The sequence below is a fragment of the Hibiscus syriacus genome, unplaced genomic scaffold (assembly GCF_006381635.1).
Source record: "Hibiscus syriacus cultivar Baekdansim isolate YM2019G1 unplaced genomic scaffold, ASM638163v2 tig00112471_pilon, whole genome shotgun sequence".
NCBI lineage: Eukaryota > Viridiplantae > Streptophyta > Magnoliopsida > Malvales > Malvaceae > Hibiscus > Hibiscus syriacus.
The window spans coordinates 2,534-146,221 of record NW_024063340.1 but is presented as its reverse complement, the minus strand read 5'-3'; the positions used below and the strand labels follow the sequence as shown (position 1 = coordinate 146,221).

Below are 143,688 nucleotides of genomic sequence, written 5' to 3'. Positions count from 1 at the left end.
AACAACCTTCAACTATATTTCCAATAAGTCATTAAACTATTAAACTATTTTACTTTTATCACCAAATTTCAAAAATTCTCATTTTAGTCACTGACTCGGATTTCGGGATGTTACATTGGGGCACTACTGTATAATGAGAAATGATAGTAGGTGCAGAAACATTTCTCCCAAGCCTGAAATTCTTCCTCAAAGTATTCCAAATCTCCTCTTTATCAGTGGCATGACGATGATCGGCATTAGACATACCCCAACTGTTGGAAAATAAACGAGTAACAAGTATTTTCCCTATAACCAGATTAGTGAGAATGCGAAATAAAAGCGAAAAAATAATACCCGAAATTGATAACGGAGTTCAGCCAATTGTGCCTACGTCTCCGGACTACTGCAGATCTTTTTTAAAGAGAGAAAATTTACAGGTGTTTACAAAACACTCACTACTCACAAGAAAACTCTCTAGTATTGAGAGAAAGAAATGATTTTGGGATGATTTTGAAGCTAAATGAGCTAGGGTATTTATAGTTGAAGCTTAAGGACTTAATCTTGTAAATACCCTAAAGTCTATGGATTAATTGTGATTATCCCATTATCATTTTTCAACAAACATCTACCAAACTTTGAAAAACTGTTTTTCAAAGAAACATTTACTAAACTTTGAAAACCATTTTCAAAAAAACATTTACCAATCATTTTTTCAAAGTTGGTTGCCAAACTTTGAACTTAACAATACTTGTCAATCGAATAATGTCACGGCGTGGCGCTTGGTTAAGTTGGGGCACTACTGTATAATGAGAAATGATAGTAGGTGCAGAAACATTTCTCCCAAGCCTGAAATTCTTCCGCAGAGTCTTCCAAATCTCCTCTTTATCAGTGGCATGACAATGATCGGCATTAGACATACCCCAACCCCAATAAAAACATGGTGCTCGCATGTCGCAAACAAAGCAATGGCACTGCAATTTGAAAAACAACATTCATAGCTCACGCCTCACGTTTGAAATGGATGCTAAATTCAAGGGCACCAAACTCAGAAAGAGAGCAACAATCATGAATCTCATAATTAAAAGGTTTCAAAAATATTACCAGATCACAGTGTTGTTGTTGTTCATGTGAGGTTGAACTGAAAGGAAATTTAGCACAATCATGCCATGGATGGGGGAAATCTCTGCATGCAATCTGCAAACAAATAATATAGAAAAATGAGACAGCCATTTGCAAATTCGTGCCCATGAGAACAGTCGGGGAAGCATAAAGCAAAAAAAGAAGAAGAGTAGGTTCAACATTAAATGTAAACAAGTAAGATGGCAACCGGTAAGTAAATGCCCCTAATACCACGCTAAATCCTAAATATCCCAGATAGAAAACTTCGAGGGCTCCATTAATAGTTTCAATCTTTTCAGGTTTCAGTACCAAGTTTGAAGCATCTGACCTACTCCAATATCAATGAAACACATTTATTATGTCCTTAAGAGCATCTGAGCACAAAGATTGGTAAATTTTGGTTCTCTGACGAAGTAGTTTCATTAGTAGCAAGTTCAGCCCTCAAAAAGAGTGATCTACCGTTTCTCCAAAAAAAGTAGTAAACTACTCGCTCTCATTAGTGGAAAATATTAAGACACATTTGCTTGCCGCAGGAGATGATTGTAATTTTACAAAGACTCGATTCTTACCTTCTTGACGTCCAAGTTGACACTTACAGCACAACATACTGATGATCCCATGACGACGGTGCTTCAGCTGGTTGAATGGGCATTTCTAAATGGCGTGAACATACAAAACCGCAGGAGCTAGAAGACATATCACTAAAAAGAAAAAATCTAGAACCACAACAAAACACACACAAAAAATATTCAAAAAATGCCAAAAAAATAGCACAAATAAATTTTAACATTCACCTTTAAGAACCCAGATATCTCAATATCTGTTCCCGCTCACAAAATTCAACACCGTGCGAACACAGCTGTACTTTCATCTCAAGGAAATAAAGATGTGATAAACATGATATCAACAATAAATATTAAGAATCAAGACAATCAACTAATCTCTATTTCTCCACATTCCCTTAGCCTATACACCAATCACAAATTTCAGTAGGAGCTACTGGAAACTACATAGAGATGTCATTGTTCTAATTTTCTCAGAAAACAAACAGAGAAAAACAAATTCCATCGATGAACTTGGGCACAAAAACCAATCAAAACAAAAGTTTTAAACAATAAAATAGTGATTAAAAATTTCGATATTCACCTGCCCTTTTTGACCGACAACAAGCAACTCATCAGAATCTTCATGGTTATCATTAACATCGGACACCACCTTTTCTGGGTCACCGTCCAAAACGATACAATCCTCGTCTTCTATATTAGCATCCTTCCCGACCGATGAGTTCCGTGATTTTGACTTCTTATTAGGGTTCACTTCCCCGACCACCACAACCTCATCTGAATCGTCGAATCCCTTGTTAACGGTTTTCAGAACTTTTGAAAAAAATAAAATTTATAAATTATTAAATCCATAAATTATTAAATAAAATAAAATTATTAAATCGAATTTAATTTTATTAAAAATAAAATAAATAAATTAAGCATATTGTAAAATTAATAGTAAATTTTAATCTAATAAATTTAATGATAATTATTTATATTAAGATTAAAATTTTAAAAGTTATTATTAATTAATTTAAATATTTTGACTTAAACATTCAAGTTTTCTTAATTTTGAATTTAAATAAATTATTTTTTTAAATATACTTCTAATATTTATATTAAAATATTAAAAACTTATAAAATTTAAATATAGTTGATGTTCCATTTCTAATTTTTTATCTTTTTCCTCCACTTAAGATTAGAGAGATTTTTTAATAAGGACTCTTTTATTGTCTTTGTGCTTGTATATTTCCTTACTAATATTCAAGCTCTTTATCCCCATTTTCAAAAAAATATATATATATATATATATATATATATATATATATATATAGAATCAATTAATATTATAACTTTAGATTTTGTTATATACATATACAATAATACTAAAATTACAAGTTAAAATATTAAAAAAATTTGATTTAAAAAATGCACATTAATTTATTTTAATATATTTAAAAGAATATTTAAAATATTTAATTTAAACACGAATCAAATAATCTTAATAATTAAAAAAATATTATTATCCCTGAAATATCGAATTTAAGTAACACATATGCGCTGAAGTGTATAATCCTTTATTTTATATTTTTAATTGTTAAAGTACCTAACAAAATAATAATTTATATTCGAAGACCATTTAGTACTTTATCCTTAAAAAATGCAACTAACCTGACCAAATTCAATATCAAAATTCATTCATAATTTTTTCGTTTTTAAAGGATTTTTAAAGAATTATATGTGTCATGAAAATAAAGACAACACTCTATAATTATGAATTAAGTGATTTTGGTGGTAAAAATTTATTTTATTGTTTAAAGTTTTGAATTTGAGCATTAGAAATATTAAGGATGTAAGCATATAATGTCAAATGGTTGAGATCACATCTATCCATCCGCCATATCAATTCGAACACATCTCACTTTATCTAGTTTCGTATTTTAAGAGAATTCGTGACCAAATGACCTACATGGTTATAACCCTTAGGGTGTGTTTGGTTCACGGAAGGTAAGATTACCAGTGAGAATAAAAGATTACCAGGGAATAGGATTACTGGGAATGTTGCATTTTGTGTTTGGTTGGTTTAGCAGGAATGTAAGATTACCGTGTTTGGTTAAAAGAATAAAAGATTATTAGAATGTATATTTGACCAAATTGTCCTTATTATATATATTTGTATAATATTTCAAATTGTAAAATATTTATATATTTTCTTTAAAAAATTAAATTCATAATATTTATATAAATTTTTTTACAAAATAAAAAATATAAAAAATGTTTAATGAAAGGATAAATTTTTTTTTAACCCCTGAACTTCATATAAAATTTTAATTATATAATTTTTTTGTAAATCTAAAATAATTTAAGGATAAATTTATAATTTAACCTTCGTAGAATTTTTATTATTTAATGACATAAGAAGGATATTTTTGAAAAAAAATAAAAATTTAAGGGCATTTTAGTCCAAAACGTCGATAATGTTACAATACCTAAGGGAATGGAGGTAATAACATTTCCGGTAATATATCCAAAAAAATCTACTATTGGTAATAAAACATTACCGGAAATGAGATTCCCGACCAACCAAATATCCCATGAAAATCCCACAATCCTTGAACTAAGCACCCTCTTAGAAGGATGTGGCAAGTGGCAACCGAACATTACCTCTTAAAGGCTGGTCATTAGATTGACAATAGTGACCAAGGCCGTGAAATCCATCAGGTATTCCAACTGGTTTATAAAACGAGATATCGTTTGTTGTGTCCTCCAAGTTACCGCTTGAGATGAACTTTGGTATGGAGACTTTAACGACTTAGAGTTCTCTGAGATTTATTATTTCAGAAACAATTTCTTCATGAAAATCTTTGATATGTGGGACTCCCTTTATTAGAATTCAAGCATGTGTCGTGTTCGTGTTTTTATAAATAAAATTAAAATGATAACATAATATTCTTTAACTTAATTTTTTTTCAATTAATTTAATTATATTCAATCAAATACTTACCCTTAATCAGAATAGTCAAATGAATCGATTCCGATTCGTTAACCCGAGTTACCCGAATATGTCCAGTGCTACTCACCTGAGCCCAAAAGGCTATAGTTTCTCCACTCGGCCATTTTGCGTGTCTACACGCGCTTATATTGTCGACTCGAGATGTCCAGACTCAGTACATCACCATCAGTCGACTCAGTGTCAGAGTTAATTAAATTTAAACCCTCTAAAAGATTTTATTTTTTTGGGGTGTTTTTTCCTTGAGAAAATCACAAGTCAAAACCTTGAAACCTCTGTGTGTGTGTGTTATTTTTACAATCCTTTTCCCTCTTTCCTCTACCAAGATTACTCTCATGACGAAATCTGGTAATATTTGAAACCGAAATGCTTCATTTCTGTTTGGCTCGTCTTACTGCTTTGATTATTTTTTTGCCATTGCACCTAGTTTTGATGACTTCACGTCTTAAGTTCTGTTAAGTGTTAAACTGTAGGGATATTGCAGCAAGCTAAAACGGTTCCGTTAAGAGAAGAGGAAAATATAAAATTTTAAGCATTGTAGCCTTTAGTTTCCCCCCCTCATTTTTTTTTGTTATTTTATAGGATACGTACTGTGCATTTCTATTTTCCAAGATTGTGAAATATTTGATGATTTCTTGGCCTAAGTTCTGTTTGTCTCCTGAGAAACTGTCGGCTAGAATATTTTTCCTCGTAAGTGTTGAACTGACAGGAATATGATGCAGTAAGCTCGGTGATTGTAGTTGTTTGGTCACTGAAACGACACCGTGAAAAGAAGAATAAATTAGAAATTCTTAAAGATTTTAGCCTTTATTTTCTTCTCTTTTATTTTACCCCTTTTCGGTTATAGCAGAGGCTTACCGTGCCTCCCTATTTTCCAAGTTTCTGAACATTTTTTAAAGAAGGATTGATTCCGATATCTTTCTAGGGTTTGGCTTGGTAACGTAAACAGTTTAACTGGTTTCTCCTTTTTGCATGTAATCATGGACGCTTTAGCTTTTATTTTTATTTCTTGAACTTTACTTATGTACAGTGGCAATGTTTTGAAATATATTTGGATGATCACGTAATTATCTCAATTTAGTTGTATAGTGTAGACTTTTAAAGTTAAATCGAAGTGTTCGTTTCCCAATCTGATTTGTTCAAGTTAGCTATCGGTTCAGTTAGTTATGTATGCCAATTTTTTTTTATCTTTCTTGCATTTGGAATTTGCAATTACGACATTTTTAATTTCCTGCTGCTACACTTCTACTTTCATTCCTGGACTGATTGTTGTTTCCTACCTTAATCGTTCCAAAAATGGGGAAGTTTGAGTTTAAGCGTTGGTGTTCTCAAGCGTGCAAAACTGAAAGTTTATCAAGCATCATGGCACCAAACCCCAGAATTAAGCAGGCCTTCCGCTCAATGGAGGAAATAGGGATCAGCAAGGAAAAAGTGAAACCGGTATTGAAGAAGCTTCTTAAGCTGTATGACAAGAATTGGGAGCTAATTGAATCAGAGAATTATAGAGTTCTTGCTGATGCTATCTTTGATGAGGACGATAGTAAGGTGCATTTCCCTTTATAATCTGTTTTGGTTTAGTTTTAACTCTTATCACTTGTCATATATTTGTTGCTGATCTTTGTGCTTTTCAGGTGCCAGAACATGAATTAGACAAGAACAACGATGTATGCGACTCATTTCTCTAACTTATGCTGGCCCTGCATAATATTTCTTGTTTTCCTTGTTCTCCTCAATGATGTTGACTAACATGGTTAGATTGTTTTACCTACCAGGAGGAAGATATTGAGGAAGAAGGTTCTGTACCCGATGAAGTTGTGTGCCCCTTAAAAAGAAGACGCCTGAGAAAAAAATATGATCAGGAATCGTGTTCTCATAGAAATGACAGCTCCAATGGGGGTGGAACCCTTTTTAAAAAGCCTAAAGTTGAGGAGGATGAACTACCTCCTGCACCTTTGCAACAGCAGCCACTTCAGTGTAATGTTGAAAATATAAGGGCAGAATCTCTGCCTGCTTCGGTTGGACCTGTTTCATATCGGCCTACTTTCCCTGCTCCTGTTTCACCCCATCAAGGTGGTAGGAATACAGGGAAGCAAACTGTAGAACCTAGTCCTCTGGTGGTACAAAAAAGACCTGACCCAAATTCACATTTATCTCAAACGCATGTCAGATACAAAGGAAAGGAACCTATATCACCTCATGTTGCTTCTGGTCGGAATGGCCTTGAGCGAGCATCTCGAGCATTGTGCATTAAAGGGCCAGCACCTGAGCCTGGTATTAGCCCTAAAGTAAGTTTGCCTGTTACCCATGCTTTGATAATTCCCAAGGAAGAGCCGTTTACTGATGACATTCCTGTGGATGAGATTCCTATTGCAGTTATTCACCCAGGTAAGATATGAAATGCCTTTTTTATTCCTTAGTTCAATTTTCATTTCAAATCAATATTTTTTCCGATAAGAATTGGAGTTCTCGTTAAAAACCCCCTTCATACTTCTCAGTATACAAGAGTAAACCGATACATAGCAGAAGGAAGAAAAGAATGATTCATATTTCATTTCAGCAGCGGAAACGCATATAAAATTTAAAAAAACAATACATAACCTCATTAAGTATGAAAACTAACACACTAGAAAACACCAGTTAAAAAACCAGCAACCAAGCTTGTATAAAACCAAGAGATCCTTTTCAAACCCCTGCTTTGTTTGTTTCAAATCAATATTTGATTAAACTTGTGGCAATTCTCTAGAGATAATTTCATTTAGACCATTTACATGTTATGGGGTTTTTTGTAATATGTACTATTATATCCTAATTAACATTTATTACTATTATATTGTTGGATATTAAAATTGTAATTGATGCCTTAAGTTTTTTTTGTTTTTGTTCTATTTTCTAATGATTTTAGTCCATATTATTTTACTATTAACACTTTTTTATCAGATTCATCAAACGAAAGAGGTTTGTCAGCGGGGTACTTTTCAACTGCAAAGCCAAATTGGCAGGAACCTCCAGAATCCCTGCATGCAGATAAAATTGTAGGAGCTGGTGCTTCGGCTTCAATGAGTGAGAGGCATAGCAGCTGTGACCTTACTACCGTTCCTAAAGAAATTCCTTCTAGCCTTGAAATTGCCTCAACACCATTGGGAGAGGTGAAGATTTCTATAAGCTACAATTCTGCTCTTGGAAGACCAAATTTCCAATTGCCTAGTGTAGATGAACTAAGAGAACTGATGGAACAGAGGTGCCTCCGGTCATATAAACTCATTGACCCTAATTTTAATGTATTCAAAATTTTGAGTGATATGTGTGAGTGCATATTGGAATTGGCAACTAATTCCACTAACAAATTGCAAGAAGTTAATGTGATGCCGGCTCTTGATATATTAAAGCAATCTCCTGCAAGGGATGCTCTTAATACCGTGAGCAATATGGAAAATGGTTGCTTGCTAGGGAAGATGTTAAATGAATCTTTCAATGTTCAGTGCTCTACAAATGAATGTGTTAATGTGGGTGGGAAGGAATTGATGGTTGTTCCGCAGCATGGACTTACACCTGATGAAATCAGGTGGCTTCATGATGCAATTGACATAACAAGGGGGAAAGAAAAAGTTCAAATTTCGTGGGTAAATGAAAATAGTAAAGATTTTCCACCAACATTTCAATATATATCAGATAATCTGGTCTTTCAGAATGCTTGTGTTAGATTTTGTCTTTTTGGGATTGGAGATGAAAGCTGTTGTCAGACATGCTTTGGGGATTGCCTCTTGTCCCAGCAGCTTTGCGCTTGTGCTCGTCATTCTGGTGGAAATTTTGTATATACGTTAGCAGGTGTTCTGAAGAAGGATTTCTTAGAAGAGTGTTTAACTATGACTCGTGATCCTAAACAACAATGCTTCCTTAGTTGTGCAGAGTGTCCCCTTGAGAGATCAAAGAAGGATGGCATTCCAGAACCTTGCAAAGGTCACCTAAAGAGAAATGTTATAAAAGAATGTTGGAGCAAATGTGGCTGCAATAAAAGATGTGGCAATCGGGTGGTGCAGAGAGGTGTAAATTACAAATTGCAGGTTTGCTTCATCCAAGTTTTATATAGTTTCTGGTCCTTGTTATCATTAGGCTGTTTTTAAAATTAAGGCATCAACCTTTGAATTTGCTTTATAAACCCTTGTTTCTTCAGTTGACTAATTTAGCCTGAATTTTAGGTGTTTTTGACACCTGATGGAAAAGGTTGGGGCCTTAGAACTCTGGAGAAGCTCCCCAAAGGAGCTTTCGTTTGTGAGTTTGTTGGAGAAATACTCACCATCTCCGAGTTGTATTCAAGGAACAGAGAAAAACATGCATCTCCAGTCCTTCTAGATGCCTATTGGGGGTTGACGGGAGTTTCTACGGATGAAGCTCTCTGTTTGGACGCCACATGTTATGGAAATGTTGCTAGGTTCATCAATCATAGGTAACTGTTGTATATGTGTTGTATATTTGACTTTCTGTGCCCTTTTCTTTTCATACCATCTTCATAAAGAATTTTCCATTACTTGTTCAATTATTTCTACTTGTTATGTTTTTTTCAGTGCATCTGTTTCTATGTGGTGTGTTTTTCGCAGTTTAGTTATAGATCACGGAAATTAATTTGAAGCAATACCTGAGCACTTTAAGTAAAGTGAGATTTAAAGTATCTGATTTCCCCCCTTATTTTGCTAGATGCTTTGATGCAAACTTGATTGAGATTCCTGTTGAAGTCGAGTCTCCAGATCTTCACTACTATCATGTATGGCATACTGATTTCTTGTACCTTCATAGTCCTACTTGTTTTGTGGCTTCAATTCTTTTCGATAACAAGTCTAATTGAGCATTGACCATGTACAGCTAGCCTTCTTCACAACGCGAGAAGTTTATGCACTTGAAGAGCTGACTTGGGTGAGTGATTTTTTTTATAGTTATATCATCCTGATGCATGTAATTGATATCTGGTTACATTTTATATGCTTAAGAAAAAAAATGGTACGATCAGATTGTTGATGTTGTATCATGCATGTGAAGAGATGGACTAGAACATTTTTCTTCTTGCGAGACTACTTTCAGATATTTTCTAAAAATTCATGACAAGGTTAATAATGTATATTTTATAAATTAATGCGTGATACACACACATACACCTAGCGTGCTTGTATGAACATCCTCTGACATTGAATGATGCTATTTTTGTTTGGTTTTAATCGGGAGCAATTATATGTTCATGTGTGGTTGAGATGAAAACCGGGCATGAACTTATCCGTTATGTATTTACTTTTTTTCTGTATTAAGAGGCTATATATTCTGCGTGCAGGATTATGGCCTTGACTTTGATGATCTTGATCATCCTGTTAAGCAATTCCAGTGCAGATGTGGCAGTACGTTTTGCAGGGACATGAAACGTTCAACTAGTAAGTAATTGTGGCGTAAAATTTCTTTTCACGGTGAGATAATACGGTTTTAAGAATTTTAAATGTTAGACTTTCCGTGAAAAAGCATAATTGAAACTTCCTAAGATGCAAAAGCTTTATTACCTTCTTGGTTATCTGCTAAACCACGATTTCATCTGCAAAGACTCAAACCGACTCTTGGTCTCAAGACCTGTGTCGACAACGATATTAAACGAGGCCCTGCATTCCTGTTAACTGCTATTGTCTTATCATTAACTGGTAGTTTCTTTAACAGATGTTTCTATGGTGCAGGGTCTAAATCTGCCATGATCACCAGATGAACTAATTTTTGGTAAGGGACATGTTTTGCCAATTTTTGTTGATAGGTTGTTTTGGAACAGAGATCCAGGGCACGTTCGGAACCGAACTATCTTCGGGGAAAAAAACGAGAGCTAGTTATCTCGATTAAGTCTGTAGGTATAGTAAAGCATGTAAATATGGTTTGAATACTGGGACCAAAAATGTCTGAACGATGAAAACTCCGGTGGCAATTAAAACAGGCTAGTTTGGTTTCCCTTTGAAAACATTGTTACATATAAACCATTTCGTCACTAAAATTAAAAGTCGACGTCTAATATGTCTGATATAATAATAGTTTTAGTTATCCAAATTCAATTTCAGCTGCGGTTTCATTCTGGGTTCCTGTTGTTGAACCTTATTTGTTTCACTCTTCTGGACTGTTTTTTCTAGTGTGTTTAGCTTGCGTGTGTGGTTTTTCTCCCCTTCATAAAATAATAAATTTACCACTTTGATAATAAAAACAGTGCTATTGTTTACCTAATAATATTGCTTTAAAAATGACAGGATAACTAGCTGTCTTTGTGAGAAAACTGACAAGAGATCAATCAAGCTTATATACTAAGATCAAATTGGATTAAAGTCGCAATTACATGCAATACTTTTTTTTATAAAGAATAATCAATACAACATATTAATGGAATTACAAATACAACAAATGTATATGTATAACTATAGTCAGCATCAATCATTTCAAAACAGCAAATAAACAATTCGATAAATAAATATAAAACTTAAATTAAAATAACTCTAGATATAATTAGAATATAGTTAAATTTAAAATTATAGTAATAAAGTTAGATAGAGAATCCATATATACACACACACGTAAAATTACGAATAATAATACTCAGCTAAAATCTTCGAGTCGAAGCGAGCTATTCCAAAAAAAAAACCCGCTTTGGTTTAACGTCTATTGGACTCGAACCTTCGACTTCCCAACTCACAGTTTGGTACAGGCACTCTCATATTTTACTTGAAACCTAATACAACTCATCCAATTTCATCACTTATAATATACCCCCATTTCCCCTTCCACCTTTTGCCATGGCGGCCGGCTTCGGTTCACTTGCTGTCGACGAGGTACTCTCTCTTCCCCTACTTGTTATGTTCAAAAAAATGTTATTGAAATGTACATCTTATTTACGATTCTTTGGATGTGGGATATGGCAGAATCGGGCGTCGACACAGCAATCTTCGGCGAGGATATGCAGGGTGTGCGGGGATAAGATCGGGGAAAATGAGAAGGGACAAGTGTTCGTAGCTTGTAATGCGTGTAGTTTCCCGGTTTGCCGGCCTTGTTACGAATACGAAAGGAGTGAAGGGAACCAGTGCTGCCCTCAGTGCAACACTCGCTACAAGCGTCTCAAAGGTCAGTGCTCAGTAATTCATTTCGAGCACAGTGATTCATTTTTTTTTCTTTCTAATTTGGATAGATGAATATATAGTCATTTGTGATATTCTTGGAAGATCTGACTCTCTCGATGGTATAACACATATATATGTATACGAAATTGTTGTCTTCCGTTGTTGTTCCGCAGGTAGTCCGAGAATCCCAGGAGACGAGGAAGACAACTCAGAGCAAGAAGATTTTGACGATGAATTTCAGACGAAGAACCGCAAGGATGATTCGGATGGACACGTAAAACGAAGCCTTTAGTTTTGTCTTGAACAATAATTGTACTAATAATCTGATGATTAAAAAATATGGTTGATTTTGCAGGAAAATGGGGACTATAATAATCAGCAATGGCATCACAATGATTATTGAAATGGTGAGCAGTTGCAGGGAAGGATTTAGAAGGCGAGAAAGAGATGTACGGAAGCGCAGAATGGAAAGAAAGAGTTGAGAAATAGAAAGTGAGGCAAGAAAAACGAGGATTGATTAGCAACGATAATGGTGGAAATGATCTTCCTGAAGAAGATGATTAACTGTAAGGTGTATATATATATATATATATATATATAAAAGAACAGAATCCAATTAAACTGTATAAAACTGTTGAACTTTATAATTTCGATGTTGAACTATTATATCAATTAGATCATTTTCTCAATTTAAAATTAAAATTATCCAATTTTACAAATAATTTTTATTTGATCTTTAAAAAACTTTTTTTTTTAATTTTTTATTGAAATCGTCTATCTTTTAAAATATCAAATTCAAACTACCTATTTAATAAATATATGTTTATAGTTTAATCTATATATTTTAAATATATTTAATATTATATTTAGGTTGATATCTAATTCTTAGCTTGTCAGTTTAACAAAATAACATAATTGATACAATTATAGTAATATTTTAAGAATTAAATTGTAATTTTTTTATTTTTTGGGACTAATTTAAAAAGTAAGGAGATAGTTTGAGGGGGTTATGTATAATTAATCCTTATGTTTCTTCACAAACTGAAATATGACAGTTTAGATTCTTTTGCTGCTTGGCTGAAGCTCGACAACCTTTATGGCGGAAAGTCCCAATTTCATCTAGTTCGATAAGCCCTTACCGGATCGTCATCGTCCTCCGCTTCATCGTCCTCGCATTTTTCCTCCGGTTTCGTATTCTAATGCCGGCATACGACGCTTATCCGTTAAGGCTGATCTCCGTTATTTGCGAAGTCTGGTACTCTGGTTCGCCTTCTCTTGGATCCTCGATCAGTTCCCCATTAGGCGCGAAACTTACCTAGACCGCCTCTCTTTAAGATTCGAGCGTGAAGGGGAGCCGAATCAACTAGGTGCCGTCGATCCTAAGGAACAGCCGATCATAACGGCTAACACGATTCTATCGATCTTGGCCGCTGATTATCCGGTCGAGAAAGTTTGTTTTTATGTGTCCGATGATGGCGCTTCCATGCTCACTTTTGATTCCTTGGCTGAAACGACTGAGTTCGCGAGGAGATGGGTTCCGTTTTGTAAGAAACACAACGTTGAGCCGAGGGCGTCGGAGTTTTATTTCAGTGAGAAGTATTGTGTAGACAATTCCACCTTTTAGTTCTTTAAAATCAAAGAATCATTCTCTATTGGGGGTCATATGGTGACTACAAGCTGAATCTAACAACCATGAACTGAAAAAGCTGGTTGATGGCGTAGCAGCGAATGCGAAATCTGAATATGCATATCATACTCGACCACATTTGATTCTGAGACAGCCTTTCCCCTTTCAGGTTTGCCTTTATTCTTTAACCTATGATATTCTTTCTTCCAGTGCCCTTTTTCTCGACAAAATGCACATTTATCTTTGCTCAATCTGTTTTTTGACTTCGATCTCCCTCTCTTTCCTTTATTCTGACTCTTCGAACAACCTCTAACAACAAGAGCTTCTGCTTCGACACTTGTATTTTCTTGTTTGCTTTTCTTTCTCAATTCATAACTATACAAGGCAACAGTTACTTTATTGAGAGACACATCAACATTCCCATGAAGTAAAGTAGTTTCAAAACACTCAAACTCATCAGGAAGTGATCCCATCAACATCAGAGCCAGATCTTCGTCTTCAAAAGTCATGTCCATATTCATCAGATCAGTCACCAGCTAATTAAAACTAGTAATGTGATCATTCATAGTGGTACCTGGCAGATAGTTGAAGCGGAACAATCTCTTTTTCAAAAGTCACGTCCATATTCCTCTTCCATTCTTTCTCCTCAACATCATCTGGTTTCTCTCCTTTAATAGCAATGTCTAGACCCTGTTGAAATAGGGCATCTAGAACCTCACTTTGTCACATGCCGAAATGACCGGTGCCATAAAAAATCTCCACTGCAAATCTAACATTTATCACAGCATTTCTTGCGGATGTTTTTGTTTTGTCTGCCATTTCTGCTACAAACTCTATTTAATAGCTGTCAATGCGGAATGCCAATTATCCTAAGGAAATTTCTTCTGATGTAGAATATCAGCCTAAGTCGCAACCACAGAGCATACTAAAATAAACCAAGAGCTCTGATACCAATTGTTGTATAGACAATTCCACCTTTTAGTTCTTTAAAATCAAAGAACCATTCTCTATTGGGGGTCATATGGTGGCTACAAGCTAAATCTAACAGCCATGAACTGGAACAGCTGGTTGATGGCGTAGCAACGAATACGAAATCTGAATATGCATCATCATACTTGTCCACATTTGATTCTAAAACAGTCTTTCCCTTTTCAGGTTTGTCTTTATTCTTTAGCCTGGGACATTCTTTCTTCCAGTGCCCTTTTTCTCGACAAAAGGCACATTCATCTTTGCTCAATATGGACTTTGACTTCGATCTCCCTCTCCTTCTTTTATTCTGACTCTTCGAACAACCTCTAACAACAAGAGCTTCTGCTTCGACACTTGTGTTTTCTTATTTGTCTTTCTTTCTCAATTCATAACTATACAAGGCAGCAAATAATTCCCCTCTTGACATACTTAGGATTGATTCAATTCGCTTGAGGAATCAGGATGGATCAATCAGAACCTTAATAGGTGTCCATTATGTACCAGATTTAATGAGAAATCTCATCTCTGTGGGAACCTTAGAGTCAAAAGGTTTAGAATATTCTAGGCATGGAGATATCAAGGGATAAGAAATTGGGGAGTCTTTGTTTGTCTCAGAAAGAATATCTGAGGAAGGTACTAAAACGTTTTGGCATGAATGAGAAGTCAAAACCAGTTAGTACACCTCTTGCTCCTCATTTCAAGCTCGGTGCATCCATGTCACCTAAGGATGATGCAGAATGGGAATACATGTCAAAGGTTCCGTATGCAAGTGTTGTTGGTAGCTTGATGTATGCAATGGTGTGTACGAGACCCGATATTTCACATGCAGTTGGGGTTGTGAGCAGTTATATGCATGATCCTGGAAAGGAGCATTGACAAGCTGTGAAATGGATTCTACGGTATATTTTGAACACCGTAGATGTTGGTTTGGTCTTTCAGCAGGACAAACAAGATGGTCAGTGTGTAGTTGGGTATTGTGATTCAGACTATGCAAGTGATTTGGACAAGCGTCGATCAACTACTGGTTATGTATTTACATTTACAAAGACACCAGTCAGTTGGAAGTCCACCTTACAGTCAACAGTGGCTTTGTCTACTACAGAGGCAGAGTATATGGCAATTACAAAGGCTGTGAAGGAGGCAATTTGACTTCAGGGGTTGCTTGGTGAATTAGGAATGGAACAGAAGCACATCAAAGTGCATTGTGACAGTCAGAGTGCTATTTATTTAGCAAAGAACCAGGTTTATCATGCAAGGACGAAGCACATCGATGTTCGATATCATTTTGTACGAGAGATTCTAGAAGGTGGAGTCATAATCCAGAAGATTCGGACCACTGAGAATCCTGCTGATATGTTGACAAAAGTGGTAACTGCGGTCAAGTTTAAACATTGTTTAGACTTGGTCAATATTGTTACAAATTGAAAGATGAATTTGCAGACACTACTAAAGATTGGATCTTTGAGAGATGTGTGTGGAATTTGTCAAGGTGGAGATTTGTTGGTTTTTTGGCAAAATCCCACATTGGTTGTGTATAAGGAGGAGAGAAAATTCTTTTGTTATAAATAAAACCCTCCTCCTTAGTTTAGCATCCCACAAATATAAGTCTTCTTCACTATTAAAGGTTATTTGTACTATTTCTCTCTTTATAATATTTCCTCTATTAGTGAAATATTATTTTAGTAGTGTTCGAGGACATATGCATAATTTTGGCCGAACCTCGTTAAATTTTGGTGTTCTCTTTTATATCTATTTAATAGCTATTGTCGGGTATGGTATTTAATTATTGTCCTATTAAAATTACTTGTCTTGGTAGTTCTGTCTAAGGAGAGTGGGTTTTAAGAGGGACCATTGTGACCCCTCCACTCTTTCCTGGGAATCTACCTTGGGGTGATTTTTAGTACAATCGTTTTCACACTAGTCACCTAAATAATAGTTTTCAAGGTGAATTGTTATTATTGGTGGAAATTAACCCGAATTCCTCAACAAGAAATTGATTATTTGGAAGACAAGGTTCATCCTAGCTTTGTTAAAGAACGGAGAGCCATGAACGTAAGTTGCTAAACTCGCTGTGTTTGAGTGTGATCTAGTCGAGTCGAGCTCAAACTCTGAGAAATTCGAGCTTAAGTTTCGAATCGACATTCAGTTAGAGTTCGATGCTTGTTTGATTAGTCTCATTTATCTAGTGAAAATGAGTTGATTCAAGTATTAATTTTAAAATTTTAGTTTAAGATACAGATTAAACTGTTAAAATTCCTTGGTTATACTCGTTTTCCTAGTGAGATTTGAGTTTGATTCTCATGCTCAACTTTAAATTCAATCATTCGTGTTTGAATTCAAGCTCATTTTCCTAGTTAAAAAGGGTTTAATGTATATATCTTATGTTATTTTAATGCAGAGGGAATATGAAGAATATAAAGTAAGGATCAATGCATTGGTAGCAAATGCTCAGAAGAAACCAGAAGAAGGATGCGTGATGCAAGATGGCACCCCATGACCCGGAAATAACACACGTGATCATCCTGGAATGATTCAGGTAATTTAAAGATTAATAAATTACAGATTATGATACGATATTTTGGCTTAATTCTTTCCTAAATCGTAAGAGTTTTCACTTCAATATAAATCATGTATTTCTTCATTTTCACAGGTCTATCTTGGAAGTGCCGGTGCACTTGATGTCGATGGCAAAGAGCTACCTCAGCTCGTCATGTTTCTCGTGAGAAACGTCCTGGTTATCAGAACCACAAGAAAGCTGGTGCTGATAATGCTCTGGTGATTACTCTTCTTATAGTTTAATGTTCTTTGTTCTGCTGATTCAGTTATTTGTGACATTCATTTCGATTTTCCTTCGGTTTTTGAAAAACCAAACTACTGCCTGTGAATTGTAGCAAACCATTATTGTTTAGTATTCATTGCTGATCTTTTTCTGCTGATAATGCTCTGGTGATTACTCTTCTTATAGTCTAATGTTCTTTGTTCTGCTGATTCAGTTTTGTGACATTCATTTCGATTTTCCTTCGGTTTTTGAAAAACCAAACTACTGCCTGTGAATTGTACCAAACCATTATTGTTTAGTATTCATTGCTGATCTTTTTTGGGTGATGGATGCCATTACCAGGTTCGAGTTTCTGCAGTGCTTACTAATGCACCCTTCCTATTGAATCTGGATTGTGATCATTACATCAACAACAGCAAGGCCTTAAGGGAAGCTATGTACTTTTTAATGGATCCTCAGTTTGGAAAGAAGCTTTGTTACGTTCAGTTTCCGCAAAGATTCGACAGTATTGATCGCCACGATCGAAATGCTAATCAAAACGTTGTCTTCTTTGATGTAAGCTTTGCTTTCCTTGCAATTCTTTTATTTTGATTTTGAAAATTTCATGTCTAAAACTCTACTTTCGGTCTGTAGATCAACATGTTGGGATTAGATGGACTTCAAGGCCCTGTATATGTCGGCACAGGGTGTGTTTTCAACAGGCAGGCATTATACGGCTATGATCCGCCAGTCTCTGAGAAGAGACCGAAGATGACCTACGATTGCTGGCCTTCATGGTGTTGCTGTTGTTGCGGAGGTTCGAGGAAGAAATCAAAGAAGAAAGGAAAGAAAAAAGGCTTACTCGGAGGGCTTCTATTCTCCAAAAAGAAGAAGAAAATGATGGGGAAAAACTACATGAAAAAAGGGTCTGCCCCGGTATTCGATCTCGAAGAAATCGAAGAAGGACTCGAAGGATACGAAGAATTGGAGAAATCATCATTAATGTCGCAGAAGAATTTTGAGAAACGATTTGGGCAATCACCTGTTTTCATTGCTTCAACTTTGATGGAAAATGGTGGCCTTCCTGAAGGAACTAATAGCACGTCACTTATTAAAGAAGCCATTCATGTAATTAGCTGTGGCTATGAAGAAAAAACTGAGTGGGGCAAAGAGGTGAGTAATGTTACACATTTTAACGATTTGGTGTCGAAATAGTTGACTTTACATTATGTTTTTTTATTTGTTTGGGAGTCGAGTTACGTAATAGCGACCTGTATTTTGCAGATCGGATGGATTTATGGATCAGTGAGGGAAGATATTTTAACAGGTTTCAAGATGCACTGCAGAAGGTGGAAATCAGTTTATTGTGTACCGAAACAACAGGCATTTAAGGGGTCGGCTCCAATCAATCTCTCGGACGGTTGCACCAAGTTTTGAGATGGGCACTTGGTTCGGTAGAAATTTTCCTTAGTCGTCACTGCCCACTTTGGTACGGTTATGGAGGAAAACTGAAATGGATTGAAAGGCTTGCTTATATCAACACCATTGTTTACCCTTTCACTTCAATCCCTTTACTGGCCTATTGTACTATTCCAGCCGTTTGTCTCCTCACTGGCAAATTTATCATCCCAACTGCAAGTATTTATGCCGTTTTTCACTCGTCCAATCAATCTGTAATTCCTTGACTCCGTCCCTGAAAGTATTCACCAGATCCTGTCCCAAAAATTTACATAATAACTTTTTCTGCAAGGTTTTGACAAGTTGTGGTTTCTTGGCAGCTAAGCAACCTTACAAGTATATGGTTCTTGGCACTTTTCCTTTCCATCATAGCCATAGGAGTGGTTGAAGTTCGATGGAGCGGAGTTAGCATCCAAGACTGGTGGAGAAACGAACAATTCTGGGTCATCGGAGGTGTCTCTGCCCCTCTTTTCGCCGTTTTCCAAGGCCTCCTCAAAGTCCTTGCCAGGGTCGATACCAACTTCACTGTAACTGCCAAAGTGGCAGATGATACAGAATTCGGTAAGCTTTATCTCTTCAAGGGGACCACTCTCTTAATTCCTCCCACAACCCTGATCATATTGAACATGGTCGGGGTCGTCGCCGGAGTGTCGGATGAGATCAACAATGGCTACGGATCATGGGGTCCGTTGTTCAGCAAACTGTTCTTCGCTTTCTGGGTCATACTTCACCTCTACCCTTTCCTCAAAGGTTTGATGGGGAGACAAAACAGGACGCCCACCATTGTTGTGCTTTGGTCGGTACCGTTGGCATCCATTTTCTCACTGGTTTGGGTACGGATCGATCCTTTCTTGCCCAAACAAACCGGTCCGCTCCTCAAACAATGTGGCGTGGAATGCTGAACCGTGTTCATATATTTCTCTTCTTATTATGTTCCTATTTTGCCCTGTATGCCACTGTTGATTTTCTGTGATTATGCATATCTTATGAGTTGTTTCCTAGAGGGATCTATGTTGTTTATATAAAGTCTCCTATGAATGATTTTGTTGGTAATACAAGAAGAAAAATGTGATTATTGGTTTAGACCGGTTCAAATGATTTTTTACATGATAATAAATATTTTATTTAGATTGATTATAAAATGTATAGTTTTTAACATTTTTTATACAATAATATATGATAAAGTTAAATTATGGTACATTTTATACAAAATATGATGTAAATTTACAAATCCTCATGAAATTGTTCAGATAGTTGTGATCGCTTAAAACCTCACCCAAGTAGTTTCAGAGGCAAATCCTAGAGAAAGGTCATGAATTTGAACCTAAATATCAACATGGAAAAATTTGATTCGAGTCGGATCCAATTAGGTATATGGATTTAGTTTTTAGGCTCGAATTGATATTTTAATTAATTTTTTTGGTTTAAATCGGTATTTGAACTTGATTTTTTTTATTCAAATCGATAATTAATTTTTTTAACCAATTTGAGTCAAGGATCCAAATTCAGATGCCTAATTAGACCAAAAGAAAGTTTAAGTACTTAATTAGACAAAAATATTGAACAATGATAATTCTATGTTTGATTGGAGGACTTTCTTTCTTTTAGTTTAAATAAAATCTTTGAATTTTTCTTTAACTCCACCTTCAAAATATTTTCGTAGTTGATGGTCAAGTATGGAAGAATTCATGTATGGAGAAGGAACTTTGGTTGTGTTGGAAGCTTAGATGAAACGATGATGGTGAATGATTCGATGATCGTAGAAAGATAATAAATTCTTTAAGTATCGTGAGAATGTAAGATGATAATTGTACAAACAAATGAGATCAGCGATTCTTATTTAGAAATATATTTTAAAGTTCTTATTAGAATAATATTTTATCGTATCATGTCACTTTTTTAACGACGGTGAGTCGCAATGAAAGTGAATTGAAAGTTCAATGGCTTTACTACAAGTTTTAAAAGATCAATGATCAAAATGAATATAATCTAAACGTTGGGGGCCACTTAACGTAATTTATCCATTTTTATTAAAAAATGGAGATTTCAAACTTCCCCAATGAAGCTGAATGGTCGTCCATCGTAAACTTCCTAAGCAGTTTAATGGCTGCTGGCAGACCCCGCTATTCGGGGGAGATGACGTACGGCTGCTAGGTAAATCCAAGCATACATGCACCACAAAGTGAGAGAGGTTTAGGGACAAGAGAAAGTGGATGGGAATTAAATTCAAAAAGCGTATTATTATGATGCCTTTCACACCCGAACTGGGAATTTTTCTATGAACAAATTTTCTTGGTTTCATTTTATAATACAATCTCTTACATCGATTTTGCATTAATCTGAAGCCGGAGATCTTCTCTCAATGAATCTCCATATTTTCCGGCGAAACTCGAGTTTGCTCCCAAATATCTCTTCTTGTCAGGTTTGTTTTCTTTTTCAATAAACACGTGCCAATTCAGTAAAATTCATCAATTATAATGATTGTTCAAACAAGTCATTCATGTATAATTACAAATAAATTTAGTTCTTTAGTGGTTTTCCAAACGTAGTATTGATACGAATATAACATAGACTTTAATTCATAAAAATTCCGAATAGATAGAGCCGCCCAAAATATTTTCGGAACAAAAACTCAAAAATATTCTTTTATAAAATGAGAGTATGTTTCATTATTTTGAACAATTAATTCAATATTACATAAATAAATCATAGAAAATGATTAAATTTTGTGAAAATATATTATTTTAACTGCACGTACGATACATAGCTTGATTTTGAATAATAAATAAATAAATAAATAATGTGTATATTATTTTATTTTTAGATTGAGAATGTAAAAGACTAAAAATTAAATAATATTTGATAAACTGAAGAGTAAGATTTGAAAAAAAGAGAATAACATGATTAAATTTAATTCAAAATTGAATGAATAAATAAGAGAAATGGAAAAAGAGGGTAAAAAACATTTTATAAAATTATAAAAACTAGGGCCCCAATTATAAATATAAAAAATTGGTTAAAATTAATCCAAAAGTGGATGAATTAATAAGAGAAATGAAAAAAGAGTCAAAACTAAAAAAAATATGAAATTATACAAAATTAGGGACTCTAATTATAAATATAAAAAATTGGGAGCCCTAATTATAAATACAAAAACTAAAATAGATTCAAAAACTAACCCCGAAAGACAAGAATATATCAACTTATCATGAAGAATGAAGCTCCAAACTAGGGATACGCATGGGACCCGAACCCGACGGTTCCAATCCGATTATGTCGGATTTTTTTAAATCGAGTTCGGGTCGGGTTTTTTTTTAAAAAAATTGAGTTTGAGTCGGGTCAGGTTTAGAGTTTCTTAAAGGTGGGTTGGATTCGAGTTTAGGATGAAAAATACCAGAATCGACCAGACCCAAAAAAATAATTTTACCTTATATATTTAGGAATAATTACAATAATACCCTTTATATATTATTTTTCCAATTAAATCACTATTTTTATTGAATAAAAATAATATGTTTTATTATTTCGAGTCGGATCAGATCGATTTTATCTCAAAAAGTCGAGTCGGGTTCGGATCGGATGGAAGTTATATGTTTTTAAGGTCGGATCGGATCGGATGAAGGATGTAAATTTTTTAGGTCGGGTCGGGTTGGCCAAAACCCGACCCTAACCCGACCCATGCTCATACCTGCTCCAAACACAATTCTGTAGAGCTTTAATACCATCTGGCCTTTGTGTTATTCCTTCCGTAAGAAGGATTCTTTACAACTTTCAGACACCTTCCTTAACAAATGTCAACAGAGAACAATGGAAGAAACAGTCATTAGTCATAAGCAATTTAGGGGTGTGCAAATTCGGATATCGGATCGGATCCGATTCGAAAATTCGGATATCCGAAATTTCGGATAACTAAAATTATGATCCGAATCCGATCCGAATATATCACTTATTTTGACTATACTTAATCCCATGTTTAATGGTCAAACCGGTGTTTAGCAAAAGGTAAGAATTGGTTTTCTTAAATATACAACTTTTAGAGAAAGCTTGAAAATCACAATTACTTGTTCCGCCCATGTTCCACCAAGGCTTATTGAGGGGGAAATGTGTTGAAATATTTTTAGATTTCGTGTCAACTATTTTTAATAACTTCAAACATTTTACCAATAGTTTTAGTGGAGAACAACTCGTATGCATTAATCCGAAAGCTAAACCCAACAAAGCATCTTTGAATTTTTCATGGTGCAATCAATCCCTTATCTTCTGCATCATTAATCATGGAATAAGCAATGTTGTGGAACAGAAAACAATGACAAAAAGTGTTTTCGCCAATAAGCATCTTTGATACGATTATTATGATCCAAACAAATGCAGAGCGTTGAAGATAGTTCAAAGTGTGATGATACTGCAAATAAGATATACTACATTCGTCATTTTAGGCTGGGATTTGAGAGAGAAAGATAGGGCTACTGGGTCTCGGGCTAAAGGTCAATTTGTTCTTTTTTTGGATATTCTGATAATCCGAAATCGAGATTTCTTCGATCCGTATCCGATCCGAATTTATTCGAAAAATATTTTCGGATCGGATCACCGGATAAACGGATCAGATCATTCGGATCAGATACTTTTACACACCCTAATAAGCATGTAGCACCACAAGTGTCTATAAACCCATGTAACCTTTTGTCAAAATCAAACCAACATGCGTCGGGGCATGAAGCCGACCACCATGATATGCAAGAACCTGCAAAATTCACATAAAAAAACTAAAGGGAATAGTGTTTGTGAACTTGAATTAAAACATTTATTTGAATTTCAGAAATAGTGTGAATCGAGTGATAACGCGTACAACGTAACATTCGTGATTATTTCTCAAATCCAATGAATTTTTTGGATGCTTATTTAGTAAATTATTATACTTTTTATAATTTACTGCTATACGTTGGGTCAGGTTCCTTGTTTGAGTTTTGGTGTGATTTCTGTGTCGAACAATATTAGTTGATGGTATTATTGTTTGTGTCGTTGCTTTGCCCTTGTTTGGAGTACTATTTTCCTCCACTTAAACTTAAGGAGGTTTTAATGAGACTCCTAACTAAGACTCAAATTAATAAATTTATCTTATATGATTTGGGCGAAGAGTTACGCATAATTGCTCTATAGAAGGAGAAGAGAAAAAAAAACTAAAAAAGATGACGAACAATAAAGAGTTTGAGAGAGAGAATCTCCTCCTCCAGTCTTATGATTTATATGTTGATATCTGACAAATAACAGTGATGACTATCTGTAGATTGACATGACAAATAGATCTAGCTGTCAGATAACAAATTTCACTAATAGATCACATGGATTTGTTATTGTGCATATCAAGGGACGATTGCTTCTTCAGGCTTTGAGGTTTGATAGGATGAGAAATAACGATGAAGGCGTGCCTTGCAAAGAGATCCGAAGGAGATACAACAGGCTAATATCCTACTTCGTAGTCGGAAGGTTGGGGTGCCAAGTGGTGGTCCGGTGCTGGTTTCCGTGGATCCTTTGAGCGCTCCGGAGGTGTACTAAGGGTTGGTATAACAGGGACAACTAGTATTAGTTACTAGATGATATATATGTTGGAAAACAAAGAAATTAAATTCAACATAAGCGTAATATTCAATAATAAAGCACATTGAGCAAAAAAAATAAATCTGAAAGTAAGAGCTTGTCCGCCGTTAACTACGAATATGTGCAATTCCTTAGTTGTGGAAATGGTTGGTACAACTGCACAGATCTCATCACTTTATTACAAAAATTCAAACCTAAAGAAGCAAAAGCAGTGCTTCTATTTTATCTCAACTAGGAAAGATGGAGGAAAATTAGGGACATGAGAGAAATCCCTAATTTGAAAAAAAGAGGGAAAAGAAAACTAAAATAAGATAACCCTAACACTTTTACAAACCCTAAATGGATCTGTAATTAATCCATTATGATAATAATAGTGGTTTTCTTCATAATATCAAATGAGAAAACATAATTCAGAAGAAAGATGCATGTAGCTATGGAACAAGCAATTGACAGCAATGGAACAAAGAACGGAACTGAATTTGAAAACAAATGAATATAAAGAACCTGAGTCAGTTTAAGCATGAACAACTTAGAAGTTGTTCCAAGTAATCAGTTCCCAGATCTTCAAACACAATCAAGTTCTTTCCTTGTGTCTTGTTTTGTTTGCTAATGATTTCTTTGTTCTTGGATCTTGTACTCGGGCGGTGTTGTTTCTTCTTCAGCGCCTCTACCGGCGAGCATCCGTCATAGCATCGGTATTTTATGTTACGAAGAGATTCCGTGACAACATCGATCGGGAAATTGAGGGTCGTCGACGATCCCCTCGTCGAAAACGCTGCTTGGTCGTAAGCTAGAGCGGCCTCTTTGGCTGTATCGAATGTTCCGAGCCAAACCCTAAGGCCATGTCTAGTTGAGTCCCGAATCTCCGCAGCGTATTTCCCCCATGGCCGCTTCCTTACACCTATGTAAGCTTTTTCTTTCTTGGGTGATTTTTCATGTTTAGCAACACCTGATCTAAAATTATCTTCGTTTACGCCGTTAATGGAGTTCTTGAAGTTGAGAAGAAGCTCATCCCAGCAACCGGAAAATGTCTCCGGCGACAATGACGGGGATCCAAATGATGGTTCAGGCATAGTTGACCTTTGAATAACGTTGAAAGAAACAAGACCTTGTCTACTGAGCTTGTTCTGTTTTTTGGTAACCTAGGGTTCGATCCAACAACGTCTGAACCTTAAGTGCCAAACGCTTAATAAATGTTCCAAGTCGAGTTCCAAACCCAAAAAAAAAAGTTTTTATATTATGTTTATTTAAAACATTATGGGTATATATTCTTATAATTATGCCTATTAAACTAATTGATGATGATGATGACACTGAATTGTCATTTTGTTCGTAGTTCATTTTTTTCTGCATGAATCAATTTTTCTCAGTGATTAAAAGAATTGTTGTTGTTCTAAGAGGTAATGGGTTTGAGCATCAACGACTACAACAGGGTGATTGAATGTTCATTATCAATTGGTTAAGAATATTTAAAACAAATACTACTTTGTAATCTACTTATATTAATAAAAAAAATTATTGTCAACAATGTATATTTTTTATTGAATGGAGATGGTTATACAAAATAACCTTATACCTCATTAAAATCTCTCTCTAAATAAAAGAGGAAAATATCACATAATGATAATCGACGTTACAGAAGAATCACCTATACGTATCTTATCTCACAACACCTGACTATAACAAAATACAAAATTCTTAACTTCATAATAAGCACAACAACCTCACAGAACTATTAGAAACTTACGGCGACAAGAATGGACAACATGAGTTAAATGAATTCTTATATGATGAAAAATGCTCTTGCTAAACTCTGACCACGCTGATTTTAATTAGAGGTGAGCGTTCTAATGGAGTCGAGTCAAAAAATTTTGAGTTATTCGAGTTGACGAGTCTTATTTTACAACTCAAAGTTGACTTAATTTTTTTTATTCGAGTCAAGTCAAAAAATTTTTGAGTTATTTGTGTTGATGAATTTTATTTTACAACTCAAAGTTGAATTTTTTTAGACGAGTCAAATTTTTGAGTTTCTCTTTAAATTTAATTATAAATATTTATAATAGTATGGTATTGTTTGATTCTAATTTAAGTGACTATTTATAACCGTATACAATATATATATTTCTTAATATTTTTTATATGTGATATACATATATCTTACAGAGCCGATAGACTCGACTCAAACTTGAAAACCAATCCATTAATTACTATAAAAATTTGAGTTACTCAATTTACTATTCGAGTTGTATTTTACAACTCGATTTGAACTTGAAAATTTTTCGAGTCAAGTCTGGTTTATGAAATTACAACTCGAAATCAATTCTAGTCGATTTTTTTAGTCGAGTCGAGTAAAAAAAAACAATTTTTTGAGTCGAGTCGAATTTTACTCACCCTAACTTTAATTCTACTCCTTCGACCATTTTGGTCCTCCTCACAACAAATGTTCAAGGACCTTACATAAAATCATGATGTAATTTTGTTTTTCCTTTCAATTAAAAAAAAAACACTTACAATATCAACCTAATCTGAAAATGATAATATTAGGATAATAATACATAGTTTTATTTTTTTATTTAGTCAAATAATATCAAAACAACTTTATTTAGAAAAAAAATGACACTTTCAAAATAAAGTGTATCATATATGGTTTATAGGGTACACTTTTATTGATTTGATATTTTCTCGGACGAAGTCTTTAACATTTACATAATCTAAGACTAAAATAAAAAATAATGAATTAAAACATAAAAAAATATACGAAATTTTTTAAAACAATAGTATACGATACATATCAAATATATATATATTTATAACAAAATGTCTAAAAACATAGAATAAAACAAACAAGGAAAAGCAACCAAGTCAAGATGACGTACGGCGGCTGGGTTTAAAACCCAAATATATATTTTATATATCGATCGAGCAAGCTAATTTATTAGGGTTTTGTCTCCTTTTTCCCCAATCTTTCTGGTTTTGAATTTTGGTCAACACGTGTCGTTTTTTCTCTCCTGCTTTTGTGTTGGATTGTATTTTTTTCGTAAAGCATTTATGTTTAATTATGTATATGTAACTTTATAAAATTTAAATCGAAAAGTGTTATATTATACCTGACGATAATGAAAAGTATGAATTCTTGTATGATAAAAAAGGCATATATTATACATGAAAAATTCTGTAAGTGAAAAAGACAAAAAATTTAATATATTATCCAAAGATTTAATTGAGATTTACATAGTAATTTATAGATTATCCACTCAGAGTGACAGTGGTAGGATTCAAACTTGAACTTACAAATTCAAAATTTTAAATCCTAACCACTTATACTAATACTCGTTGTGTTTAAAGAGTATATATATATATATATATATATATATATATATATTTAATACATCATTTTCCACAAAAGTTGTTCTGTTTGTAAATGTTTCAAACCGACAACTGATATTGACAGATTGAGCTTTGATTTCAACAACGGTTGAAAGTATCAGGATTAATGAACATAATAACAGGGAAAAATAGATTAAAAATAATGAGAAAAACATTATCCAAAGAAAGTGGGGAAAAAGGCAATTAACACGAGAATCAAAGATGACGTACGGCGGCCAGGTAAAACCCTAATGCACACACGGTACAAAACAAGTAAGAGTTAAGGGCAAAATGGATCTGAGGGATTTTCCCAAACAGAACGACAGTGTTAGCAGACAAGAACCGGTTTGTCAAAGGAAATGCCGAGGTTGCTTTGATCGTTGTCTCTAACAAAGGGAAGCTGTTTGAGTACTCATCTGATTCCAGGTTTACTTTTCTTTTTATATTTTTTTTTTCTTTCAAGTAATTCATATTTACTCTTTCTTCATCTCCCGGTTTTGCTTATTGCATGCTTTCACGTATACACACACACATACATTTATTGTATTTATACGTCCATTTCTAATTGTTTTCAAGTTGCAGGTCTTTGTTATTTACATTCTTTCTTCCCGTTACTGCTCAGTACCCATTGATAATGTTTTTTTTTACTGAAATATCACCTATACATGGAATGGGAAGAAAGAAAGTAAATAACAAAGAAAGGGGAAAAAGTTAAAAACATGGCAAACATATGATTTTTTTTCTAAAAAAAATACATACATCATACATGTTTTTTTTTGAACTATTTGCACTAAAACAAGTACGAGTACAGGTATAGGGATAGATATTTTATTCGGATTAGGAGTTTTGATCTAATCAAATCAAATTTTTATTTTATAAAATTTAGTTCGAGTTTGGATTTATTTATTTTAATAAGATTTAAGATAAAAACTTGACATGTGATTATTTTTAATTATCCCTCTTATATTTAAAAATAATTACAATAATTAATTTTTATGTTATTTTTTCTAATTAAGTTCTTATTTTATCTAATTAATATATATATAGTATATGTTGATTTAGGTTTCAAGTCGGGTGTGAGTGCAAGTGAAGGAGTTTAATTTTTGGGTCAGGTTCGAGTAGGTCAAAAATCCAGCCTAACCCGACTCAATCCATACTCATCCTTACAAGCAGTGACGGATGTAAAATTTTATGTTAGGGGGCAAATTCCAAGAAAGCCTAAAGGGTGATTATGCTTCAACAACATGAAGGTACTTTACTCACAATTTTAGACTATTCATCTCTTCCCTACTGTTGTTCTTTATGGTTAGAATCATAATACTTGTATGAATTGGATTTGTCTGCTACAAGGACAGCTTAATCAACTTGTCTCTCTGTACTGCTGTCATTTGAAGTGGATGGTTTCTAATACCGCATGGAATTCATTTTTTGCTGCAGAATTATCTTGTTTTTCATTCCATTAGTTGGAATCTTTATTCCATTATGTAAACTTGTTCTTGTTGCCGGGGACGGAGCCATGTAGGCCCTTGGGGGCCACTGCCCCTCCCCCTAAATTTTTTTTACCATTAGAAAATATAGGAATAATTACCTATTTAGGCCTTTAAATTTTGATTTATTTTGATTTTCCCCATTCCCCATTTTCCAAAACAGACTGGGTAACTTTGTTTCAAGTCATATAGATATTTTTTAGATGACATATTTTTCCATACACCTCATGAGCAATAAAATCGAGTGGTTATATACATTTCCTCCCATATACCACCATGAAGAAAAAATTTCATTATGTCTAACTGATAAAAAAGACAATCAAAAGTTATCGTAAGAGAGATAAATCATCTGAAAGAAGCAAGTTTAGCAATTAAAGAGAAAGTATTATGAGAATCAACTTCTTCAGTCTGAGCAAAATTTTAAAGACAAGTCTAGTTTTCAATCGAGCAAGAGAGCCCTCAGGATTGAATTTGATAATACAACCAATAGCTTATTAATTTACCAGTTGATCAAGTAACAAAAGATTAGGCTCCATTGACATCTAGACAATCATTTCCTCAAGTATAATTGTATGCCTTCCAAGATAAGCTAATGTCTAACGAAGTGTCAAGGATATAAATTTTATCTAGAGATGGAAGGAAATCACAACAAGAAGAAGACGTGCGATTATACAAAATAATAGAAAAATGGGGTATATATGTACAAGAAGAAGGTAAAATTCATTTGTGGTAATCATATCTGAGGAAAATATAAGACTCATCAGGATATGTTCTAGGCTCTCAAAAATGGAGTTAAAATTAGACGGATGTGGACGATGCGAGTAGGTAGATTATATGCTGTAGAACGTGGTGGCTTAAGAGAAGAATACATTGACAAACCAAAACTTAAGATGACATGGTAGACTAAGAAATCCTCTTCCTCCTCCTTAGTCACAAGACATTAAGAAGAAAATGATGTTTGTTCTAAAAAAGGTAATATCAATATACACAAAGTACTTATCAAAGCTTGAACAGTAATAATGATACTATTTTTTTATACAAGAATATCCTTAAAAGATACAGTTCAAGGACCTAGGATCAAGTTCTGTAACTTGAGGACTAATATCCTGAAGAAATAAGTACAACCAAATATCTCAAGTACAATTAAAACAAACTTTTATTTAGAAAGAAAATATGCAAAGGGGTATTATTGAAAAAATATAGGAAGGCATAAGATTAATGAGAAAACAAGTAGTTAAGACAACATTAATCCAGAAACACATAGGAATCTGCATTGGAAATAGAACAAAATTGTCTCAGAATGTCTATTTTTCTCTCAGTAATTTTGTTTTGAGAAGGGATGTCAACAAAATGGATAATATCATGCTAGGAATGTATATTGTTATAATATCCAAATAATTAACGATAAATCAAACGATAAAAAAACAAAAACACCAAGATTTACATGAAAATCCAAAAGGGAAAAATCACGGGTAAAAGAGAAAATTTTCACTACGTTAAAAAAGTACAAGATTTATTACAACGGTTACAACTCCCATTAACACACACCTAAAACCTTAAACCATATTTTCTCTTTATAGGGATAGAAAACAAAAGGAAACTTACATAGGAAGAATCTCACTATAATTGGATTTTCTTTCTTGATCTAGACGACAGAAAAATTAAAGTTCCAAACGGACTCTAACTTTATGACTTGACCCAAGAAAAAATTGGTTCACAACTCTAATAATTTCCACCTTGACACAATTTCTCATCGAACAAATTCTCCACCTCTTCCACAACACTTTTTCAAAGGGTAAACTTCAACAGTAAACATTGACTAAGTCCAAGAAATGCTCAAAGTTGATTGTAGGTAGCAGTTTGGTCATCATATCTATAGAATTATCATGAGTATTGACTTTGTTCATGTCATTGTTAACTCGAGTAATTACATCACACACAAAGTGATAACTAATATTTATATGTTTTGTTTGTTCATGAAACATTTCATATTTTGGCAAGAATATAACACTCGAATTGTCACAAATATTGTATTGATATGAAGGTCTTCACTAAGTTCACCAAAGAGACCCTTCAATCAAATCGCTTCCTTAAAAGCTTCTGTGATCGCCATGTATTCCACTTTAGTAGTTGAAATGGTAATCGTACTCTACATAGTAGCTTTTCAACTAACGAAACATCCTTCAACTACGAAGATATACTCCGTAAGTGATATCCTCTTATCAAGATCTCTCGTAATATCAAAATCTACGTACCCTATGACCCTGTCTCTAGTTATCCCGAATTTCAAGCAAACAACATTAATATTGCGAAGATACCTGAAAATTTGTTGGACAACTTTCCAATGTTCTTTACCGAGATTCAACATATATCCACTCACTAAACTAATTGTGAACGTTAAATCTAGACGCGTATAAATCATATCATATATTAAATATCTTACTGCACTAGAATACAGAACACGTCATGTACTCTACTTCATGTTCTAAAGAGCTCACAAGCTTCACACTCTACCTATCATAACTACCAAAAACCTTTTTAATGTATCCTTTTTGACTTAGGTACAATTTAATTGTTTTTCCATCTCTTTTAATCTTTATTTCGAGTATTTTATTCGTAGGACTCAAATCTTTCGTCTCAAACTCATTATTACACTAATTCTTTATCTATATAATATTTTTTTTATTGTCCGTAGCTATCAACATATCATCAACACAAAGAAACAGATATACTGGCAAACTATCGGGACCCTTTTTGAAGTAAACACAACTATTAAAATTACTTAACTTAAAGTTAAGATAAACCATAAAAGAATTAAACCTCTTATACCTTTGTCTAAACGACTACTTAAGTCTATAAAGAGATTTTTTTTCAACGATCAGACATGACCTCCTTTCCTTAGATCATGAAACCCTCTGATTGTTGCGTGTAAATATCTTCTTCTAGTTTACCATGTAAGAACAGATATAAAGAGGTTTTGAACTTTATTTGGATACGTTCTGAATCCTATCATTGGAAACGAATGCAAATGGTGCACATGTAGGCATGGTACAAACTTCTTCGACTTTACTTTATTATGAATCATTTGATAATATCATATATTTTCATATAATTTTAATTTAGTTTATTTACCCAAAAAAATTAAAATTAAAATTTCATACTTGTAAAATTCAAAGTCTATTTATCACATTACATGATAAACATTTTACAGTTTTGAAATTAATAGTTGTAATACAAGTGAATATTTTTTTTCTCGGCAATATAATTTTTATTCGAAATATGAAACCTAAGATAAAAATTTTATTAAAATTCTCTTTAAACTTAAACGGAGGAAAAGAGTACCCTAACTAGGTGAAAATACTACAACACTAGAAAAGATCACAGCAAGAAAACAACATAGGAATACACCCTTATATCGCTCTCCTAAAACACCACAAGCCATTGACATGGGATGATAACAACACTGCACTATACAACCCCGCCATAAGACAGACTATCACAGCGTTGATACGATGAAACGACCCTTCTAATAACCAGATAAGGAACCAAAACCACAGTCCATAAAAATGGAACTATCACAATCTGCAGCAAATCCGACTGCCTGAGCTCAAACATACCATGCCTCTTCCTTCGATCTGCATGCATCCTCTCCTTTACCCATCTCTAGACCCCAACCAATACTGATCGATGATGCTCCTACAGAATCATCAAACCAAGGGGCCCGATACGGCTAAAAACTGCTCCGATTCAATACAACTACCACGTCAAAGATCAACAAATCTGCCCAAAAATCTTGAATTAAACTGCTCCGATTCAAAACATGGCCCAGCTGCAAATGCAAACACCCCCCAACATGCGGCTAAAAATCCATATTAAAACAGCTCCATTACTCTCACCAGCTACACTCCCATACAACGTTCCACCAGCACTTTCCAAATCCACCAACTACCCAATTCAAACTTGATGGTTGGACATTAGATTTCACCTCCAGTCACACATAATGCATCAGTTAAAGCAACTCATAGACAATTACGAGCAACGTGGAGGACCACTTCCTTGGATCAGCAATTCCCAACAACAGGGTTCCTTGACACTTACCTTAACGACCCACTGCTTATTACTTAGAGTCCCATCCCCGGACAAAACTGCATGGATTCACCGGACACTACTCTTCTTTATTTATCAAATCTATAACCAATCTGCAAATACACCTCCAGAGAAAATTGAATTTTTTCCACAATCAATCACCACACAACCAGCACGAACAGCCTCGTTATCCTTTTCATAACGCTTGAAATACAAGTGAATATAACGTTCATATTTGTTTTTCCCCCTTCAAATTCTTGGATCGGTTTTATGCTTATTTAGTGTTCAATTTCCTCATCAGTAAGTTTCAGCAAGAACAACTTAGAAGTTGTTCCAAGTAATCAGTTCCTAAATCTTCCAACACGACCAAGTTCTTTTGTTCTCGTACCTTGTTTCGTTCGCTGCTGGTCCTCGTGTTCTTAGATTTTGTCCTCGAGCTGAGCCTCTTCTTCAGCGCCTCTATCGGCGAGCAACCGTCGTCGCATCGGTATCTGATGTCACGGAGCGATTCCGTGACGACGTCAATCGGGAAATTGAGGGTCGCCGACGAGCCTCTCGTCGAAAGCGCGGCCTGATCGTAAGCTAAAGCGGCTTTTTCGGCGGTGTCGAATGTTCCAAGCCAAACCCTAAGACCATGTCTAGTTGAATCCCTAATCTCAGCCGCGTATTTTCCCCATGGCCGCTTCCTTACACCTATATAACATTTTCCCTTCTTGGGTAATTCTTCATGTTTAGCAACACCCGATCCAACATTATATTCCCTTGCGCCGTTAATGGAGATTTTCGACTGATCTGAGGCCGCCGCCGCCATATTCACAGAAACCATTTCTTCATAGTCATTGAAGTTGCGAAGAAACTCCTCCCAGGAACCGGAATATGTCTCCGGAGGCGCCGATCCAAACGATGATTCAGGCGAGATGCCGGAAACAGTTGACTTTGAATAATGTTGAAAGAGACAAGACTTGTCCATTGAGGTGGTTCTGTTGTAAATTTTGGAACAGATATTGATAATATAACCTATGATTCGATCCAACAAGGCTTGCTCTTTGAAGTACCAAACTCTTTATAATAATACAAGAACTAATGATCAAAATGTCTAAAAAAACCGTAGATGAAATATTCAATTAACTGGAGATCCAGAGATGACGTACGGCGGCGGGGGTTAAAAATAGAATTACACAGTAATTTTTATGTACATTCAGCGAGGATTAGGGTTTTGCCTCCTTGTTCTTAGCCTTCCTGGTTTTGGATTTTGGTCGATTTCATAGTTTTCTGTTGGATTGTATCCTTGTTCTTTTTCTATGATATACTACTCCAAATTTTATTAAATTTTACTGTTTATATTAATTTTAATATAATTCTAAAATGTTTTAATTTTAAGATTAAATTCTTTCTTAAAATAATTTGGGGCGATTACAATATAGTATTTATTCAAAACTTTCTTAACTCATTAATAATACACACACATTAACCAAGAACCAATCACCTCTAGAAATAACAACATTGATGGATCGAGGGGTAGAGGCAGTCGCGCCTCCTAAAAATTTAAAATTATAATATATTTTAGATTTTTTTTTATATTTTTATTGAAAATATATTTTTGTCCCCTGAAATTTTATAAGTTAAAATTATCTCCTCTAGAATTTTAAAAGTTCAAGTTCACCCTTAAAATAAAATTTTAATTTCGTCTGGAGAGAAGAACATTCTCTTTTATCTATGAGACTACTTAATATGTTCAATTTTAATATTAAACTTTGATTTTTAGCTTTAATGTAAATATTGACACGCTAATCTATTAACTTAGTTTGGTGTTGAAAATATGTTGATATGAAAATTAAAAAAATATTTTTTTTATTTCACATCATCGTTGATATCAATGTTAAGAGTTTTTCAATTATTTTTATCTATCCCGGAAACAATTATTCTTTGATATCCTTTGTTATCATCTTATACACTAATAAAATTGTCTCATCGTCCTTTATTATTTTGTCAATCAAATTTTTTAAAAAACTCTTAAAACTCACAAAATTAAATATAAAATATTATTTTCTTAGGGTTTAGATACCTTCTCAAATTTGATCATATTCTATGAGAATAATACATACTTCGTGGTCAACCATTTGTTGCTTTAAAATTTAATAATCGTAATTTTTTGATAAAATTTAATGACTATTATGATAGTTTGAGTATTTAATAATTATTTAATAAAAGTTTATAATTACATTTATCAAGTAGTTTTAGTGTCTAAAGGAAACATTTTTTTTAAAAAAATCTTAGATTCAATTAGTCACATTTTTGTGTGTGTGTGCGTGTTATCAATGACTAAAGAAATTCTGAAGGGATGCTACTTTTTAATCGTGTCAAAAAAATTAAATAATTTATAAATTTTAAAAGTTTAAAGACTAAAACAATCTTTTTAATATAATTTAATGATCTCTGCTGTATTTTACCTGAAAATATTCAACTATTACAAGTAGAGAGAAGGATTACATGGACAAGGTTTGAATCCCAATCATATGTAACATCAATAAAAGATTCTAATTATTGTTTTATATTGCACAAGTATGAATTGCATTAAAATTTAATGAATATAATTAACTAAATTAAGTTTTAAATAGCGTCATAATTTTTGGATTTTGGAATCAAAATTTATATGTAATTTTAAAATTTATTCATTATAACATTCCTATTGTTTTTCAGATTCTTGGAATTTCAACATGAACAACTTAGAAGTTGTTCCAAGTAATCAGTTCCTAGATCTTCCAACACAACCAAGTTCTGTCGTTGTCTTGTCTCCCATGAAACCTCGTTCATTTTGCCGACGATCTTCTTCTTGTTCTTGGATCTTGTCCTCAAGCTGTGTCTCTTCTTCAGCTCCACCAACGGCGAGCAACCGTCGACGCATCGGCACTTGACGTCCCAAAGAGATTCCCTGACGACGTGTATCGGGAAATTGAGCGGCGCCGATGAACCTCTCGTCGAAAGCGCGGCCTGGTCGTAAGCTAAAGCGGATGCTTCAGCACTGTCGAATGTTCAGAGCCAAACCCTAACTCCGTTTCTCGTCGAATCTCTGATCTCGGCGGCGTATTTCCCCATGGACGCTTCCTTACACCTATCCAACCTTTCTTTTTCTTCGATGATTCTCCGTGTTTAGCAGTATCCGATGTGGGATTATCCTTCTTTACGCCGTTGATGGAGTTCTTGGACTGATCTGAGGCCGCCGTCATATCCACCCAAACCATTTCTTCAGAGTCATTGAAGTTGAGAAGAAGTTCATCCCAGCCACCGGAAAAAGTCTCCGGCGAATGCGACTGCAAAGGCCGTCCAAACGATGTGTTTGAATAATATTGAAGGAAACAAGACTCCTTCGTTGAGTTTGTCATGTCTGTAAATGTTTGAGCTTTGAAGAACCAATCGCTTTATATATACCAAAATCCCCAATAAAAGAACAAATATTTAAATTTATGGTGAGAAGGATTTCTTTAAACACACACACACACAAAATTAATAACCAGAAATGACGTACGGCGGTGTGGTTAAAAACAAAAGGTAAAAAAAATACATAATTTCTTATGCATATGTATCAATGTAATTTTAAGGTTTCCTAAATATTACCTTAAAAAAATAAATTTTAAAATAACATGTATTGCAGATTAATTTAAAATTGACATTTTCTTAATTTGACATGTAATCAAATTCTTATGATATTAGGTTGAGAATATGACTTATAAAAGTATATTTAAATACATGTTTTATATTTTATGCGACATAAAGTAAATATCGATTTTAAAAATAATTTTAAATGAATATTATTCTCAAAAGTAATTTTTAAGGTGACATTTTAATAAAAATCATAATTTTAGTAATATTTGGATTAGAATTAGTAAAATTTTCTTATTTATTAAATTTGATTTTTTTATTAAACTAAGATGATTTATAAAGTAGTATATGTTCTAAATACTCTCAACCATTTGACAATGCCTGCTCGATCACCCTGCTGCAGTTGCTAGTGCTCGAATCCGTGACCTCTATAACTACTGAGATAAGTTAGTTCATACTAAATTTGATTAATTTTAAATGATTTTTTTTAATAATAAAGTCATAATGCAATTGTATTTTTTATGTTTATTGATATATTATCGTTTTATGTTTATTTATTTCATACATAAATTGTTATATTTATTTTATATGAAACATTATATGAGTAGTTTACTTTTTATAAATGTATATAATTAAATTAAAATTATATATATATATGATCGTATCAAATTAAAACTCACTTGTCGTGCTGCACATAGATAAAAATTTATATATATAATAAATTTTTTTATTAAATAAAAGTGATTATAAAATAGTATATGTTCTAAATATTTTTAATCATTTGATAATGAATGTTCAATTATTCTTGTTGCGGTCATTAACGTTTGAACCCGAAACTTATGAGAATTGTAGATACTAAATTTTTATCCCGGTTTTATTATTATTATTATATTATTTATTATATATTTTTATTATTAATATTATTATTACAACCAGGCCCAGATTACAAAACCCAAAATGGAGGCCCAATTACAAACGGTGGCCCAAATCCAGAAGCCAATGGAAACCCTAAACCAGATTAGGGTTTCCCTCTTCTCCCAGCCGCCTCAGCTTGCCACTGTTGGATCTGGCAAGATCCAACGGTCCAGATGGCGCCAGACGAAACCCTAGGGTTATGATACCCTAGGGACTATACCAGCTGCCGCCGCTCCACGTTGCTCCAGCCACTGCCACGCCCCAACCGAAGGCTCCAGAAGCTCCAATGCCAGCCGTCCACGTTATGGCTAAGGGGTGAGTCACCACTGGGAGTCCGGTGACTCACCGAAGGGTATTCTTTTACCCGGTCCGATGGCCACACCGGTGATGGCTATAAAGCCATCACCCCATCTGCGGGAAAAAAAAGGAGGGAGAACGGAGAGAGACTAGCAAAAACAGAGAACAAAAACGAAGAACAATAACCCACAATCCGCAGTAAACCAAAACAGAAACGAAAAGAAAGGAAAGAAGCTTACCGAGGAAGCCACCGGACCTCTTCAAACTTCACCAAAACCTTCGAAAACCGAAGGTATTTTTTTAGATTTGCTCCGATCGGGAACTATTTAGGAGAAAAGAGCACCGGAACCGTTTCTGGCTTCCCTCCAGTGAGGGTCACGGCGGCAGACGGTTGTCGTCCGGTGACCGGCTTCCCTCCAGTGAGGGAAGCTAGAGAGAAGGGAGAGATTTTTCATTCTCTCTCAGTTAGAGAGAGAATGAAAAATGGAGAATGAGAGAGCTGGCCCGAAGGGCCAGCCGTTTCTGGCTTTAAATAGCCCTTCCCGAACGACGTCGTTTCGGGGAGGGCTATTTGTGTAATTATTAATAGTTAAATCCTTTATGCAGTCATCCTAGTTTATAAACTTTACATTTTAGTCACTAAATCGAGTTTATAATCCTTTTAATTCAGATATTTATTTTTAATTTTATTTATTTTAGTCCTTTTTATTAAAATAATGTATATAGGGTAAATAACAGATTTAATCCCTTAATTTTAATAAGTAATATTTTAATCCTGAGTTTATATTTTTAATTTATTTTAATCTGATATTTCGAATTTTAGATAAGTTTATTTTAGTCACTAAATTAATAAATAAGAAAATAGCATGTTTAATCTCTATAATTTTGATTAGAGAAAATCGCCTCAGTGACCAAAAATGTCTTATAATATACGATTTTAACCAACTTTTTTTGGATTTGCCAAAATGACCAACAAAATCGCAACGCGAAATAAAAATCGCAACGCGATCCCCAGAATCGCAAATCAGTTTCCAAAATCGCAACGCGATTCTTTAAAATCGCAATGCGATAGTACAAATTCGCATTGCGATTTTACAGAATCGCAACGCGAATATGAAAATCGCAACGCGAACACATAAATCGCAACGCGTATCCGTAAATCGCAACGTGTATCCGTAAATCGCAACGCGTATCCGTAAATCGTAATGCGTATCCGTATATCGCAACGCGTATCCGTAAATCGCAACGACAATACGTAAAATCGCAACGCGTATCCGTAAATCGCAACGCGATTTTTAAAGCGCCATTATAATCGCTACGCGTATTTTATTTTCAAATTACAAAAACGAATATTAAGACAAAATCCCATAATCGCAACTCATAACCTAAAACCTAAAATCATAACTCAGTCCCATCTCCATCTCTCACTCTCTACGGCGAAATCCGTCCCCATATCCGAAGATTTCCGTCCCCATCTCCGGCGAAATCCCTCACAACCATTCACGGTCAGAAATCCCTCACAATATTCAGAAATGGAAAATCAACCTCCGAGGGTTAGTTTTTTTAATTATTTTTATTTTGAAATTTTTGCATTATTGTAGGTTTTTCATATTGAAACTGATGATAAGTTTACTGGTCATTTCAATAATAGATTAACCATTTCACTTAGATTTCATTTCGCGTTACGATTCTCTTATTGCGATTTTCATTTCGCGTTGCTATTCTCTCGTTGCGATTTTCAAGTTAGTATTTGTCTTTGTCTTTGTTCTGTCTTTTGGTTGAAGTAATGCAATCCATTCAAGTTTCAATTTGCAGAAGAGTCGCAACGAGATAAATGAAAATCGCAACGTGAAAATGACTATCTGCAACGAGAAAATGAAAACCGCAACGAGAGAATCGCAACGCGAAATGAAAATCGCAACGAGAGAATCGCAACGCGAAACCAAAATCGCATTGCGATTTTCATTTCGCGTTGCGATTCTCTCGTTGCGATTTTCATTTCTCTCGTTGCGACAGTCATTCTCTCGTTGCGATTTTCATTTCAACCAAAAGACAAAACAGTGTTGCAAATTTTAGTTTCAAGAATAAACTACTACTTTTTATGTTTATTGTTTTTGGTATATCTTCACAGTGTAGTTTTTGGTATATCTAACTTGGTATGTTTATTGTTTTTGTAGAAATTTTTTTCGGCTTCATTGACATTAAGGAATAAAGTTAGCCTAGCCACTACAATTGCTTCGAAGCTTTCACCTGCACAAAGACAATTGTTTGAGGAAACCTGCTTCGGGCCATGGCTGAGAGTACAGCATCCGGGTGGAGATGCTAATTTGACCCATTTGTGGCTTCAGACCATGACATCAAATCTACCCGACAGTATACAACGTGGTGAGGAAGAGATATGGTTTCATTTTCCACCAGCGTATACTTGTTTTGGGCGGAAGGAGTTCTGCTTAATCACTGGTCTACGATTCGGACACGATGATGTAGGCCGATACACTCGTCATATCGCCCGCCCATCATGGTTATCCCGGGTTTTTCCGGATGAGTCAATGGAGAAGCCGAACCTACACGTCGACGACCTGAAGAAATTGTTTAATAAGAAAGCTGGTTTCACTCGGATGGATGACGTCGATGTTGTCCGAGTATGCCTTCTACTACTTGTGTATGCCGGCTTTTTAGGCAGAGAGGCCAGACAACCTATTCCTCGGGAGCTAATAATATTGGTAGAGGACCTGAATGCATGGAATCTGTTGGTTAAAATCGTATATTATAAGGCATTTTTGGTCACTGAGGCGATTTTCTCTTTTGATTAATATTGAATTAGGTTTTTAATTTTAATTTACTATAATTTAGTCAATAATTTTAAATTATTTTATTTATTTTATTGCTTTTAAATATATAGTTCTAATTGTATTTTTATTATTTTAATTTTTTATATATTTAAATATTTTTATTATATAGTCATTTTAAATAAATTATTTTAACATTTATTTTTCAATATCGAAGAAAAGGGCAGTCTTAATACAACTGGATGTCCTATTCTGGTATTTTAAAATTAAATATTATAAAAAAATATTATTTAATTTTATGTAAATTAATATTTATTAATATCAAAGAAAAGAACTGTCTTAAGGCACCTAGAAGTCATTTTCCGATATTTTTAAATAAATAAATATTTTTTATATAATTTCGAAATAATAGGATTATAAATTAAATATATTTTGAAATTTTTTAATAGAGACAATTTATAATTAAAAAGTACCAATTTTGGGTGTTGTAGGGGTGCTAATCATTCCTTAAACGTAACCGACCACGAATCCCTTTTTATTATTAAAAAGAACGAATTTTTGGTTATAAACGCAGATCAGTTCATCTTTTAACTGATGTTTTCTTAAAACTCTTTTAAAAGATAATTTTTAGGTATTCGACCTACCTAACCCAAAAGGTCAATGGCGACTCCCAAATTATTTTAAAAATCATTTATTCACGTCACTTTTCCCGCCAAGTAAGTACAAAATTCGTGCCCGGGCGAAAACCGATTACGACAAGAATAATATCAGTTTTTTTAACTATTAAGTTAATTTGATTCGTACATATTATAAAGTTTATTTTCTATATAAATAAATAAATAAATAAATATAATATTCATACTTATTCTAAAAAATTTATTAAGAAAGTGATATTCAAACAATCATCATATTGTTTAGGTCCGACAAAAACCGTTGGTTATCTTACATAGTCACAATGCATTGCATCTTTTTAATTAACTAACCATCATTCTCGTCTTAACTTTACGTCCGCCGCCGCCGTCACTGTCTCCGGCAACCAACGCTCGGTCATGAACGGTAGCTATCAAGCACTTTCCGCCAAAAAGATTATTTAAAAATAACATATAATGATTATCTCTTGACTAATTTTTTTAACTTAAAAATATTGTTTAATCTACGTTGGATCTTGTATTCGATTCTTAAATAATAATTTTAATTTTTTATTAACTATTATTTAAATAATAATAATAATAACAGTAAGCGTAACATAAATAATACAAATTGAGGCTTTGAATACTAGTATTTGTAATTTTGTCTATTTATATATTAAGTATGGGTGTTCATAACTCGGGTAAACCGAATTAATTGACCGAATCGGTTAACCGATTCAGGCTCAATCGGTTAACATTTTTTTTAAAACTTCGGTTATCGGTTAATTCAGTTCGAAAATAATTATTTAATTGAATAATCAAAAGCATTAAATATTTAATATATTATATATATTGGGTCCTTAATTTAAAAGAAATAATGGGGCAAGGTGCATGAACCATTTGTACGTAACTTAGTTGAAAAAACACATTCAAACCAAGAGGATTTTGCATACGTTTGACATGCTAAGATTTGATACATACTAATTAATTTTATTTTTCAAGTTCATCACAATGTCACGTTCTAATTAACTATTTCATTAATTTTATCAAGTTTAAAATTTAAATTTACATAAATACACTATTAATATATTAAAAGGTAGGGTTTACATAAATTTACATAATCCAAACTTATAATCTAATATAATCAAACACCGTGGCAGATGTAGGCTATACTCAGGGTAGGCAAGTGCATACTCTAAAATCTAAATTTCCTTTCACTAATTAACTATTTTGTTGATTGATTCTGCCCTGAGAGTTTATTTGTGCCTAATCATTTTATGTTGTTAATATATACGTGTGCACTTTAAAAAATATTTCTAATCAAAACTGATCAAACAGAGATATCAAACACAAATAAAGAAATGGATAATGATACAATCATCCAATAAATTTTGACTTAATTATATTATTCCTGTTGCGGAACACGGCTATCGGATAGAGCAAAAATGCAACTGATAATTTGAGAAAATAAAAATTGAAGATAAAAGAGACACAAAATTTACGTGGAAAACCCCTAAATAATATAGGGTAAAAACCACAAGCAACGGTAGAAGAATTTCACTATGAGAAAAATAGGAATTACAACCTCTCTCGATCTACCAAGGAGAAAACAATTGTCAAGAAACTCTCTAAATTCTCTCTAGTATTGGAAGAAAGCTAGAATGATTTGGGATAATTTTGAAGCTAAATGAGCTAGGGTATTGAAGCTTAATGACTAATTTGTAAGTACCCTAAATTTCAATGATTAATTGCATAGTTTTACCATCCAAAATATTCAACAATTTCAGCTGCCATTTGCACCACTTGCACCGAAAATATTGTTGTCAAAAAAACCCACCGAAAGTTGCCTACACTTGTTGACTTTTCAGCAATCTCCCACTTGAAGATTTGATTGGAACAATCATATCTTCACACCATTCTTTCTACCTTGTACCTTCATGCTGCTTACGTTTCTGACAGGCCACAGGAGGATCGACACCAGGTAAATTTATCAACGTTGATTGCCTTCATCATGAAATATGCTATGTTGTCTTTGGTATGGATCTTCTGCATATCTACCGTCCCTTCTTCTACCTTTTCACGAATGAAATGGTACTGAACTCGTATGTGCTTTGTCCTTGAATGAAATATTGGATTCCTTGCTAGATGCAAGACGCTTTAACAGTCACAAAATAGATAGACATACTCTTGATTGTGCCCAAGCTTCTCCAATAGCATCTTCAACCAAATTGCTTCTTTACTGGCTTGTGTAGCTGCCACATATTTTGCTTCTGTTGTGGATGTAGCCACAACTGACTGCAACTTAGAAACCCAGCTTACGGCTCCATCAACAACTTTGAACACATATCCTTTTATAGATTTGCTTTTATCCAAATCCCCTGCATAGTCAGAATCTACATACCCATTGATTAGTAAGTTTGATCCTCTGTAACATAATGCAACATTTGAGGTCCCTTTGATGTATCTCAGGATCCTCTTTACTACATTCCAATGCTCTTTGCCTGGATTCGCCATGTACCGACTAACCACTCCCACTGCTTGTGCAATGTCTGGTCTTGTGCATATCATAGCGAACATTAAACTTCCCACTGTCGATGCATACGATACTCGAGACATCTCCATCCTCTCTTCTTCACTGTTATGACTCATACTGGAGGATAATTTGAAGTTAATAGGAAGAGGGGTAGAAATTGGCTTATAATCTTGCATGTTGAATCGTGACAAGATCTTCTTCAAGTAATTCTTTTGTGAAAGCCAAATCTTCCTATTACTTATGTCTCGGTGAATTTGCATCCCTAGAATCTTGTTTGCTGATCCCAAGTCCTTCATTTCAAATTCCCTAGCCAGTTGTGCCTTCAATTCTTCAATATGATCTTTGTTGGGTCCTGCAACCAACATGTCATCCACATACAACAACAATATAACAAAATCGTTATCACCAGACCTCTTGAAATAAGCACAAGGGTCTGCATTAAGTCTGTTGTATCCAAGGCACATAATGAAGGAATTATATCTCTTATACCAACACCTCGGCGCCTGCTTTAGTCCGTACAAAGATTTGTTCAACCTGCAAACCAAGTTCTTCTTTTCTTCTTCTTCAAAACCTTCAGGCTGGAGCATATAAATATCTTCTTCAAGATTTCCATGAAGAAAAGCTGTTTTAACATCTAGTTGCTTTATATGTAAGTTTAATGTAACACACATTGCCAAGACTACTCAAACTGTTGTTAGTCGAACCACAGGAGAAAAAATTTCATTGAAATCAATACCTTCTTTTTGAGCACACCCTTTGACCACTAGTCTTGCACGATACCTCTCCACTTGATCGTCACTATTTCACTTGATTTTGAAGACCCATTTGTTACCAATTGGCTTCCTTCCTTGTGGTAGTGGCATAAGGTCCCATGTATTAATTTTATGAAGGGCTTCGATTTATTCTTGCATCGCCATCATCCACAGTGAAGCATCTGAGCTGTTTATTGCCTCCTGATATGTTGATGGCTCACCGTCCTCTGTTAAAAGATAATATGCAACATTTTCTTCTATAACATAATCTGAGTGCCAATTGGGACGCCTTCTCACACGATCTGATTGACGAGTTGTTGGAGCTTCAGAACTTTCTGGTTCTTGTTCATCATGAGCTGGTTCTGCTTCAAAAGAATCTCCTTGTTCAACCTCCTTTTCCACACGTATTCGAGTATTCTCTGACTTTTCAACACTATCATCGTCTTCTTTTCTTTGTAGTTTATCTTCTACAAATATAACATCCCTGCTGATGATCACGTTACGGGAAGTGAGATTCCACACATGATACCCCTTTACTCCATCAGCATACCCCAAGAATTTACATTTCCTGGATTTTGGATCCAGCTTTGAGATTTATTGGGAGTTGTACATCACGTACACAATACTTCCAAATACATAGAGGTTTGAATAATCAACTGGTTTACCAGTCCACGTCTCCATTGGTGTTTTTAGCTCTATTGCAGTTGATGGAGCTCGATTTGCCAAATAACAGGCGGTATTGACTGCTTCTGCCCAGAATGATTTTTCTAGGTCTGCATCCCTCAACATTGCTCTTGTTCTTTCTAACAAGGTTCTGTTCATCCGCTTTGTCGCTCCATTTTGTTGAGGAGTGTTCGCCACTGTGAACTGTCTTTTGATGCCTTCTTTCTTACAAAAGTCATCAAATTCTTTGCTTGTGTATTCTCCTCCATTATCTGTTCTGAAACACTTGATCTTATTTCCAGAATCAAGTTTCACCCACGCTTTGAAGTTTTTGAAAGTTGAAAACACATCTGACTTCTTCTTAATAGGGTATACCCATCATCTCCTGGAGTAGTCATCAATAAATGAGACAAAATATTTTGCTCCGCCTAAGGATGTAACTGGTGCTTGTCATACGTCAGAATGAACTAATTCTAGAACATTTTTGCCTCTAGAATTTGACGTATTGAATTTCAACCAGTGCTACTTACTTGTTATGCAATGCTCACACAAAGTAAGTGATACCTTTGTTAAGCCTGGAAGTAGCTTTTGCTCCACAAGGACTTTCATTCCTTGTTCTGACATGTGTCCAAGTTTCTGATGCCATAACATTGCAGAATCTGAACTACATGAGGCAATAGAGGCTTCTGCTTCTAGCAAAGTCTCTCCCTTCAGCATGTACAAGTTTGTTGCTATCTTTTCGCCTTTCAGCACCACAAGCGCTTCACGGAACACCTTCATGATTCCTTTACGTGTTTCAATCTTGCTTGCATTATTATCCAACAATCCGTAGGATAATAAATTTTTCTTCAGGCCTTTCACGTGCCGCACATCTCGAACAACTTTGATTGTTCCATCGTACATCTTTAATTTGATGGTTCCCACGCCAATGATCTCTAAGGCATGATCATTGCAACTATACACAGATCCTCCTGAGACATGTTCATAATGATGGAACAATTCTCTTCTTGAGGTCATGTGATATGTTGCTCCCGAATCAATGAGCCATATATCTATAAATCTTTTTTTGCATTCCACGGTGGTTGACGCTTCACAGCATAGAGCATCTCCATCATCTGAAGTGTTTACTGTATTACCTTGTGGATTGGAGTTTTTATTTAGACTCCAACAATCCTTTTTCAAGTGACCCTTCTTTCCACAGTTGTAGCACTTTAAATTCTTCTTGCTTCTCAACTTTGATCACCATGTTTGTGACTGCTGCTTTGGTCACGTTCTGTTGATCTCCCTCTCATCGTTGTTAACGCTTTTGCTTGTTGCAGATTTACTTGTATATCTTCCTTGTTCTTGCGCCGATTTTCTTCTTGTAGAACAGCAGCTGCAACTTCATCGAAGACTAGACTGGTGACATTATTGTTTGTAAAGTTGATGATGAGTTGATCATACGAATCCGGTAGACTTTGAAGTAGAAGTTCAGCATGTTCTTGTTCTCCTATTTTACAGCTTAAGGATGTAAGCTGAGAAAATAAAGTGTTCAGTGTATTTAAGTGCTCCGTCACTGAAGTAGATTCTGACATCCGGAGAGTGTACAATTTCCTCTTAAGGATAATTTTATTGTGCAACGATGTGGCCTCGTACAGTTTGGTGAGATGATCTCATATCTCCTTAGCTGTCTTTTTCTCCTCGATGCTTGACAATACTTCATCTACTAATGCTAGATGAAAGTTTGTCATAGCATTCACGTCCATTTCTATCTATTTGTTGTCATCTGTGAAATCCACCGGCATTTCACTGATAGCTGCTAGACAACCGTCTTTCCTCATGATGGCGTTCGTCTTCAATTTCCACAATGAGAAATTTCTCCCATTGAATTTTTCAATATCAAATTTCGTTGTCATAACTTCTTTTACGGATAGCTCCCACTATTTCACTATCGTGAATAGTTCTCTGGAACCTTCAAAAAATGGGTAATACCTTCTTACTTTCTTATGTTGGAGGATCCACCTTTTGGTGGCAACCACAAAGACAATAAGCAAATATTACACACTCTAATCTGGCTCGGATACCAATTGTTGCGGAAGACGGCTATCGGATAGAGAAAAAATGCAACTGATAATTTGAGAAAATAAAAATTAAAGATAAAAGAGACACAAAATTTACGTGAAAAACCCCTAAATAATATAGGGTAAAAACCACAGGCAACGGTAGAAGAATTTCACTATGAGAAAATAGGAATTACAACCTCTCTCGATCTACCAAGGAGAAAACAATTGTCAAGAAACTCTCTAAATTCTCTCTAGTATTGGAAGAAAACTAGAATGCTTTGGGATAATTTTGAAGCTAAATGAGCTAGGGTATTTATAGTTGAAACTTAAGGACTAATTTGTAAGTACCCTAAATTTCAATGACTAATTGCATAGTTTTACCATCCAAAATATTCAACAATTTCAGCTGCCATTTGCACCACTTGCACCGAAAATATTGTTGTCAAAAAAACCTACCAAAAGTTGCCTACACTTGTTGACTTTTCAACAATTCCATCGCTAAGATTCAACCTTCCGAAATAACTAAGAACTCTGAATAGAAGTGATAAGATTACTGAACCGTCAGAACTATTTAATATCTTTTTTTAGTTCCTATCCACTGGAATTTTATGAATCCACGCATATTTTGTTCTTCCATTTTCTTTTTCCAACCTATTCCTTACTTTGAATTTCTCGTTTTTGTCTTTCTTTATCTCTTTATTCATTCAATTCAGAATCAAAGATGAAACAAAAGAACTTCTATTCTTCTATACTTTGAATAAAATAAGATCTCTTCTTAGCTAAAGAAGGTAATCACCAAGTGACTCAAAATAAATAAAAAAAAAACTATGTATATTGAGATGTTTTAAATTTACAGTTGAAGTAGGATTGTCTTACTATGAAGTGTGAACAAACCTAAAAAATAAATAAATAAACAAATAAATATTTATAAAAATTGAAGTAAAATGAGACTAAAAATAACCCACTTTAAAACCTAGTCACACAGTGCTTCAAAAAATACCACAAATGTAACCCTTGCCAAAGCAATGAAAAATAAATTACTTTTACAATTTTACTCCCACCTAGCAGTGTTACTTGGAATTAAGAGAGAGAGATACGAGTATATATCCGACACGATATACTCGACTTTTCAAACTTTTTTTGTTCCCATATAATTGGAGGTCCAAGCCTCGACATCCATATTCGAATATGTGTCGCACAAATGTCGAATGTGGACACTTTAAACGAAATAAAGAGTCGGGATAACATAGGTGGCAAGTGTGTAAAACCTGATCCGGGTATTTAACACTTCGTGGTAAGCTGAGATCCTGCAATGCTGCAACTTTTGAATCAAACTTCATGCTGGCCACTTTATCCTCAATGTCGATGCATCTGAAATATTAATGTCATATTCAGTCAATCAAGAGTAGAGGACTAAAGCTTGAGGATGTCACAGAAAGAAAACCTGATTAACTAGGTAGAGCAAGGCATTAAATATAAGTTACTCAGATTTGGGTGTGTGTTGGATACGAGTATGTTCAAGTTTCCAAGATGCTTTAAGGGTCATATCCAAGTATCAATGTCTAGATATACATCGGACATGGATATCGGTCAAATGGGGTAATTCAAGAAAAATCATAGAGTTGGAACAACATAGCATTGGATTAAATGCTTAAGGAGATCAACAGCATGGTAATGGAGTTGCAAACAAATATGGCAAATATTATGATCAGCTTAAGCACATTTGGATGATAATGCAAAACCGGACTTTCTTACTAATGGTAAAATAGATGCAGTTGTGCAGACACTTCCGCTTATCTCTCAAATGCCTATTATCATTGCTTCCTATTTTCTATTCTTAATCCTACAAAACTCGCAGCATTGGTTTTTTTTTTTTATGAAACTGGAAACAAAAGATCAGCTTGAAGTGGAATCAATTTACATGAAACAAACACAAGGCATCGTTAATCATCAAGAGGCATAATAGCAATTTCCACCAGCAGTCAGTCAAGGCATGCAATAAATTTATAACAGATGTGCAGGATCTCCATCAAGAAGAGACTAATTTCTTCGGAGAGACGTTTATATGTTAATATGCCAAGTAAAAAAGAATCAATTTAGATTGGTCCTATGTCGTTAGCATGCTTACCTTGTAATGATACACATAAACCTCATGAAAGAGACATGTTCCTACTCCTTAACCCAAGTTTCCTCAATTCTCTTAACTCCTGAAGTATCCCTTGAATAAAAATCCGTCCTTCATTTCCATCTTGAAGAGATTTTACACAATCCTCAAGAAATGTACAGTCGGACACTAGTGCTTCCAACTTCTCATGAAGGTCGGAAATTTCGTTTTGAAGACTGGCCAAATCAGTTTCATTGCAATCCTCAGAACCCTTCAGTCCATTGGAAACGGAATGATTGTTTCCCTTACTAACCACTTGATCTTTGCTTATCGAAGTACTTGACCGTTCCTGAGAAGGAACGCTTCCATTAGACACTGATGAAGCTTTTTCCACCTCAGGATTTGCATGTTTTTCCTTTTAATCAATGAACTCTAGCGGATTTTGGTCTCCGTTTGCTGCTTTATCAATGAATTCTCCATCAGAAATGTGTGGTGAAGTCACGTGATGAGCAAACCTGATAACTCTCATCTCCAAATCTCGCAGACGTTCATAGATGTTCAACCTCTCTTCTTCAAATTGTGACCATGCAGATTTGGCTACAGGATTATCATCCTTTACAGAAGATGTAGTCGTACTCTCCATAGAAGCCTGTCTATTGGTTAAGTTGATGCTTGCCTCGGGTAAAATCTCCATCAGTGCTTCATCTGTTATGTTTAATCTGTAAAATTCAAGCTCTGCTTCCAGATCTTGTATTTCTTTCTCCTTTTCTGATAGAAGATCATTAGCTTTATCTAGGGCATCTCCATCGTGATCCGCTTGCTCATCCATCATCCTTAGGTAATGCAGGGTCTCCATCTGGAGTGCTGACTTTTCTTCTTGCAACCTTGTAATCATAGCCATAGCCTGGTTGGCAGCTATCGCAGAGGCGTTTCTTTCTTCCTCCAATTCCTTGTATAAGTCATTCACACACTTCCGATAATGCTCATTTTGCCGCTTCAGCCTTTCGACTGGATCTTCACCTTCAATTTCATTGAAAGTGCTTTCATGCAAAGATTCGAGGCTGCCAAAATCACTTCTTTGAGTGAAGTAGTTATCAAAACTCTGAACCCCATAAGGATTGGATTCATCAGTTGCCTCAAAGTCATCATCGCTATGACCTCGTAAATGAATTCCTTCTTCAGAAGAATTCTGAGCTGGCAATGACTGTTCTTTGTTAACTCCAAGGCTACCAAATTCACTTGTTTCCGTAAAGTAGTTATCAAAACTCTGGACCCCAGAAGGATTGGATTCATTAGTCTCCTCATCAAAGTCGTCGCTATTATCTTGCAACTCGGGACAATTGTTAAATGATAATTGAATCCCTTCTGCAGAAGAATTCTGAACTGGCAATGACCGATCTTTGTTAACTCCATTATTATATGTCGGCATAGGTTCTCCCGTAACCAACATAGGTTCACTTTGTTCTACACCACAGACAGGTGGTGTATACACAACACGAGGATGTACCAAAGCAATATCATCTACAAACCGATCAGTTTCAAAATCCGCTCCAGATGATTTGCTTATCAACTTCAGGGCTCTGTCCTTGTTGATAGAAATATTTTCATTTTTACTTGCTTCAGTAACATCTGCCACTACAAATTTCAGATATTAAGCCATATAAGGCCAACACGTATATACACATATACACATAGATAAAGGGAGATAACTTACACTTTCTCGATGATGTTTCATAAGAATTTTCTTTAACATCGACTGACTTGGGCTTATCAACTTTCTCAAGGCAGGATGATGTGGGAATATCATCTAGAGAAATAACCTCTGGCAAAACCGAATGGTTGGATCTCTGATCAGCCAGCTGCTCGTTACTGTCACAGACATCATTGTCGCTGAGAACATCTGGAGGAAAACATCTTACATCATAGTGCTCGCTCGCATCAGACTGCTTCCTTTTAGCCAAATCGCTGCAGAGTCTTTTAGATGGAGCTTCCGGGGCAGAGTGAACTAGATATTCTTTTTGACTCTTGTACACGTCAGGAACCATACAACTGCTAACCTCGTCTTCAGAAAATGGAATCTCATGCTCCGATTCAGAAGTGATCTTCAGCTCAGTGTATCCATCATGAAACGGAGGATCAAATCCAGTTTTTCCAAAACGAGTCTCGGCTGGTGCAGAACACTTCTCCTTTATCTTCTTCGTACCACTTCGACGTCTTAAGCGACATGGCAAATTATTGTTTGGCTTTTCAACAGAAATGCCACGTGATTTTATGGGGGGTAGTCCTTGGGCGTTTTTTCCCGGAGTCCAAGGTTCATTACAACATAAACATACATAATAGCCAATACCCGCAGGATCAGTCCCCAAGTTTCCTAAAGAAACCCTCTGCATATATGAGTTGGATTTGGTATCCTCAATGTGTGATGAGAGACAATTCTCACACAGACAACGACCATCAACCAGCTTCCCATGAATGTTGCAGGCAATCAACGATGAAATCTCTGATCTATGCTTGCTGCAATACAGATTCCAATAATATCCGGGTTCTTCACTTCTGAAAACATGATCAAGCCGAGAGCATACAATGCAAGGCGATTGCAGTCCACAATAACGCGCAAATCTCGTCAGCAGGTAAGAGAAGGAAGCATCAACAAACCGCAGAACGATCAGAAAACATTCACAAGCGGCGGACTTGAGGACGATTGCAAATCCCTTCAAAATCCTTTGTACGTGTGAAGTATCGCCTATAGCCATTTCCCGACAATTTCTCTAGGATACCACAAGGTTCATAACTGGATGAATACCATCAAGTTTTGATCGATGCATAAATCAGTTCTTAACCTTGCAATACAAAGCTGACAATCCCATCCCCGATTCCATGTGGCAAGCTTCGATTACAAGATAAAGAAACAATCGATCAAGTCAGCAATAGCCCCACTTGACAAAATGAACAAATTTTAAAATTTAAGAATGATGTTTAAAATTTTAATTTTTTCTTAAAAATAATGGGTATGCAAAATTTTTTATTTTTTTATTTTTTTCCTTAACACATTAAATTAAATTTAATCACTTTTTTAAAATAATAAGATACAATTAACCTTATTGGTGTTTAGTGCATCCGCCACTGTGGCTATCATCCTATCTTTTCATTCTTTGCATGTAAAGACTTGCCCAAACGATCACCGAAGGGATCTTGGAAATCGATAAAACTCTCTAAGATCGATACATGTATCTCTTAGCTCTTTTTTGCTGATGACCTAATTCTATTATCAGAAGTAGATGTGATGAGAAATGTCCTACAAAGTTTTTGCTCCAGCTCGGAATGTGATGAGAAATGTCCTACAAAGCTTTTGCTCCATCTAGGGCCACAAAGTAAGCATCTCGAGAACCAACATCTTCTTCTTCAAGAATGTACCCGTGATAAAGTTAGTGGAAGCTTTGGGTTCAATGAAGGAACCAAACCATTTTCGATTCTGAATCGATAGAAAGAGAATCAACCCTTAAGAAAGGTATAAGGATAACCCATGAAGTTCTCAACTCCAGAAATCTTGTAACCATGCAGGGAGATCAAGATCGAAATAGAAGGAAGGAAACACGGCAGGCTCCAAACGCCCCTGGGTGAAAATGAACACTGATGGCATACAAAAAACCTCTTCAGGGGAAACAGCATGCGGAGGAGTAATTTGCGATCATAGAGGAAGATGGATAATAGGATATGCTAAAAGAATTGGAATATGCTCATCGCTGGAAGCAGAATTTTGGGGATATATGAGGGCCTACAGACCGCATGAAAACTAGGAGTTGAGCAAGTCCAGCTAGAGACAAATAGTAGCGAAGCAATACAAAAAATTCGGGATGACACAGGTAATGGAAGGAAGCTCACCGTTGTTCATAATAATTAAGTACTTAATAAAATAACACGGTATAATTAAATGATCCTTGAGAACTTTAATTAAAGGATTAAAAAAAACAATGTTCTGCCCTATAATTGGTTATCACCGGGGAAAGTCGGGTAGGAAATGACACGAGGGAGGGAGTTGAACCACGTGACGGATCTGGGCAGCAAAGTAGTTGTACGTGGGACCCAACAAACATGCACCCGTGATGTTTTGATGCTAGCGTTGCCCTCTTTCGCCACGTGTGTCTTCCACTCTGTTGCTAAGCTTAGAGGGGGACTAGTTGCCACGTGTCATGTGATCTTAGTGAGGTGGAGTCTATCGGGTCTTTGACCATACGATCACGTTTTACTTTCTCTTTTTCTGATAATATTTTTTATAATTATTGATAATTTATTAATAAATTAATTTAAAGTAGGTATCATAAAGTAGGGTGATCATCTCAGCTTAGTTTATTCTATTGATAAAAATATTAAAATTTAAATTTTCTAACCTTATTTAAAGAATTTAATCTCTCATCTTAATTAAATCAATTGATTGATAATCTTTTTCTAGTAATATAATTATAAATTAAATTTATTTATTAAATTAGTGTAATGAGATGGTTTAACATTAACGTAATTAAAACTTATTTTTTGAAAAGTTAGGTGTAAAAATCAATTTGAAAATAATATAAATAAATATTAAAGGATACTTTTTTTTCTTTACGCTTAAAAGAAAACCTAATTCTCACATCCTCTAGAAAATCCTTAACAGAGACTGCTGGAAAACTCCTTTAAAGAAAAGAATAAAAAGATGGGATTTGCTTGCAAGGAACAATTTTGAAGAGTAGTTGCTTTCCACTTTTATTTACAAAATTTCCCATCACAAAATTTTAACCAATAGTGGAATATCTTAATTCTAATTTTTTTGGGTAACAAATTGTGGAATTTCATTTCCTTAGCAATAAAGTAAAACAAAAAAAAAGACCAAACTCGGTACTCTAGAATATCTCAGAACCACACGCGCTAGCACAGTTTTATTTTACAGAAACGGATAAAGCTTTATTTAGTCATCAATTTAATAATTTATTTTAATTTAGTCCTTTAATTTTATATCAATACTATTTTATAATTTGATCTCTAAACTTAAATCTTTTTTCAGTTAAGGATGTGACGATTTGTGACTGTGCTACATCATTATCCAAAAAGAGAAGCACATCTTTTCTTTTCAAAATTTTAGAATAAAATACGTTAAATATTATTAAATTGTGTTTAAATGGTCTTTTCAATTATTCAATTTTTAAAAGATATAAAGTAATTATTAAAATATTAAAAATAATAAATTTTATCTAATCATGAAGAAATTACTAATATTCTTATAAAAAAAATTCATTTATTATAACATCATTATAATTTTTTATAATTTTTTAAAAATTAAATAATTAAAATAATTAAGCGAATACAATTTCATAACCTGTATCATATTTTATTCTAAATTTTAATACAATATTAATATATTAAATTCAAAGATTAAATTAAAAAATATTAAAGATCAAATTGAAAATGTTATAAAGTTTAGGGGTTTAAATGTAGTTTAACACGAAAATTACTCCACGTGTCAACTTCTGGTGGAAACTTACAGCGGGTACGTGCACTTACGAGATCCATCAAGAACTTTCTCCCCACTAAAGAAACCGCCACTTTTCTTCCATTTATAAACGTCCCCTAAACCCCCCATCTTCAAAGGACGAACAAAAGCACTAGTACGAATTCACCCGCCATTTCCCCATTTATACTTCACTCAGCTTCTTCAATCTCTATTCAACGATGATGTGGAATCAACCGTACGGGAAAAACGACATGGAGGCCGGAGGAAGGCCTCTGTATCCGGCGATGTTAGAGCCGCCGGAGATGAGGTGGGCTTTCATCCGCAAGATTTACTCCATCATTTCCATTCAGTTGTTGGCTACGATCGCGGTGGCTGCCACGGTGGTTACTGTGCGTCCGATATCTCATTTCTTCGTCGGGACTGGGGCTGGCTTGGCTCTTTACATTGTCCTCATCATCACGCCTTTCATTAGTACGTTTCTTTTTCCCTTCTTCTTCTTCTTCTTCTTTTTTTTTTGGCGTTCGTGATTTGTGAATTTTCGGTTTACGAGAAAAATGAATCGGTTTCTTTGTGAACTGTGCAGCTTTGTGTCCATTGTATCACTATTACCAGAGGCATCCGGTTAATTATCTTTTGCTTGGAGTTTTCACGCTTTCTTTAGCTTTCGCGGTTGGATTGACGTGCGCTTTTACCAACGGTAAGTTTGGATTCTTGCTCTGTTTTTGTTTGATAGAAATCGGAGGACGGAGAAGAACGAATATAAGTATATTTAAATCTTAAATTAAATTTTCAGTTTGTTAATTAAGTTGTGTGGGTGTATTAATCATTTTATTCTCGGTAAGATAAATACATTTAAATGAAGCTTAACTCAAGATATAGTTAAAAGCGAGTATTCAATGAGTTTTTTTTTAGTTGAATCGAGAATAGAGTTTTGTTTATCCTCAAGACTAACATAAAATTTGATGTTAGGTGACAAATTTATGAAGACAGAGAAGGCAAATTTATGAAATTTTAGGGTTAAAATTTTATTATCTATTAATATAAAAAAAATTAAATTATACGGACGATATATTAAAATGCTTCTAATTGACTGCATGACGGTGAACCAACTAAATTTGATGCGCATCCTGCTGCATTCTGAGCAGGAAAGGTTATTTTGGAGTCGGTGATCCTGACGACAGTGGTGGTCGTGGCTCTAACATTTTACACCTTCTGGGCTGCAAGGAGAGGCCATGATTTCAACTTCCTTGGCCCTTTCTTGTTCGGCGCCGTCCTCGTTCTTATGGTTTTTGCTTTGATCCAGGTAATGTGATCTAGTCCTGCATGTTATATTGTACTATCTTTCGTATCCTATTGAAATTACCGAGTTGGTGTGAATGTGTACAGATTCTCTTCCCACTGGGTAGAATCTCCGTGATGATATACGGTTGCTTGGCTTCGATCATCTTCTGTGGTTATATCGTATACGACACCGATAACTTGATCAAGCGATATTCGTATGACGAGTACATCTGGGCTGCTGTGTCTCTGTATTTGGACATCATTAATCTCTTCCTCTCATTGCTTACTGTTTTCAGGGCTGCAGATAGTTGAGTTTCATTTTTGTTGTTCTTTCGAGGTTCATAAGATATTCGTAATGATCACCCGAGTGTTTGCTGTTGATCTTGTTTCTCTCTCTCCTTGTATCAGTTTAGGTGGTAATTGTGAATGATGTGAGGGAAAAGGAGGGATATGTAAGGTTGTCTAAACTACTAAACTTTGATATCGTTGTACATAACTGATTGAATGGAAAGCTCCGTTTTGCTTTCTCTAATACGAGTATGACATAAACACGATATACGTGGGATGGACGGACATTCAAGATAGAAAAATCTTATTTGGTATTTTTTTGGTTCATTAAATCTATCCTTCATTAATTTTTATAAAAAAAAAAATTAATTTTAACTTATTATTATTAAAAATTGAAATTTAATTATTTAAAATGTTTAAAATAAAAATAATTATGGTTAAAGTTTAAAGTTTTTAATATTTAAAAAGTACCCTAATATAATTAGGGATGGTAAAAAAACTGAAATCGTCGGAGAAAATCGAAAATTAAATTAAACGGGTCGAGTTTGAGGATAATAAACGGGGACGGGAAGAGGAAAAATCGAATTTTTTAAACGGGACGGGTTTGGTAATTCCCGCCCCGATTATCCGAATACCCAGCTCTATACCCGACCCGATAAATATTAAAAATAATTATTATTATATTATATATATATATATAATAAATTTAATTTAAATTAAAAAATATATAAAGGGTTATTTAAACGGTAACGAGGATCCCGCGGTGAAAAATAACCATCTAAGGTAAACGGGTAATTTTCACCACAGGATATTCGTTTCCCCGCGGTTTTTCCCGATTACCCGATGGAGATCCCCGCGTTTTTTTAAACGGAGACGGGTATGAGTTTTTAAACGGGGACGGGACCAATCCCCGGCCCGAAACCGTCCCGTTGCCATCCTTAAATATAATATTATAATTATGTACTATATTAGAATCATTCTAAATAAATCAGGTCGAGATAAGTTTTTATATAAATCTGAAGTGTAAGTTTTTACTATATTGGAATTATTCTAAATAAATCAGGACGAGTTAAGTTTTTATATAAGTTTGAAGTGCAAGTTTTTACATAAAATTTGAAGTTTTGGATTGGATGGCGTCTTTTTAAATTAGAATCAGTGGGAATGTAGGAATTTAATTTTTGGTAAGCTCGGTGGACTAAATCTTTAAATCTTTAAAAAAATTGACTCGACTCGTTACCACAACACGAATCAGGTCATCTCTCTTGTATTTTCCTATGAAGGCCTTCGAAGCATCCATTGAAACAATCGGGTTCCGTCTCCTCCGACCACATGTTGCCGCCGCAGAACAATGCAGAGCGGAATCCACCCTGTCAAACAAGTGCATCAAGCCCGTCCTAGAAGCTTCGACATAAGTCGGCTGTCATATTTGTCTCGGAAAATCTCCGTGAATTTGCCATCATGTATAGTAACATCATCCATATAAAATGCCAAACATGATATAAATAATTAACATGTAACTAGACTATATCAATCAAACATGTCTAGTAAGTTGGAATTTCTTACAATTACATATGTAATTATTAGAGAAACAATTATTTTCATACGATTACTCTATAATTGCTCTAACAAGGTCGTCCTCAAAGTTTTAACCTTATAACTGAACCCTACACTATTATGAATTGTTCATCAGATTAAAAGAACCAATTTAGATGATACTATATCTTGTTCGGCACTTCCATTGAAACCTAATCTGTATGTACATTTCAAATGACCAGGAAGCCTTAGGCTCATGCATATATAACCTTAATCTGTATATATCCATTCGAAATGTCAATGGCAAAATTCATGAATCTTGTACTTTCACAACAAACATATGATTGGGAAATGATTGAACTTTCACAGAGAATGATTTATGGCAAAATTCAAGCATCTTGAACCCAAACCCTTATTGTTCTATCCCCTTCAAGCCCAGCAGAGGCAATTTTATTCTCAACAGGATGGCAAGTCACGGATACAACTGCATCCGAATGGCCTTCGAGTCTCTGAATCATGGCCTTGGATTGAAGATCCCATAGATACACACATTTATCCTCCGATCCACTAACAATGTACTTACCACTCGTAACGGAGAATGTCGATGTTATGCAGTAAGCTCTGTTTGTATGCCCTTGATAAATCTTCAGAAACTTCCCTGTTGAGTAATTCCAAAGCTTCTGTAATCGAAAAGAATGACTAATTAGGGTAAAATTAAAGGGAGTTCATGTTAATCTTCAGAATTTAAATGGTGTTTTTTTTAATTTACGAGAGTGCTGTCTAGAGTTGCAACGAGGATGAATTTCCCGTTGGGGGAGAATTTAGTGAAAGAGACGCCGGGATCTTTGTCGTCGATTAGGGTTTTCAAGCAAGTGCCTTCTTTGGCGGCCCAAATCTTGCAGGTCCCATCGTGGCTACCCGATACGATCAGCGAACCGTCGCGATTGAAGTGAACCGACGTCACCGGCATGGTGTGCGCCCGAATTAACCTTACGCACTTCCCCGTTTTCACCTCCCAGATGCGAATCGTCTCATCGAAGGATCCCGAAACGATGAGATTCGATTGCGGGTTGAAGTTAACGCAGAAGACGAAGTCGGAATGTCCTTTGAGGATCTTGAGGCAATCGAACGGTGGACGCGCGTCCCAGATGCGGAGAGTACGGTCGTCAGAGGCGGAGCAGATGTAGTGGGAATCGGATGACCAGGCGAGGTCGGAAATTCCTTCCGAGTGGCCAACGAGGCGGTGGAGGAGGGAGAGGGTCGAAGCGGACCAAATAATTAGGGTTTTGTCGAGGGAGGCGGAGGCCAAGAGGGTACCGTCGTTTGAAAATTTTACACAGGATATGGCGCGTTGATGACCGGCTAGCGTTTTCAGGTGACGGTATGGCTTGTAGCCGGCGGCTGACGGTGGCTGGTTGCTGCTGACGCTAGACATTGGGTGGATACGGCGGAGCGAATGGAAAAGCTTAGGAAAGCTTTATAATATCTAGTCTCTAACGTAGCTGGCCTGTTCGTTTGATTAGTAGCGCCCAATATAAGTTAGTTTATGTGTGTATAAATTAAACATATATACTTTGTCCACAATAAATTGCAAGTATTTCATAAATGGTATTCGTAATAAGTGATTTTTTAAAGTTAATTAGTATACTATGTATAGTGTATTGTCCAATAATAGTGATCCACAAACAGATAGCAACAGTAAGTTTTTTTTTTTTTTTGTATAATTTTAGCACCGCAGATTTAATTTAAGAAAAATAAAATTTTTGGTTCAGTACATGAAACTAATGTAATTGCGGTAATTATGATTTTGAAATTGAAATAGTAAGTCTACCTCTTCTTTGCCTTACTCGCGTTTATTGTAAATGGTTGTCCCTTTTTCTCATATATATATATATAGGGTAAGGGGAGGTAAGATAGTAGGTTATCCCCAACATCAGATTGAGAGCAGCTTCCGTAAGAGACCTCCGAAAATCAACATACATGTGCATGCCTGCTTGAGCTGTTTTATCTCATCCCAGTTTCAAACTTGTATTTCATTTTGCTTTATTTTATTTACCATTAAAATGTTTTGCAGGTTCTTGTACAAAATATTCCTCCTGGTCCAGATGAATCAGTTAGTGAGCATGTCCAACATTTTTTTCGTGTAAATCATCCTGGTCATTATCTTACTCACCAGGTGAATTTTTCTTTGACAACTTTTCACCTATGATAATTTGGCTGTTAAATAAATTCTAAGTAGCACCAGTGCAGGAAATAAGAAAAAATAGATGATCAAACAGGAAATCCTATGTTACAAGTTTTTGGATTGATGCTGTCTTGAAGTATCATGTTTCTATTTTACACTGATAAATTTCTATTGCATTAACTGCTTTACTTTGTAACTTTGATAGATTGTATATGATGCAAATAAGCAACCGGCATTGGTTGCCGAGAAGCGCCCCTTACAAAATTGGTATATTTACTACCAAAACAGGTATGAGAGAACTTCAAATAGGCCAACCACAAAGGTAATATCTTTGCATGAAAAACTATATTTCGCTTCATTTCCGTTCTTGGCAGAGTAGTTTGTTTAATATTACACCAACTGGCATTTGCTATTCCATGTAATTTTCTGCTGTTTAGTTCGTTGTCCAAATTTCTTGTTATTATAGACAGGTTTCATGGGTCTTTGGGGCACTGAAGTTGATGCAATAGATCATTATTCTTCTCTGATTCAGAAGCTGAGTGAAGAAGTAAGTGTTGGTAATGCTCAATCCCACATAGTATTGGAAATACTATTGGGAATGAGTATTTAAGGTTTGGATTTCTCATTTTCTTGTTGAGTGATAGAGAAGAAGGGGACTCTCGCGCACAGTTGCCGCCGTCGTCCGTCTCGTTTGTCTTCGACATGTCCGCGCGGATATTATCTTTTTAGAGAAAATTCTTGAGGAATTTTTCTTTGAAAGAAACAAATGAAAAATATGAAAGATTTCAACTGATATTTATATGCTGCTGAGTACTGTTTAAATTCAAAATGATGACAACTGATTTATGAGTTATCATAAATTAAACAGATTTTTCCTAAATTAAATCAAAGAACGTTAAGATGTATCTGGACTGATTTCCAGCTTTGTACATAGTAGACAAGCTGTTAATATCAGGAGTTACATGAGTTATTTGATTTAAATCCAGGGGTTACATGATTTAATTCCAGGGGTTATAACAGTTGAATAATGATGCAATGAACATGGACTATTTTTGAGTCAGATTCATCTATACGTTTCAGCTGTTACAAAAGAAGAGATTTAATCCTAAAATTTTATGGACGATTTTAACCCTATTTCTAGCCTATAAATAGAGAGTTATATTCAGCTTCTCAACTCACTCTCTAAGTGTTTTCTAAATATTCTCTCCGTGTGTTTTCCGATCAGAAAAACAATACTACCAGTAGTCCACTCCGGTTTCGGGTGTACGGAATTCGGAGCGACTGTGTTAACCTCGGGGGACGGTCCGCCTACTGCAGCAATTACACACATCGGGGCGAATTCGTTTCTAAGGCAGTGATTTTTACCACGACACGGTTTACGAATATGTTCATTTTAATTACTGTTTATATTTCCAGTCAGTGCTAACGATGTAATTTTGCAGTTCATATATCCAACAGTAAGTAACGTGGTGACTGAGCTGGGATTCTTTTTCTCTTTTTAAATATCTTTGTTGTGCAAAATTTGTCGTGTGATGAGGTAATACTTATTAGAATTTCCTATAAAGGGTTTATATCTTTATTGGCCTATACCGTTCCTATTCTTCATTTTAAAAAAAAACTAAACATTTCTAACACCCGTGTCCAACATATATTTGGATTTTTGTATGGTTCTCTACTGAACCTCCAAATACATGAGAAAAAACTTAGACGTACCCTTGTGGGACATGTTCCATATTCAAAAGTTACTCCCAAGTAAATGGATATTGGCTATGGCTACTTTGTCTATCTTGGTTAAGCATTCCCTCACCATCATCCTTCCAGGCACATGTACATTGACACATGAGAAAAAGCTTTATTTTCTCTCTTCTTATTCAATTAAGGGAAGAATATATAGGCAGAATCAAGGCAATATTAAGATGATATGCAGTTTACCTTCCGGGCAACGCAATGTTATCTCCCTCGTCTTTTTTCATCCCCTTAGTATTTTCTTTTTCTGCAGTTAATGTGCAGTTTAGTTACTCATGACAATCAGAAATTCCCTCAATCTTATGCAGGAAGCTGCTGAAAGGGAAAGAGTCTCGCATGATCCTCATTCTATAGTTCCAGCGGCATTTGTTTCATTCAAATCGCGATGGGGGCAGCGGTCTGTGCTCAAACTCAGCAAAACCGTAATCCTACAATTTGGTTGGCAGAATGGGCTCCTGAGCCTTCGTGATGTTTATTGGGATAATTTTGCTATACCATATTTTGAACTCACCATTCGAAGGTTGATAGTGGCCGTTGCTCTATTTTTTCTAATTTTCTTCTTCATGATCCCTATAACTTTTGTTCAATCACTGGCCAACGGCCAACCTTGAGGGGATTCAGAAGGTTTTTCCTTTCTTGAAGCCATTGATACAAGTGTAAGTTTCTTGAAGTATCTTGTCTCGGGTTTCTTTCTATTAATTAAGCACCTCCTCATGTGTCCCTCAATATTTTCCTCCCTATAACTATATTGTCATTAAATACGTTGTTTCCATTTTTCATTTTGCTTGAATTCCGAGCAATGAAGGTTTCCCTTCCCTCCTTGCCGCAAGTACTATGTTGTTTTGAGACACTTAGTAGCTAAAACTTTCCAACTAATCTGAAACTTCGTTTCAGGGAGTCGGTCAAATCCGTCATCCAAGGATTTCTCCCTGGGATTGCACTGAAGATATTTCTTGCTTCACTTCCAAAGATTCTTATGACAATGTCTATAATAGAAGGATATCCATCGTTATCATCTTTGGATAGAAGATCAGCTGCAAAATATCACATGTTCATCCTTATCAATATATTTCTTGGAAGCGTTATCACTGGCTGCAGCTTAAAACATTCCTCGAGAAGCCTCCAACAGAATATGTACTTTTTACTTTTCACCAGAAAAAAATGGATGGGTTTTCATATCTAACACTTTAATCACCGAACGATGCACAAAGATTTAAATCCGATTTGGATCGGATAAAAATTGATCCGGTTTTTTCACCTAGCCAAAAAACCGGATTTTAAAAAAATCGGTTTGGAGGGCAGGATGATGTAACCGGTTTTGGTTTGAAAAAAACCGGTTTTTAATCCGGTAAAAAATCCGCTCCATCCAAATAATCCTTCAAAGCTAATTTTTTAAACCCCAAACCGAATTTTTTTCGGATAAAAAATCGGTTTTTTATCCGGTAAAAAATTCGGTCGTCCAATTTTTTTTCCAAACCGGTTATATTATTCGGTTTTAAAATATCCGATCCGATTTAAAAAAACCGATTTTTCCTAAATCCGATTTCGGATATCTTTTGCACAAAATCGAATATTTGAATTTTGTATGAACTTATGCCGAACGTCCCCACACGTCCCCCAAACTATGACTCATGCTAGATTGCTCCCCAAAATTTAAATTTTTTTACATTTTGAGATCTCAAACTATCAATATGTTTATGACAGGTTCTTTCGGTGGCTGTCCCTTTTTCCCATATATATATGGTAAGGGGAGGTAAGATAGTAGGCTACCCCCAACACTAGGTTGAGAGCAGCTTCCGTAAGAGACCTCCGAATTATGAAATGCCCTCCGTGGGACTCGATCCCACGACCTCAAGATTAAGAACCTTGTGCTCTACCAACTGAGCTGGATGATCATTTTCTAATGACAGATTCTTTCAGTCTGATCATTAAATGCCAGTTTTGATGTGATGTGGAATATATTTAAAACACATAGATCAAACTTTAAATACTGTGCACTTATTCCTTGGACGACTTTGATTTGATATGTTAAGGAAAAAGTAATAACCCTATTCAATTTTAATGACACGGTTTGCTTTTTAGCATGCCAGATTCAAACAGTCCATGTTGCATGGGTACACATGTTTAGAATTTGACCCAATGTTTGATCTATGTATTTTCAACAGGCTTCTTACAAAAATAAAGTTTAAGATATACTTAAAATTAACTTTTTTTAATGTTAATTTTTGTTGTTGTTGGGTTACTTAAATTTCTTTAACCATTTATTTTTATATCAAACATTTTAAATATGCCTCATGTCATATCTAGTCTGACGTTTAAGAGAAAATAACCTCAGTGACCAAAAATCTTAGATAATATACGATTTTGATCAACTTTTTTTGGATTTGCGAAAATGACCAACAAAATCGCAATGTGATCTCTAATTCGCATTGCGATCTCCACTATCGCAAATTCACGTTGCATTTCGCATTGCGATAGTTGAAAATCGCGTTGCGTTCGCATTGCGATCTCCATTATCGCAAATTCACGTTGCATTTCGCATTGCGATAGTTGAAAATCGCGTTGCGTTTTTCCATTTCGCATTGCGATAGTTGGAGATCGCGTTGCGATTTTCCATTTCGCGTTGCGATAGTTGAAATCGCAACGCGATCTCCATCATCGCAAATTCGTGTTGCGATAGTTGGAGATCGCGTTTTTCCATTTCGCGTTGCGATAGTTGAAATCGCAACGCGATCTCCATCATCGCAAATTCGCGTTGCGATAGTCTACAGTTGTCGTTGCGATTTTCCAAATTCGTTGAAAAAAAGATTTTGTTTCTTAAGAATTTTCTCTAAAAAGTTAGTATACGCGCGGACGTGTCGAGGACACGTATTACCACGACCACGACCCGACCCGACCCGACCCGACCCGACCCGACCCGAGACGGACGGCGGCGGCGGTGCGCGAGAGTCCCCCTTGTTCTCTATCACTCAACAAGGAAGTGGGAAAGCCAAGCCTTAAATACCATTCCCAATAGTGTTTCCAATACAATGTGGGATTGAGCATTACCAACACTTGTTTCCAATACAATGTGATTATTCAGGAAACAATTAACAATCATGCACCTTAAAACAACTGAATCAACAACCAATTACATTAGTATTATACGATTAAATATGTCATAATTAAAAGTCAATCTACAATCAATCGCGATTATTGTAATTTTAAGCAAAACATTCAAAAATAATATCACTATTTAAGGCTCAATCCCACATAGTATTGGGAACAAGTGTTGGTAATGCTCAAATCCCACATAGTATTGGAAACACTATTGGGAATGGTATTTAAGGCTTGGCTTTCCCATTTCCTTGTTGAGTGATAGAGAACAAGGGGGACTCTCGCGCGCCGCCGCCGCCGTCCGTCTCGTCTCGTCTCGGGTCGGGTCGTGGTCGTGGTCGTGGTCGTGGTAATTCTTAAGAAACAAAATCTTTTTTTTTAACTATCACAACGAATTTGGAAAATCGCAACAACAACTGTAGACTATCGCAACGACAACTGTAGACTATCGCAACGCGAAATGGAAAATCGCAACGCGAATTTCAACTATCGCAACGCGAAATGGAAAATCGCAACGCGACTGTAGACTATCGCAACGCGAAATGGAAAATCGCAACGCGATTTTCAACTATCGCAACGCGAATTTGCGATAGTGGAGATCGCAATGCGAATTAGAGATCGCATTGCGATTTTGTTGGTCATTTTCGTAAATCCAAAAAAAGTTGGTCAAAATCGTATATTATCTGGGATTTTTGGTCACTGAGGTTATTTTCTCGACGTTTAATGTTCAGTGATATTCAATAATTGAAGGACTTAATTAGAATGCTTTGAAGTTGGACCGGTTTAGAATCAAAGCATGGCTTAGATGTTTGATGCAATTAACTCCTACCACTTAATGGTATTCCCATCAAGTACACTGAAATTAATTGATTGTCGACAACCATAGGTTTTTAGATCAACAATGATTGGGTACCCTTGCGATAGAAATTTGTACCTTCTTGCACTGAATTCAAACGTGTGACACATGCACACGCAACCATAATATTTCTAAAATTGATGTTGGAGCTGGACTGATGAATGCCTTCATTTTTTTTTATCCTTTAGTTCCTTCTATTTTCTTCTCAGTTGCAATATTTTACGCTTTTCGCTGCAATGATCTTACATAATATGATTTGATATTCTGCCGACGAGCTCATAGCCTCATACAACATTATGTCCGTGCCATCTATTTTATTTCAACTTTTCATTTGTCTTGAAATATCCATATATAACACTCGTATTTGATGTGTGTCCGACACAACCGAGTTCAAGTAACAAAGATGTTTGCATGCACCAAACATGGCTCTCTTTCTCATGCCATATGGAGGTGTGATTAAATCATTTTGCTACTTTGTGCAGGATCCCGGAAACCATTGGGGAATTTATCCCACTGAAAGCCAACTTTTTCATAACCTACATAATGGTGGATGGATGGGCAGGGATCGCTGCAGAAAGCCTGAGATTAGTAGTACCTTTGATTCTGTTCCACTTGAAAAATGCATGTTTGGTTAAAACAGAACAAGATAGAGCTGAGGCAATGGACCCTGGTTGCATTGATTCTTTTCCAGTTATAGATCTTGCTGGGACTTTTGATTACAATAGTTTAAATTCTAATTATTGTATGATGTATAAATTGTGTATTTATTTTTTGTACTCTAGTTTAGTTAATTTTCGCGTTTGTATTGAACGAACTGACAATCGGAACACTTGAGAATCGATTGTCTGAATCCGGTTCCGACAACCTTGGCTACATAAAATATACATTTTAAATGGAATTTTTACGCTGGAATTACTGAGAATGGTGGTTCTTTGTTTGTGGGTGCAATGCAAGATAATCAACGTGTATGATCAAAAGTACGAGAGTGCAGCTGCGTTTTGGCCAGACGTGCATAAGCGGATGATTACAAGTCTAACAATATCCCAACGTCTGCCCTGCTGCTGGGATTGTTGACCACAAAGAAGATTGGCAAATCATATTACGCTGTCCTTCCCCTCCCTGTTCTCACCATCTGGTTCTACGCTTTCCGCAACGGCCGCTTCGAGTTGGCTTTCGTCAAATTCCCCTTGCAGGTACCTAATGTCTCATCTCTCGTCTTTCGACACAGACGTTTCAAGTTCTGAATCTAGAATCCAAATGCAGGAGGCAATGATAAAAGATACACTGGAACGAGCGACGGAACCCAACTTCAACCTAAAAGCATACCTGAAAGATGCATACAAGCATCCGGTATTCAAGGGTACCGACATGGAGAGGCCGCTGTAGTCCTTGTTCGAAGAAGAGGGCAGCCCGCTCGTTCCCACAACCGGGATTGCCAACAAACAGTCTCCATCAACTACTGCCTCCCTTGCTAGTTCTCAATCTCATACTTGATTTACTTTCATTTCCTTAGCCTAATATAATCATCCCCTTATCTTCTCAATTTTCAAACTTATATCGTATTCATGTATGTATATTTGTACGTTTGTATGATATACTTTGGCTTCTCATTACTTGTGGGGTTCAGCTTTGGTATTCTCAGATTCTTAACAAGTTTAGGGTTAAATTTAAGGTTTCTTCACGTCTCTCTTCTCAGTTATTCTATTAATCCGAAAGGTTAAATCGATGTGATTTCCAAATTATCGGTTTGATTGATTGAATTAGAATATTTGGTTATGCGAAAAAAATCAACAGGATGAAACATTCGTGTTGTGTTTCAATTGCATCATATCACAAGTAGGGAAAATTAAATAAATAAAACTTGAATCAAGCATATTTACAAAGAATTGTTTCTTCATTCCCCTGTTTTAAAGCTCTCTACATGTAATGATATGCACCTATAGCAAGTGGCATGTTTGCGTAATAGTAAGGTACCTGAAAATTTAAGCTCCGGTTTTGATAATCAATTCGGCAGCTGTGCCGGCAGCATCGGCACCACCCAGTCCAAGCAAAGCTATAGCCAATTCTTCCTCATTCCACTGCCTCAATCCGTTGCTCAGCCTTTTCAAAACATCAACATCAATATCCAAAACCCACTTGTGTGTGCACCCCACCAGCAGGCTCAAAAAGCCGGTTACATAAGCACGCCAAGTGGCATAATCACATCCCAGCGATATTTTCCCGTCTAATGCGCTCGCGAGAAATTTTAAATGCATAGCGAGTACCTTTGGTCGCCGTTTGGACGCAGATGAGGCTGAATCCACGCCCCATGCAAAGGTACCACAAAGAACAACGAAGTAGGCAAGTGCATAACCGCATAGCATGGAAACTACACCTCCAGGTTCCCAGTGGTTGGGTGTATGGGCTGATATGAACCAGGAAGGTAATGTTTCTTTGATCAATGATTGGACTAAGCCTAATCCGCCGGACAGCCAAATCAATGAAGCCCCAAGTGAAGCAGCTAGTTTGACTCGTTTCATAGCCATTCCAAGAGAAACTTGCCCATACCTCAGTCCAAACTTCGTCTTCTTCAGTTTCTCCATTTTCTCCCTTGACAACCCACTCCTGGCAATATCTCTCACAGAAGATATTAAAAGAGAGACAATTTCTTCGTTCATAAACATGATATCTCTGACTTTCCGATGTGCTCGTAAGTACATAATCCCCGGGGCAACTGGAGCCATTCCACCGGAGAAATGAGAGCCAAATCCATGGCCGAGGACTGCACCCACTCCACCGCTGCTGCAAATAATAGAAGGGCTTAATCCAAGAGTAACCGTGAAGCAACTCCTAAGAAGCTGAACCACAGCATCGCTGTTGTGATGGAAGACAGTACAGGAAGCAGAGAATACGAGGAAATCATTCCACCGCTTAACCTTCTGAGCCCACAGAGCAGAAATGATGGGCATGCACGGCCAAGGACAACCTCCACCTAGGGAATTCAATGCTGGGCCTATTAAAATGAGGAAGCGCTCGGAGGTTTTGTCAAGTTTATAGGTTATCGCGAGGCTAACAAGGGCAGCCAAGGGCAAAGGAAGCATAGCCGGAGAGCTCTCCTCTGCAAGCAAAAATAAAGAGATGGAGATAGAATATTAGCCGACCAATCAGTCAAATTATAGAACATGCTTAGGATAAAACTCATTTTTAGGACATTTTTAAAATTGCAAGGGTCCAGATATATCAGTGGAGACAAATCTGTGTCTAAAGAACATTAGGTCAATCCTCATTTTGCATTCCCATTCCATTTACGTTTCCATTTAGTGTTCCGAAGTCCAAATTTGATCTTTGTTTTACTTTCTCTTTTTCTTCTAAATTACATTTAAAATTGCAGAAAATGTTACAGTGGGCAGTATAACGGAAGCAACCTTTTCTTGAAAGGTCACTTCTGGTGATACAAATCGATAGAAAGTTATCATTATCCAAAAACTAATATTTGGTAAAGGGGAACAAACATGATGGTAAGAATAATACCTGTTTCAAGGCTTGGGACATCAACACCAGTGGCAGCTATAATTTTTTTTATTTGTTGCTCGACAATGGATAAATTAGCCAAGGGACTTGGCCAATCTGTTCCATTCATAAAAACTGGCTTCCATATACCTCGTGTTACTTCAGCAGAGAAGTAGCTAACGATGGTTCCCAAGGTTGCTGGAAGGAAATCAGCAAGATCTTTGAGTCCTGAGATATTGCAGGCGAAAAAAAAGAAATGGCTAAGTATCAAATGAACAAAGATATTGAAGAGCAGGATACCATTTCCTTTATAAATTGATTACTGTAGCAAGCCGGCTGCCGGCACACACACTGTTTATGAAAGATTCAGGGTATAATTCAGCAACTTAAAAAGACTGATTGTTTCGATTATGCCACACACAAACTGTTTGCAATTACTCCTATCCTATGCACTATATTATATTCCCATTTATTTAGTTTTACAAAGATTGATTTAGATTGTCAATTTAAATCTAATAATATCATGTTTTAGAATAGAAAACAAATTCGCAGTCATATAACATAAACTTTATTAGAATACCGGCAATTAACCATAGAGGTCGTTTTACAAAATTACTGCATTGACCCCAATGGATCACAAAGAACAACATATAATTCATATTCAAAAAGTAATTCCTGAAATATCACCCCAGCATTCACATGTTACGAGATTGAACCCACTTTTATCTCAACAATAAGATATTATCTTGGTCTATTCTTAAATAAGCTCTTGGTATACTAATACCAGATCCTACCATACCTCTACCAATATTGTTTTCCATGTCTATGTTTACTCTGTATGTTGCTCCGACTCTTCATTTACACTTTGTCCAACAAATGGTACGGGAGTATAACCTCCAAGCATCCTCCGAATACATGGAAACACTTGGAACCCGTGCAGGACACATCTGTGTCCAACATTTCCATCTATGTCCAAGTAACATAGCTTAAGAATGGACATACCTGTCGCTAGTTCACGTGGGGCGATTCTTCCATGGGCACAGGCTGTCAAAGCAGCGTCAAGCACATATGGAGTCCCTTCCAGGATATCCCATGCTGGCAACTTTAGTCTTATCAAGATATCCTCAGCTCCAGTTGCAGAAGAACTACTACTCCCGGAAGTCGTAGAAGTTAAAGACTGTGAACCCCTGCCTATCTTCCTGAACATCATATTGAGGAGCGCATCAACAATCTGATGAACAGTTGTCCCTTGTACAAGTCCTGAGAGGGTTGAAGCAATGCATTCTTGATGCTGCCGGTACCAGCATTTTAACTTGGGAAAGGAATCCATAAATATGAGTTCCTTAGGGAAGTTCAAATTTTTTGAAATTCTTTTAATTTTTAAACGATCCTTCGGTGATTTTCCAAAAGCTGATAATTTAGAGTTTCGAACCATCAACAGGTACTCTGGACTTGGTTGAGATCCTACTGGTGTTGCATCTCTCATCACATGTTCAACGGGTGGTTGATCAAACTTCCACAACCTCAGTAAAAGAGTAAATGCATTGCTGAAAACAGCATGACTAGTCAGCTCTTCCCCTGTTGGAAGGGTCCATGAACCATTCGGAGCAGTTGACCCAAAAACCTCACAAAGGGGCATCAATGCACCAGCAAGTAGTGGAACCTGATATCAAATAATGTCGGTGAGTGGAGATCATAGGACTATACATTGTGGATATGTGCCACAGGGATGCATCATTATTCAGTAATGCAATTGTCTCTGTCAATTCAGAAAGCAACAGCTTCTAATTCTTAACAGTCCAAAATTAAATCTAATTCCCCTCAGTTATACACAGATTGCAGAAAATCTAGGGTTGGCAAAACAATCTGAACCACTGGTTCCAACCAGCCCTGACCCTGTAAGGACCTCTTTTTTTGAAAACAGGGTGCAGGGAAGTTTTGAGATTAACAGGCAGTTCTAGACCAAATCTTCCTGCCCTGGGATATTAACTAAAATGCCCTTCATTTAAATTTATAACTATTCTTAATCATAATTTCTTAAAATTTATTATAGTTTATAACATTAATTTGGTTTAGTCTTTTAAAAATTAATATAATACATTGTGTAAAATATTAAAATCCATTCGTAACTAATTTGCAAGATATGAGGAGGATCTTTTCAGTAAACTCTTTGAAAACTAGTTCCATGGACCTTTCTTCAATTCATACAACATAAAAATATTCACATGTAAGCCAGCAGAAAAAAAACGAACAATGAAAAGTAAAACGTACCATGCCATGTAAAGAGAAGATCTGGACACAATCAACAGATGATATTCCAACAAGAAGAACATTCAAAAATGGGGCGTAACTGATCAAATGGCTCTCACTCCCAGAATAGTTGGCAGGAACTGGTGGTGACAACAAACTTGTAATGAACAAAACAGCTTGTTCCTACAGCAAGCGAGACCCACATAAGCCCCACAAATAGTACAAACGGAAGAAACTTTAATGGGGGGGGGGGGAAACCAAACTTGTCAAGCATTTAAGAAAGATGATGACGAACAAAAACTGTGACAGTAATGCACCTTGTAGGAAGTGACCAACTGTCAAATTACCTGTATATTCCACCCACGAACTAGAGATGCTCCACAAAGAATGCTAGCGGCAGATATCTTGTCATCATTTGATCCTTTGGTTGCAATCTCGTATATTTTCTCGATCTCTGGTAAGCTTCCATCAAATCCAAGAGCTTAAATTCAGTTGTCTTAGCACTGGGTAAATTTACAAAAAAAAAAAACACCTCATATACCTGGCTTCAGGAAAAACAATGCCGTAACTGAAGACCAGGTCATAGCCAATATACTACACAGATGCTACAATTAATCAGTCGAGATACTTTAAATTCCCATTCCCATTCCCAGCCCAGCCCACCTCAGACACATTACCACACAATAATGAAAAAGCTGTATCTGTGGCACGGACACGAAGACATACATTTCTAATTTCTGTATGAGTTTATTTGCTTAAACATGACGTGGATAAGAACTTAATATATAATAAATAACACAATCATACAGAAATAGAAAGACAAAATGATGAATGAAGTTGAAATAATATTAGACCCAAATTTCAAATAACACTTACATTGTCCGTAATAACTATAAGCTTTGTTACTCGAACTCAAGTGTAAGCGTCGGACACGAGTGTGTATCCAACACAGGTATGGCTAAATTTTTCTATATATTTGGAGGATCCTTGGACGTCATATCCCCATATCCAAGTGTCAGACGGAAATTGAAGAGTCCGAGTAACATAGACTATAAGGTATAATGATATAATTGGCTTGTTGACATCTTTCAACCATTCAATTCATAAGTTCTCGCAGAAGCAAAAAGAATCACCATGTTTGAAAATAAAAAAAGAAGGAAAGAAAAAAGATAAAAACAATTCCAGAGAAGCCAAAAAGCATTCCAGTAAAACCAATGGTATTTTTTTTATAGAAGTAAAACCAATGGTACAAGTACTCTAAAAAAAACACCCATTCCTTTTTCATATATCAGATCATAAAAAAGGACTAAAAGACGAATCTACTAGATGATTTTATGGTCACTGCAATTGAACAAAGAATTGGATGACAACTCTTTTTAACAAGGATAGTGTTGTGGTTCAGAGTATGTCTTCGGTCATCAACCCCATCTTAGTGCTTTAACTACGCAACCAAGCCACCTACCCTTCCCATTCAGTAAAGCAAGACAAAAATAAAAATATCTAAAGAAGATACATGTCACATCATACCTAGAAGCTGGAGTAGCAATCAAAGCATTTATCAATGCTGTAGTTAGAGGGGATCCTTTCATCAATGACAACCAACCAGGCACTTGACTAGGAACACTATGGGGTATATTTGCACGTGCATTCACATAGCCTGGCCAGAGATATGCGGATGTGTCTAATAGATTTCTGGCAATACAAGCCTCAACAATCAAATGTCGCAAGTTTCCAGCTGCAATGGATACATAATATTGTAAAATATACCCAAATGGGAATATTAGTATTACACATGCAAATTGGAAAAAGCATTAGCTAGAAAACAGAACAAAATTAAAGGAAAGAAACAGCTACAAAACAGACAAGAGAGTCAGAAAATGGGGCAAACATGTCTGAAATTAATGTAAAGAAAAAGATCGACAAAGTTTTCAGAAAATATAATATCTAGAAAGAGAGAGAGACTTGCAATGATTACGCTCTAGCATAGCAGCTAAATAAGAAAAACCAATCAGATCAAATAATCAAATCCCTTACATAAGAGCATACTTGAGGGGAACATTCGTAAAACTTTGATATAATAAAATAGTAGCTATCACTATTCTGTATGCACTTCTTACTAGGAACTGGCACTATCAATTTATGCAGCATCACATCTCAAAATAGCCTGAATTTGACTAGTACAAAAACACATCTCAAAGTGGCCTTACTAGATAGATAACCCCATATCAAAGGATGAAGGCTAACAGTGCTTACAGCAATTCATGGGCATGTCATTAGCGCTCATGCACTCATAGTATCCATTACCAGCTGTAAGACCAGAAACAAACATAATTGCTTTAGCAGCAGCCTTATTGGCTGCTGAACAAATTGACTGAGGTGGAGTCAATAAAGCCTCAAAATTGGTCAACATCTGTAAGCTGGATATTAAATCTTTACGAAATCTTCCCGTGATTTGCTTCTCTTTTGTTTGATCCATTTGGTTGTAATCACTTTCATCCATTAATTCACTTTCCTCTTCTTCAACAATAGTGGCCACCACAAGTGGGGTAATAGAAAATAACATGCACAAGCAGGTGTCAAGGCGAGGTATTGGACCCTCACTAATGTCCCTTTCCTATGAAACAAATCAAATAGAAAGGAATCGCAGATCAGTTTAAACACGTGAAATACTTGGAAATGAGACAATAATGTGCATGCTTCTCTGAAATATAACTACATCGTTGACAACCAATTTTACTGATAATGACCTAATCAGTTGCCAAAATCATTTTCTTCTAGCAGATATATTATTTAGATATCCTAGTATTTTCCAAGAATGTGTGAATTACCTACTAGGTTGTCACAAGATATCACATAAAATTCCCTCAGAAATTGACAAGAAAATAAGACCCAAATTTAGAGTTCCTTTTAAAGCAGAAAGTCCAAAGCAGCAAACAACAAAGATTGTTTGCCCACAGCAGACACAAGCGCACACTTTTATCCATCTAGAAACATGTATGCATATATGCTATATCATACATGTACATAGACCTGATAACTCTGGACACAATATGATTACAAGATACATGAACAAATAACTTAAACAGGACATGATGGAAATACATGGAAGTGCCAAAATCTACATAATATGAATTATTATCATATCAAAATTTGTATAAATATATAATATCTGAAACACAATTTTGACAAGTGAAAATACATATATACGACGAGAATACAGCAATTTCCAGGTCTACCATCTACATATACACAAAAGCACATATATAGATGTATGTACTTCTGAATGTATATTTGGAATCAGCAAGAAATAGAAGAATGATTGCCCTAAATCAACAAGAACTCAATCAAGTTTGCTGAAATTCTTACCCTCTGAACAAGCCTCAAAGCTGCAATCCATAAACCTAGAAATGTATCATGCCATGTTGTGCCATTGACTGCCTGTAAAGCCTTTACTAAACCTGCAAGGTTGAATCTGCCTTAGTAACATTATTGAGGTACTAGAATCTTTTCTGCTTCACGTGATACAATGTATTGGGCATCTGAAGACAAGTTTTAACTAGTACCAGTAAGTGTTTCAGTGGCACCAGCTGCAGCCACCTTTGATCCATCCATAGCATCCTCAAGAAACAGATCAATAGGAAGCCAAAGTGTAGAAGGACTAGTTCCATGACACTGACCAGATGAAGATGTTAGAGACCCACTGCCCATGACAGCATGAAACTCTTGTCGTGATATTGTTTTACATTCTCTAGACAGAACTTTATGTGTATCAGATGTCAACTGTAGAAGCGTCTCTGGTGTTATATGTTTTGAATTTCGCAATGACATTGACTTTGCTGCAAGAACTCTTAATTGCTGAATGAAGGCTTCCCAATGTGATGGCCTAAGAAGAGAAATGGAATCTAAGTGTCAGCCACATCTTACTCAATCAACTCAAAGCATTGCCAGGACCCCATCCAAATTCAGTAAATCAAATTCTTCACTAAATGATGACATTACATACAGTGAAAAGGTGCCAAATGAATTGCTGGTAATTTCTCATTTGTCTCTTATTCATAGGATATAACTAGCACTATAACCCCTCAACAGAAAGAAAATTAATAACAGATAAAAGTCTTACATGTTTCTCCATGCCAAGAAAAGAATCCTCGAAGTCACTTTATCCTGCAGAAACTCCCCAATTATCTCAATTGCCATCGTCGTATTTCCTTTATACAGAACATCATGGTGTCCATTTCTCATCTTATTACAGTTATCAGCAGTATCTATCTCCATGTCTTCAGTTACAGTAGGCCATATTGATTTCTTTTCTGGTATAAGTTCCAGTAATCCTTCATCTTCTAGAGATGCATCAAGCAGTTGCAATACAACTAAAAAGACAAATTCAACTAGAAGTAGACCAGGTTCAGACACTTGAATGCCAAATATCAGGGAAAGATGTAGAACATCATCTATTGATTTCATAATCCTGTAATTCCAACATAAACTTGCATTAATACGTATTGCAGTAGCTTAGCCAAGTGTCTATGAAAGGATATGAAGCATAGGAAAAAATAGAGAAGTTTACACAATCAAATCAAACCATTTTCATAAAATAGAGGCTGGAATGAATTTAGCAGATAATATTTCTTAAAAGAGGGGAAAATATTGTAAAATATCTCTAACTAATCTTGGATTTTATTCTAACTAATAAAGAGGTCAACATGAATGGCAATTCATAAACAAGCCATACTTCTACAGAAACAAAAGGGGGGGTGAAACCGAAGCTTACGTTTGATAATTTGGCCCGTTGATTTGACATTTAAGCGAAAAGGCATGTCTCCTAAGGAGTTCCATGTAAAGACGATATGCTGTAGGATGAAACTTACGATTTGGAATGACCCTGTTGTAGAACCACATGTCAGTTTCAGTAAAAGAAATAACATATAAATAGGCACCTTCCCACAAAATCATGATCTCACTGGCCAGCTATTGTTGAGCAATATTTGCGGGTGGAAGACTTACAAATAGATGTTTTGTCCAAAAACTGAAATATAGCTATCTAATGACTGCAGTGTAACATAAAATTCCAATTGAGCGGAAAATTTCTTCATAACCAAGAGAAAAAGAATAACAACAGCAACAACAACAAATCCACAATATTGTCAGATACCCTCCAACTTTTGGTCACTCGTGGATTTGTAAATATTCAATTTAGTTAGTACCCCTAAATCTAAGGGATTGTTTTTATTACTAGAATTAGTCTCTTACCTAGTTTAGAAGTTACCTAAGATAAGGCCTAGGCTTGTATATATAATTGTAAGTTTCCTACAAGTTCAATAAGAGTGAATTGCAGTAAAATTCATGGCTTTTGTCAACTCACAAGCAAATGGACAATAAAAGTAAAACGTTTAGACTGCTAATAGCCATTAAAGAAAGAAAAATAGAACCAAATAATACATTAAGTATTTAACCTTTGATGAGGAAACATCAAAAACATCAGCCTTTATCATTTTGTTGCTTTAATTAAATAATGCCATAAAACAGAGAGAAGGATTGAAATGAAAGCAGATGTGATAAATAGGTCCATTCAATGATGAACACAAATCCGCCATAAAACCCAAACTCGGCCATTCCCTCAGCACCACCATCCAGTCATCCACTTCACCACGTATGCATGCATGCATGAATATGAATAGCGGTAATCATCTCTTACACCAGAAACGGAATTTAAAACAATATCATAATAGACAATTGTTGTCACTGATTCCTACATGAGAAAAGGGTCCACAGATTCTACAGTGTCTTGTATTCACATGAACTACGGAGTCTTATTGTGTTTAAAATGAAGTAAGGCATACAAAACGTTGATGCTATCAACTTAAAAGCCAACCTCAGCGAAAGAACCAAACCATAATACAAGTCATCAAAATAATAAAATATAAAATGCCCATTAAAAATAACAAAAAAAAGAAGAAGCAATAGTCACAAATATCATCAACAGTAACTAACGCAAATACAAGCACCATGCCCTTGAGCAAAAGTTTCGGTTTTGAGTGTTATGTAAAGAGCTTCAACGGCAAGCTATCATATACATACGTACGTATGTATTCAAAAACAAGGTTAAATAAGAAAGGAAAATAACCTTATAGAGAGAAGGGCGAGAACGAGCATAGGAGGAGCCAAATTGGCAGTCAAGGCCTTCTCCAGGAACTTCCACGTGATGGGCAAGTGATTATTCCAGCAGATATGGGAGACAAGAAGGTGAGCCAGGTCGATCGAAGGCAATGAAACCCCAGCTGAGTTAAGCCTAGAACTCAGTTGAACCGCCCAAAGAAGTGGGTCACTGTTCTTCTCCTGAGCCGACTTAGTCTGCTCCAGAACCGATTCCCATACCAGACCCTCCCCTACGGAAACCGCCATGCCAGCTGCCGCCTCTGCAAGTTGGTGGTCGGGATTGATTGTACTAGTCTTTACAGTTGAGTAAGTCGAGTAGAGAGAGAGTTGAGCCGATGAATCTCCGTCGCTGTCCCTTCAAGCCATGGCAGCAATTCCAAACTATGGGGTCACCATGATTGAATGAAAATTTATCACAGCGTAAATCAGAAAAGTGGGGTTTTTTTTTGGTAATATGATTGATAAGCAGTGAAAAGGGATTTTTTTTTCTTTTTTGATTTTGACTCAAATTAAAAGGACAATCAAATTTGGGGACTGTTTGGTTTTTTATTCCTCTGCGTGTTCTACAATATAAATCTAGGATCATCCATTTCCCTCTAATATAGTAAACTGCTGCGAATGAATAAATAAATAAATCTCCCGTCCAAATACTAGACCCTGATCTGATATGATCCAGGCCTTTATTGACTAGTCCTCAACGAAGGCCTAGTTTTATTATTATTTAAACTTAATTATAAACTAATTCATAGTAAGATTTGAGTCGATATTTTGGGTTAATATCAGAGAAGGGATAGAGATCTATTTTCCTTTTTTTCAAACTTACCCTTGTATGATTCTAACTCGAAAAATTAGGTGATTTCGAATAAATAAAAATATAAAATTGACTTAAATAATTTGAAATTATGATGAGTTTTATCAGAAAACAATGAAATTTATGGCTAATTTATAAGTGTTGTAACTGTGTAATATATAAGATCATCTAGAAAAAATTCGTAGAATTAAATCTGTTCAAAATTGTTGTTGAAATCCATTGAACTCGTAATGAAATCTTTCAAGTTTTGAATAGCATAATATATATATATATATATAACAAAATTTTGAAATAATAAATTTTAATCATTGGACTTGATTAATAAGAGTGTGTAATCCATTAATTTAATTTTTTTTTGAGTGAAGAAACTCGAAATCAACTTAGCTTATTTTTTAAAAAATAGAAAATTATAACTTATCAAATAAGTAATACTAATATCAATAGATTGCATTACTTTTGTTAACATTTAATGGAGAAATTTATAAATTTCAATTTGAAATTTGTTTTTCTATAATAAATTTTGATTAATTTTAAGTTCTGAATAATGGGTATATTTATTTTGCTTTGGGGAATATTATAATATATTTGAGTTTAAAATATAGGATAAAGTTTATGAGATGTATTCAAAAGTATATAAATTTAGTACATTGATATAAATCCGAATATAAAAACAGCTTAACATGTTTTAACCGACTTCCTCAATCAACCCTAAACCGAAACTAAACCGGATCAACCAAATTATCTCAACCGAGTCGGTTCACTCGGTTTTAACCTAATTTTGCACATCCTACCTCACTAATTGAAACCTGGAAGGGAAATAACGGGAGATTCCGAACCATGGATTAAAAACAATGAAATGTATATGTAAAACCGGTAAGCACTTGCAGACTCCTCCAAATGTTCTCTAGGACATCAATCCTTGTAAAGCACAGACACTGACCAAAGTAACACCAACAAGTACTACAGATATCCAAAGATATATATATATATATATCTGGAAATACAAAGCAAATAAAACAATGGACATCAAATGAAAAACTACATTTACATCTTAGAAGTACAGAAACTCTCATAACACTGGAAAAAATTTCCTAATCCTAGAGAATTAATCTTTCCTTTTGGGGGGTTCTTAAATACGGAGACAGGATTAGCTAGCAGTGGCTACTATATTCGTTGCTTCACCCGTCTACCATTGGCGTCACTCCCGTCGGGATTGGCTTCGTTCCCATGTCTGCATATGATCATGGAGTGCTCGTTCACTCTAGCCACATGCTCCAATAGCTCAGTCAAGACAGACGGGCAACTTTCCTTCAAGTAATCAAAACCATCTGTTTGCATTACAGCTGTAAAACACAAAAAGAAATGAGTCAAGAGACTTTGTTACGAAACCGCAAAATATTGTTATTTATCTCACATAAGAGGGAATGTGACTGAAACAAGAGTGCTAATAATTCGATAAAACATATTGCAGGCAGAATCATTCATTCTAGAGAATAGCAAAGAGATTGTTTTGGGGCACTTGCAGCCAAAATGTTATCTGCACAAGAAAATTTCCTGAAATTGCGATCTTTATGTAACTTGTTTAATAAAGGTACAGAAAGTAACATGGCATCACTCCTCGATCAATGATGATTCCACTTTTAGCTAGAGCAAAACTCATTCCATTAAAACTTGAGGAATACTATCAAAACTCCAGACCATTCATTCAATTGCAACAATCACCCTTGCATAATGCAATATGCAGAATCATGTCACAAGCCGAAATCCATAATTTGGAATTCAATGTAGTAGCAAAGAATGGAAAATCCAAGAATTCAAAAAACAAGCACAGAACTAAAGCTTGGGACAAACCTAACACTTTCTGATATTTGACAGCAGGAAGAATGCTAAGCAAGTGGACTATGGCATGATCAAACTACGTGGAAGATTGAACTTCTATGTGGCTATGACTGCATTTAGCAGTGGCATCTATGGCTCATAACATTACAATATATCAATTCTTAAAAAAGGTCTAATTTATTTACTTTCCATCAAGCTCCTATGTCTGACTGAAAAGCAAGGCTTTGTGATAACGAAAAATGACATTTGGTATACGTTAATATTAAAAATATGATTTTAAAATTAAATGGTATGGCCATTAATCTATAAATAAGATGTTCAAAGTTCAATTTTTATCACTGACAAACATTATTTTAATTTGGTTGCATGTGGTTGACAGCAAAGGATTAAAAAAAAGGACCTGACATCAAGTTATCAATTCAACAGGGTCAACTAGATTATTCAATTAAAATATATGATTAATATATAAATAAGATGTTCAAATTTCAAATTTCATCACTGAAACATTATTTAATAAAAAATAAAATCGGTTTTTGGCCAGTTTTCAGCTGGTTCATGGCCAGTTCAATATATCCCCAGGTATTAAGTAGGTTCCAGATTAGACAAGCCACCAGTTCAAAGTTGAACCAGCTGGATTGATCCAGGTTTTTCTTCACTGGTGGGCAGTCCTTAATTTCAATGATCTTTTTTATAAGAATTGGAGGCCTCGTTAAAACCCCCCTTCATAATCATCAACATACTAAACCGTATGTCAACGAAAATTGGAAGGAGGAAAAGAGTATCTCATGATTTATTAAATAATCAAAACAGTACACCTTAGAAACAAAGAACATTGCGGATTGCCCCATCTGATAATTAGCATAATCAAATAAATCTTCCCTAGTCCCTGCTAAAATAATATTTATACTGCAACAAAATCTTGAAACAACATTGATGTAAATACCAAAGCAAAGAGTTCACCTCTAAGATTTTCCGGCATTGCAACAAACTTGAGACACACGGCTTTCAGCTGGAAACAATGGTGCTGCTCAGCCAAGGCTAATGTAGTTGCCACAGTGTTAATGGTAACATCCTCACAGAGATTGACCTCGCAGAGTAATCGCAACCTATCTAGCCCATACCTATCTGCAGCAGCAAACAGGTGCTGAGACATCAATGTGGAGGCCCACTTTGAGTTGAGACCAGTGAGCTCTTGCATATCAGGTAGAGAATCCCAGTATATAAAGCGAAGTACGGCCTGAAAAGTGAAAAATTAGGCAGAGAAAAAGAGTATCAGTAATTATTACTAAAGAATGCTTGCTATAACTTGATGAATTAATGGTAACTTCAAATTCAGCATGATTATCTTCACTTTTAGAAATGTAAGAAATGCACATACATTGACAACCCACATGTGCATGATATCAAGCAATTAAGGGCTCCAGACAGTACATGCAATAATCATGACTTCAAAAACACAACCCTACCCTAACGTTTCTATTGAGAAGTTTTCACTGACTAGTTACAGGCATCAGGCTTGCTATTAAAAGCAAGTTGATTTGGATCCGAGTACAGTCCATGTTATCATGGCAAGCTGACAGCTTGACACCATGCATCTAGAATTGGTGCGTTATCAAGGATAAGAAGCGAAATGAGTTCTTTCCCCAATATAAGAAGAGGGGGAATTGCACTAAACCTTGAAAACAGGAGCTTCTATATCTTCGATTTTTATTTGCTTTGTATTCTGATCCTTCATTGGTCCAAAAAGTTGTGCCCTAAACACAGGAGAACGAGCAGCAAGTACCAACTTGTGGGCAGGAAAGACTTCCCCATCAACTTCAAAGCTTACATCAGTTCCCTTTCCATTTTCTAGTAATTTCCCAAAATGTTGACAGATGTTTGAAGGCGGAACAGCTATGGAGTAGACCTTAGGACCCTCTGTATGCGACTTAACAACACCAACACTACAGTGAACAGAGAGGCAATCGTCTTTGAGGTAGTCTGATTGCTCCAGTAAAGATCTTTTGAAAAATCGTTTGTATCCCCTGCAGCAGACCAAACTAATTATTACTCACCAATAGTTATTATATATTATGAGAAATAACAGAAACAAATAAACCATGCTTCTTTTTGTTCATTTCTCAGGGGAAAACTGGAGACGGGGTCAAACCCTGGAACGTGGTAAATTCCACAACATAGCAAGCTAATAACCCACAGACAAGAGACTAAGCCTATATTCTAATATATCATAACCAACAAATGTCTTATTAGCAGTTTTTGCCTAGTTAGTTAAGGTCAAAGTCGGACATCATAACATCAAAGGAGTACAGTAATCAAGAGTTGAATATTACAAGAGTTATTCAATCACACTAGCAAAAATGTTGTTGTGTATGTCTTCAATGAATCTTTCCTTAATTGATAGTCACCGAATGCTTTATGACAGAAGAAAAAACCAAGCTACAGTTATATAAACAGTAGTGATTATTGAAATCAAACACAGTTGTACGGAGATAGAGGCATAGCTTCAGAAAAGAACCCTTCTAGGCAAGGATCATACTGGAGGCATATGCAAAACATGATATTTTTTTCTTTGCAAGGAAAAAAACATTAAAACATAAAACATTAGCCTCGAGCATTCAACGTTTAGTCACATGAATAAATAATAGACTTTTCTTTCTCCTTAGTCCTTACTAATCCGTACAAACTTTTCTGAAAACCATACATTGAATTTTAAAAATATTACATTTCTTCTTAAATGAATTTAAATTCACACTGTCATGGGTCATAATGAGAGTATGAGACAAAGCAAAAAATGTAACAATACTAATGCAAATAAAGGAATTTAAAAAAGAATTATGGCAGTTCAGGTTATTGATAACAAATAATAAGCAAATCATATTGCATTCACATGTACCATATAATAGCGGGAAATGGAATAACATTAAGAGAAATAACAAACTTTAGCATATATGTCTGGTGCATTATTTACAAGCCACCCTCTGACATCTTCTAAAGCCAAAGAGTATATCACCATAAGAAGCTCATTACTCCAAATCTCATAAGCTGGATAATTTGGGCATTTCCATCTTTCATAATCATATTTAAGATATTTTATATTTATACAACTTTTGACTAGTCCATAATTTATGTTGTTTACAAGGTCTAATATTACCCCTATTATATAACTATTTTATGCACTATATAGGCAACACGCTTGATATATAAACATCTCAGCTCGCTAAGAATCAACATAAAGTTCAATCGATGAAACAAAAAAAAACCCAGAATCCATCCCTTTAGTAACATCAATTCAACCGGAGAATTAAAATGTCAGAACACAAGAAGTGCAAGCAAACATCATCAAGTTCTTAATGTGCAGCAGCAATAAACCCCCAAAATCCACTAATACATCAATCAATCAAAGAGAAATTCGCTATTCTATAACCCAATAAAAGGGCAATCCACAGAGAGAGAGGAAAAATCTTACCACATGCTGCCGCGATACTTAAGCGTATAAGGACCACTCTCAAGCGTCCTCCCAAAATGGCTATGCACCTTATGTTGCTCTTTCCCGCTTTGGTCCAAAAGTGTGAGCTCAAAAAGCGCCCTTACATCGGTCCCCTCGCTTGCCAAAGCGATGAACAACGAGACGTAGGTGGCATTATCTTCGGGACTTTTTCCATCGGGATAAAAATAGATAGCCCACAAAAATCCACCCACCATGAACGTGTCGGAAGCTATGTATTTTCCGATCCCCAAACCTTTAGACAACGAATATCCCGTGATCTTGAACTGGTGAGACCCGTTCACCGTCTCCGTCATCGACGTCGAAGTCGTTGTCGCGCTGACGGACGAGGTCGACGACGAGGATGGCCTCGATGTATCGAATAGAATCTTCCCCATATGTACCCCGATAAAATTCTAATTTCCTTCAACCAGAAACTGAAGCTTTGAAAACTTTCTTCTTCTTAATTAATATTGAAACAGAATTTTCTCGGGAAAGGGAAGGATTCTATTGGGGGAATTTGGGGCTTCTTTTGATTATCTAATATCTGGAGGTGAATTTCTAGGGTTTCGGGAGAGAGAATTGGGAGAAATGGGGGAATGATTGAAGGTGATGTCTTTAATGGAGCTTTTTCCTGAATAATATTGGTAATTTTATATAACTTTTCAATAAAACAATTAAAAGAGTAAATTACACCAAATATCACTTCAAGTATTGTATCATTTTTACTATTCACATAATTGACTATTAACTATTATCCATCCGTAATTGATTATTAACTATTTACTCATAATGTGAGCTCATCAAGTGATTTGTGTTATTAAAGAGAACGTTATTTTTTTAAAAATATTAGATTCGAATATCTGCGCCGGTAAGGTATACATATGCAGTCAAAATTAAGAATGATAATAGATTGAGTTACTATAAAACATGTGATTCACATCAAATTTCGGAAGAATGATAATAGATTGGGTTACCATAATTGTCTGTTGCTACAGAAGGACGTGATGCAGCCAGATCAGTGCCACTTACCATTCCACGCTGCGCATTATCTCTTTTTAGGCCACGCAGAAGGAGTCCGACATTATCACCAGCCTATAAGAACATCCACACACATAAATATAGTTCAATACCAAATGCAGACGAGCCCTACCAGCTCAAAGTGTCTATAATAGTTACTTACCTGTCCTTGATCCAAGATTCTCTTGAACATCTCAACCCCAGTAACTGTAGTTTTAAAAGGGGTACCCTGCAGGGGAAAAAAGGCACAGTTTTGGAACTAACAGTGAACGGCATTTCATTGAAAAATCAACAGCACCGTTCATAGAACACTTATTAGCTGACTAGATCAGAATATGAAAACAAAACAGACGACTTCGCAGAAATGAAAAGAAAAAAAAACCTGTGTTAACCCCAAAATTTCAACTTCTTCACCAATTTTAATGGTCCCTGATTCAACACGGCCAGTTGCAACAGTTCCACTCCCTTCAAGACACCAACCGATATCATCAGAGAAGTACAAGTACAAGAGACGAAGAAAGAAATCCACGGTTTTCTACCTGAACTGAGAAAACATCTTCAATTGGCATCAGGAAGGCTTGTCAAATTTGCGCACAGGATCAGGAATGTATTGATCTACAGCCTCCATTAGTTTCAAAATTGCATTTTTGCCAATTTCCTCATTTGTACCCTGTAAGGCCGACAATGCTGATCCCCTAACGATAGGTATTTCATCCCCAGGGAACTTGTAGAAGCCAAGAAGCTGTATCACAAAATACAATTATGTGAATTAGGTCAAAGAAGCCACATCAATGAATAAACAAAAAGTGACAGGTTGTACAACACAAAAAGGTTACATACCACGAAGCTCCATTTCGACAAGCTCCAACAACTCTGGATCATCAACGGCATCAACTTTATTCAGGAAACACACAAGTGAGGGCACTCCAACCTGCAGAATGATACTTGCCAATAAGTAAATAGCTTTCCTCTAAAACACAGACAAACATCCATGATAACTAAAGCTTCAAGCTGCCATTAGCAAAGATATCCACCTGGCGGGCAAGCAGAATATGTTCCTTAGTCTGTGGCATGGGTCCATCAGGAGCAGATACAACCAGAATACCACCATCCATTTGGGCAGCACCAGTGATCATATTTTGTAGAACAAGATACGGTCAACGCACTGGTCATGTGGTGTTTGATGGGAAGACTCGTGCTGTGCATTAATAAAAAAATGAATTAATGAGTCGAGCCTGTTAATATAATTAAAATGTGCCTATTTTTGTCATATTAGATAAGACTAGTAGTAGAACTGATATTTAAAGGTGTAATAAGAGAACAAATAGAATAAATAGTTCCATTTACAAAGTAAATCACTTGTCATAAGAGCTTCAGCACTCCTGTACAAGATATTATCAGAATTAGTGCTTCTTGCTTCATCCTAAATTAGCTGACCCTATACCCATAGGTAATGGGGTAAAGGGGAGGTAGAATAGTAGGCTGACCCTATACCCATATGAATTGCTCACCGTAAGACTCGATCCCACGACCACAAGGTTAAGAGCCTTGCGCTCTACCAATTGAGCTGGACGGGCAATTCATCTGCCATATTAAATCTCCAGCAAGGTTGTGCAGCAAAAGAATCCAGAAACATGATTTCATCTGCCATATTAAATATACGACTTACTTTAACATAATCAGCATGTCCAGGGCAGTCAACATGTGCATAGTGGCGTTTCACCGTCTCGTACTCGACATGAGCCTGCAAAACCAAATCAGGCATTATAGCCATTGGTGGAAAAAATCAAAGAGAGCAAACTGCATTAAACATCTCTATTTCATAACAACCAACAGAACAAGCAAGCCTGACATGGAGAACAACAAAATTTACCAACCGTTGCAATTGTAATTCCTCTCTTTTTCTCCTCAGGGGCCTTGTCAATTTCATCAAAGGCAACAGCCTTAGCTTTCCCTTCATCAGCTAGAACCTATTCACCAAAGGCCACACTTATCATCATTCATCAGTTCACTAGTGTAACATCAAATTCAGAAGTAATCGAAAGTGATACTGTTTGTGGAGAGAAACTAACAAGTTTATCAACAAAAGACAACCTTTCTGATTGCTGCAGTCAGTGAGGTCTTTCCATGATCAACATGCCCAATTGTTCCTACATTTACACGAGGCTTCCTGGAAAGAAAATCATCACATTGATAAGGAAAAGAATCCAATTTGAAAACCCATTTCACCTAGTCGGATATCCATGCCATGTTTGTGTATTTTAACTGTATAATAATAATAATAATACAAATTTAACACGTTAATAATTCATATAATTCAAAATTTGAAACATTTGTGTATTTCTGTAACATTCATATGATTTTTTGTGACATGTCTAATATTGTTTCTTTCTCGTGTTTCAATTGATATCCCAATAAACCTCACAAAAACGATCACTTCTTCCGTAAAAGCTGGTACCATAAAAGGGAAAGTTCCTTTGAGTTTTTTGAGGATGAAATGATCTAGATAAAAAGAGAGAAATAAAATGAGATTTTAAGAATAAAATTGATTGAATATAATACGTGCCTAAAAGGTGTAGATTAATTAATTTTAGCATTTTAAGAAGGGTCGACTATAAAATAGTATATGTTCTAAATACTTTTAACCATTTGACAATAATCGCTCAATCGCTGGTGCTTAAGTCTATAACCTCTAAGGTAAATGAGTTCTTGCATAAAAGTAATATTTTTACTTTTACTAATTAGGATATAAATAGGGGACGATTTACTTATTTGAGATCATTTTGAAACGAATGACATTTGTTTTAAAACATTTTCTGAGATTTTGTTTTGAGTTGAGAGATATCTATTGTAGCATACATCGAGACAAATTCACCTCCAAAACAGTGAATTATATCACAATACAATTATTGTAGCGATTACATACTTCATTGTTTTACAACAATCTACATTTATATCATGTTGTACTAGACTTCTAGTATCGATAAAATTATGAGCATTTCTTTCTTTTGTTGTATTGAATTTAATAATCAAATTCTATCGAATTAAATTAGATATAACATTTTAAATTAAATCATAAAGTAAAATAATGATCAAACTCTTTATTATTTCATTCGTAATTAAATAAATAAGTTTAACATATAATTATTTGGGTAAAATACACAAATGGTCCCCCTGATTATAAAACACTACTTTGTTGAGTCTCCTAACTAAAAAAAGTTATAAAATGGTCCCCAACTATAAGGAATTGCTTTGTTGAGTTATTCGACTATTAAAAGTTACAAAATGATCACTCGACTATTCATTATGTTCCAAACTCGTCATTTTCTGTTAAAATATTAACGACAGTCTGAGCTGGACAATAACCTACTAAGTGAGATATGATAAAATTTGATCTCAAAATCTCGAATGATTATCATATCTCAGTCAGCATGTTAACATCCAACTCAGACGACCGTTAATGTTTTAATGAAAAAAAGACAAGTTTATAACGTAATGATTAGTCGGTGACCATTTTGTAACTTTTAATAGTTGAGGGACTCAACAAAGTACCTCCCTATAGTCGAGTGACCATATTATAACTTATAAACCCTAATCCCTAACTTATAAACCCTAAACCTTATATCCTAAACCTAAACCCTAAATCTTAAAAAACAAAATACGAGAGACGCATTGCACTTCACACATATCCCCCAAAATTATATTAGAATCGCATTATACTCCATAGATCTTAAATTGTATTGTAGCAAAAACCCTATTCCATAAAATAATTCCAACGGACCATTATTCGAGCCAATAAAAAATTCCAACATATTATCTAAAAAATTACCCATCATCACACATTATCTAAAAAATTACCCCATCATCACACATTATCAATTTTAAAATGTTCATATTTCACTATCTTTCTTTTCTAAAAATTAATTTTTCACAAAATCCACTTAAAGTCATAAAATTTTCATATTAATAATAAATTACTAACAACTATTGATGAGCCTAGGTGTGAACAGACACTCCTAATTATTTTTAGGGTAAAGTATAGTAATGGTCACTGAATATTTCTGAAGCTTGCATTTAGGTCCCCTAACTTTTAAAACTTGCAATACAGTCCCCCAATATTTATTCCGTTTGCAATATGGTCCCCCAACTTAAACAACTGTTAGAAAATTAGGGTAAATTATATAAACGGTCATTAAACTTTTTAGGCACTTGAATTTAGGTCCCCAACTTTTAAAATTTTCAAAACAGTCCCCCAATAATTTTATTTTCTTATTAAATATAGATGTATAGAAAATATAAATGATTTAATTTATATTTAAATGTATGAATCATTTATATTTTTGATATATTTTATTTTCTTGTATAAATTAGTATTTAAAATATGTTTATATTTTAATCAAAATATTTCAATATACGAATAAAAATATATTTATATAAATGTATATTTATATTTAGATGTATAAATAAAAAAATATATTCATATATTAATGTATGAATCATTTATATTTTTTGAATATTTATTTTTAATAAGAAATTAAAATTATTATTATATTAGAAATACTCAACTTAAGATTATATATAATCATGAATTATAAATATGAAAAATATAAATATTAAATTTAGTTTAAAAATATATAAATCTTAAATTTATTCTTTTAAAATATTGTATCAACTAATATTTAAAAAATATATAAATCTATCAAACAATTTATCAAATATAATATTTTTATTGTAAAAAATATAATATTTTCCCATCATTATTGCTTTCAAATTTTTTGCCGAAGTTCAAATCTCATTATTTCCGTTTTTTATTATATTCTTTTTTTTTCTGGCATTGGTCATACTATTAGTATATGTATTATTGTATATCTCTTAACACAAACGATGGTGTTAGCTTAGTGGCTCCACCCTGTATCTTTCATTTGCGTGACTCAGGTTTGAGTTTGCCCAAGACCCAAATTTACTTCTTTGTAACTTAATTTTCTTCTAATTAGGTGGTGACATGTGTCACCAATAACATATATCATGATCATGTGTTAACATATGTCAGATCCTGGTTAAATGATTAATTTATTAAATTTTATTTAATTTAGGACCAAATTGATAGCATATATAAATAATTAGGTGGTGACATGTGTCACCAATGACACGTGTCATGATCATGTGCTAACACATGTCAGATCCTAATTAAATGATTAATTTATTAAATTCTATTTAATTTAGGACCAAATTGATTATATAAATAATAAAGATTGAATGTATAATAATGTCAATTCCTTTTAACTGCCACTTCATCATTTGTATCAATTGGTAACGACTAGTGGCTTAGTTGAAATAGTTAAATAATTATGTTGTATGATTGATAAATTTAAAAGATCGATGACAAAAGTAAAAAGGGCTAGATAGTTAAGTTGTCAACCTAGTAGTTTACACTTTTATTTATACGTCAAAATAACATTTTATAAATTTAAAATTCGAATTATTTTCAACCTCTTCTATATCCTAACTACTTTTTTTAATTAATTTTTTTTTTCAACAGATAAGAATTATACTATTATATTTATATAAAAAATACGTATCACATGAAATAAGATGAAATTAAATAATAATAAATCTGACATAATTGAATTTAATTGAATTATTTTGGAATTTAGGGTTGAGAATGAAATTGAATTACTTTAGAAATTGGGGTTTAGAATGAAATTGAGGACTGTTTTGCAAGTTTTAAAAGTTGGGGGACCTAAATTCAAGTATCTGAAAAGTTCAATAACCTTTTATATAATTTACCCTAATTTCTAATGGTGGTTTAAGTTGGGGGACCATATTAATAAATGTTGGGGGATTGTATTGCAAGTTTTAAAAGTTGGGGGACCTAAATGCAAGCTTCAGAAATGTTCAGTGACCATTACTATACTTTACCCTTATTTTTAAATTTTATATATTTTTATTAAAAATCTATTTTTATTATTCTTATGATTTTATAAATTCACCTGTTAATATAATTTCGGTAGAAGACTTTTTCAACCACTACTTTCTCTTGAAGCTTAACTATTTCCCTAATAAATCACATTGCCTAAGAAGAAGAAAAATAGTGGGAACGGGGTCTTGCAATCATAATTCATAAACTTACGTGTTCTTCCCTTCGCCACTAACTTGGCGCTCTCCTCCACTTCTCGCATCTAATTCCTTCTCCCTCGTCCAAAGTCCAAACACCCAAATTACAAATAAACAAATAATAATTTAAAACTTTATTAATTTCCTTTGCGCCTTCGACCTTTCTTTTCCCCAATCTTTTAGCATCCTTCAGATTTACTTTCTCTTATTTTTCCCCTATAGATTTATTTATTTTATTTTACTGGGGTTTGTTTCAGTTTTCGTTGGTTTTAAGCACTTGATGGTATTTTTCTCCTATTTTTTGTTGTTGTTGTCAATTCCTCTAAATTATGTTGTTGATTTATGATAGAAAATTAGGGTATCGTTTTGAGTTTTCTTTTTAAGATGGTTCCATGGGGTGGCATCACTTGCTGCTTGAGTGCAGCTGCTCTTTATCTTCTTGGGATCAGCAGTGGCAGGTCAGCTCTCCGTCAACTGTATCAGTAACGCTAATTTTATTGTTATTTATCAATGTATTTGACGGATTTTTCAGAAAAAGATGTTTTAATCAATTCCGTGCTTAAATGATGATACAGGGATGCACAGATTCTCAAGACGGTCACTCGAGTCGATCATCTTAAGGAATTGGGTGTGTAGCCAGATTTGTTTGATTTCTTGTGTTTTGATCACTTTTAGAAGGAAATGTGAGAACTAGGCGAAGAATTTGGACTTTAGTTAAGTTGTCCGATTTTCTAATTTGCGTGAAATTATATACTATCAATTTCGAGAATTGGTTCTGCTTTTTACCCACCTTTTAAGAATTTTTTTATTTTTGTTAATTTAGTTAACTTGGAACATCCTGGGTACTCATATAGTTCATTGTCTGTCTTGATCTTTGATTTGTCTGCTGGTTGCTTGAGTATCAGTTTGACTTTCATTATTTCGTGTTAAAAATTCTGATAAGATTGGAAACATCATATGTCATGTCTACTCTTCAATTCTTTGAAGGCTTTCATGTTCGGCACATATTTGGACATGGGTATATGGGATTATGATCCTTCAAATATTGGAAAAAAATGTTGGGAAACTGAGGATATTCATTTTAGATTAATTCCATATTCAAATTCAATCCTTGAGTCCAAGAATCATAGAAAGAATCCCATCAACCTTAAACATTAACTAATGAAAAATGGTTGTTGGACACATGTATTTGAACGGTGGAGTGAGATTTGTAGGCATTTTCACTTGTCATGACTCTAAAGATGTTCATCATAAAATTAATGTTAGGTGACAGACCTAATTAGAGATGGGTTTGATTAGTTCCCATCATTTGCATTCGCCTAGATGTTTGTCTTAATAACACCACGTTTCTTTCACCTCTCAGCTCAATTGCTTGATATTGAAAGTAAAGTGATTCCTTTAATTGTCACAATCTCTGGAAGAGTGAGTTCTGAGACACCAATTAATTGTGAGCATAGCAAATTAAGAGGTGTTATAGTGGAGGAAACGGTAATTTTTTTAAGTAAAAGAGCTTTAATTTTTTTCTTTTATCCTTTTTTCCTGGTTTCATATGATATTCTTGTTCATGTATCTTCAGGCTGAACAACATTTTCTAAAGCAAAATGATGCTGGTTCTTGGATTCAAGATTCTGCTTTGATGCTTTCTATGAGTAAAGAGGTTCCATGGTACCTGGTTAGAACATGTTTCTCTTCTTCATTTTAGTTCGAGTATTATTGCTGAAATTGTTATGATTTCTGGATTCCTTAGGTGGTGGTTGTTTGAAATCACACTTGAAGGAATTGTTTGTGATGCATAAGAAAAGTTGTTAACGTAGCTCATTTGCTGAAAATATCTTTAAATTATTAATTATAGGATGATGGGACTGGACGTGCCTATGTAGTTGGTGCTCGTAGTGCAGCAGGTTTTGCACTTACTGTTGGAAGTGAAGTGTTTGAAGATTCAGGCAGATCAATTGTACGTGGAACGTTAGACTATCTTCAAGGTCTCAAGGTATTTTTTCCAGTCTTGTGTCCATTTTATTGTAACGCATTCAGTTGGATTAAGCTTATTCGATGGCCAATTTTACTTTTAGATGCTTGGAGTCAAGAGAATCGAGCGTGTGCTACCCATTGGTACTTCCTTCACCGTTGTGGGTGAGGTATGTTCTGGATTAATGTCTGCTTTTAGTTTCTGACGATTCAGGAATATCAATGCAGATTCCAATTTTTAAAAAATGTATAAATATTATGAAATTGCAATGTTTTACTGGTTAATATACTTGGTGCATTCAGTTTTTTACCTGCCAAGGCTTTGAAGTTGAAATTCCTGGATATAATTTGTATTAAAATATCTTATGCATGGTGGAAATCAAGTCCCCCCCCCCCAAGACCACCATACCGAACCCCCCCAAAAAAACACCACAAAGAACTTGTGGGTACTTAAGTTTTATTTTAATGTGTGCCACCATGATTCATATATGGTCCTAAATGAGTAGAATGCTATGTTTCAATGTGGGTTGGACAGTAAAATCTTATCTTAAAACATTAAAAGCTCAGTGCTGAAGCTGTTTGATCATAGTTTGAATTGAATCAGTATGAAACTCACCTGGAGCTTGTATTTGACTTTTTTTTTTTTTGATAAGAATTTCAGGCCTCGTTAAAAACCCCCTTCTTGATTGTTGGAGCTAGTAGTGTAGCTCCTTAATCAACGGAAGGAGGAAAAGAGTGCCTAAGGATTTTATTGCACATAAGAGATTACAAAAGATACAACTTTACAAACACCTATAACAGAACCGATGAACAAAAACAACCTAAAACCACCCATAAATAGCACCACTAGACCAGCCAATTCCTTCATTAGGTAAGACAACAACCTCTAAATTGGCTGTCCTATTAACCAAATCTAACAACACCTAATGCAAAACAAACCAACATTACAACCAAAAACTTGAAGAAAAAAAACGCCTCTGAAAACATATGCCAAACAATTAAGTATCAAATGGAGGATCAGAAGACTTAGTCAAGGCCATTGTTTTGGCTCTGCCTAGATGTTTTAGTCTGCTGTTTTCGTGTTCATAATTTGTATTGAGGTTATATTGTTGGTTTATGTACCGTTTCTCATCTTATCTCTCCTATATGTGGTAGGCTGTCAAGGATGACATTGGAACAATTCGGATTCAGAAACCCCATAAAGGGCCTTTTTATGTATCCCCCAAATCTATTGATCAACTCATTTCCAACCTCGGGAAGTGGGCAAGGTTGTAAACATTCAAGACTTAGGACATCTTTTTCACATGTTTATAAGTTTCGCTGATTGTTTCAAACAATGAAGGTAACAGCTCTATTTTATCAGATTGTACAAGTATGCTTCGTGTGGACTCACCATATTTGGTGTCTTCCTAATCACCAAGCATGCAATCCATTATATTTTGGAGAGAAGACGCCGTCGGGAATTGCAGCTAAGGTATGCTTGATCAGTGCTTGTAGTACTTGTTGAAAAACACTTGAATATGACCGACCAACATATAGAACAGCTAACATTTAATAGTATCCCCCCTTTTTAAGAGGCATGTAGTTGCAAGCATCTACTTTTGTTATTTTCTGTAATAACAAACTGAATCATAAAACTTTGTCCGTTCAGGGTTCTTGCTGCAGCAGCTAAGAGATCAGGGTCAGATACTGAAGGTAATACACTGTCTAATGATGGTTATTGTTATGATTTTATCTGTTTAAGATGTTGGGATCTGATAATAATATCTGTAGATCCAACTTTGAAAGCTGAAAATGGAGAAGAAACCAAGAGAGATCGCATAATGCCAAATCTGTGTGTAATATGCCTCGAACACGAGTACAATGCTGTTTCATTCAGTAAGTCCTGTAGCTGCATTTGCTTAATTAATGCAGATAAAGCTATCAAAGAGCCTTCCTAACGGTGCCCTTTATGCTCATAGGTGTCTCAGTAGTCAGTACTAAAATCTAATGAAATTCTGCTCGCTGCAAGAATAAAGGCTTTTTTAAGGTGTTATTCACTAGAAAGCAATATTTACCATTGTCATACAACATCAATATTTTGCATAAATGCTGTTGCTGTTTGTCATTTGAAATATGCCAGTGCTGGTTCCAAAAGCATTATATGTATGTCTTCTTTTTCCGCCCTTCCTTTTTGGGTCGTGACTGGAATCATCTAAGAGTCCGGACACTTTCTTTTTCCTTGAAGTACTCATATCCAACGCATACCAGCATATCCGGATTTGGGCACGGGGATATTATGTAACCTTCCAAATATCCTTCAAATACAACACTTGAAGTCCCTGTTGCTCTTTTAGGAGCCCAAGCCAGAGGCATTATGCCTCTTGTGATTGCTAGCTTTGTGGAGAGTATTAATTTTTATATGTATAGATTCTTCCTTCCTATTTTTCTAGAATGTTTGATGATTGTTCATTTCAAACGTGGTTTGGAAGTTCCGTTTCATGATACACAACATTAAGTTCTTGTCCATGAAAACTTAGTATTGTATGAAGTTTCATTGATATTGCTTATGATCTGCAGATGTGGCCATATGTGCTGTTGTACAGCCTGTGCTTTGCACTTAACCAGCTGCCCCCTTTGCCGGAGACGTATTGAGCAGGTTGTAAAAGTCTTCTGCCATTGAAGTCTCGGCCTACGAGATTAGGGTTCATTTGGATCTCCTACGGAAGCATCCCAACCGCACCGGGAGTCGTGGTTTTGTGATTACAACCTCTTTAATAAGTGCCATGTTTATCGGCTGGGAAATGATCCTTATTTTTAGCCAATTATGCAAATACCATCATGCTGTAAGTTCATAACATACTTGATAGCTTGTAAATATTTTAGATTTATTTCTTTTAAATGCTTGGAATGATAAATGTTTTTTATTGTTGTAATTTAGTGACAGATTCATATATATTTTTTTTATAAATTTGTTCACTCTGTTAAACCATGTTTTCTACTTAACCCACCCACCTTGTCAAACAAACTCGGATATAAGTTTTTTTTAAATATAGAGTAAGTACAAGATAATATCTATTTAAAGATAATTTTTAATCTCTTGACATTAAACGTTTACACACTTAACATTTTTTGTGTTCGAATCTGTATTCTCAAAAAATAATAATTTTTTTTATCACAGAAGTCACTTGGTTTGTAGAACTTGGATACAAGTACGTGTCTAATTTGAGTATATTTGATTTTATTTGTTTCGAAGGACATGGCAAGTAAAATTATTTTTTTTCCAAGAAATAATTATTGACATGGTGATGCGAAATTTTATATAAATTTATAAATTTTGTGTCTAATTGTCAGAAAAGTATTTTTAATTATTATACTTTTTAAACATAAAAAAATAATTATTTATCAACTGAATTCGTGTGGGGTTGATTTATTATACAATCGTCTCGAGTACAGATTCATTATTTACCTATCATAAGGGGAAAAATAAAATTGGTTCAAGAATTGATGGAGGCTTGTATTTCTTCTAGGGTTCTTCCCTTGGTTTCAGGCACAACCTTGGCCACAAAAATGATGGAAGCCGCACAGACTCCGGAATAGAGAAAAAAGGTACCTGCTTCAGCCAAACAAAACCTCATTATATTTTTCCTAGAACAGATAATTCAAATATATTCATAATTATATTTAAAATATTTTATATTCTTATAAATTTGATATGCAATAAACTATTATATGAATTATAAAATATTCAGTTCACCTGGAGGACTCCAATCCATGAGGAAATTGAAAGTGTAAGAAACAGCCCATGCACCAAACCAGTGTTCTAGATTCACCAAACTCCCGGCTACCCCCTTAACATTGATAGGGAATATCTACACCAATCGATTGGGATTCGAATTCGAATTAAATATTAATAACGTTTATAATATTCGATTTTTATGGGAAATATTCGATTTCGAATTTAAAAGTGGAATCCTAGTAGGGGTGACTGCGTACCTCCGACATGAGCAGCCAAGGCACAGCTCCCATTCCGATTGCAAATGAACCATCGAAGATCTGATTGCATTCAATGATCAAGTTGTTTTGGCACGACAAAATACTAACGATACATTCATTACATGACATGTATTACCAGCAATCCACATAGTACGAACAATGGAGCCCATTGTTGAAGCAAGCTGTGTTCCTAAGATTCCCATATTTTTTGTACACGAAAAACACCAAATGCGAGGGGTTGGTTAAAAATTGACAATTCATTTTTTGAAATGAAAAAAAAAAGTAGTTTTTTCACCTTCATTAGAAATGATGTTGCTGCAATAAAGCAGCCTAAGAATGTTCCTACTGATGAAACCTGCAAAGACCTGCGAGTTAGATTTCGAGTGTCGGATAAAATATGCGTTTAACACGAGTATTTTAAGATACATCGGATGCATATATCGAACACGAATATCCAAAATGACCATATAAGCATAGGGGAACATACTAGCAGTAGGGGTTTTCTTCCACAGTTGTCCACTAAGAATGCACCCACAGCTGTTATAGGGATCTGTACTAATTTAATTAGTTCCACTACAACGTATAAAAATGGCTTCAAGAGAACACCAATGGAATTATACCCGAAGACAGCCAAAAGTTATCATTCCGATTTTCCCAGATGAAAAGCCTGAAACAGACAAGTGTTGCTTTTGATTTACAAAGAGGAAGTGAAAGCGATCAAAACAGGTTCATACAAATAAGAGTTAATTGCATCACATTCCAAAAGTACGATCTTTATTCTAAACTGGTCTTTAAATTTTTAATATTTTAATTTTATTCCCAAATTAATAGTGTCTCTCGTTCTAAATTAATCCTTAAACTCTTGAAAATTCCAATTTATTTTCCAAGTTATGACCCTTGTTCTAAATTAGACTCCAAACTTTGAATCTTTTAATTTCATCCCTAAAATCATCTAAATATCTAATTAGTTTCCATCATAGTTTAACCTGAATTTTTTTTTCAAATATAATTTTTTTATAAGAATTAGAGGTCTCATTAACATGGGATATGATTAGCATATAGTGATAGTCTGTGATGAAATTGAAATGTTCGAAAGGTTGGGGACTAATTATGGTGAACCTGCAGAAGTGAAGGTTTCACTTGCATAGAAACCAACCCCATTTATCCCTCCGAATTGTTGAAACATCATCAGTCCCACACCAATCTGCACACGAGCAAAGAAACCCGTAACGTATGCGACTTGTGAGGCATTATTCATTTTGACTCGAATAACTCGAATATCTCCGCATATATTTTATTTACTGAGGTTGAAGTGTTAAGGTGATTACAGTGATGGAATGCATGTATTTTCTCTGGAACAAGTCCAGCACACTGGCTTCAGATTGCTGCTCCAGAGTTTGCAGATAATCCTGTCAAAAAGAGGTTAAAATTTGCTAGCTTAAATAAAGAAAGAAATTCATAGGCTTGTGTTAATCGGTACTTGGATTTCATTTGCTTCGTGAGAGATATCATCTTCATCATCTCCACGGAGCCTCCTCAAAGCATCATGAAACTCTTTCTCACACCAACCTTAGCCTGAAATCATAAATCAAAAGTAGTAGTATTATGTTTCTAAACATATCTAAACATGGGTCTTTCAAGCACTCCCCGAGTAAAAGAACTCGAACATATCCGTGTCGAACACACACTCAAATTCGAATAAATGGTGCTTACCAGCCATCTTGGAGACTCAGGGTGCAAATAAGACCCACAAGCTGTATTAAACATGGGACGATTCCTTCGAAACAAAGACATTTATTTACTTACTTTCAGAAACGCACAACAATGGTGGCGAAGGTTGAATGAGATAGACAAGTCTTTGGTTCCTAAATATTGTACTAGTAAGAGCTAACAGTCGCCATTGTAAAGCTGTCCCTGCCACGTACGACACCGATGCTCCTATCACGATCATCAGCTGCAAAACCAGATCCCATTAACAACCTGTTACATATACATATATACCCACATTATGTTATTCGAATTCAAGTATAATGATACATGAATGGTAAAATATGGAATCAAGGTCACCTGATTCAAGGTGGATAACCCACCACGAAGATCCTTGGGGGCGATTTCAGCTACATATATGGGTACCTGTTCATGTAGTCATATCACTGTGGATGATGATGAACTGGGAAGAAATTCATGGCAGATACCAACCACATAAGCGAAAATCCCACTTCCATATCCACATAGGAATCTTCTAATATCAAGCAGCAAAGCTCCCTGCCAACATATCTCGAAATTTAATTCGATCATTTTGTATAATCATTCTTAAAAGATGATATTTGACTCGTTCGATAAACACGACCTCGGAGAAGTAAATAGCTATCCATCCTGCAATGCTGAAGGCAGAAGATATCCGCATTGCCTGCATCAATTTTAAATATAATGATAGTTGGATAACTATACTTAAATAGTGATTTTTCATTGATTTATATTTAGTTTAGAAATTGGATTACCCCTTTTCGTCCTGTGGAGTCTGCAATTCTACCACTTGTGATAGCACCAATCATAGCACCACCATTCAGTATGGAACCAAATACTGAAAACTACATAAATATAATCTGAGTTAGTTGAGTTTATAAGTATCAATTTGTCATTCAAACTTTATTGAAAAACTTTTAATCGAACAGAATATATTTGTTAAAATTTAAATGTAATTATTTATAATATTATAGTATTGATTAGTTCGAATTTAAACGACTCTCTTTGAACATATATGATATACATATATATTTTTCATATTCATTTTCACATGAGTAATTAAGATTTATAATACTATTTAATATATCAAATATCATCTAAAATTATATAATTACAATTTTTTGAAGAAGAAATTTTAAGGATAAAGTGTTGATGGTAGCATAAAAAAGTGAATAATTGATGGGAAGAAGGAATTTATAAAAAAATTGTCGTCAAATGACCAAATTAAATAAAATATAAATTTGAGAGATTAAATTAAAAATGTATTCTACGGTGGTTGATGAGCAAGTGATTCAAATTTTATAAAAAAACGATTTAAATTAAAAGAGAGATTCAAGAAACAAGGAAATCATAAACCAAATCACAAAATAAATAAGCTACTTGATTAAAAACTAAAACTACATTTAATTTTTGATTTTTCAGTTATTCAAACTCAAAATTCAAACAAAAAGATTAAAATGGATTTAAATAACTTTTTTTTTAATTTTTTAAAGTCAAATCAAGTTTTAATCACTCTTATCTGTCCCGGCTTTTATAGATGAGCTACTTAATAGAGATATTTTATGTTTTTCAAAATATTTATATTCATCGAATGTATTTGACATCATCACTGACTTGAATATAGAGATATAATTATCTAAAAAATTCTTTTAAATATATAAATAAACTTTAAAAGATTTAAATATATTAATATTAAGTACATATTTATATCTAACATTAATGTAATATCCGAATTCATTCATAATGTTGATTGAAGATCGAAAGCTAAAGCACCAACCTCAGCGATAGACAAGTGAAGACCCTTAGTAATAGCGGATTGAACAGGTGCTGAATATCCCATCTGTGAAAAAAATTCAGTTTTTAAACTGGGCTTGAAATAATGAAATTATAATTTGGTTTTTAAAAATTATTTTCTTAATTCTGAATTAGATTTAAATTTTAAAAGTAAAATTCAATCAAGCTTTAAAGTTCAAATTTCTAAGTAAACTTAAAATCAACTCGAAAAAAATTAGGAAAAAAGATGATTGATTAGTGAAGGGTGCTTACAGAAATGCCAAATTCATAGGAGCCCAGAACTGCAACAAAAGTACTTAGAAGAGCAACCTTCAATAATCCTTTGCTCTTGCTTTCTCCGCGATCTTCAATTTCATGCTTGATATTTATATGTTGAATCAATGGCTCTTCCGTCTCATTTCTCCCACTGCTTTCGCCATTTTCGACATCCATCTCTTGGCTTAAACAATGATCAAAGGAACTCAAAAACTTGAGATTGAAGGAGATGATTTGATTGAACAAACTGGAAAAAAAAAACAGATTCGTTTGCTTAGAGTTCCTACGCGCACTGGCATCTAATTTATATATTGAAAATACAAAAGATAAAAGATGCTATCGTCAGAGGCAGCTTTATTAGCGGGTATTAATGAATTTAGTTTTGGGCATCTATTTAATACTGAATTTGAATTTCAAACAATAATTAATTTAAAAATTGCTAAAAAAATTGGTGAAATGGTAACTTTTACTCCGATCCAATTTATCACTTTTGCTCTTATCGTATTTTTACATTAATTTAATCCTTGAAGTTACTCAATTACTTCATTTTATACCTTATCCTAACTTAAAATCTTAAATTATAAACTTCTAACCCTAAACCATAACATCATAAACTCTAAATTATAAACCCTAACTTAGAATTTATAATTTAGGGTTTTAAGTTAAAAGTAGGGTATAGAATGGTGCAATTAAATAATTTTTAGGGTTAAATTGATGCGAAAATGATAAATTTGATCTACAGGACAAATGTTACCCTTTTGCATTAAAAATTCAACTAAAATTTTAGGGCAAACAATACGTTTAATATCTTAACTATTACTTTTATTCCATTTTAGTAATTAAACTTTATTTTATTTTAAAATCATATCTAATATTTAGTTTATGTTTCAATTTGTTACTCACCGTTAAAAAATTAATTTAATTACCGATGCTATAATTTTTATTTTTTTTAATGATAACGTGACATTACCTTACGGTGACACGTCAATATCATCGTTAAGTTTTTAATGATGGGTGCCAAAAATGAAACAAAAACTAAAAGTTAAGTCTGATTTTGAAATAAAATAAAGTTTAAGTACCAAAATGAAATAAAAGTAATAATTCAGATACTAAATGTGTAGTTTACCCAAAAATTGTATTTATGTATCAGATTTAGCCAATCAATGAACATCACATATTTTTAAAATAAGATTAAGAACATAACAAAAGAGAAACATAAAGTATGTAAATAACACCAAACACTATTTACGCGGTTCGAATCAAATTGATTTTGATTATATTCCTGTAGTCTTATTTAGACAGAAATTTATTAAATCAATTTCAACAAAAACAACGTTTTCATTCTAACGTATAACTATTTTAATTTTTTATTATTAAATTAATTAACTTTAAAATAATTAAATTAGAAGAATACCATCTTTATAGTTTATACAGGCAATGACAAATTTAAATCTAAAATCCAAAATTAAAAGGAAACTTCATATGCATCATAATTAATGTTACAATGCACAGACTTTGGGGGGGGGGGAATAACTAAGTTGACCCAACCCTATAAATTATCCTGTAAAATCTTCATAATATTGAAGTCACTGGTTAAATACTGATCTTTAACTCCAAAGCCATGCATACAACAAACACTTGCTTCCATCTTCTACTCGAGCAATGATCGGTACACGGACTGGTTCGATATATAATTCTTGAAATTCGAATTTAGGTAAGAATCAAACCTCGCGTATAAGAAAAGGGGCCGTCCTCATCCTCGTCCTCCCACGTCATAGCTTTGTAAATTACAGAGTTTTAATCCTTGAATGCATAACGTTGTGTTCATATATACGCAAGTGAGCTCCGGTCGAGTTCAGGTTGAGGGCGACCACGAGTTGGTGTTGGTGGTCTTTGGATGTTCAGTTCCTGCAGTGCCGATGGAAATATATTACGTGTTCATGTACTTGCAGTGGGCAGGGATGTTTTTATATATCAATATAAGCATTACCTGCATCCAATTGTCGTCTCCGACACGCTCTGGCGATGTTTCCGGAGATTGAATGGGAGGTGGCAAAGGATGTATTAGTTTTGGGACGATAACCAGTCCTCTACCTACGACCAATATGGCTCCGGCATTGTTTGCGGTACCTAGACGTATATATACGTAACAGATTAGGAAGCAGAAAATTTGCACCATAGGTTTACTCGCTGTATTTTACTTACCACAATAGTTTGTTGCAGAAAAAAGAGTAATCAATTGCCCCTGAGCGAATCGCTCAAACCCGTCCATTACACATTCATGGGCTCTTATAATAAGCTGTAGCTTGTTTTTCTTACAGAAGTCCGTGACTCGATCCGGCTGCACACAGCAACGTGAATCATTGCAGGTTCGTGCACATGTATATGAAAAGAGTTCAATTTAACATGACATGATTTGAGGAAGTGCGCGCGACTTAAACATGCGTTGTTTGAAACTCTGATCACGTAATCGAAACATCGAGTAAATTCGAACAGATACAATGTGTGATCCGAAGGATTGCCTTGACACATTCAATAAACTATTTTACACAGTAATAACATGCATACCCCAAAAGTGACAAGACCAGGACCTCTGGCGTTCGGTCTCAAGCCTTCTATGCTGTCATTTTCTGTCGGATCGGACCTGAATAAGCAAATCAAGCCAAAATTAATCCATAGAAAGATTTTTTTTAATTGTATAGGTAGATCCAAAAAAAGCTTACCATAGCAAGTCCATCAAAATAATGGATCCTGCATCCATTGTTATCGGTCGCTCAAGTTTCTCTATTTGTTCAACTGAATGTATAGATCTTCCTATGCCACCATGCATGCAAATGATTTTCTTTTCGATAAGAGCAGCAAGTGGAAGATAATTGAATAGTTGATTGAACCGCGTCCATGCCCATATACCATCATTCTCCCCCTATAAATAAATAACAGTGAGCACACTTTCCTCGGAGAAGGTATTTAATTAATCCACATATGCACACTCATACGAACCATTCTCTCGATGCACTCGATACGAAAGCCAAAGAGTGCATTTATGTCAGCAGCCTCATGATTTCCACGAATCAAGTGAACATTTTCAGGATACTCAATCTGTACAATCATTACAAACAAGATAAAGGAATAAAATTAATTAAACAACAAAAGGTTGCAATCATAGTCAAATTTAAGGCTCATTTAGTCCGGAGCTTGCCTTAAGAGCAAGAAGCAATGTAATTGTCTCCAAGCTGTGCTGTCCTCGATCGACATAATCTCCTAAAAACAGATAATCGATGTACCTAAAACATAAATTTTAAAGAAAAACTTTCAGAACCAGTAATATCATAATAGGAAGCAACAGTTGTAGGCCTTAAGTTTCGATTTTGACAAGGAGTTATCTGATTTGCATGGACGGAAAGAGCATCAAACTTACGTAATATCTCCTGCAGTCGAAGGAAATCCATATTCATCAAATAGCCGCATTAGATCACCGAACTGTCCATGAAGATCACCGAAGACTTTTACTGGAGCTTTTAACTGAAGGACCGAGGGTTCTTGCATAAATAGCTGTTCGGCAGCATAACAGAGCTCACCCACTTCATAAGAATCCAAGAAAAACCTCCTATTTACTGGAGCTTTCCAGTTCCGGGGCCTAAGCAATGCAGAAATGACCTGTAAAATGATTGTAGATATTAAACAATGTTTTAAAAAAGTTTCTAATAGAAAACTAATTAATTCCACTTGCCTTTTTATGCAAGCCCTGCGGAGACCTCTGTCTAGCGAACTTTTTGGTAGGGTAGGATAAGTCGTTATTAGAGGGAATCATCCTTCGGCTCTCATTTTCAAACTGGTCCAAAGATAGTTGTCTAACCATCCCACCCAGGTTCCCAATCGTCTCTTTGGCGACCACAACCTGTGTGTGGGGGGGGGGGGAAAGCATTAGAATTATGTAGCTGGACAATTAGAAAACCATACAGACATGCGACTTGAAGTATACATACAGCTCGAGGATGAAGGTGAACATCAGCCTCATTATCGCTAGCACCTGAAGCTGTTTCAGCAGCGGGTGAGTTGTCATCAGAGACGGATGTTTCCTCTGCCGGAACAGCAGACGCAGCCTGTGCGGCTTGCCATACGGCGTTTGCCGCCGCAGCTTCAGCAGCAGAAGCCTCCCTCAGTTTCTCCAAAGAAGTTTTGTCCATGCTATAAGGTAAAGATTAATAATCAATCAGTACTCCCACAATGTTCACGTATGAGAGAGAGAGTCGTTGAGTCAGACCTCAAGCTAGCAGATGAAGAAAACTCTTGACCATCATCTGAAGTTGGAGACGTTCCAAATGGGCTTAAGTTTGGCTGGTTAAATCTGGGGCTGGACAAATTCGAGGCTCTCTCGGGGGATAATATAGGTGAATTCATGTCAGACTGGAATGGTGAATTTTTCTGCAACTAGGAAATCATCCAACAACATATCTGCAGAAAATAAAATAATAAATCATGAAAGCATTCACGGCTAGAATTGACGCACAGGAATAGATAAATGATCTAAATTTATAGCTTTTATTTTTGACAAAAAAAAGTCGAAAGCAAGCTAAACGCATTGTCACTACAAAGAGCAGAGCTGTTACACATCTGTGAGAGAAATGTGCGCAAATTTTCAGGTACAACCATTTCCTTACCTCCTCTAAGCCCACCATAAATATATATCCGAACACCAACAGATGCAGATGCATGGCGACAACGGCGCATAAGTTCCAAAGATGGATCATATTCTACATGTCCCTTAGTGTTCTTTGAGGAAGTCACAAGCCCATTCCTGTCCAACCATACTCCAGCAGCAGTATCCAGTACTACGAGACAAAGCGAATAAAGGAAATAAACTTATTTGAGATACGCACAACACCACACTCTTCAGACAATTATTTCAAGATGAGACACAAAAGCTTACCTGTAACAGTTGCTTCACCTTCTATTGCACGCCCTCCTCTAAGCACACCTCCAGTAACATGCAACCGTGCGCCAACAAAAACCTGGTAGAAAGAAAATATCAGGCCGACCGTTTTTGAAGCAAGAAAGCGATGCAGGCCTATAAAAACTGAATCTTATGTTCTTAACAACTATATGCAATAGCAGTGGCATCAACTTACCGCAGCATGCTGGTACCTTGGTGAAGGGGAAACTCCAGGCGCAAGAGTCCATTCCCATTGACCATTTCTGTGCATAAGCAGCCCGAATGCATCTGATAGAGGCTGTTGAAGTACATATATAATCAATAAAAACAGCATCTCACATCAGAAAACTGATAGTGTCTTACATTTTATGTAAAATAGAAATTACAGGAACTGTAGCATCTGATCTAAAAGTAGATAGGTATGTACTGTTCACGGCAACAAATCCAAACATTGCAACTTTTATTAAAATAAAGCACAAACTAATAAATAAAGCTTAGCGCAGGATGAACTCTAAGGTCAACAGCTCAAGCCTACGTTATTTGGATTCCGGTTTGAGTATCAATTACAAGTTTGGGTCCAACACGAGTATTTTTAATAAAAATGAAGGGCCAAAAAGAGCACTTTCACTTTCCCCCCAGAAGTGAAGCAGACAATAGTAATACACACATAAAGTACATATTTAATGAGGATTGACCATACCGCCCCAGAGGCATCTCTTCCACCACAAAGCAAAAACATACCATCTGAGCGGGCACTAGCGGTTGCATACCTATAAAATAAGGATAAATGATTGGAATATTTAGAACACAAACTATGAAAACATAAACCAGATAATAGGCCATGTATATTCTTAACAATAAACAGACTCACATTCTAGCACAAGGCTTATCGCCTTCGGGGTTTAGCCTCAACCATATATATGGTTTCTGGCCAGTATCCAAGGCCCAGGAATCTGAAAGAACTCTTTTTCCTATATAGAAATAAAAGAACCTTTGCTCAGATTCCATTGCAACCAAACAAACATCATCCAGAGGAAATCACCAGACGAACATGAAAATTCACAAAATTGGTAATGCTCGATCTCAGTTGCCACATGGTAAGACAAGCAATGTACACAAGTCGTCTTAATACGGAAGGACAATCTTTAGTTCTTTACCCAACACAGATATAAGTAGTTTGGAAACCAAGGAACATCTGGGAACTGATTGAATATATCAGAGCAACCATGTTCCACCAAGTGAAATAATTTCTAAATGGATTTACGATGGTGGGGATGTTGCCGTAGAAGAATGAATGGTGGTCACCAAAGTGAATAAGTTGGCTGAGACAAAAACCTTCATTCCAATTTCTTCATGGCAAATTTTCTAATTTCAATTCATTCTGAAATTAACAATACAGCACGTGATAGATTGTTTGAAGATGGAAAGTGAAATGTTGGTACCATCATTGCCGCTTACAGTGACGAGATATCTCTGGGCAACTAAATCCATGACATGGCCATATCGAGGTCCAGGACCCTGCCCTTGCACAACCACTCTAGCCAAAACAAACCGCCAAATGAAATAATAATCAGATTATAAAGAAAACAACAACAACAGCTAAAAATGATAAGTACGGAATCAAAAAAATAATTAGATTACAAAAAAAAAGCAATTTACAATGAGAAATAGCCAAAAACGAGGAACTGAAACTCACCTATGCCACTTAAACTTATCATTGGTCAGATCAAGCACGTAAAGGTCATCAGTAGAATGACCAGCCGGACCTATCCCACCCTAGCAAATGAATCAGATAACTAGAAAATAAGCAATACGACATAACATCATATAATTGTATCAACTTTTACTGATGATTCTGCAGTTTATTCACCTGAAACACGACCATAGTTCCTACGGCGGCTGCAGCATGAGCTGCCCTTGGAGAAGGCGGCTCTCCAGCTGGTTTGATTCTGCAGATTAGTCAAAAGAAATTATCAGCTAACAATTCTAGCTCGATTTAAATAGAACCAAAAAAAAAGTAGTAGTCACCTGGTCCACTTTCTGGTAAGAACATCGTAAGAATGAACTGAATTGGTGACACCGGCTAATCCTACACAAAAAAAGGGTTAAAAACGATATGTTTAAAAACAAAAATCATATGCCAAGTAAAAAAAACAGTGCTGGATATATATATATATATATATATATATATATATATAGAGAGAGAGAGAGAGAGGTTAACTGATTCCAGGAGCAGATGAGGAAGCGCCACCCTCGATGGCGGTGGCACCACCGAAGAGAATAAGCCGAGGACCACGCGTTTTAGTGGCAGCAACGGCGGTCAGAGTGTAACCACATCGAGGACCAGGCGCATCCTCATCGGAATCCCAATAAGTCTCCAAAGTCCGGTAAGTCGGCGCCGGATATAACCACGGTTTCGAACCCATCCCTACTTCCCAACTCCCAAAACCCAACAAATCCCTTTACAAGCAACTAACACGGCTTCAATTCTGATCTCCTCTCACAATAATAACATTAAAAGCTCTTAAACGAACACAGCAAAAAAAAAAAACAAGATCGGTAGCTGCTTAAATGGTGGGGTGGACCCAGATTTTTCTCGGGACCATCTCTATTTCTTTTTTCTTCCACTTTCTTGATGGGGTTTAGGAAATGAAATCACTGTTGATATAAAATGGAATATTGGAAGTGATTGAACACAGTAAAAATCTAGGCTTTTGTCAATGGATGGGAGAGAGATAAAGCGGGGAAGGTGGGAGGAGCAGGAAAAAAAGAAAGATGAATTGCGAAAATTGAAGTCTGTGCTTTCGGGACATTCACATGTCACTGAATGACCCCACGAAAACTCCCACAAAGAGAAGGTCAACCATTGGAGAGGACTCTGTAAAGCCGTGAAGGATGTTATGGGGATGTGCTTGTATAGCTGTCCCATTTGTTGTAATAAATGAATAAATGTCGATCCTTTTTTTTATTAAAAATCCAAACTTTTAATCATTTTTTCAATGGATTATTAAAAATTCTATTTTTAAAAATATATTATATATTTAAATATTATAACATACTATAAAGTTATAGAATTTTATTAGGTTTGATTCAATTTAAATTTAAATATAATAAAATTTATGTTCTTTTTTTTTTTTAAAAAAAAGTCACTCCTTTATGCTCCTCACGTCTTTTTTACTCCTCTGTAAAGGAAATGATTTTTTCATGAGAGATTGTTTGGAATTTTCTTAATTTTTTATTTTCATTGATAATTCTAAAAACAATAAAGGAGTTTCTTTAAGAAAATCTATAAAATGGTTAATTTGAAATTGTTTCTAAAAATGTTATAGAAAAATACTTTTAGAAATTTTAGTTTAAAATTTGATCGTATAAAATTATTATAAAAATTACTTTTAAAAGAATAAAATATTTATTTTAGATATTTTATTATAAACATTCAAAATATATTAATTTTATTAATATTTAAATTATTTAACATTGTTTTAAAATATATATTGTGATATTGTATATATGTTGAAATTATAATTTTATTAAATCGATTAAATTATAGATTTTTTTAATATTAGTATGTATTTTTTATATGTTGATATAGTTAAAAATTTAAAATATGTAATAAGTGAAATATAATGACCTAATTTTAAGATTTACCTATTAATTAAACAATATTATTTTTTAATCTTGATATATATTCTTAATATGTTATCTAATTACTAAAATGCAATGATTTATATAGCTATACAGTTTTAAATTTAATTATTTTTAAAATTTGAATTTAAATGTCTATTGTTTTTGTCAAAAATAATTTTAAATAGATAAAATATGACAAATCTGTTTTTAAATAATTAAAAAAAATATTGTAGACATTGTTTATAAAATGTAAAAAGTTTGATGACTAAATAAATATAAATAGATAATTTTGTATTTTTGACTAAATTAAGAAATTATAAATTTCAACTTTCAAATAACACATTTTAATTTAGGCTGTAAAGCACTTCTAACATGAAAAAAATATGGATTGTTATGCACATTTTACTTTAGATTTTTTTAATACATAATGCAAAAATATGATCTAAATAATCGACTGAAACAAGAAAAAAAACGGTGATTATAATATATATATATATATATATATATATATATCCTCTAGTTGAGTTTACAACTTTTGGATTGTATTTTTTTTTAAAGAGTAACGATCCTAAACAAATAAATATTACTATAATTTATTTTTGTTGTACTTCCGGTTTTAAGGTTTTGTCTTGACTAATCTGGACCGACCAGAGGCGGGGCTAGAGGCAGCACAACATGTGCGACCGAACAGGGGCCCAGAATAGCAAGGGCCCATGTACGACCGAACAGGGGCCCAAAATAGCAAGAGCCCAAAAAAAATTAGATTTATTATAATAAAAATCTTATTTTTTTTTTGTCTAACTCTACCTTACGAGAAATGAGTTCATCTTCATGATCTCTCTATCCCATACCGTTAGGATTTAAGTCAGTAATATCACCAATCTCTCTATATATATTGTATTCAAGCTTTGTAATTTTTACTAAGGGCCTCTTTTTAAGAATTTGCATAGGCCCTCCAACGTCCTAGCTCCGGCCCTGGGACCGACTCACATCTAGGGATGGGGGTTTTTTCTTCACCCAACCCGACCACAGAATGATAACTCCTCCACCCGAGACCCGACCCGCATGAAACAAGATTTCACCCGACCTGACCCCGACCGGATATAAAACTTAAAAACCCGGTCCGAAATAATAAAAAAAATATTTTTATTCAATAAAAACAATGACTTAATTAAAAAATAATATATAAAGGGGTATTATTGTAATTATTTCTAAATATATAAGGTAAAATTATTTTTTTTGGTCGGGTATTTTCATCTTGAACCCGACCAAACATCACATTTAAAAAACCCGACTCGACTCGAACCCAATTTTTTTTTTTTTTAAAATGACTCGATCGGGTTCGGGACCCATGCCCATCCCTACCCATATCGCATATCTGACTTTGGCAAGTGAGTATATATATTTTTTATTTAATCACTGATATTTGATTTATTAACTGATTATTTTAGATTATATTATACATATACTTTTTATAGTGTAATCTTCTCGACCCATTTTACTCCATTTACAAAATTAAAATTCAAACTCTTTAATTTATTTAAGGGATAAAGTGCATTATCCGATTCGACCAACTGATTATTGATTTTCTTTTATTATTTATGATGTTGGGTATAAAATATATTTTATAAATCGAGATTAAACCTTCAATTCGATTATTAAAGAGTTAAGTAAACAATTTATCACATTAAATTTCATGATTATTGATATGTCAATTAATACCAAATATTAACCCTTATTATTATAGTACAATATGTTTTTAAAAAAATCGTGTATAAAATTGTAAATAAGAGTGCACATTGACGAATTCTTGGGGTGATAATAAGAATCGATCTAATTATGGTTCAAATGCCGAGTCGCAGCCGTCTGATTGTTAAAATCAATCGGTCAATCCCTTTGAAAACTAGATTGAATCCTTAATCATGTTGAACGCATTAAGTATAAACGGAACACATCCATGCAAGTTAGTTGAATAAAAAGAAAATAAAAGAAAAATCGAATTTTATGAAGTTTAAATCAAGTTATTAAAGAAAATTTTGAATTTTAATTTACGAATGACAAAAAGGAAAGATCAACAAGACTGGGTAATGTTAATTAGAGATAGAATAATTAATTTAATTTAAAATTGAATTAAAAGAATAATTACAAGAACGAGTTTATGTAATATTAATTAGAGACATAATTCATCTGAGAGACGAGATATAACTCCCTTATGAAAATAATTCATCCACTTACTATATCATTTTGAGAGAGACCTTCCCACAAAAGAAATATTTCGGTCATAAACTTTTGATAAGATCTTATGGTAAATCCGAAAGATTTGTCGGTGTCAAATTTATTACTTAACGATTATATTTTGACTCCCTATTAACCTACAACTAGCAAAAAAGATCCTAAGCCTCACATTAGCCCACACAAAGGATGAATATATAAATGATATGAAAAAGTGGGGGCTTTCTCCTCTAGAATTCATTGAAAATCTTCACCCGTTTATCGAACTTATCTATTATTGTTATATATATATATATATATATATATATATATATATCAATTTGGTATTTTCAAATAATTATTTATCGAAACATTATTGGGTTTTTTTTAACTAAATCGAAACAATATTGTTTTACTGTGTATTTTTGTCTTATGTGGTATGTATGATTAATAGGATTAAAATTTTAATGATATAGTAATAAAAGTAATCATAATATTATTAATTTGTCATTTTTATTTTTATTTTCTTTGAAATATTTTGATCTTAATGTTTTATTTTGGGAAGGCATTCACCCCATGGCACCGAAGGTTGTATGGCATCACCTGGTTTGGTTATCTTGGCGTATCCCTAAGCATAGCATTATCTTATGGAAGGCCATCTTGGATAGGCTCCCTACCTGGGCGAGGCTTATGCGGATGGGATTAGTCGTTGATAATGACAGATGCTTGTTTTGCAACTTGGAGTCTGAGATTAGGAGCCACATATTTTTCGAGTGTGGTTACGCGAAAAGTCTATAGACGACCCTTCTTCAACTCTGTGGTGTCAATCGCAGTGCATGCCACTGGGATGACGAGTTAGCTTGGGCCACGCACTGTTTTAAGGGCAAGTCTCTCATTACGAGAGTGTTAAAGCTCGCTTTGTCAAGTTATGTGTATGGCATTTGGAGAGAAAGGAATGGTAGACTGTTGGGGGGGAACTAGACTATGGAACGAAATCATGGAGAACATTAAAGATGCTATTCGAATCAGGTTGAGTGGCTCCCCTATCAACATAATAGACCTGAAGAATGCTACCCTCTGCGCAAGCTGGAGCATCGCGTGATAACTGTGAAGCGAATCCTTGCTTTTGTTCCTTCTACTCTTATTGTATTTTCTAGTTTCCCTATTGAGTGTTAGCTGAGGGCTTATTGCTTAGTTGGTATTAATGTTTATGTATGAACCTGGTTATCTTGTAGCAGATTTCTGTTTTCTTGGGTAATGAAATTGGATTATCCAAAAAAAATATACTCCTTTGTCCATGGAAATAGTTCGTCAACAAATGAGCAACGCTCACGAATATGAACTTTTTTTGTCCTAAAATGAAATATTAAGGCCAAAATATTTGACAAAAAGGGGTTAAAGTGATTATTTAATTAAACATCAAAAGGCTTTTTTGAATTTTGAAGAATATGGGACTAAATTTATGAGAACAAAAGTGAAAGGGCTAAATCTTTAAATTTGTAGAGAGCATAGGGATTTAGAGCATGCTTTAACCAAAGGTATTTTATATCCAATTAGCGCATAGTTTTATTACAGCGAAGTTCCAAAACCCTAAAACCTAATAACCAAAAATCCTAAGGGTGCGTTTGGTTCACGGAATGTAAGATTACCAGTGGGAATAAAAGATTACCAGGGAATAGGATTACTGGGAATGTTGTATTTTGTGTTTGGTTGGTTTAACAGGAATGTAAGATTACTGTGTTTGGTTAAAGGAATAAAAGATTATTGGAATGTATATTTGACAAAATTGTCCTTATTATATATTTGTATAATATTACAAGTTGTAAAATATTTATATATTTTCTTCAAAAAATTAAATTCATAATATTTATATAATTTTTTTACAAAATTAAAAATATAAAAAAAAGGTTTAATGAAAGGGTAAAATTTTATTTTAACACCCGAACTTCATAAAAAATTTTAATTATAGACTTTTTTTTGTAAATCTAAAATAATTTAAGGATAAATTTATAATTTAACCTTCGTAGAATTTTTATTATTCAATGACAGAATAATGATATTTTGAAAAAAAAAAAAAAATTAAGGGCATTTTAGTCCAAAACGCCGGTAATGTTACAATACCTAAGGGAAGGGAGGTAATGACATTCCCGGTAATATACCCCAAAAAATCTACTATTAATAATAAAATATTACCGGGAATGACATTACCGGCCAAATCAAACGGGGAATGTGGATTCCATTCCCGGGAAATCCCACATTCCCCCGTCCAAACGCCCCCTAAATATAAACAATCCTCCATTTTTGCAGCAAAGCGAAAATGGCAGAAATCAGAGCAGAAGAACAGACTTCAACGATCTCAAAAACCTTCTTGATCAAGCCAAAGCTAAAACCCAAGCCAAGAACCCTGCCTCAAACTCCAGAATCCAAATACTGGTCTTCATTCAAATCCACTCAAATCCCTAACCTCGTCTCCTCCATCTCTTCCCTTTCCTTTTCCCCTTCGCCGCCGCATACTCCGCCTCCGTTTCACTCTTCTCCCCGCCCTCCCTCTCCGGCGGCGACGTTTCACATTCCTCCATCATCTCCTCCTTCTCGACGTCGTTTCTTCTCTTTCCTTCCGTTCCGACGGGCTGCTCTTAGCCGCTTCTGATCTCTCCGGTCTCATCCAAGTCCTCGATGTCTAAACCCGGACCCCACTTCGTAAACTCCGGTCTCATAGCCGCCCGGTTCGGTTCGTTAAGTACCCGGTCCTCGATAAGCTCCATTTGCTCTTCGGAGGGGACGATGCTGTCATTAAATTCTGGGATGTTGCTGGGGAAAGCGTGGTTTTGGACTTGATGGGCCATAAGGATTACGTACGGTGCGGTGATTGTAGTCCGGTAAGTTCCGATTTGTTCGTTACTGGTTCTTATGATCATACTGTTAAGGTCTGGGATGTTAGAGTCGAGAATTCGAAGTCGGTTTTGGAGGTGAACCATGGGAAACCAGTGGAAGACGTGATTTATTTGCCTTCGGGTGGGTTAATTGCAACTGCTGGTGGGAATTCAGTGAAGATATGGGATTTGATTGGGGGCGGGAGGATGGTTCATTCGATGGAAAGTCGCAACAAAACTGTTACATCGATTTGTGTAGGAAGAACTAGGAAGGAAAGTTGTGGGATGAATCTATGGAAGATAGGATTTTGAGTATTGGTTTAGATGGTTACATGAAGGTTTTTGATTATGGTAATATGAAGGTTACCCATTCAATGCGATTTCCTGCACCTCTTATGGCGGTTAGTTTTTCACCTGATTGTAGGACTAGAGTGATCGGAACATCGAATGGGATCATATTTGCAGGGAGAAGGAAAGGGAAGGAGAACGTGGAGAGTGGAGGAAGGGGAAACGTTTTAGTTTCGAAATCGTATCTGAACCTGAACGACAGGTTTTGAGGCCTACGTATTTTAGGTATTTTCACAGAGGACAGAGTGAGAAGCCAGCCGAAGGGGATTATTTGGTGATGAGAAATAAGAAGATCAAGCTGGCTGAGCATGATAAGTTATTAAAGAAGTTTAGGCATAAGGATGGGTTGGTTTCGGTTTTGAATAAGAGGAACCGGGAGAATGTGATTGCTGTAATGGAGGAGTTGGTGACAAGGAAGAAGTTATTGAAATGTGTATCGAATTTGGATGCAGACGAGCTCGGATTATTGTTGATGTTTTTGAGTAAGAATGCCACAATGCCAAGGTATTTTAGTTTGTTGATGGGGCTGACAAAGAAGGTTATTGAAATCAGGGCCGAAGATATTCGAACTTCAGATGCTTTGAAGGGTCATATTCGAAATCTTAAGCAGTCGATCGAGGAAGAGCTAAGGATACAGCACTCCTTGCAGGAAATACGGGGTATGATCTCTCCTTTATTAAGGATTGCTGGAAGAAGATAAAACTATTTAAGCTCGTTTCTCTATCACTTGGTTTTGCTTTACATTAGAATTTTCACGACGAAAGAAGTTCTTCAGTTTAGTTTAATTTTCTTGTGTTATTGAAGGAAATAGAGCTATCTTGCTAAGAAATATCATTATCATTCTCATTCTCACTTTTTTTTTGCTAATGCTCTCTTTTCATCACATCCTTTTTCTTATGTAGTTATATATTACACGTATATACACCTATAACCCGAAATCCCTAAATCGAAGCATTTAAGCATGTTCGAACCTATGCTTCAAGGATGTTGCAGTAGTGACAATGTCATCCAAGCTTATATTTGGTGGGGATGCTGCACACTGGAAAACAGTTAACAGCACAGGCCGATGCAGGGCCAAATTAAACACAAGAATCAGGTAGAAAAGAGAATCAGGTAAAAGCTTAACTGGGATGGCCTTGCCCAATCAAAGGAATCAGGGACTAAAATCATAATTTGACCAGTATATTAGTTTCAGTTATTTTAACTCTAAAATAGAATTAGAAACTAAGAAATTTGTTGTTTAGTAATTTATTTTAATTACTGATGTAAAATCCCCGACTGACTTCATTGAATTAGTAAAAAATGTTAATCGGATATGGACTCAGATAAGATTTCAAATTAAAAATTCTCTCTAATGGAAGTTCTGTCATTAGTACCTTATTCATAGACTTTTCTTGTTATGATAAATATCATGTTATAAATTTAATTGTCCGAAATTATAAATCCTAAATTAGATCATTAATAGGAAATATAAATAAAATATTTAAATTATATAAAAATATAAATTTTCTAAAGATGCGATCGCACTCTAACCTCTTTCGATCCAATCCATCCTTATGACATTATATTCATATATGATATACACGTTAAACATAGATTTATACTATCTTCTTTTTGTGCTATACAAACAGAGATTTAATTCTCAAATGAGGTTTGCGTGGCCTAATGGATAAGGCGCTCGCCTCCGGAGCGAGAGATTGTGGGTTCAAGTCCCACTGTAAACATTCTCAACCGAAATGGTGACGTTTTGGTATTGGAATTGTTTGCAAATATTAGCGGTATTGCTATTATTTGCTCTGTCAAATCTGGGGATAGTGATTTCTTTCACTCTGTTGTCTATGGATGTATGAAGCTGAAGAAAGGAAAAGCTTATGGGTTAGATCTCCAGCAGCAGGTTTCTAGAGGTATTGGATCTTGCCCTTGGTTGATTGCTGGAGACTTCAATGTCTCCATTGATCCCAAGGAGAGTTCTCAGTTCTGACTAGAATGGTAGCCGGGGTTTTAGATTTAGCACTAGGGTTTAGGGTTTTTAGAGTTTGAGATCTATAGTTTTTTTTTTAAATAGTGAAGGTAATATTACAATGTAGTATCTATTCGTAATCATTTTTAATCATTGACAACGAACACTCACCTTACAGATGTAGTTATTCGAACCCAGAATCTCTAGGGAGATCAACACTCTCCTTTATCACCGAGGCCACTTGATAAGTTCAGTTTAAGATTTATAGTCTATAATACTGAAAAGATTCATTATAATGGCAATTGTCTCAACATAATTTGCTCTATTTATAACATAATGATCTAACTTGAAGTATCTAATGTCTCGTCTGACTAAACTAATTTGTTGTTGATTTTAATCTCTAATCTTTAATGTGGTTAAAATAACATTCACAGTACTTACATCCCTATCAATCACATTTCGAGGAATCACATTCTATTGGAATCATAACGTGGGAAAGCACCAAACACCAATTTTGCGCTGGTCTAAGGAATAAAATGCTCATGTCTAATATGACTACTTAAAAAAATAAAAAAATCCAGACATCATAAGTAATAATCATAAATTATTCTTAAACAGTTCCTTGTTCAAGACCTTAACTGTTCTGAAACAATAAAGACGAGGCATGAACATCAACACGGAAAAAGCACCCCCAACTATAAGTACACCCTTTTTATTTCTAAAAATAGTGACAAAAAACATCATATTTAGCTTCATAATTATATGGCCAAACCCCACCGAAAAAAACAAAAAAGAATTGATGAACAATTTTATGAATGATGAAGTGTATCCCAAATTTGACTGGGCGCCTGAATCTAAAATTTTGGTTTCTATGATTGAATAGTGATATGGAATTCTGAATCATGAAATATACAAATTTGTTGGCAATGAGGGCTGCTTTGTGCCATGTCTGTATTATTGTAAATGAAAATGAACTATCCAAATCACTAGATGGCGTTTTTTTTATCATCGTCGTTATTATATGATCATTTTTCTCCTTTTTATGATCTCTCCGCAGAATTAAGATATATTATTTCTTTTTCTTTTTTATGATCTTTCAACCATTCAGATTTGATTCTCTACCACGATAAATCCTTCAAAGGGAATTGAAAAGTCTCTGTGTGATAGGGAAATCACAAGAAACTTTTGTATAAGTTTACCCGAAATATTAAACAAAACAAAAGCACAATAAGAATTCCGCTTCACAAACTTTTGATAGGAAAACTCGGTGTTTGTGCCGTTCAATATTTCGGATTTTTTTATAAATTTATTTGGATAAATATTAAATTAAATATTTTGATATAATCACACGATTAGTTATTGTTATTTATGTATTTTTTCAGTTTAGTCATATTTTTAATAAATTAAAATAAATTTAATCCTCCAATTGAATGATGTCACATATCACGTGTCATCATTCGATTTGGAGACTAACTTTAAGTTAATATATATATAAATATTTATACACTAAGATACAAAATATATACATTACGTTGTCTATTGTATGTCAAGTATTGGTTTTGACTCAATGATTAGGTATATGCTTGATTTCCCAATAGACCTAATTTGAACTCCTTTAACCTTAATTTGCTCTATAGACCCAAGTTTGTTTTCTTTCCAATAGGCCCAAGTATTGGTCTTGTCTATTGACACGTGACATCGTTCGATTGGGGGATTATATTTATTTTAATTTATTAAGTATGACTAAATTAAGAGAATATATAAATAATATTAACCAAATATGTGATCATATCAAAATAAAACGTCACGTAATCTGTTAACGAAAGTTAACCGTGGTAACCACATCACAATTAACTAAAAACGAAAAATGATCATATTTTAACTAAATAAAAGTAAAAGTGATCCTATATTACATTAACTAAAAACGACAGTTAACTACCGTTTTGGCCTTGTTTTGTACAATTATATTCCCTTATTTAATTTGTGCAATTATTTAAAATTATACACTTCTTCTTAAAAGAATTGATCGAATCTGATTTCATATGTATGAAATGATTAATTTTTTTTGAATATATATTATTTTATAATAGTTTTGGATTTTTTCCCCATTTGTAGTATTTGTCATTTTCACCTCTTCAAATTAATTATTTGGTCTAATTCGCATACCTAATCCTCAAATAATATCATCATTCTAAATTGATCTCTAAACTTTAAAGTATATTATATGTCAATCCTCAAACAAATTAAGTTTCTATTATATGTCAATCCTCAAACTATTAATATCATTCTATTTTGACCATTCTAGTAATACCATTCTATTTTAAATTAATCCTCAAATAATAACATCATTCTAAATTGATCTCTAAACTTTAAAGTATTATATGTCAACCCTCAAACAAATTTAATTTGTTTTTAAAGACCCTTATTTTTTTTTTTATAAAATCACGAGTTTATTTTTCGGAACCTTCAAAAATAGATTAAGTTTCTTTAACCTATAAATTAATGTAACATTAATGAAGGGTGTTGGATTAAAATCTATAATTGTGGGCACATATGTATAATGTTATCGTAAATGATAAAACAAAATTAAGTGATCAATTATATTATATGTGTCATAGGTATTAAAGTGTCACAAAAATAATGGGAATATACTATAATTTGTATTTACAATTTGATGATGGACAAAATTCTAAATACTTAATAGATTGACTTAATATTTAATCAATATAAGAGGCCGTGATCTCTTAAAAAAGGTTAATTTGTATTTTCTTAACCCTTAATAGAGTTTATACTCAAGACAAACCTACCATCTTGAAAGATCCCAACCTTCTAAGTGATCTCTAACAATAAATTCAGTTACATTTTCGTAAATCTAATATATTATTCTTAATAATTTGACATAATTAAATTATAGTTAAATTTTATATTTGTTATGATTTAATTTAATATAAGAAAGATCCAATAAAATTATATCTAAAAAATATATGAATGACATGGCAATACACATAAATAGTTGATTATATTTGTTTATACATATTATTAGAGACTTGACTTGGAGTTGGATGGTGACATATTACTTTATTTTATATAAAAGTCGGTTTGAGTTGGCTCATTTGCTTACTGTGGTCTTAGTCATTGCCATGTCCATTTGTGAAGGAAAAGTAGTAATTTTGCACCTTAAATTTAAATTATTTATGGGTAAATTTTTACTTCGTTTTAATCATCTAATTATTTTTTTGTCACTTGACACGTTAATTCGTTGATCTGACACTATTTTTGTCATGCGAAACAACTTTCGCAGCGATCGATATTATCTCTCCTCTTTAAAAACCCTTAAATTTTTTATAAAACCCTAATTTACTCATTTGAGTTTCAACCGTGACTATTTTTTCTCCCCATATTTAATTTTTAATCTTCTTCCACTTATCTTTATCATATTTAGGGGTGAATAAAACTCGACTAAACTAAAAAAGTCAATCTTTTCGATTAGACTAGGAGAAGCTCGATCCGTAATTTTATAAACTCAACTTGACTAAAAAATTCAAATTCGAGTCGAGTTATAAAATGGAATTTAAATAATAACTGGAATTTGAATTATTTATGGGTAAACTACATGTTTAGTATATCAATTATCACTTTTGTTCCGTTTTGATAATCTAAATATTTTTTTCCTAAAATCATATCAATTATATTTTTCAATGATGATGTTGTGTTATCGTATAATGACAGATCTGTATCATCGTTAATTTTTTAAAGGCAGGTGACCAAAATGAAACCAAAACTAAACGTTAGGTATGATTTTGAAAAAAAAGTAGTTGCATGACTAAAACGGAACAAAAGTGATAGTTGGGTACTAAACGTGTAGTTTACCCTTATTTTATATAGGAGTGTTGACTCCAAAGACTAGCACAGCCGCCTGCCTCAGCTATAAATTTCATTTGCATAATGGTTTACCATTGACCATTGTATCTCAGGGGCAGAAAAAGGAAGAAGAAGAAGATGGGGCAGTTCTGCATAGAACTAAACGTGGATCTCATGGGACTTCTCCTTGCTCTGGTCATCGCAGTCGCCCTCTTGCTTTCCTGCGTCAGTCAACCTCCCCGCAGGCCGACCATGGTTGTCCACCACCGTGTAGGTTGGTAAATTACTAAATTTACATGCGAAGCTTGAATCCAGTACGATTATTGATTGTCTAAGGAAAAAGATGATCGTCTTAAACGGTTCACTTTCTCTTGATTAAAAGAACACGGAATTTCACATCATTATCTTCTTCCATCATCTTTTCTCTTCTTTTTTCGTATTATCATCAATTGTAATTCTACGATCAATCCAGAAAGGATGAATTATCTACAACTATTATTTCCCTATTCATACCATATATATATATAGCTTGTTATATGTTGATAATTGAGATTTTGATTTCCCTTGTAATGTTGTTGCTATATTTAAGTTGAATTTAAGAAGTATAAGATTTGAGTTTAATTTAAAATTTGAGATTCGAGTTTGATCAAATCTTTGTTTGATGTTTTTCAAGAGCCTACATATATTTCCATACCTGAGTTGACTTGAAATATATAACAGCTATTAACATCTACACCATTCTCATTCATTTCTCTACTACTCGGAGACCTGATCGGAAACAACCAGCAACCGGTCAGTGCTGGTTAAGGCCTAGGGGCGTTTAATGAGTTGAATAGTTCGTGTACAGCTCGAACTCGATTCGGTAAAATCTCGACTCGGGTTGATTCGATTCGGAGACCATAACGAGCTGAATCAAGCAAAGTTTAATTCGACTCGATAAGTTCGCGAGCAGCTCGTTATTTTTTATAATTTTTTAGTAGGTATTTTAAAAAATTATTTTATTCAAAAAATTACTAATGTACTAATAGATAATAAAAATGATAAATGACTAATCTATTAATTTATAGTATTAGTAGATTTTAACTTTAATTAAAAAAATATGATAAAAAATTTAGTGAGCTTAACAAACACAAGTTGAGCAACAATTTTTTTAACGAGTACGAGTCGAGCAAGATTTTAATGAGTTTAACGAGTTTAACAAGTAACGAGTAAAGTACTACCCAACTCGCGATCGACTCGCTCGATAAACACCCCTAACATTGGTCGAATTAGTGACATGCCATGTATCCCACGTCGTGGATGAATAAGATGTGCTTAGAACATTGTCTGTAAAAGAGCCCAACGCTAAACTTTAAAATCAAAACTTTTCATCAAATTATGATGGCTCTCTGTTTTGATCACTCGGAATACACAGTTTGATAATGGAATCTTATTCAAGACAACAATGGCGGTAAATAAAGACAAGCTACGCATAAAATTCCATCAGTCCGTTTGTGTGGTCAGGCATATCTGTCCATGACCCTGGCTGCTGAGAAATATACCTTTGCACAGCTGACTATGATATACAGAGAGGATGGTGAAACCACTTTGGCAAGAAGATGAAGAACGGCTATTTTACATCGATTCTAGCGACAAAATTCACATTCCGGTCGTGTGCTTCTGCTAATGCTTAAAGAAACAGAACTCTGCTTGGAAGCTGCAAATCTGAAGGGGGGACAGACACCATCATCGAAAAAAATCAAACCAACTGAACTAAGATGTGCTCACAGAAGAAGGAATTCTCCTCAAATAAGCATCGGCTGCAAAGGGAAGACGAAGGGGCCGATGTAGCCAGTAAAGCCTCAACTGGATGGAGAGCAACCAGCATGGGATATCAACAAGAGACCACGCTATGGAGTATATCTCATTGTTCCTACAGGATGATCAAACTTGCATGTGGATCCAAACTTGCAGTGCCCATTCTGCAAGTAGAAAGCACAAGGCTGCACCCCCTGTTTAACAGGAATATGAATCGAATTACAACATTTTCTAGAAAACGAGAAAGCTGCAATGGACTAATACATGGATACAGTTTAAGAGGCAAATGGTATGCAAATCTACAAGATATGTGATGACTAAGGTCTTGGTTGATCTGAAATTCGAGGGCTGCAATAATTTAAACGAGAACTTGCACATGCCGGTTCGGAATACTATTCTTATGGCATTATATCCATTAAAACACTACCACTCGAAGTGTCTTTTCCTCGATAAGTTTATCATCATGCTATAGTTGCTTTCTCCTTGAAACAGAATATGCTACTCTCCACTGTAAATCGGTGGAATCTTCCTAATCATCTCTTCTGACAACCATAATATTAAAAAGTCTGAGACTATGTTATTCAGACTCTAGGATGAGTATCAGATATGGCCATGCGTCTAACAAGGGTAAGCTCAATTTTTTCTAGTTTTTTTTCATATATTGGGAGACCAAATGTAATATCACCAATCATCAAACTTACTAACACAATTTGTAAATGATAATCATACTGTATATTCTCCTCAAACTGTACTGCTCCTATCCCATTATATTCATTATGAAGTTTTGACCAACCTAAATAATCTAGAAAAGGAATAATTTGATTGCCAAGTTCTGAGGCCTGATAAATGATAATCATACTGTATATTCTCCTCAAACTATACTGCTCCTAACCCAATATTCATTATGAAGCTTTGACCAACCTAAATAATCTAGAAAAGGAATAATTTGATTCCCAAGTTCTGAGGCCTGAAAATCATACTGTATATTCTTCTCAAGCCATACTGCTCCTAACCCAATATTCATTATGAAGCTTTGGCCAACCGAAATAATCTAGAAAAGGAATAATTTGATTCCCAAGTTCTGAGGCCAGCATAAAGCTTCAGAATTGGATTATTGGCAGGAAAAAAGCATAACGCTGACAATGGAGTTTGAATAAACCTCTGATCCATTAAAGATGACCATTATTGATGCCTCTGAACCCCACACTTGAGCATTGAACTCTTAAAAAACAAAGCAAGCCTAATCCATATTTTAAGGAGAGAAAAAAACTAATTAAGAAAAAAGGTAAAATTAATTAAGTGGTAATAGGGCTGAAAGACCATCTCCTTCCCCCCCCCCCCCTTCAAGGAACAAAAAATACTAACTGAATGGAGGATAAAACAGAATTTCGGGTTAACAGGACAATCAAATATAATTGAGGTATTTAAAACATATTAGGCTAACCAAACCTAATTTATAATGCAAGATCTTGAAGTCATGATCCCTTCAAAGCCCACTCTAAATTAGAGTAAATACCATAACAGAATGTCACCTTAAACAGAAGAAAACAAGACATGATATAGGATAAGGTTGTGAGAATGTTCATACTGGTCGTAAAGGAAGTCCCAATGGGCTGAGGATGCAATTTGTTTGTGGCACAATCCTGTCTCTAGGATGATGATACCTACAAGATGATCCAAATTTACAGTTGCCTGTCCTCAAATAGTATTGACATTCAGGTTCACCAGGTCTCTCTGGAAATGTAATTTCCTTCTGGTTACTGCTTGAAAAGCCAGTAGAAGAGGGGAATGAGGGATAAGGACCTGCAAGCAAAGGTGCTGAAGAAGATACTTGCGTTAGTCCATAGACAGAAGTGGCTCCAACAGCAGATTGTGCACCAGGAGAGAGAACTGGGCTTACAGGCGCCTGCACCAAGGAAGCCGAAAACATATTCAGGAATCTCATATAGCCTTGACATTTTCTTTAAATGCAACTGTGCTGATCATCCTACCGAGTAGTGACTCCAACCCTGAATAGGAACCACTCCTGGGGAAAACAGTACAGGACCATAAGCCCCTTGAACATATGAACCAGGTAAAGGTGGTGGCCTTGCCACTCTCACATTGGTGGATGCCCCACCATATTGTTCAGGTATCGGGACAGAAGGAGACTGCACAGGCTGATAAAATTGAGGTGCAGGTGATGAAATTGATGTGCCAGCTGGTTGAGGATGGTGGAATTTACAAGTAATACCAAATTTGCACTGCCCCGTTTTCAAATAGTAGGAGCATTCTTTCTCACCCTGTTAATGGATACACATCGAATTGATGTCTAGATGTTTTAAGAATCCTCAAAACAGACATTAAAATTGAGAAAAAAAAAAACAAGAAAAGTGGTCATCCAAACCGGTCGTAATGGGTGTCCAAATATATTCAATGAAACATGGCTTAAGGATCCACCTCCATGTTTTGGATGGTTGAACTTGCAGGATACACCGAATTTACAGGTTCCGGTTTTTAAATAAAACTACATAGATGCAATAGAAAAGGGAACAAGTTGAAAACAGAAGGAAAAGGTATTCACAGCATTAATTAGCAAAGGAGTTGACCCATGATAAAACAACTGTGTATTTTTTCAATAAATTATACCTGACATACGGGTTCCCCTGGTCGTTCAGGGTACTCCCCTGTGGCTCTTACAGCAGCCTCAACCTAAACGGCATGGCAACCAATAGAAAATAAGGGACTCAACTCTCAGAAAAGACTTAAAGCTGAAAATCAGATAAACCCTGCCTCAGTTTAAAACCACAGGCTAATAAGTAAACCAAAGTAAATTCTCTTATATAATCCAATTCTATCAAGAACTATCCTCCATTCATTTTAAAGAATAAATGAAGCAGGCAAATACCTTATTTGAATAATGTAATTCTATATCCTGAGCAACAGATAAAGAAGACCTGAAGTTTAGTTTTTAAGTTGAGGTAGGCCCAATGGAAGCACAATCCCATGGAATTCAGTCCTCTTTGCTCGCTTCACTTACTACAGACTAAACAAAATATTTTGGTACAAATATACGAATAAACATCTACCAACATACACATGTATCTGATAGTTTGGTATGAAATATACGAATAAACATCTACCAAACATTGCATACAAAACCAAATAAAGTAATGGGGAAAAAACTCCATATATAATCAAAATGATAGAGAAATTTACCGCAGCTCGGTTGCGGGGATGATTGTAACGGCAGGTTTTACCGTATCCACAGAACCCAGTTCGCATGTAGTAAACACAGTCAGTTACCCCGGGCCGTTCCGGGTACGATTCGATGCCCCTCACCGACAATTGCCACATCGACTCTATATTACAAAACAGAAACAGAATGAAACCCTAATCCACTCTCCACGCTATTAAAAACCCTAAAATATAGCTCAACCGAAGAAGCATTGTCAAGATGCGAGTAGGAAAACGGAAACTCTGTTCACATTGAAATGAACGAAAAATACCTTCCAAGCCGGTTTCCGCCCCAGCGGGGTTCCATTCGGATAGATAACCAGATTGAGACCCGTTATGAATCGGGTTCCGACCGTACAACTCCATCGGAACAGGGTTTTGTGTAGGTAGGGGGTACGGGTCTGTAGTACAGTGATACCTTACCGAGTTCACTTAAAAAAATGTAAGGCTCCACGAGAGATGCTTGAAATGTTCTAGAAAGATCACAAAGAGCTCAATCTATAGAGGAAGTTTGCTAAGAAGAAGAGATCCTTCACTGTAAGCTTTTGTTTCTCTCGCTCTCTCAAAATACCGTACGATTTGGTTTTCGGAGGCATTTTCTTACACAGCATCTATGATTATATTGGATTAATTACACTTAATACTCAAACAATGTCTTATATTCTAAATTAGTCCTAAAACATTTTAATTAAAATCTCAAAATATTAGGATATTGTCATTTAGGTTCTTTTTTGAACTCTATTAATTAGATTAAGCATTAAATATTATTATATTTGCTATTGAAAATAATTTTTATATTTTTTTATACATCAAATTTATACTAATATTTAATCCTAAATTGATTGTTCAGTACCTAATTAAAAATATTACTCTGCTACTTTTAAAACTTAATTAAAAACGCATCTGCAAAATTGGTAAAACTATAGGACTTGTGAAGCAATTAGCTTAATACTCTATTATTTATTATGTACCCGCCAAATAAAGCGCGCCTGCAAAAATTGGTACGGAGTTTGGACATTGAAAGTGAACAGGTAACCGACACTTATCGTAACCAAAACTACCGTTCTAACCCTCAGTGTTTGTTCAAGTGCTTTATGGTTGTCGGTGACGTCAGCACGCTTCTTCGCGTTTAATAATTTCTTACGTCGTTTAGATTAAATTCTTTTAATAGTTCTATTATTTGCAAGTTGTGTGGATCTTTTTAATAGTCTTAATACAAAATTTAGTTTATAAAAAATATCTCGAAAAATGTTTTAACGTCAAATTTTTTTTTTGTTTTTGTTAAAAATAAGTATTTAAAGTTTTTTTCGTTATATTTTTAAGTGTCTACCGTTAAAAAATCTGTTAAGTGACACGTATCACGTTTATTTTTTTTAAATATAATATTATTCAATTATTTTTTTTAAAAACCGTCAAATGACACATGTCACTTAACGAATTCTTTTAACGGTTGACATCTAAAAGTGTAACGGATAAAACTTTAGACACGTATTTTTAACGAAAAATTTTTAGGCACTAAAAGTTTAATTTTAAGTATAATTTATACAATTATTTTTATATTAAATCTTTTTAACAGTATGAAATGATTATAACGTATTATTTATTTAGATGTTTTTAATCAGTTAGTAGTGTATACGTAGCCTGTAAACATAATTGCTCGATCCAAAATATTTAGAAAAATATTTATTATTATTATTATTGAAGCCAGTGACGGATCCATAAATATTTTTTAGAGTGAGAGTACACACATATTAATTATTGAAAATTTTAGTATGAGGTGGGTACAAATAAAATTTCGGAGTAGACACCAATACTAAAATGAATAATTAATAAAAAGAAATTTGAATTTTAAGATAAACACGTAACCACTCTGAATATGTTTTGTATATCCCACTAACTGAGACCATTTAATAAATTCGATCAATTATGAATTTTATATTTTAGTTTGGTTATCGTAATTTTTATTATAAGGCGTGCCTTAATAATGTCATCGTTAAACACTTATAACTAAAAGTTGGATTTTTTATAATTGGTCATTGGCTACAAGTATACGGAAAATGTGATTAATTGGTCATTAACTAAAAAAACCAGTCCTCATACTTAATAAACTTATATAATGGGCAAGAATGCTGGAAATTCAGCCACGCATTCAATCATGGGTTTTGATGATGATATACGAATGGGTTCTGAAGATGGTACTCTTGTGATCGCTTTCTCGATCTCGAGTAAACGAGTTAATAGATGACTATTAACAACAACAACAAAACCCAATTCCCATATGTATGGGGTAAGGGGGAGATAGGGTAGTAGGTTGCTCCCAACGTCAGGTTGAGAGTAGTTTCCGTGGAAGACCTCCGGCAGTCAGAAAATTAAAAATATAGATAAATGCAGTGCATATATAAATAAATACATAGCTAAACAATATTCATATGCAGTCATTAAAATCATATGTGCGTCTGTAATGGGAATTAATCCCTGCGAAAGAATCTCTGCATATAGACAGAAACATAAGACCCGGCTAAATTTAAAAGAGGAAACATGAAGAGAATGATACACAGAAGTCAACGATAGCAAGCGCAATTCTAATCCTTCATAAATACCAATAACAGAAACATATAAAAAGTAGAAGTCATGGAAAATACTACAAAGACATTAAAAGAAGACAGAGATGATACACCCTATAGATGTGACCCACACTACTCGACTACTCTAGTCTTTAGCCTCCATATTTTAGCAGAGGATTGCTCTCGTGTCCCAACGGGAGCCCATGGTTGATATACTGTAGAGCCGCCATTTCTCGACGGCTGAAGATCACCCGGCGCAGATAGTTGTATGGATAAGAATCCCGGCTTACCGTATAGGTCTTACTCTAAACGTATGCTCCGGTTCATTGCCGGAATTGTGGGAAAAGTCTTTCGGATTGATTACAATACAACTGAGGGGAAGTGAGGGAAGTCTGCTAGATTGACTGTGAGCGTTGATATGAATAAACAGTTTATCTCTGGGGTTCTTATCGACGGCATTCGATGGAAACTCGAATATGAAGGGGTTCCAACGATTTTGCTAGTCGTGTGAAAAGAATGGACATACTGTGAATGGACATACTGTGAATGTGTGCAAACTAATATATGGAACACTATCAACTGACCAATACCTTGAAAGCATTGATATGCTAGTGGAGAAACCGGAAGAGAGACATTGACCATGGATGCAAGTTGAGAATAGGAAACAGAGAAGAAATGCTAATGTAAGCTTTTGAGATCGGACCTGTTCATATGGATTCAACCATAAGGACACATGTTCTCGAGGAGAGCTTCTATTTGTAATAATATTTTAACCAGGTGACCTATTTATAACTTTTCAAAGAAAGTGACGTATTTGTTACTAAATCCATAATTAAGTGACTTTGGATATAGTTTACCCTAAACAAAATAAAAGGCGGCTGCAACTTATACCAAAACCAGAGAGAGTCGCTCTTTCTTTCTCTCATTCTCCATTCTATGTGCCAATCCATTCCAGCTAAAGAGATCGCGTCGAAATAAATAAATAAACAAATAAATGAAACTTCTCTTAAAAACATTATAATTATTAATCTCTGGAGATGCTTGTGTTTAAATGCTTTATTCCTTTTGGAAATTGAACCGTTCTAAAATTTTGATTAGGTGTTTGGATTCGTGATCGAGTTTTTTTTTCACCCCTTCCAATCAATGGGAATTAGGGTAAAAGAGCTCATTTCCTCATTGTGGGTTTTAGGGAGTTGTTCAAAATGGTCTGGAAAGGACTCGTGGGATTTGAATAATAGAAAATTATGTTTGACCATTTGATAATTAGGGTGAGATTTACTCTTTTTTATTTTTGCTTTATCATCTTGTCGTTAAATGATTTCCTTAGGGTGTGATGAAAGAGAAATGGGAGAGTCTGAGCTTGAAGGAGAGGCGTGTACTTACAACGATGAACATGATACCACAACCGGCCCCGAGAATGACCTATCTTCTCTCTCTTACATTGTAAGCAAACTTGGGGTCTTTCTATTTCTTCTTAGCTGCAAAAAGCTGTCTCTCTTTTTTATTTTACTTAATTAAAGTTTAATTATGTTGTTTCGACTTGTTTTTGTTTTGGTGTTGGGTTTTAGATCCAAATAAGTCAACACATGACTAATCATACTGAAGAGTATATGACAGCAGCAAATAGAATTCTCAAGTACTTGAAGAAAACTCCAGGATACGGTTTAATGTTTAAAAAGACACAAGACAGAACAGTTAAGATCTTTACAGATTCTAGTTGGGCTGGAGACGTTACTGAAAGGACCACTAGTGGTTACTGCACCTTTGTTTGGGGAAACCTTATAACTTGGAGAAGTAAGAAACAATCTGTCGTTTCAAGAAGTAGTGCTGAAGCTGAATTCAAAGCATTAGCATTGGGAATATGCGAAGGAATTTGGCTACTTAAACTACTGAAAGAACTTGTCACTAATCAAGAGGATCACTTTGAAGTTTTGTGTGATAATCAATCTGCTATTCAAATTGCTAAGAACTCATTTCAACATGATCGGACAAAGCATGTTGAGATTGATAGGCATTTTATTGCTGACCAAGTTAACAAAAAGACAACCACACTTTCATACATTCCTTCAAAAGAACAAGTTGCAAACATTCTTACTAAAGCTTTGCTAAAACCTGTTTTCAAGAAATTCCTATTCAAGCTGGGATTATACAATGTATATTCTCCAGTTTGAAGAGGAGTGTAGGAATTATAGAAATATATGATTATGTAAATATCCTTTAATTAAGGGATTCTGTAAATATTTTATAATCCCTTATTTTAAGGGATCATATCTCCTAGGATTAGTATTTTTCCTTTCTTAGAGTTTCATACTTTAGAGAGATGATTTGTATATAAATATGTAATCTGTACTATTGAAAAGAATAAGAAATTACAGAGAATTACTCTGTTTTCTTAATTCCGCTTTTGCTTAATTCACACTCGGCTGTTGAGAAGGTAAAAGATAAGAGCATAGCAGGAAATAAAGATGTCCATTATGTAGCTATGGAAGAGTCAGTGGAGCTAATACTTGCACAAAATATTCGCGGGGATAATCTAAGGGCAAATTCAGCACAAAAGGTTTTGAATGATAATTCAGGCTGTGCGAGAAAAGATGAGTATATTAAAGCAGAAAACACTTGTGATTTTGTCAAAGCCGAGTCTAATACTCTAAAAAGTAGCAAAGCTCTAGAGAGTGAATCAGTAGATCCTCTTAGGAAGAAGAGCAATCAGATAGCTACCTTGCATGAGCAAGAAAATATGAAGTTGCCTCCTGCCAAGGATCATACCTCTTCTGGTGGAAAAAATAAATCAAAAGGCAATCATGGTGAAGGCAGTCTAGCCGCTGAGGTACCAAAAGAAAGCTTGAGGGTTGGTTCTTTGATGCCGAAAGTTAAGCAGACTGCTCATGTGAACAATAATACAAACAAAAGGGATTTAGGAGATCAGAAATTAGATATAGTTTTACAAAAGGCTGAAGATTGGTATAGAGAATTTTTTGGAGATGTTGGAGGAGTGGAACAGGAAGAGTACCTAACAAGGACATTAGAAATTCATTCTAAAGATCAGATGATGGAAGATGACAAGATTGGAAAAAAATCATTAGCCATTAACAGTGCACATAATGACAGACAAAGTGGTAACAAAATTGAGGATTTTATGGTAAGCCAATCATACCCTGGAGCAACTGTGAATGGTGCTTCTGACTCTGGTAATGTGATTTCTGCTGGAGCTTGCCTTGGAACTGCAGCTCCTGTATTCATAAAAGAAAACTGGGTTTCTTGTGATCAGTGCATGAAGTGGCGCCTTCTTCCAATAAGCATAAAGCCTACTGATTTACCCGAGAAGTGGTCATGCAGCATGCTTAACTGGCTGTAAGTTTTTTTATCATCCTTCTGAAATTTCGTAACTGTAATTTATTGGTAAAGAGTTCAGACTCCTAAGTTTTTCATACATATTTATTGTTAAAATGGTGTTTAGAGTGAACATGAAATGGTTTAGGTGGTTAACTTTGTGATGGATTGCTGAGAAATACCTCCTCTTCTCTGTCTCTAATATTGTTTGTCTTGTAAATATTTAGGCCTGCAATGAACCACTGCAGCGTTGATGAGGAGGAAACTACAAAAGCTGCTTTTGCATTGTATCAAGTTCCTGCTGTAGCAAGTCAAAATAATCTTCAAAATAATCCTGGCAGTACTATGTCCAGATTACAATCAGCTGATACCCTGAAACCTGAAGAAAACCAACAATGTTTTGGTTCACATGCCATGCCTCCTGGAAGAAAGAAACATGGTTCAAAAGAAATATCAAATGCAATAGATAAAGATGGGCCAGTTACTCTGAAGAACATGCAGGCGTCATGTCTATCTGGGAGTTTAACTGATATAACTAAATCTGCTGTGATAAGTGAACTTGGTTTGCATGATCCTAGAAAATGTGATTTTCCTGCCAAGAAACACAAAAGTAAGAAGAAAGAGAAGCATAAAGTGTCAGAACACATATCTGGTGGAGGTACTCTTTTTAAACATGTATTTATCGTACATCTAGAGTTTCTTTTGAAATTATATAATATGTTGCTTTCATAAAACACATGCAATTAGGTGATTCCAAAACTTCAAAGATGAAAAGAAAAAGGACCTCTGATCAAGAATCTTTAAGGGTGTCCAAGAAAATTAAGTTTGAAATTTTGCATCTTGCTGGTGAAGATCGTGTGTCTGAGCATGCTGGTAAGGAGGTTCCTAGCACAAATAATGATCTGCCAACCACATATTAGGAAAGGATCAACCTAAACACTGTGAGCGTTCTTCTGATAATGATCAAAAGTTGGATAAGAAGGACAAACATCAGGACTCTGGTAAAAGGCCAAAGGAAAAAGTTCAGGTTTCCTTGGCTGATGGATCAGTCGATCTGGTGAATTTTGATGGTGGGGAAGTTTCAAGAAAGAGGAAAGTTGATGATGACAGTGTGTTTGTGAAAGGAGAGTTCAGGAAAAATGACTACAAGCAGGAAAAGAAGGCCAGGGCATCTATGTCTGGGGGAAAGATTCCTCCTCTGCAAGTAAAAGTAGTAAGATGGAGAAAGAAAATATACATTCAAAGAATCACCGTAACTTGGGTGGTAAAGATTCACTGAAAAGGGATTTTGCATCTTCCCAACCTTCTTTGGCTGCAACCACAAGCTCATCTAATCTTTGTTATTCACATAAATCAAAGACTGGCTTCCATGAAACAAAGGACTCGCCTGAAAAATCAGTTTCCTCATCTTTAGTGAGATTTGCTAATCCAGATAAGCTTCCATTGTCAACGAGGAATGATACAGGGAAAGACGAGTCTCATGATGCTGGTCTCTTTGTTGCAGGTAGTCCGAGTGGGTACTCAGATGGTGAAGATAAGGGTCAGAGTGCCAAGTCTGGTATAAGGAAGGGAAAAACTTCTCTTGCAGCTCAACATTGATCCCTTGACTCTTCTATACTTGATGTTCAGGATAAGGATGATGGTCAATCAGGTGGCAGTAGAGCTAAGGCTTCGATTGAATCTTCTCCTAATATTAGAAAAGGTCAATTTATGAATGATACTGTTGACTATTTAGGTCAAGAGGCTAAATCTTCCGGTGAATTAACAACAGTGGATAGACACCATGGTGAAGATAATCTGAATGAAAAACATGGTGATGGCAATCTCTCTCAGCCAAGAAAGTTCGGTAAGGGTTCCTCACAGTCTAAGGGTAGGGGTCATAAACTTAAATCTGATTCTGTTGATGAACTGGAAGATCGTGTGCTTTCACGCAACATAAAACCTAGGGATAAAAGAAATAATTTCCAGGAGAGGCTTGGAGTTCAGTCTAATGAAAGTGAGAATAGATTTGTTGATGATAATAAAGCATCTGCGGGAAAACTCTGGTGAGAGTAGTAAAAGAGAAAGCCAATCAAATGTTGGTTGTTCAAATGCTAAACGAGAAGCCATTGGAGGTCAAGATGTAATGTCTTCTTTGAAGCAAAATATTATGCAGGATGGCAATGCTAGCAAGTATTTGAAGAGATCACACTTTGACAAATCTGATCATGCTGATATTGCTTCTGGGGGAGGGAACTCACTATCATTACCACCCTCTGGAGGAACTCCAAATGAGATGCTGACTCATTGCCCCCGGCCTACTGGGTCCCAAAAGGGAAATGGAGCTGATGGATCTCAAGGTGATGATGCATTGAAGAAGGTACAAATAAAAATAAAGAAGGCTGGTCATCAAAATGGGACTCAACATGGTAGTTCTAGACATGGTACATCAGGTGGACATAGGGTAAGGGACATTGATGCAAGCATATGGCTGATCGTGTCAAGGTTTTCACCTTATTGTTTTCTTATTGCAATTTTATTTTGGCCTAGCCTCTATCAAGCTTGATTTTATCCTTTTTCAATTTTTGAAAATTTCTATTAGAACTCTGGATCAAATAAGGAGAGCACTGCACTTTATTTCCAGTAAGCATTGAAGTTTCTACATAGTGCTTCTCTACTAGAATCGTGCAATAGTGAGGGTACTAAACAGGGAGAGATTATTCAGTCTCTGCAAATATATAGTAGCACTGCAAAACTCTGCGAGTAAGTTAAATATTAGTTGCTATAGTACATTTTTTAACACTTTGTTGGAATTTAATCTTGTTCTAGCTAAAATGATCTCTTGCAATATGGAATATTCTGTTACTGCATTTTGTTTTGTGATAGTTTTTTTTCCACTTATTTTAATTTTGTGTCTGTGGCTACTAATTGATATTTCAGGTTTTGTGCTCATGAATACGAGAGATTAAACAACATGGCTGCTGCTTCTTTGGCCTACAAGTGTGCAGAGGTGTCATATATGAGAGTCATCAATACCTCTCATGCCAATGCAAGTAGAGATCGACTTGAGTTGCAGACAGCAAATGGTTCCTCCTGGTAATTCAAAGAACCTAGTGCTTGTACTGGCTGTATTCATTGATGCTTGTTTGTCTAGCCCATAAACTTGTAATTGTTGTCATTGGCTCTTCTGCACTTAGTGATCAAGGAGGAGGAGCCTCTCATATTTATTATGTAATCTTGTTGCTTAATTTGTGAAGATACCTCTGCATGAGAAGGTTACATTTTAGAAGCATAACAGAAATTGATAGCTTTGCTTAAATGAGTAGTTTACTTCCTTACACACCATTAATATGTTTTTTGGGTTTCTTTGTTTTCCACTGATAGAGAGATACATATCCATTCATTTGTAGGAAGAGGAGAAGATGAATTTAGTGTTGTAGTTGCTATTTAGCATTTAAGATGATTTTACAAATTTGCCTTTGGAATTAAGTTTAGGCTTACACGCATATGAAAAGATATTTTCAAGCCTGCTCGTCTTTCTCTCCACAGTCCCTATTATCACCCCCTTTTCTTTCTTTCTTTCTTTCTTTTGTGTGCTAGTATATGGCCATTAAAATATTTTTAAATCTGCTGAATGAGAAGAATTGACAGCTTATTTAACTTCTTTTCTTGATATTGATGGATGTTTCCATACCAGGCGAATCTCCTTTTTCTTCTGCCTCTGATGTTGATAATTTAAACCACCCAATGACAGCAGACAAGATTGCTTTTCCAAAAGGTGTTAGCTCTCCCCAGGTTGCTGGAAATCATGTTATTTCTGCTAGAAACCGCCCTAACTTTGTGCGGTTCCTCAATTTTGTAAGTGCAGTTCGGTGATTTTGAATGTGCAATTCATGTATTTTTAATGTTATGAGCGCTAAAGCATCACTGAACATTCCCCCATCCCCAACACTCCAACCTTTTACACTGTAACAGTGATTTTTTGGTCTAATGCCCAAAAGCTTTTTTCACGTTCTCACAAACCTTCTACCCCTTATACCTACTGGTTTCTGTATGCTAAAATTGAGCATATGGTTTTGAAACTTTTTGCTTGTAAAGCACAAGAGGTTCTTAGGTCTTGCTAATGAACCACGTCTTTTGGCTCTCTCTTATTCATAGATTATGTCATTTTATTCCCTATTGGCTTGTATATCCTATATAAGTTTAGTGATCCATGTCCATGATGACCAAAACAAAATGTGATACATTTTGCAGGCACAGGATGTAAATCATGCCATAGAAGTTTCAAGGAAATCACGAATTGCTTTTACACATGCTAAATCAAGTTTGTCTGGGGATGATAATGGGGAAGTTATATATTCTTTGAAAAAGGCTCTTGATTTTAACTTCCTAGACATAGAGGGATTGCTACGTTTAATACGCGTTGCGTTGGAAGCCATTGGCTATTAAGAAAAGAAGTAGCAGTTGATAAGCAGGATTTTATACTAGGAGGGATTTTTCCTTTTGATTGGTTAATCCATGGTTATGCAATTCTTAAGAAGAAAATGCAATTGGGATGGCCAGTTTTCTATGTTGCAATGCATAACAATTATATTGAAGAACTGACAAGTGCCTGCTTTCCGACACTCATTGTACATGTGTGTGTACAAGATAAATCTGGGATTTTCTGTATTTTCTTTCGTGAGCTTCAACTGTGTTCTGACATGTCCTTCTCAAGATGGTATTGAGGACATGCTATTCTTAGGGTTTCTATTACAATTGTTCCAAGTCGTATAAATAGGTGATTACACCCCAATAGAATTTTGGTTGAAGAAATAGCTTTTATAGAGAAATCCCACCATCGATCAAAGCACAGATTGGTAGAATTCTAACAGTAGAGTTCGCCAAATGATGTGGCATCACTGTTCCTCTGGGAGTTTTGGTTCACCTGACTAATTAGTTTGTTAGTACCGTTTTAGTTAGATATCTCTTTTAGGAAAATATTGGAATATGCAGCAGCAACTGCTTGTCCATTTGCCACAGTAACTGCTGTTTTATCAGTTCAAGCACCAAGAAGCAGAGTACTATAGTTGGCAGTCTCAGGTTTTCTTAATTCTCTTGCCCTCCATGTTAGTTGAACTTGGTTGCGAGTGTCGGATATAAGTATTTTTCTTGCACGGATACGTTTATCTTTTTGAAACTTTCTCTATGTATTTGGAGTGTCATGTTCCTGTACCTATGTCTGAATATTCTTTACACGGTGATGGACATGGTTTCTTCAGAAAGGATGAAGAGTTGGAGGAACATAACTTGCACTTAACCGTTCTTGTTTTAGTAATCATTCAGTTTGACATTTGTTATTTGTATTGGTGCAGGTCAGCCTCCGTAGTACCTGTCATGTATACACTTTATGATTAATCAAGATGAGTTGAAAGAACATAGGAAAAAGATATTTGGTGCAAAATTCTATCGGTAGAGATACTAACAAGGTTGCTGAAATAAAGTTCTGTTTTTCCTTTTTCCCCTCCAAAGGTTGGCACGCACTTCGTTGCCCATTTGATTGCTTCATTTTCTGCTCTGTGATACCTTTGCCTCTAATGATTCTTCTTTTCTGTGGCAGTTGACTTTTATTTACCCTAAACATGTCTTTCTGCGTCTTTGTAAATTTCGGAAATTCGAAATGTGGCAATTGCTGTTGATTGTGGGAGAGATTCCTATCTTCAAGTCGGCCATCTTGATGCTGATAGGTAAATCACTTTCACCGGCCATTGTTCTTTTATTGAATGACAATTTTCTTCCAAGTGCCTCTCCGGCTGTGGCCAAACAATGTAGTTGGACTTGGGAGAGCTTATAGTTTTAGTCATTCTTAGGGTTGAGCATGTATTGGTTTAAATTGATTTAACCAACTGACCCGATTAAACTATCTGGGCTTGGTTTTGTCGGTTTTGAAAATCAGTGATTCGGTTATTTGGTTGTGTTGAGGCAATTTGATTTCAGGTTGAATAAGTCCTGAAGTTGCTTGAATTGGGGAGCTGCCTATGGATCGATTGGTACGTTGCTCGTAAATTTTCCGCATCTGGCACTCTTACCAAACAAATCCAGACATGTTGTCCCGAATTCTAGAGTCTTGGCCGGGACTTATAGATCGATCACTATGTCGCAAGTGGTCGTCTTCCCGGTATTCTGGTGGTGGTTAATCTCCAGGTGACATTTTACAGCACAAAATTGATTGTTTTAAATGTCAGTAGCGGCATAGGTGACATTTTCATCCAAGCGTCGAGTAAAATTGGAGTTTCATGTTTGATTGTTAAAAGGTGAAAACATTTTGATCATTTTCTTCAAGAGGGATCCGAGTGCGTGTATTGTATTGCTGTTTTCTTAAAAAAAATATTATTATCTCTAAAATTTTTATTTAATTTTATTATTACTTATTGATTAAAAATATAAAAAGTAATATTTTTAGTCATTTACATTTATAATCTTTAAAAGCAAGTTAATAAAAATTACAAATATCTAAGACTATTTTTTTCTACCTTTTTAAGGTGCCTATTTTACAATACAATGGCGTTCTTAGGGGACATTTAATAAAAATTATGTATTCAGTTAATTTTTTTTATTTTTATCGAGATAAATTATGTATTAAAATATCATATTAATAAAAGAAAATTTTATAAATACTTAAAATTCATTAAACTTAATAAAAGAAAATCCTTTAATAATAATATTGTTTAGAATTGTGTCTAGATTTTTATTTTTAGAGATAAAATTTATGAACTTACATAATAAATATATATATTTGAAATAAAATCATAAATATAAATTAAATTGAAAAATATCTAAAAAAATTATCTCCTACTAAAATGAAATTAAAAGTTAAATATTTGATAACTTGATTGAAGTCTTTTCCTCACAAAAAAGATGAATAACTCAATAAATAAAGAAATATTAGGCAAAAAGACACCCAAAGGTCCCTGAACTTTCTGAAAAAACCAATGTGACCCTCATCCTATTTTTTGGATCAATGTGACCCTCCAACTCGAACTCCCCAATTTAGCTCATTGACCAACATTTTCTGTCATTGACCAATGGTTCCGTTAATTTCCGTTGTTATAAATTGGGTAAATTATACCATTCATCACTCAACTATTTTCTTTTCTTCTATTTTGGTCACTAAACTCTAAAAATTTTCAATTTTGAAAACTCTAGAGATTTCAGGGACTAAGACTATATTTAACCCATTTTATTTTAAACACAAAACCCACCTCCCTCCTCTGTGACTGAGAGAGACTAAAGTTCAAAAATTAATTTCCATGACTGAAATTAGCAGTTAAGAATCGATCCTAGAGGCGGATTTTATTCTTCCAATTTTATTTTCTATAGCAAATGCACTGTAACACAAATCGTATACGAGTTAAAGATGACACATAACATTTACAAACATGCTATAGTTGAAAACCAATACAAATTTGATTTTTTTTAAAAAAAACTTATTTAATTTAACTCTTCGAATAGAATAATATAATCACGTAAAATCATTTTATAATATTTAAATATCCAAATCAATATCAGTTTCAGACAATAACTAGACAATTCTATATTGTTTCCTATCATAAAGTAAATTTCCTAATAACTATTTAATTTAAAACATTTCTTTATTTTAATAAAATGTAATTTTTATCTAAAACACAAAACTTAGCTTCATATTTATATTCACAATAATATATCTCAGACATTTCTTATTCGTATACATACCATCTAAAAAATTTAAAAGAGTAGGATGTCGTTACTGATACATGTAATTATTCTTTGTTGATTGATGTCTAGCTCCGCTCCTTACTTCACTTGCTTTTTTTAACCTACGCGTAAAAATCATCACACGCTAAGTATACACTTAGTGAGACATTAAAACAAACTAAGGTGATATCAAATATAAAACAACTTAATAATATTATAACAATTTAAAACATTAAACTTGAAGTCAAATAAAACCATTAAATATTCAAACCGACTTATTCAAGCCGCTTTTCCTCATCAGAAACCTTAAAATCAACATCTCATGATTTTGTGAACATTTCATATTTTATTTTCATCTTTAACTTTTGTATTCATTTTCATATTTTTTTTCTTTCAGATACTTGTTATAACTTTCACATTTACTTTCATAGCCCAATGTATATGTAAGAGAATGCAAGGTACGTGAGTCATACATAATGTGCACACTAGACACTTCACGGTGCCAATCATAACTTATCATAATATGCACTCCAATTGCAAATCATATCATATGCACCAACGATGACATACGTAATGTACATGAATATATCATAAACGTATCATAAACGAAAATTACAGCCAAACGGCCGAAAACGTATCATAAAAGTAAAGAAGAACGTGTCATAAAAATAAAATTATTAAAAATAAAAAACAAGAAAAAAATAAAGATATGCCCTAATAAAACAAAAGGAAAACAGTGAATATTGATAGTCGGTAAATAACACTAAAACTAATATTGTGGTCGATCATAAATATAAAGAAGAAAAGAAATTAACGAGTGACTAAGAAAAAAGAAAAAACAATTATATATAGTAAAACTTAAACTTGAAACATTAAAGTTTCTGAAATTTCAAACTTTCATATTAAGCCAATACCCCGTTACAGTTTTTCTTTTTCCTATAATCTCTAGATACGTGTTTATCTATTTTTTTATATAAACTTATTTTTAAATGTTTTTTTGAATAATTTAATAAAGGAAGGTGAAACATGATTGTTGATTGATAGGAAACAACGTGTATTTTCAAAACAATCTAAAATAGTATTTTATTACAATAATATCGTCTTTAATATTTAAATTCATATATAATTTTTCCTCCGTCTTTCTGTATATATATCTAGTGGTCCTTCCATGCATGTAGGGAAACGAAATCAAGTGACGATTAGCTTAACTCCTTCAGGGTACTCTGCTATAATTCTCTTCCTACTTCCGTTACAACTCATCGCCGTCCCTTCGTGTCCTGGAGATTGTGAACCGATCGACGCCACCGACAGGGACTGGCCTCTTCGCCATGAACTTGGAATTCCTAGACTGAGTGGTTCCTGTGTGCTGCACACGGAAGAGGTCTCGACGCCATTGAACCGGAATACGCAAAAGGCGGACCGCCTCCGATCGGTTGCAAGAAGGCCAACCTCGACCGTGTCACTCGTCAAGTCGTCGAGGAGTTCGGTTATCAAGAAGTTGGTCATCTAAGGTAAGCTTTTATACATACGAGTGATATTGATTTCAGGCAATGACATGTTTTTGTTCACCTTTGAAGGGCCATTTTGAAAACAGTTGGTGGAATCCAAAGGCCTCAAATAGATATAAGATCCGAAAATATTGCCAAAATATTTGATGAGGCCATGGGGTGTGTTTGGATCCTCCATTCGATCCCTATGAAGATAGCATCAAGTATCTATTGGCATCATATGTTATCCCCTATGTCGGACTCAACGGATACGTCGGTATGATCCCGTGCCTTCAAAAATTCGAGACGAAAAGGTAATCCGATACTAAATCACATCCCACATCGGTTTAGATCTTGAATCCGTTACTCTTTTTTCTAATAGTTGGTGGCCGGATTGTTGGGGGTGGAGTCCGGGCAAGACGCGACCATTCGAGCATGGCTGTATGAGAAAGCGAATGAAAATGTGGAGCCTTACAACATAACGGTGACCGAGTTCACAACGAAGATCTCGAAGCTAAGAAACAAGCTAGGCCATTGCGGTATCAAAGATGAAGGCATAATGGTACCTCTGAGCTAGGAGCCGAGAACCGGACCTCCAGCAACGTCCTGTCGGCCGACTACGACTCTCCTACCCGAGAACACCGGCAGAGATAGCAAGGATCACGTATGGCACCGGCGACGAACAAAGGCCCGGCGGGTTCTTTCCCGAGGGTGCCAATGGGAGAATTGCGAGAGAATACCTCTATAATGATAAGCTTAAAGTGCTTTGATTAATATTAATTGGAAAGCTTTAAGACAAGCACTAGTAATATTTTGATCTGAATAATGTGCTAGAGTCTCCGGGGGAGGCCTAATGTATTGCTCGAATCAAACTAGAAGATATGGGTGATTTGCATTTTATCTTAAAATCTATGCTATGCATGATTTGTTCTTTCTTTCTTTTATATATATAATATGAAATTTTAGATGATATAATACATCGTTCATATTTAAGGACGGACTCAACCTTTTATATTAAAAATACGCATTTAGGACGTTATATTGAAAATTTAAGGATGCGAAATTATAAAATTTTTTAGGTGTGAAATACATGAGAATTTAATATTTTTAGATATACGATCCCACCTCTAGCACTCCTAGGTCCATCTTTGTTTATATCATAATATTATATAATATATAATGCATCGTTCATATTTTTTTCAATTTTAAAAAATCTTGATCTAAACAACATTTTTAGATTTATGAAGTCAATTTTTTCTAGTAGTCTTTATAATATATAATTGTAGATCTAGTCATTTAAATATATAACTACTTATAGTACAGGGACTAGTAAGAGAATTTACCATAAACGGTTTATATAGATCCAAAGAAGGTTGATAGTTGAAAAACAAACCAAGAACGGGTAAGGTTAGGTATATAGTTAGATAGCATCATATATTATATGAAATGCAATTATAATATGATACATAAAATTAACAAACACAATTAAACGTAATTCCTTTATGGTTTATCATTATTTCTTCTAATAACATTGTTTTCGGAATTTGAATATTTAGGGGTACATTTATATTTTATTATTACTCGTTGATTGTGCGTATATGTTATGTAACACATCGACATGGAATCTTTTCAACTTGTTTGTTACATTGGTGGGTTACTTTAACAGTGGAGTGATTTGGACAGGCAAAGTAGTTAAGGTTGTTGGGTTTAAGTAGGTTTTGTGAAACCACTCGGAGAATATTAGATTTGTTTCCTTTGTGTGCTTGGATATTCAATCATCGTTTCTCCAACTCTCTTTCCACACTTACCAGAGGGAAATTTGTCCGAAGATTTTACATTTCCACTTTTTAACATTGTTTGTTATTTGTTGATTAAGTTTTAATTCGATTGATATTTTTATTTGAAGATCATGAATTCGAATGCGTTTATGCAGGATTTTATCCGGCTTCGGGGTTTAAAGATATAGGTAGTTTAAGTATTATATTAAGAGTTAATTGCATCACGCGTCGCTAAACTGTTGCTCTTATTTTAAACTAGTCCTTAAACTTCTAAATGTTTCAATTTCATCACCAAATTCTTACTTCGTTCTAAATTAGTCGTTAAACTTTTGAACATTCTGATTTTTCCCTAAACTATGAACCTCTTTCTAAATTAGTCCCTAAACTTAAATATTCCAATTCCATCCCTAAATTCATCCAAATATGTAATTAGTTTCGGCCATGATTTAACTTAAATTTTGTTTTCTCTTCTTCAAGTGCACGATAATATGACTAGGCCTAATGATTTTATTAACCATGGATGTGATTAGTATATAGATATAGTTTGGGTGAAATTGGAATGTTCAAAAGTTTGGGGACCAATTTAGAATGAAAGTCATAGTTTGAGGATGACATTGAGCTGTTCAAAAGTTTAAGGATTAATTTAGAATTATAGTCATAGTTAGGGATGAACTTGGAACATTTTAAAGTTTATGGACTAATTTAAAATGAGCATCGTAATTTGGGGACATATGATGCAATTAACTCTATATTAAAAATGATTTAATTAAAAGATAAGCTTTAATTTTTTTAAGCGTATAATTTTTTTTCAAATAAATATCTAACGCTTCATTCAGTAACCAGACCATTCTTTAAAAAATTGTAGGATGGCGATGATGACAATGAAGGTGAGAACATAGAACGACAAAGATGAGAAAGAGACGGAAGATTGTGACCTTGAAGTGACGTAAAGTTCCTGAATCTTCCTAGATCTTTGAGCACCCAAACAATCTAATATCATCTTTCGGTTCGTTGATCAACCCGATTGTTGCTTCAGTGCCCAACAATGCCCAATTGGAGAATATAGAAGTTTGTTTTCTTTTCGGGATGAAAATGATGATATAATCATTTTTTCAATAAAATTTTCAAATCTTCTTAAAGAATAGTATACCTTGACTTTCGAATACAACTCATTTTAATAGATATTACGAATAACAATC

At 34.8% G+C, this 143,688-nt stretch overlaps 11 protein-coding genes, 1 non-coding gene and 10 pseudogenes across 17 annotated transcripts; 11 read left to right on the top strand and 11 right to left on the bottom strand.

Annotated features, from left to right (window-relative positions):
- Positions 1–4,821: 4,821 nt before the first annotated feature.
- LOC120179972 (probable inactive histone-lysine N-methyltransferase SUVR1) lies at positions 4,822–10,602 on the top strand. Of its 2 annotated transcripts, XM_039185413.1 has the most exons (11): positions 4,822–5,001; positions 5,959–6,198; positions 6,285–6,317; positions 6,426–7,038; positions 7,591–8,714; positions 8,850–9,097; positions 9,346–9,412; positions 9,511–9,561; positions 9,971–10,067; positions 10,359–10,398; positions 10,448–10,602. In XM_039185413.1, the coding sequence occupies exons 2-10, from the start codon at positions 6,016–6,018 to the stop codon at positions 10,385–10,387; spliced, it is 2,445 nt and encodes an 814-aa protein (XP_039041344.1). In that variant the 5' UTR covers positions 4,822–5,001; positions 5,959–6,015; the 3' UTR covers positions 10,388–10,398; positions 10,448–10,602. The 2 variants fall into 2 exon arrangements, with proteins under 2 accessions (XP_039041344.1, XP_039041343.1); XM_039185412.1 differs by having other exon boundaries at positions 10,359–10,450.
- Positions 10,603–11,419: 817 nt separating this feature from the next.
- Positions 11,420–19,577, top strand: LOC120179925 (annotated as a pseudogene).
- A 5,110-nt stretch (positions 19,578–24,687) lies between these two features.
- LOC120179877 (ethylene-responsive transcription factor 1B-like) lies at positions 24,688–25,251 on the bottom strand. The gene has a single exon (XM_039185344.1). It carries the CDS (start codon positions 25,249–25,251, stop codon positions 24,688–24,690), a length of 564 nt encoding a protein of 187 aa, XP_039041275.1.
- Positions 25,252–33,370: 8,119 nt separating this feature from the next.
- Positions 33,371–34,087, bottom strand: LOC120179966 (ethylene-response factor C3-like). The gene has a single exon (XM_039185409.1). The coding sequence runs from the start codon at positions 34,085–34,087 to the stop codon at positions 33,425–33,427; it is 663 nt and encodes a 220-aa protein (XP_039041340.1). The 3' UTR covers positions 33,371–33,424.
- Positions 34,088–35,829: 1,742 nt separating this feature from the next.
- On the bottom strand, positions 35,830–36,500 carry LOC120179876 (annotated as a pseudogene).
- An 11,830-nt stretch (positions 36,501–48,330) lies between these two features.
- LOC120179875 lies at positions 48,331–52,194 on the bottom strand (annotated as a pseudogene).
- Positions 52,195–55,075: 2,881 nt separating this feature from the next.
- LOC120179945 (protein LIFEGUARD 2-like) lies at positions 55,076–74,559 on the top strand. 3 transcript variants are annotated; one of them, XM_039185394.1, is made up of 6 exons: positions 55,076–55,397; positions 55,510–55,623; positions 56,072–56,229; positions 56,313–56,519; positions 56,981–56,985; positions 74,550–74,559. In XM_039185394.1, the coding sequence occupies exons 1-4, from the start codon at positions 55,145–55,147 to the stop codon at positions 56,517–56,519; spliced, it is 732 nt and encodes a 243-aa protein (XP_039041325.1). In that variant the 5' UTR covers positions 55,076–55,144; the 3' UTR covers positions 56,981–56,985; positions 74,550–74,559. The 3 variants fall into 3 exon arrangements, with proteins under 3 accessions (XP_039041325.1, XP_039041324.1, XP_039041326.1); XM_039185393.1 differs by lacking the exons at positions 56,981–56,985; positions 74,550–74,559 and having other exon boundaries at positions 56,313–56,588; XM_039185395.1 differs by lacking the exons at positions 56,981–56,985; positions 74,550–74,559 and having other exon boundaries at positions 56,072–56,235; positions 56,319–56,588.
- Positions 58,359–59,478, bottom strand: LOC120179944 (COMPASS-like H3K4 histone methylase component WDR5B). The gene is made up of 2 exons (XM_039185391.1): positions 58,798–59,478; positions 58,359–58,708 (listed from the first exon to the last, which is right to left on the bottom strand). Exons 1-2 carry the CDS (start codon positions 59,461–59,463, stop codon positions 58,418–58,420), a joined length of 957 nt encoding a protein of 318 aa, XP_039041322.1. The 5' UTR covers positions 59,464–59,478; the 3' UTR covers positions 58,359–58,417.
- LOC120179874 lies at positions 59,634–67,434 on the top strand (annotated as a pseudogene).
- On the bottom strand, positions 67,793–78,316 carry LOC120179943 (mediator of RNA polymerase II transcription subunit 33B-like). Its single transcript, XM_039185390.1, has 12 exons — positions 77,775–78,316; positions 76,422–76,532; positions 75,771–76,118; positions 75,214–75,533; positions 75,017–75,108; positions 73,904–74,264; positions 73,178–73,385; positions 71,998–72,112; positions 71,672–71,833; positions 70,403–71,063; positions 69,422–69,628; positions 67,793–69,008 (listed from the first exon to the last, which is right to left on the bottom strand). The coding sequence occupies exons 1-12, from the start codon at positions 78,050–78,052 to the stop codon at positions 67,894–67,896; spliced, it is 3,978 nt and encodes a 1,325-aa protein (XP_039041321.1). The 5' UTR covers positions 78,053–78,316; the 3' UTR covers positions 67,793–67,893.
- Positions 78,317–79,455: 1,139 nt separating this feature from the next.
- Positions 79,456–84,546, bottom strand: LOC120180000 (BTB/POZ and MATH domain-containing protein 2-like). Its single transcript, XM_039185437.1, has 5 exons — positions 84,404–84,546; positions 83,923–84,367; positions 82,132–82,480; positions 81,417–81,693; positions 79,456–79,960 (listed from the first exon to the last, which is right to left on the bottom strand). Exons 2-5 carry the CDS (start codon positions 84,336–84,338, stop codon positions 79,782–79,784), a joined length of 1,221 nt encoding a protein of 406 aa, XP_039041368.1. The 5' UTR covers positions 84,339–84,367; positions 84,404–84,546; the 3' UTR covers positions 79,456–79,781.
- A 336-nt stretch (positions 84,547–84,882) lies between these two features.
- On the bottom strand, positions 84,883–87,891 carry LOC120179873 (annotated as a pseudogene).
- Positions 87,892–91,354: 3,463 nt separating this feature from the next.
- Positions 91,355–95,977, top strand: LOC120179939 (E3 ubiquitin-protein ligase SP1-like). Of its 3 annotated transcripts, none has more exons than XM_039185387.1 (11): positions 91,355–91,532; positions 91,650–91,702; positions 92,438–92,562; positions 92,651–92,746; positions 92,927–93,064; positions 93,147–93,212; positions 94,198–94,310; positions 94,406–94,516; positions 94,694–94,737; positions 94,816–94,924; positions 95,602–95,977. In XM_039185387.1, exons 1-11 carry the CDS (start codon positions 91,459–91,461, stop codon positions 95,702–95,704), a joined length of 1,032 nt encoding a protein of 343 aa, XP_039041318.1. In that variant the 5' UTR covers positions 91,355–91,458; the 3' UTR covers positions 95,705–95,977. The 3 variants fall into 3 exon arrangements, with proteins under 3 accessions (XP_039041318.1, XP_039041317.1, XP_039041316.1); XM_039185386.1 differs by lacking the exon at positions 95,602–95,977 and adding an exon at positions 95,004–95,204 and having other exon boundaries at positions 91,356–91,532; positions 94,816–94,920; XM_039185385.1 differs by having other exon boundaries at positions 91,357–91,532; positions 94,816–94,920.
- Positions 95,978–96,436: 459 nt separating this feature from the next.
- On the bottom strand, positions 96,437–101,073 carry LOC120179938 (annotated as a pseudogene).
- A 1,295-nt stretch (positions 101,074–102,368) lies between these two features.
- LOC120179997 lies at positions 102,369–108,575 on the bottom strand (annotated as a pseudogene).
- A 5,289-nt stretch (positions 108,576–113,864) lies between these two features.
- On the top strand, positions 113,865–115,552 carry LOC120179954 (annotated as a pseudogene).
- A 903-nt stretch (positions 115,553–116,455) lies between these two features.
- Positions 116,456–116,528, top strand: TRNAR-CCG. The gene has a single exon. It is a non-coding gene; the product is annotated as a tRNA-Arg (tRNA).
- Positions 116,529–122,036: 5,508 nt separating this feature from the next.
- LOC120179924 (zinc finger CCCH domain-containing protein 32-like) lies at positions 122,037–126,185 on the bottom strand. Its single transcript, XM_039185375.1, has 7 exons — positions 125,911–126,185; positions 125,621–125,763; positions 125,051–125,113; positions 124,809–124,928; positions 124,414–124,704; positions 124,011–124,328; positions 122,037–122,616 (listed from the first exon to the last, which is right to left on the bottom strand). Exons 1-7 carry the CDS (start codon positions 126,002–126,004, stop codon positions 122,515–122,517), a joined length of 1,131 nt encoding a protein of 376 aa, XP_039041306.1. The 5' UTR covers positions 126,005–126,185; the 3' UTR covers positions 122,037–122,514.
- Positions 126,186–127,754: 1,569 nt separating this feature from the next.
- LOC120179872 lies at positions 127,755–132,715 on the top strand. Its single transcript, XM_039185342.1, has 5 exons — positions 127,755–127,833; positions 129,530–129,645; positions 130,637–131,553; positions 131,760–132,190; positions 132,280–132,715. Exons 1-5 carry the CDS (start codon positions 127,755–127,757, stop codon positions 132,450–132,452), a joined length of 1,716 nt encoding a protein of 571 aa, XP_039041273.1. The 3' UTR covers positions 132,453–132,715.
- Positions 132,716–132,736: 21 nt separating this feature from the next.
- On the top strand, positions 132,737–133,317 carry LOC120179982. Its single transcript, XM_039185423.1, has one exon. It carries the CDS (start codon positions 132,751–132,753, stop codon positions 133,129–133,131), a length of 381 nt encoding a protein of 126 aa, XP_039041354.1. The 5' UTR covers positions 132,737–132,750; the 3' UTR covers positions 133,132–133,317.
- A 340-nt stretch (positions 133,318–133,657) lies between these two features.
- Positions 133,658–136,155, top strand: LOC120179871 (annotated as a pseudogene).
- A 3,630-nt stretch (positions 136,156–139,785) lies between these two features.
- On the top strand, positions 139,786–141,619 carry LOC120179983 (annotated as a pseudogene).
- The last annotated feature ends 2,069 nt before the right edge of the window (positions 141,620–143,688 follow it).

What these genes read in the sequence shown, in the direction of transcription:
- LOC120179982 (XM_039185423.1), top strand. Translation starts at nt 132,751, where the DNA reads ATGGAGAAAGAAAATATACATTCAAAGAATCACCGTAACTTGGGTGGT.
- LOC120180000 (XM_039185437.1), bottom strand. Translation starts at nt 84,338, where the DNA reads ATGGGGAAGATTCTATTCGATACATCGAGGCCATCCTCGTCGTCGACC. An exon ending in AAGTATCGCGGCAGCATGTG is followed by an intron (nt 82,481 to 83,922) that starts GTAAGATTTTTC and finishes GGTCTGCTGCAG; the next exon opens with GGGATACAAACGATTTTTCA. An exon ending in TAGAAGCTCCTGTTTTCAAG is followed by an intron (nt 81,694 to 82,131) that starts GTTTAGTGCAAT and finishes TTCACTTTTCAG; the next exon opens with GCCGTACTTCGCTTTATATA.
- LOC120179966 (XM_039185409.1), bottom strand. Translation starts at nt 34,087, where the DNA reads ATGGACAAGTCTTGTCTCTTTCAACATTATTCAAAGTCAACTGTTTCC.
- LOC120179924 (XM_039185375.1), bottom strand. Translation starts at nt 126,004, where the DNA reads ATGGAGTTGTACGGTCGGAACCCGATTCATAACGGGTCTCAATCTGGT. An exon ending in GGCGGAAACCGGCTTGGAAG is followed by an intron (nt 125,764 to 125,910) that starts GTATTTTTCGTT and finishes TTTGTAATATAG; the next exon opens with AGTCGATGTGGCAATTGTCG. An exon ending in AGGGTTGGAGTCACTACTCG is followed by an intron (nt 124,329 to 124,413) that starts GTAGGATGATCA and finishes TCCTTGGTGCAG; the next exon opens with GCGCCTGTAAGCCCAGTTCT.
- LOC120179972 (XM_039185413.1), top strand. Translation starts at nt 6,016, where the DNA reads ATGGCACCAAACCCCAGAATTAAGCAGGCCTTCCGCTCAATGGAGGAA. An exon ending in TTGATGAGGACGATAGTAAG is followed by an intron (nt 6,199 to 6,284) that starts GTGCATTTCCCT and finishes TGTGCTTTTCAG; the next exon opens with GTGCCAGAACATGAATTAGA. An exon ending in CACTTGAAGAGCTGACTTGG is followed by an intron (nt 9,562 to 9,970) that starts GTGAGTGATTTT and finishes TTCTGCGTGCAG; the next exon opens with GATTATGGCCTTGACTTTGA.
- LOC120179872 (XM_039185342.1), top strand. Translation starts at nt 127,755, where the DNA reads ATGGGCAAGAATGCTGGAAATTCAGCCACGCATTCAATCATGGGTTTT. An exon ending in ACGAATGGGTTCTGAAGATG is followed by an intron (nt 127,834 to 129,529) that starts GTACTCTTGTGA and finishes TGATTTCCTTAG; the next exon opens with GGTGTGATGAAAGAGAAATG. An exon ending in AGAACACATATCTGGTGGAG is followed by an intron (nt 132,191 to 132,279) that starts GTACTCTTTTTA and finishes ACATGCAATTAG; the next exon opens with GTGATTCCAAAACTTCAAAG.
- LOC120179943 (XM_039185390.1), bottom strand. Translation starts at nt 78,052, where the DNA reads ATGGCGGTTTCCGTAGGGGAGGGTCTGGTATGGGAATCGGTTCTGGAG. An exon ending in CTCGCCCTTCTCTCTATAAG is followed by an intron (nt 76,533 to 77,774) that starts GTTATTTTCCTT and finishes GTTCTACAACAG; the next exon opens with GGTCATTCCAAATCGTAAGT. An exon ending in TCTTCTCTTTACATGGCATG is followed by an intron (nt 71,064 to 71,671) that starts GTACGTTTTACT and finishes ATTTGATATCAG; the next exon opens with GTTCCACTACTTGCTGGTGC.
- LOC120179939 (XM_039185387.1), top strand. Translation starts at nt 91,459, where the DNA reads ATGGTTCCATGGGGTGGCATCACTTGCTGCTTGAGTGCAGCTGCTCTT. An exon ending in GTGTTATAGTGGAGGAAACG is followed by an intron (nt 92,563 to 92,650) that starts GTAATTTTTTTA and finishes ATGTATCTTCAG; the next exon opens with GCTGAACAACATTTTCTAAA. An exon ending in CGTCGGGAATTGCAGCTAAG is followed by an intron (nt 94,517 to 94,693) that starts GTATGCTTGATC and finishes TTGTCCGTTCAG; the next exon opens with GGTTCTTGCTGCAGCAGCTA.
- LOC120179877 (XM_039185344.1), bottom strand. Translation starts at nt 25,251, where the DNA reads ATGCCTGAACCATCATTTGGATCCCCGTCATTGTCGCCGGAGACATTT.
- LOC120179944 (XM_039185391.1), bottom strand. Translation starts at nt 59,463, where the DNA reads ATGTCTAGCGTCAGCAGCAACCAGCCACCGTCAGCCGCCGGCTACAAG. An exon ending in CAACTCTAGACAGCACTCTC is followed by an intron (nt 58,709 to 58,797) that starts GTAAATTAAAAA and finishes TTTCGATTACAG; the next exon opens with AAGCTTTGGAATTACTCAAC.
- LOC120179945 (XM_039185394.1), top strand. Translation starts at nt 55,145, where the DNA reads ATGATGTGGAATCAACCGTACGGGAAAAACGACATGGAGGCCGGAGGA. An exon ending in CATCATCACGCCTTTCATTA is followed by an intron (nt 55,398 to 55,509) that starts GTACGTTTCTTT and finishes TGAACTGTGCAG; the next exon opens with CTTTGTGTCCATTGTATCAC. An exon ending in GACGTGCGCTTTTACCAACG is followed by an intron (nt 55,624 to 56,071) that starts GTAAGTTTGGAT and finishes CATTCTGAGCAG; the next exon opens with GAAAGGTTATTTTGGAGTCG.